General features: G+C 43.3%; 6 protein-coding genes across 8 annotated transcripts; 5 read left to right on the top strand and 1 right to left on the bottom strand.

Annotated features, from left to right (window-relative positions):
- Positions 1-1,183: 1,183 nt before the first annotated feature.
- Positions 1,184-9,523, top strand: LOC105024733 (galactocerebrosidase-like). The gene is made up of 17 exons (XM_029125452.2): positions 1,184-1,363; positions 1,487-1,555; positions 1,685-1,748; positions 2,282-2,395; positions 2,519-2,658; positions 2,759-2,797; positions 3,400-3,527; positions 4,557-4,712; positions 5,967-6,091; positions 6,458-6,585; positions 7,032-7,121; positions 7,209-7,298; positions 7,456-7,600; positions 7,727-7,907; positions 8,141-8,304; positions 8,726-8,802; positions 9,044-9,523. The coding sequence occupies exons 1-17, from the start codon at positions 1,229-1,231 to the stop codon at positions 9,185-9,187; spliced, it is 1,989 nt and encodes a 662-aa protein (XP_028981285.2). The 5' UTR covers positions 1,184-1,228; the 3' UTR covers positions 9,188-9,523.
- Positions 9,524-9,600: 77 nt separating this feature from the next.
- Positions 9,601-14,195, top strand: LOC117595612 (adenylate kinase 7-like). Its single transcript, XM_034297441.1, has 12 exons — positions 9,601-9,805; positions 10,090-10,275; positions 10,353-10,461; positions 10,618-10,712; positions 10,892-11,002; positions 11,135-11,218; positions 11,315-11,403; positions 11,505-11,595; positions 11,675-11,752; positions 13,105-13,254; positions 13,650-13,675; positions 14,183-14,195. Exons 1-12 carry the CDS (start codon positions 9,719-9,721, stop codon positions 14,193-14,195), a joined length of 1,119 nt encoding a protein of 372 aa, XP_034153332.1. The 5' UTR covers positions 9,601-9,718.
- Positions 14,196-26,152: 11,957 nt separating this feature from the next.
- Positions 26,153-34,465, top strand: LOC105024731 (galactocerebrosidase). Its single transcript, XM_013137457.4, has 17 exons — positions 26,153-26,335; positions 26,459-26,527; positions 26,657-26,720; positions 27,243-27,356; positions 27,480-27,619; positions 27,722-27,760; positions 29,239-29,369; positions 29,568-29,723; positions 30,987-31,111; positions 31,478-31,605; positions 31,957-32,046; positions 32,125-32,214; positions 32,370-32,514; positions 32,630-32,810; positions 33,044-33,207; positions 33,632-33,708; positions 33,959-34,465. Exons 1-17 carry the CDS (start codon positions 26,201-26,203, stop codon positions 34,100-34,102), a joined length of 1,992 nt encoding a protein of 663 aa, XP_012992911.3. The 5' UTR covers positions 26,153-26,200; the 3' UTR covers positions 34,103-34,465.
- Positions 34,466-34,594: 129 nt separating this feature from the next.
- On the top strand, positions 34,595-42,519 carry ak7b (adenylate kinase 7b). The gene is made up of 18 exons (XM_010894843.5): positions 34,595-34,747; positions 35,039-35,224; positions 35,327-35,435; positions 35,592-35,686; positions 35,867-35,977; positions 36,111-36,194; positions 36,291-36,379; positions 36,481-36,571; positions 36,651-36,728; positions 37,966-38,115; positions 39,546-39,674; positions 39,890-39,986; positions 40,092-40,220; positions 40,417-40,479; positions 40,671-40,868; positions 41,150-41,370; positions 41,482-41,640; positions 41,995-42,519. The coding sequence occupies exons 1-18, from the start codon at positions 34,661-34,663 to the stop codon at positions 42,031-42,033; spliced, it is 2,115 nt and encodes a 704-aa protein (XP_010893145.4). The 5' UTR covers positions 34,595-34,660; the 3' UTR covers positions 42,034-42,519.
- Positions 42,520-47,953: 5,434 nt separating this feature from the next.
- On the bottom strand, positions 47,954-92,244 carry si:dkey-288a3.2 (protein phosphatase 1 regulatory subunit 37). Its single transcript, XM_020053888.2, has 12 exons — positions 91,973-92,244; positions 91,009-91,192; positions 87,977-88,074; positions 82,099-82,144; positions 80,845-80,945; positions 80,549-80,668; positions 75,766-75,913; positions 72,073-72,228; positions 71,767-71,879; positions 69,095-69,236; positions 68,818-68,984; positions 47,954-49,819 (listed from the first exon to the last, which is right to left on the bottom strand). Exons 2-12 carry the CDS (start codon positions 91,154-91,156, stop codon positions 49,727-49,729), a joined length of 1,332 nt encoding a protein of 443 aa, XP_019909447.2. The 5' UTR covers positions 91,157-91,192; positions 91,973-92,244; the 3' UTR covers positions 47,954-49,726.
- A 144-nt stretch (positions 92,245-92,388) lies between these two features.
- On the top strand, positions 92,389-106,073 carry vrk1 (VRK serine/threonine kinase 1). Of its 3 annotated transcripts, none has more exons than XM_010894840.4 (13): positions 92,389-92,486; positions 93,354-93,513; positions 95,210-95,265; positions 95,541-95,610; positions 96,201-96,288; positions 96,642-96,750; positions 96,838-96,930; positions 97,930-98,062; positions 98,461-98,581; positions 98,698-98,756; positions 100,237-100,412; positions 105,544-105,640; positions 105,715-106,073. In XM_010894840.4, the coding sequence occupies exons 2-13, from the start codon at positions 93,354-93,356 to the stop codon at positions 105,873-105,875; spliced, it is 1,323 nt and encodes a 440-aa protein (XP_010893142.1). In that variant the 5' UTR covers positions 92,389-92,486; the 3' UTR covers positions 105,876-106,073. The 3 variants fall into 3 exon arrangements, with proteins under 3 accessions (XP_010893142.1, XP_010893140.1, XP_010893141.1); XM_010894838.4 differs by having other exon boundaries at positions 92,390-92,486; positions 105,541-105,640; XM_010894839.5 differs by lacking the exon at positions 92,389-92,486 and adding an exon at positions 92,951-93,059 and having other exon boundaries at positions 105,541-105,640.
- Positions 106,074-144,179: the final 38,106 nt, after the last annotated feature.

Raw genomic sequence — 144,179 nt, forward strand, 5'->3', positions numbered from 1 at the left:
AAGACTTGATGCATGTAAAAGATGATACCTACTGAACTCAAGCTCACTTCCTACAATGTCCCTCATGAATAGACTGTCTGCATAAATCACATGAAATGTTAATGCTAATGTATAATGAGAGACATGCATGTATTAGTATTGATGATTATGACTGTTATAGCCATTAAATGTTGATATACTGTGTTCGTAGCTGTCCTTCAGGGGTCTGGGTGGATTAGTGGCCGCCTTTATCAGGAACGTTTTGGTTTGTACTAGTAAGATTGGTTTGGTTTTCTGTGTGCTAAACATTAATAATGTAATGGCATGTGTAGAATGATTACACACAGTTTATACACTCAATTGTGACATATATTCTATTGTTTGTAACATTACTTTCAGCTCAGATCTGTTCAGTGTGTTAATGTGAAACCTAAACCTGACACAACTAAATTATGTTTTATTTGATTAGTTAATTTCCTCTCAAATAACAGGAGGGGACTTTTCATTTTAATTTCATCTTTGTTTTATTTTTAAATGTAACTTCAGTTGCATCATTCAAGTCAAAAGAGCATACTGAAGTTGATTGGTTATTGATATCCTTGACCCCCACTGGAAGTCACCATCTGAGTATTGTCAGCAACAGCAAGGCAGGGCCCTGGGAGAAAATGACTTGAGATGAGGGGCTGGTTTGGGATTCACAGAGTGAATTTCTGAAAGGAGCTTGGGAATCAGTAACACATCGACAATCTACACACAATTACATTATCTGAACTAAAATAAATCTGTGCAAAAGGAAGATCTAACAATTTTATAGCCAAGGATGATCAGTCAGCTAATCACTGACCATGATCAGAAAGCATTACATACATTTACTCATTAATCTGAAATCAGGGTAGACAAAACAGAAATGTTTCATTATAACAGCAAGTTTCATCAAGCTATACTTTCAGTCCGAAATGTTTGTTTAGTTCCTTCTCTTGCATTCATGTTATTTGTACATAATATTGGGAAATATACATGGATTTTTCAACAAGTCTAACGATAAAAATAGGCTACAAAAAATAAACAGAAACATCCATCTGCAACATTTGCAAAAGACAAGTAGGGAACGTTTTACGACTGAACTTAACCTTTCCTACGTCACGTGAATTAGAAATATGGGCGTGTTTTTATGAAACGCGTGACTACTTAACGAGGTAGATTTTCAGTCAGCTGCAGACTTTCTGTGAGCGTGGAGTGGGTTGTCGGGATGATTTCTAAAATAGGTGTAGCAGTCGCCTTCTTTATGTGTTTTGATCTTTGCATTTCTGAAATCTACGTTTTGGATGATGAAGTCGGATTAGGAAGGGTGTTTGACGGTATAGGAGGTTTGAGTGGTGGAGGGGTAAGAAGCTAATGCTATTTGCTGTGATTTACTTTTTCCTGGTTTGACTATACTTAGTTTTTTACCTGTGGATTACAAGCATCTAACTGTTTTTTCACTTTAACACCTGTCCCTTGTTTCTAGGCTACATCTCGTCTGCTTGTCGATTATGCAGAACCCTACCGCAGCCAGATATTGGACTACCTCTTCAAGGTAGCTGATACCTGTACCCCTGTTTTTATGTAATGTCTGAATAAGTTTCCTTAATTTTATAACAGCCTGCGGTCGTCTCTTCTTGTGAGGTCCATAACAATGTGTTGCTGTTTTATTTATTGCATGCAGCCACAGTTCGGGGCTTCTCTACACATCCTTAAAGTGGAGATTGGAGGTGATGCCCAGACCACAGGTAAACATGAGAAACTAAATATGCACTCCCAAACTCCACCCTTACACTACACGTTTTGACCGGGACCATGAACACATGCTTTGTGTTGATCAATTATGAAGGGAGGAAAGTATAGCTTTGATTTACCTAGGATTTTACATTGGAGGCTTTCCGTAGGTACGTTGTGGCATATATAGTTAATTACAGGAATTACTGGTATTATGTAGCCGACGCATTCAGGTTAGGCTAGTATTCAGTCAATACATTTTTAGCAACATGACCCTGCTGTACAGCTTTTATGGTTTAATTAAAGAGTGTTTGTATTGTGGCTTACTATTAAATACTACCACCTCTCGAGCAAACATTCAATATTTGTGTATCTTGCTCTGGTACCGTCTGCATTTTTTCCAATTGTTATAATGATTGGCTGGAAAGTCAGATGGGAAACCACACTGATTCCATGGTAGGTGTTCCAGGAGATGGGCGTCAATATAACTTAGTGTTATACAAATTTTCTTTGCTGCCATCGCAGTAAAATTAAATATTTTCCCTAGATGGAACGGAACCGTCTCATATGCATTATGAAAGTGATACAAACTTCTTCCGGGGTTATGAATGGTGGCTGATGAAGGAAGCCAAGAAGAGGAACCCAAACATCACTCTCATAGGCAAGGCTATACACCATGCCATTATATTGGTGCAGTTGCTTGAATTGGTTATCTCTACTTCAGGTGATATCATGTATGCCTGTCAAATTGCTTGTGGTTTCCCACAATGGGCTTGTTGTGCAGGCTTGCCGTGGGCTTTCCCGGGTTGGGTTGGACGTGGGAAGAACTGGCCGTACGAATTTCCAGATATTACTGCTTCCTATGTGGTGTCCTGGGTTGTTGGAGCCAAGCAGTACCATGACCTGGATATTGATTATGTCGGGGTGGGTATTTCAATCAGTTCTGGGATGTATATTTTTGGATATTGAAATTGGATACAAATGTTTTTAAAGTTTCGCTCCTAATGTTTTTTTAACTTCACAGATTTGGAATGAACGGAGCTTTGACAGTAACTACATCAAGGTTGGTATCTCGGCCTGGTTGCCGTTCATATTTTACTATCCGTTAGACGATCTAAAAAATCCAAAACAGCCGCCAACATTTGTTTTTTGCTATTGCAGTCATTAGGTAACCTTATTAGAGATGCATCGATAAGAAAATGATATGCTGAAACAGATCGCTGTTATTTATAACACGGTGGGATGATGGTGGAACCCTGTGCTTTGTCATTTTTGCATGTGTGCCCTGGCCAAAATTAACACATGCAAATATCATACAAAGTTGTCTGTCTATACATATATTTTTTTATGTATAATAAATATATTAAACCATTTGACACATGACTTGAGATTTAAAAAAAATATATATAAATTATGAGGATATTGGACCCCTGTTCAGGCGAAGGCACAATCAGTCAGAAATAATCGGCCAAATTTAAAGCGATCGGCCAACACCGATAAATACATTATTTCCTATCATCGCCCAAAACCGATTGCTGGCTGATAAGATGGTGCATCCTTCGTTTTTGTGCTGTTGGCATCTAGACCTATACAGTTATTCATTATGTCATCAAAATCAACCCAAATCTTTTGTTTGCGTCTGAGGGCATATCATTTGTTATTAAGGTGCTCCGAAACACTTTGGATAAAATCGGTCTCACTGGTGTGGGCATCATCGCCGCTGACGGCAACTGGGACGTTTCCAAAGACATGGATGTTGACCCATACCTCAAAGATGCTGTTGAGGTGATAGGGTAAGTAAGGGACAACGGCATTTTAAGTCCGACAAAACAGCCCTTGGTATTCCGGCTCACTCCAAATTACTCTAAATTTCCCCCCCCCGCAGTTTAGAAATGCAGTGTGTTTCTACGAAAGTAGCACTTAAAATAATGCGGTATGATATCGTTTGTGAACTATGATCGGACCTTCCAGAGGTTTACTACAAGCGTGTGTCTGGGATTTCAGTTTCCTGGGTTTGACGTGTTTGCTTCTGTCACCAGCTGGTCATGCCACTCAACCATCCTAGGACATTTGGCAATAAGGACGTCTGAGTGACGCATAGTTTTTCCCCCCCTCTGTTATGGCCAGAAAATGCTCAATGTTGGTGGTTGTTTCTTTTCTAACACCTAATCACTCAAGACCTGTGAATGTCTAACACCATTACAGCCGCTCCTGATGAATGTGCTTTGCTGAAATGCATTTCAGTGCACCAATAGCAGGTCTGCAGAATTTGACTTGGTGCCAAATATTCATGAAACTCCCTAGATGTTGCATTCACCAGGAGTTGATTCTATGCTAACAGCGAATGTGCACTATGTAGCATCTTACTAGTAAAGCGCATGGCACTGACCCGTGTCAAAGTAGGTGACTACTGTACGTTGACAACTGTCCTAGTGTTTTGTCCATACTCCATCACCTGTCCACTCATCCTCCTCACTGTCCGTCACTGGGTAGCTGCTGCGTTACACTCTGGACAAGAGTGGATTGGAGAGGGTCAGAATCATAGCCAGTGATAACCTCTGGGAGCCCATAACCTATTCAGTGCTTGTCGACCGAGAGCTGGCCAACGCAGTAGACGTGATAGGGTAGGCGAGTGTTTCTTTTGAGTCCCACGCTTACATCTTGACGAGAACACCTCTGTGTACTTCATGTTTCTTCTATTTACTCAACCCAATTTCCTTAGGCGTACCATCTGCTTGTACTACAAGGCATGATTGGCTTATTTTTCAGGTATGTCTGTATTTTCTCACCTTTATACCTTATCACTATGTGTGGCCAAACAGGGCCCACTATCCAGGCACCACCACGATAGCTGAGGCCCTGAAATCCCAGAAGACGCTGTGGTCGTCTGAAGATTACAGCACCTTCAACGACCCGGTGGGGGGAGGCTGTTGGGCCCGTATTCTCAACCAGAACTATGTCAACGGACACATGACCGCGTACGTTTACTATGTTTTTTCCATTTTTACAGGTAAGAACTTATGCCTATGCGAATGAGGCTAAATTGAGATGTTTCAAAGTATTCGAAAAGCATCTGCTTAACAATGGTAGAAATGAAAAGGGAACATGCCTGAGATTGTGCGGTGCATCTGGGGTAGGTGCAGCTTAAAACGACGAAATGACAAAGGTTTGAATGAGCGCACACCTCTCCAACCTCTGCACACGTACTGAGTAATGGCGATGCAGATTTACAAATCAAAGTTGACTTGTCAATGAAAAAAATGCTGTCCTATCTGTGCCATTGAGGAACTCTGGCAAGCAGACTAATATTTATTTTGTTTGGAACACAGCCTTTGTCTGCCATCACACTACTTTTTGTTTATAACATCCAACAACTATAAGGACTATAAACCAGAATATGGGTCGGATCGGCATCATGTGAAAGCTTGTTCTTTTGACCAGCTAGCTAATAAAATGTTATCTTGACAATGTATCACCCGGCAAATTCAGAGTTACATACTGTGGTTTTAGTTGGTAGTCATGAGAAAGGAGTCATGAGTGCATTCAGGTATATGTGACTTTTATTGACTATATACAAACAAAGGGTAATTCTGTTCAGAACAAATAAAGCTATTACACTTCTTGTGACTGCATCTGAGGCATATGAAATGTTTACACTGGCACGAGAGAAATTATGTGGAAATGTGAAGGGATGTTATGTCTGACTTGCTTCTATGACCTCCACATAGTGTAGACTGTTATCCTAGATGGTTACTCCTTAAATACCTCAAGTCCTCATTGCTTTCAGAATTTCCCCATTAAAAATAGGGAATGTTCCCCATTAAGTAGGAAGGATTGGGGCTATGTTTTTTTTAAGCATTGTGATCAAGTTGGGAAGGGCATTCTCTTAAAACCAGTGGAGCATTGTGAAGTGCCTGAGCTCTGATGTCCTTTGTAGCACCTTATTTTAAAGCCACTTTGTTCCAATTTGGGCGCAATCGTTGTCCAAACCTGCCATTTTATATTGTTTTGTGTGTCAGTAGAGCTAGAAACATTTGTTTAAATGACTGCTTGGATGTACATATTTAACTGTTACCTGACTTTGCTTGGAAAGGACATGATCGGTTTGTGATCAACCTAGGCACTGTCATTAAGTGTTAGCTTTTAATCAAGGGGAATCGAACGGAACCGTTCACTGAGGTTCTAACAGAGTGGTCCTAGTAAGAGTGGTAAAATGTTGGTTATTGTTTCAGCACCATCTCTTGGAACCTAGTAGCCAGTTACTATGAGGATCTTCCGTTTGGACGAGACGGCCTAATGACAGCAGAGGAACCCTGGTCTGGGAACTATGTGGTGGAATCACCCATCTGGATAACCGGTAAATGGTTGTTTAGCTTGTAAAGAAACTCCCAGCACCTAAAGGAACTGGCTAACTGATGATAACCTACTCATTGTACTCCAGTTGTTAATCATGTCGTTAGTAGAATTCCGTTTGATTACGCCATGAAACTGCCTGCCATTTTGAGGGTCTGCATAGGATCAAATCCATTATTTTGGAGTAGTTTTATGGATTTTTACTTTGTATAGCTTGTCACCATTACTCATTTGTTTACTTCCAAAAGTATCATCACATTTCACCTTGGTATGATGCTGTGGACAGCTGTTATATCCTGGTATCATTCTAACTGACATGTTTACGACAATTTTGCTAGCCAGGTTTACGTGTGATAATATTATTCCCTAGCACACACCACTCAGTTTAGCCAGCCTGGATGGACCTATCTGAAGACTGTTGGGCATCTAACACATGGTGGAAGTTATGTCGCCCTGACTGACAGCGAAGGAAACCTCACTGTGGTCATAGAGACAATGGTCAGTATTAACCTTCCTGTACAGGACTCTGTGTAGTATACATTGTGTATTGCCAGAAAGGATATTCCGTTAGAGTAATGGTATTTAGTGTTAGTGAAAGGATTAATTTTGGTTTTGGTTGGATACTATTCTTTGAGCACTTTCCGTACAATCATCTAAAGATAGCTAGGTGTGACAACCGCACAACCCACTTATACACATTTAGGTGTGTGTTATGCAAGCGTTAGTTTTACAAAACTTAAAACCTCTGAAGCTTAAGTCTTCTTTTGACTGTTGTGGAGAGTCATCTTGAATTTCTCATTTTAGCTAATGTGCTCTCAGGTGCCTGTGATCCATGCTATAGATAACTCACAGGACTTCATTTTCCATATCAACTCACTTCCCCGTAGTGTTCTGTTGATGCAAGGACAATGATGTTGGATGTTATTTTTTATTCTGTCCTTCAGACACATGACCATTCTGTGTGCATCAGACCTCCACTCCCAGCCTTCAGTGTTACGCCCCAGAATGTATCATTTAAACTCAATGGATCTTTTGTGAGTACTTTTGCCACTTCAGGCTGTTGTGACCGTTTGTTCATAGATCAAGGCTATGTTGTCTTAGTAAGTGTTATTCTGTCCTAGGCCTCGATCAGGGAACTACAGTTGTGGCAGTCTAAGTTTGACTTCAAGAGACAAAAGCACGTCTTCTTCAAGAAACTGAGCCCGATAAAGGTAAAAGTACTTTTCTGACAGAAAAGGCTCTTGTAGTTTTTTGTTTTGCTACTGTTTTGTGGACCACAATCACACTAGATTGTGTTCATTTCTGTGACATTTTACATTCTCTTCAAGGTGGGATTTTATTGTGGTTTTATCGTTTCATTCCCTTTAGATTTCCAATGGTTCCTTCTCTTTGAGTCTCGATGTTGACGAGGTTTACACTTTGACCACAATAAACACAGGGCAGAAAGGGAGTTATCCAGATCCACCCCCTTCTGCACCATTCCCTAAAATCTACAAAGACGATTTTAATATTGGTAAGTAGTTTAAAGGATGTCAGTGTTAGAAATCTACCAGAAAAAGCATTCTGTTATCTGAAAATTGTAAAAGTTTTAAATGATTACGTAAATGCTTTTTTTTGCTTGTTCTTCCTCCTTCTGCAGCCAACCCTCCCTTCTCTGAGGCCCCATACTTTGCTGATCAGACAGGGGTGTTTGAGTACAACATGAACTTGACAGATCCTGGTCCCCATGTCTTCACCCTGCGGCAAGTAGTCACACAGATGCCTGTTACCTGGACAATGGACGCCGACCAGACCATCAGTGTCATCGGAGATTATAATTGGTAACAGGGCAGGGGTCCAGGCCACGTATGCATCTGCTCATAGTAATAGTCTGACTTAAAATCCAAACATGGCATATAGTTCTGAAGAAAATAAAGGTACTGTCCCAATAATGTCACGAAATTACATCATAAAAGCTATCATAATCACGTTCTAACTATATTTCCCCAGAAAGGAAAATGTTTCTGAAAAATAGGTCATTTGACTGTATATATTGTGTACTTATTGTTTCCAGGCAGAACCTGACCGTGACGTGTGACGTCTTCATGGAGTCTGTGAAGACTGGAGGAGTGTTTATCGCAGCCAGAGTTGACAAAGGAGGCCAGGATGTCCGTGGTGCCAAGGGAGTCTTCTTTTGGGTTTTTGCAGATGGCTCCTACAAAGTCACCAATGACCTTGGTTAGTAATTAACTCAGACATTAGGGCTAGTTTGCGATTAAACCGAATACTGGGCTGAAAAAAGCCTCTCCCTTAAAGTAAATGAATCTGCCTCCCGTGTTGCCCAGCGGTGTTAGGGCACTGTCACTGTGAGCTGGGTGTATTCTGTGGTGGTGCCATATTGACTGTGCAAATTAGACCTGAACGGTCTTGGTAGGAGAGGGGTAAAGTCGGCAAGAGTTTACTTGTCATGTTGTGCTCTAGTGACCCCTTGTGGTCGTTCAGGCATCTGTCGGCTCACTGTGGTAGTTCTCGTCGTGCTGCATTGGCCTTTACTTCCTGGTTGAATTAGTAGTGTGACAAAAAGGAGCATGGCAGGACTTCATGCCTGCTTATCATTAATTGATGTAAATTTGTAATTACTTATGTTTTTACTCTGCAGTTGGAAGTACTGTTTTGGCCAAGGGTCTGTCTGGAACGGGTGCATACAGCTGGTACACATTGTCCCTCACAGTCCAGGTAAAGTTCAGTCACTACAACTGGTTGTCCAAGTCACTTAGTTTACATGTCTTCCCCATATAATGTTTGGTCTAACAGCAACTAAATCTCAATTTCTGCATGCTTTGTGTTGAGTTGTAGCCACTTGATTTGCTGTTTTGCTATTTGCGTTAACAAGCAGGAGTGTGTATTAAAGTGGCCGGTAAGTGTAATGTGCAGGTGTTTATTTTTTTATGGACATGTTAAATATAATTGTTTTCAGGGGCAATATGCTACAGGGATGGTGAATGGAGAGCAACTATGGAAGAATGATGTAGTGTTGGGACAAAATAATGGTTGGGCTGCCATTGGAACAAACTCCTTTGAACTGGCACAGTTTGACAACTTTGTTATAGAGGTGAAATAATGTGTGTAATGAAATCTCATTGACCAATATGCCTTGGACCAGACATTCATTTGGCACCTGCAGGTACCTCATTGGCTGTGTTTACACAGGCAGACTTATTCTGAAGAATATCACAAATGAATGGAATCAGAAATTCCTATGTCTTAACAAGACATTGCTGCTATGTGGTTGTGTCAATTTATACAATTCTGACAGTGGATTTTCACTAATGCTGTTTCAAAAGGGAATAACAGTTATTTTTTTTGTCTTTGAAAGTCGATGCACTGAAGAAAAATAATTGCAATGACTGTGATTGTAAAGTATGACAAGTTTTCAATAAAGATCGTTTTAAGCGTTTTTTCTTTGTTTTTTGCTCATGACACGAAACTAACATTCATGTCCCTATTAGCCGTAGAGTGTTATTTTAAGACACAGGCAAATAAAGCTGGTTTAGTTGAATAACGATGGCACGAATGAACAACATCCCTGGTCAAAAACGGGCGTATTCGTTGCTTGGTAACCGAGACGCACAGACAACTGCTCTTCGCAGAGATGGCTGAGAAAGTTGAGAAGGTTCATCGCACCAAACGTGTTTTTATCAACAACCTCGACTCGTATGCATCAAAATGTATCGGCAAGGTTGGTCTTTATACTGACAGCTTATAATAAGTGTAGCAACACCTCCCAGATAAACATGTATCGTGTTACTTTCATTATTAACGTGTGAAAGAAAGCAGATTGCCAGCAAGCCGTAGCCACCCTAGCTAGTTGTATATTACTGCCTAGCAGCCTGGCTATGCCATAACGCGGTAAAGTATTTAACGTTAGTTGGTCTATTATATTGTGCGTTTACGATAATGGTCGACAATTTACGGTCAGATTGGATTGTCGAGCAAATTCTAAAGCTACCCTTCTGGATGCAGTTCCTGTCTACCTGTGTAGTGGGAGCATCCGTGCTGGGGAGTGGCGTGCAGGATGTGGAGGAAGACGATGAGAGGCTGTCCCAAGATCAAAAAATCAAAGCGGGAACCTTTCATATTGTTGGAACTTGTGCTAACAAAAACAGCTGCGACGAAGGAAGACCAACTTATGTGTTGGAGGAATATTTTGTGAGTAACGTGTACTGTAGTTAAAATGGCTTTTCAGTTTCTCTGCATCTTAAGTCCTGTGTAAAAAATGCTTTTAGCAACTGAAAAGGGAAGATCTCCTGGAATGCCTGATGGAGTGTGATATAATTATATATAACATCACAGAGCATGCTGACCAGATTGAAGAGGCCTCTTGGGCAATCTCAGGTAGGCCATGGTATGTCATTTAGTATATCTCACACAAACACATCTTTTGTATCTCCCTGTGTTGATCTGGGTATCAAAACTACTTGTATAGTACATTTTATGTACTGCATGCCTGTAGAATTAATGCCTGGTTTATTGTAAACTTTTTGTGTCCAGCCATTCATGTGCAGAAGGCCAGGTTTAGTCAGCCAAAGATGTACATCCTCATATCAACCGTCATGACCTGGGCACTCAGCAAGCCTGTTGATCCGGTGAGTGGGCCAAGAGATGGGTCTAAGTTCACTTTCACTGTATTTTTGTGACCAAATATCACACTCGATCTGTTAGTGTAGGTTGATAGTGGTTGGACCTGTATTTCTGGTCCTGCTGTGGCTTGTTGCCTGGACTCTGTTTAAATCATTGACATTTCTTTCCTGTTACTTCTTTTCAGAATGACTCTGAGATTCCATTCACTGAGGAAGATTACAGGAGGAGACGAGCCCATCCCAACTTCAAAGAGCGCATCAACATTGAAAAAGTTGTGGTGAAAATGGGCAAAACGGTTTGTCCGCATATTGTCAGTTTGTGTCATGAACATTGTTGAGGCCTTACTGTTCAGTCCCAGTGCATGGGTATGGGATGATTCTTTTTTTTTCCCCAACCTGCTTCTTAATGTTTTTTTGTTGTGCTCTAGAACAGTTCATTGTTCTCCACGTATGTCGTGGCCTCGGGAGTTCAGTATGGAATGGGAGAGCAATTATTCCACTTTTTCTTCAAGGTACATCATAATATTTGAAAACTATTGTTACCTAATGTATATTTGTATAAGGGGTCATTTATTGTAAATTGTTGTGTGTGGTTCCTTTTTCATCAGACGTCTTGGTTGGGAGATGTGCCCAAAGTCCCCATCTTTGGAGAAGGCACCAATATCATTCCTACTATTCACATCAATGACCTTGCACGGTGAGTCTTATTTTAGTTTTCCAAAAAAATAAGGAATAGTCCTGTACAGTCCTTAAAGCAAAACCTATGTCATGTGTCTATTGACCACCTCTCTCTTAAAGTGTAATACAAAATGTCATTGACCACAAGCCCAAACAGCACTACTTACTTGCTGTGGATGATTCTAAGAACACCATAGAGGAGATTTTAAAGGTATGTAAAGCAGGTATTTCATGTTTTATCATTTGTAATTTAACTGATGCATTAAATATGATTTTATTTCTATCACCAGACAATAACCTATGTTTTGGGACCAGGAAAGACCCAGAGAGTGCCAAAAGAGGATGCTTTTCTCATTCGGGACTTGAGCGTATGTACAGTGGTGAAATCAAACTTAATTCATAATAAATTAGTGTTAGGTGTTAAAGCATGCTTCACATCAGTCTGACATCATATGGCGTCATCTCATCCATCTACCAAAATGTAGAACACCTTTCTAAAAATTTTGATTTCGGTCATCTCCCAAACTCTAGTCCAGAAATGCTCTAAATACGTACCTTAACTATTGAATGGAACACTGTCTGTGGGTATGTTGTTTCTAGTTATTTGTAGATTCCAGCTAGCTTGTTTCAACAGCCATCCAGTAACTTAGCTGCTTAAGCATAAAGTGTTAATGGGATAGTTCACACAAACATGTGCAGGGATTTCGCACCACTTAGGTATTGTTTTGCAAATTCGCTATCATGTCATCGTCATAGGTGATGTCTGCAGAACTCAGTGCACTAAAGTAAATTACTGCAGAACACCAGCTGAATACTAGCAAGTCAGACTTCTTTGAGCATGAGAGTTTAGTATGGAGCCAAATGGAGCTAAAATGTATTGACTGTAAGAAAAGAAAACGTAACTGAAATATTTCATAGTATGAAAAAACAAAAAAATTATGTTTCAAACGTGGTAAAATATGCTAAAATCATTAAATAGATTTTCGTGTCCGATCTTAAAATGTCTTTGTTAAAAAAAAAATCACATTTGCTTCTTGCGATTTCAATTTCTTCCCATTCGTTCGATTAATCTTTTCTCAAAACAAAGTTTTGAGCATCTCTTAAAGTGGAGGCGGACTTTATCTATTAAGGTGGAAATCATAGCCTTGGGACGAAATTGTAGCCTAATCGTGAGAAGCAAACGTGAAAAAAGCGTGTTTGAACAAAGACATTTTAAGATCGGAAGCGAAAATCCATTTTAAGATTTTAGCATACACTTTTACCACATTTGAATCTTTTTTCATACGATTGAATTTATTTTTTGTACAATTAAATACTTTTTGTTAACCTTGCTTTTATTTGTAATTTCCAAAAATATTTCAGTTACTTGTTTCTTTTCAAAAATATTTCAGTTACTTGTTTCTTTTCTTACGGACAATACATTTGAGCTCCATAGTTTAGGCATGCGAGTTTAGGCATGCGAGTTTAGGCATGCGAGTTTAGGTACCAGTCCCATTAGGAAATTGAAGCCAAAGTACTTTTTCGAGCTATTCTCCTGTGAGTTTTCAGACAGGTCAGTGCAGACATCCATAATCTGACGTTAAAACAATAGCTTTACATAGAATCCTTGAGAACAAGGTTTAGATGGTGTTGTCAATACCATGGTCCGCGGTGCAAAATGTAGCATGTTCAGTCACAGAGCAAAAACATTTATTTTATTTTTTCCGCATTTGTTTCTCAGCAAATGGACATTGACACTCTGTTTGTCAACCTTCGGATTGAGGCTGTCTACCTGAAAGAAAACTTCCACGTCCAGTGGGCGTGTGAGTCAGGTCTCGTAGACAACATTGACCGAGTTGTGGAGGAATATAAGCAAACCAGGGGCCTGCTGGTGAGTTAATTAGCAGCTGTAGGAGTCTAGCAGCCTACACTGTCATTTGAATGGGAGGTAACATTTACCTTAAAGAACAGATACAGTCAAAGTCAATCAATCAAATGTATTTATAAAGCCCTTTTTACATCAGCAGTGGTCACAAAGTGCTTTTCAATATACCTGGCCTTAAACCCTAAGGAGCAAACAACAGTAGTGTTGAATTTCAGTGGCTAGGAAAAACTCCCTAAGAATGCCAAAATTTAGGAAGAAACCTAGAGAGGACCCAGGCTCAGAGGGGTGACCAGTCCTCTTCTGGCTGTGCCGGATGAACATATTAAGATTGCAATTGTAATAATTAATGAAAGGATGTGGGCTGAGACTAGAGTCTATTTAAAATTTGTCCTGTTCGGAAGCATGACCAGATGGACAGCACAGTGGCAGCTGAAATCGTCAGGTGTCGTCTTGATCTGCAACACAACCAGGAAGACTTTGGACTGGGACAGCAACGGGTCTTTCAACCCAGGTACTCCTCAGGTGTGGGTCAGTACCTCATGTCCTCCTAAGTTCAATATGGGAGGAGACTGGGAAAATTCAGAGATGCTAAGAAGTATATATTGAATCATTCTGACTGGCTGGGCCGGACCACAGTACTATGGCTTTAATTGAGGAATGTAAACAACAAACACATGTGAAGGAGCGCATGTTATAAAACGACCTAAATGTTATACTTATATCGTATATCGTCATATGTAAACATTTTAGATTTGAATTTTAAAAGTATCTAGAAAAATAACATTCAAGTCTATTTATTTCAACAACAAAAAATAACATATTCGTAAAAAAAAAAAATGGGGGTTAATCGAATACACAGACAAGTATTTGAATATTCGACCATCCGTGCCCATCCCTAGTATTAATTGGTTTGACTTTTCCGAACTGGTCCCAGTAAGTTGGTGTAGCTATTGAGACATCACAGAACTATATGTCCTTTCTATGCTTCATAACTATGTTCTGAACGTTGTTGCTGTGTTCTGATTCTGATCCTCTGCCCATGTGCTGTCTCTGGGCATTTTATTTTGTTTCTCGTGTGTTTGAGTTAGCTGTTGTTTTGGTTCTGTGCTGCTAGCATTAGCATACAAGTATATGAGCCCAGTATCGGCCCATATACTTGGCCCGAGACTGGTATCGGTATATCTCTGATTGTCTCCTCTTTGTTATCCAATAAAAAAAAAAAAACATTATGAAATGTATCGCTAAAAAAGACGTGTGAAAAAAAGCTGAACAATTTGGCAAGATGAACATCTGAGGACACATGATTGAATCTTTGACTCTCCCATGGTACAGTTACTGTGTTAAGGGATGGTCATGATTGCAAACAGGACCTTGCCAAATTGGGCATGAATAAGAATGGGGTGCAAAAATCTAATACTATCTCTTTCTCCTTTTAAATTATTTTCTATGAAATCCATGTCAGTACACAAGGCTTACACTGTGCTAATGCACAATTCTGAAAGCATGGCTCATAACTAGCTATACCTATTAAGTAAGTGATTAAAGTGTTACATTATTGAACTAAGCATAGTCCTTAATTTTTTGAAGAAAAACTCAAAAATATCTAATTCCCAGTTTGTACCTTTCCATTTGGAATATAGATGTGTGCAGTAAAAAAATAAAAATTCGGCTATCCCCTGAAAAAAGTATCCTTTTCTATGAATATAACAAAGGGGGGGTGTTTTCATTGGTACCGTGATCTTGCATGAATGCGCCTGATAAGGATATGTAACACCTATATCATTATATTTTTCTCGGTTGTGATGAAGCAAAGGCAATATCCATGTTGTAAAATATGAGTGATACTCAGAGAAGTACATTGCCTTTACCACCGACTTATGACATACAGTTAATTTGGCCCTAAACAATTTGTGGATTGAAAAACATGCATTATGTTATAGACATACTTTTTATTTATTGTAAACTACAGGAAGTGCTCGTCTTAAATAAAATAAGTGCAGGAAGTGTTTTTTTTCCAAGTTGGTCCTTTTAGATTGGAGTGACCATAACATTTCTCAGCTAAAACAACCCCCACAACTGGCAGCATCTATTTGTAGCCCGTGTAAATAGAAGGTTACTGGTATCTGATCGCATAGTTGTACCATCTCATATCATTGTGCTCATTAATAGTAACTTACCACCAGTGGCACTTTTGTATGTAAAAAATAGGTGGGGCACAAACCATTTCAAAATATAGGATACATACCAGTAAAGCTACAAAACTCCCTCTTGCTACTTATGTGTTTATTTAACACATCAACACACAGCGTGGCCCCACAAAACACTTTTAATGACAGAGCTGCTTGCTTCTACCAGGTGTTGTAGGACACATACTGGAGAAAGAGTGAGAGACCTTCTTGTGTAATTGCTCTTCTCTCTCACACATTACCACTGTCACATTTACAAACCTAAATTAGGAATGCACTAAAGGCCACAACGAAGCAGAAAGATAACTTTTTAGGGATACAGATCCATTCTATGACAACAACCTTAACAGATAAGCATGGACACTGACACTTGTCACCATCTATATCAATCAATCCAGCACTAAAATATGATTATAATATCCAGCACAAAGGCAGGATGATAAAATATGCTTTCACTCACCAAGGCTAAGGGCTCACTTGAAGAGAAAGGTGGCACGGCGGTTCTTCCTCTGGCCAAACCTTTCGATGACTTTGGGAATTAAGTCATGTAGCTGCTGAATCAGCTGGCTTTCGATGGACAACATGGCCAATGTGTTGAGTTACGGCTGTCACATGGTATTAGCGAGTGAAGTTTTTACCCTCTTCAAGGTGGAAAAGTTCCTCTCTGACTCGGATGTCTCTGCAAAAGCCTCTTCTTGGTTGTTCTTGTGGATGGATCTTAGCAGAGACAGGGCCGTCTTACCAGTGTGAAGCTCAGTGTGGCGGTTCAGAGTGGTCAGCTTAGACTTTAACTGTTCCTCGTTTCCTAGAGGCCATAGTTTCACCACACAGTCAAGCACAGATGTAGGGAATGAAAGGACAAATTGTGGGAAGAGCGAGCAGGCAAACAGCTTGGCAGCAATCAAGTGGTCACTTTGTGAAAACCTCTGCTCCACCTGGGAGATGACCGTGTCGCATGCCTCCATCACCGGCGCTGTGTTGGTTACTCGTCAGCCTGGCTCGTCTGTTCCATCATGAACAGTGGCAGACCATCAGTTTGCTTCTGCAAAAGCAGTTAAATCTGCAAAAAACACCTTCAGGATGCTCATCCTTGCTAAACAAATTTGCTGCAAGTTCAGGATCAGCTGGTGAGCATAGCAATGAACAAACTGGGCATGTGGGTATGTCTCTTTCATTAGCGTCTGTACCCCTCGGACATTTCCACTCATTACAGCTGCACCATCATAAGTCTGAGCAATCAGCTTTTCTCCCAGCTTTAATGGTTCCAGCACACCCTTGATGCTATTAGAGAGGCTGAGTTCAGTTTTATCTTTGACTTCCACAAACTCCAAAAACCTCTCTGTCACTGTATTGTCAGGCAACACAACCACTATTTGTGATTTACAGGAGACATCAGTTGTCTCATCTGCCTGTATGGCAACAAATTATGTCTCGTCCACTTGCTTGGCTATCTCCTCCCTGTACACTTCATACATACAGTCTAACCGTTCTTTTTGTACAGTGCTGGATGTCCCTTTGAAGATGGTCTGAGCGTCATAGTGCCCCGGGAAGTCTCTATTCGCCCTCACACGTCTCAAAAATGCATCTGAATATTCCAGAATTCAGGGAGTCCACCGACTCGTCCTGCCCCCGCAGTACGGTTTCACATTTTCCACACAGTGTTATGATTTTCCAAAATGTTATGATCCAACTGAGAACGTACCTGTTTTCCTCCACCTGTTTGTTATGCTGCTCAATGGAGCGCCTGTATGCACTGTCAACTTGGGCTGTGACATTTACCTTTCCTAGTAAGCCCAATTTCACAGCATTGTCCAGATGACTCCCACTGCGCTCATGTTTTGCAATCCTCTCAGAAAGATGTTTTAAATCTTTGTAACCCGTCCTCGACCAAGTACCATCTCCACCAAAAAGCAGACATGGAAAACAGAAGTGACTTCTTTTGCATGCTAACAGTTAGCCACGTTTTCTTCAAAAACCACTCCACGTTATACATGCGGTTACTTTTACCAGCAGTTTGAGTGATGACAATATCCTGTGGCTGATGGGCCCCCAACTTTACTTCAAGTTTGTGAAGCATTTTGTGAAGCTAACAAGCTAGCTTATGACAATCTTCCCTCCTCGCTCTTCTTGCCAACTACTGTTGGCGCCGGTAGTGGGGCTACCAGCTGGCAGCCCCACTTGGCATCACATTTGTGTGATCCATATTGATCACACTAACATTCTGAGCATGCGTATTAATATTTTCACAAGTACAATGTACATTACATTGTAAGAGAGAGGCTAGCCCCACATTCATGCTTAGCCTATGGGCTACTACTGCAAACTCAAATCGGCAGAACACAGTCTGAAGTAGCAAGACCAATGAACATGAAATAAAATCCTAACATAAATTATATGTAATTTAGGAAGATGCTACAAACCCAATTCCAAAAAAGTTGGGACACTGTACAAATTGTGAGTAAAAAAGGAATGGAATAATTTACAAATCTCATTAATTTATGTTTCATTCACAATAGAATATAGATAACATATCGAATGTTGAAAGTGAGACATTTTGTAATGTCATGCCAAATATTGGCCCATTTTTATTTCATGAGAGCTACACATTCCAAAAAAGTTGGGACAGGTAGCAATAAGAGGCCGGAAAAGTTAAATGTACAGATAAGGAACAGCTGGAGGACCAATTTGCAACTTATGTCAATTGGCAACATGATTGGGTATTAAAAGAGCCTCTCAGAGTGGCAGTGTCTCTCAGAAGTCAAGATGGGCAGAGGATCACCAATTCCCCCAATGCTGCGGTGAAAAATAGTGGAGCAAAAACAGAAAAGAGTTTCTCAGAGAAACATTGTTATCATCATCTACAGCAGTGGTTCCCAACCAGGGGTACTAGGACCCCTGGGGGTACTTGGCCTCTCCACAGGGGGTACTTGAAAACACTCATGACACCATAGACTTACTAGTGAAATTAACATGAGGGGGTACTTCAGGGGTACTGAAAGCAGTGCAAAAACATTTGTATCTCTGTGCGTTAGGGTCAAGGCCGGAAAACCATACTGGATGCCCGTGATCTTCGGGCCCTCAGACGGCACTGCATCTCATACAGGAATGATACTTTAATGGAAATCACAACATGGGCTCAGGAATACTTCCAGAAAACATTGTCGGTGAACACAATCCACCGTGCCATTCGCTGTTGTCGTCTAAAATTCTATAGGTCCAAAAAAGATGCCGTATCCAGAAGCGCAGACGTTTTCTCTGGGCCAAGGATCATTTAAAATGGACTGTGGCAAAGTGGAAAAGTGTTCTGTGGTCAGACGAATAATAATTTGAAGTTAATTTTGGAAAACAGAGACGCCATGTCATCCGGACTAAATAGGACAAGGACAACTCAAGTTGTTATCAGCGCTCAGTTCAGAAGCCTGCATCTCTGATGGTATGGGGTTGCATGAGTGCATGTGGCATGGGCAGCCTACACATCTGAAAAGGCACCATCAATGCTGACAGTTATATCCAAGTTCTAGAACAACATATGCTCCCATCCAGACGTTGTCTCTTTCAGGGAAGACCTTGCATTTTCCAACATGACAATGCCAGATCACATACTGCATCAATGACAATGTCATGGTTGCATAGAAGAAGGATCCGGGTACTGAAATGGCCAGCCTGCAGTCCAGATCTTTCACCCATAGAAAACATTTGGCGCATCATAAAGAGGAAGGTGCAACAAAGAAAACCTAAGACAGTTGAGTAACTAGAAGCCTGTATTAGACAAGAATGGGACAACATTTTCTGTTCATACACTTGAGCAACTTGTCTCCTCAGTTCCCAGACGTTTGCAGTCTGTTATAAAAAGAAGAGGGGATGCCACACAGTGGTAAACATGGCCTTGTCCCAACTTTTTTGAGATGTGTTGATACCATGTTTTTCCCTTAAAGTGATACAATTTCTCAGTTTAAATATTTGATGTCATCTATGTTGTATTCGGAATAAAATATTGAAATTTGAAACTTCCACATCATTGCATTCTGTCTTTATTCACAGTTGTACAGTGTCCCAACTTTTTTGGAATCAGGTTTGTAAATTCATGGATATATTATAGAATATATCTTATTTCTGTTGACAACAGGTTGGGCTGTGCCCCACCTGCCCCTAATGACCAGTCGCCACTGCTTACCATGCTACAAGCAAAGTGTAAGGAGTTTAAGGACATGCTGCATCTCAGAACTAAACGAGAACAGGGTCAGAGAAGACGGTAGCATTACCGTTTCCGTATACATCAGAGCGGCACATCCGGGAACTTTGGCTCACAACACATTCCCGCCCCTTTTTGGGGGACAACAAATGACACTCGAACATTCTTGTAAAATAGCAGTACAAAACAATACTAATAGAGAACCACCAGAATCAAATTAGTTTATAAATTAATCTAAATATATTGTTATAATATATTATTATCCTAAAAACATGTACATTCAGTCTCCTAGCATCAAACTGGTGCAATAACCCCACTCTATGACCAGAGGTGTCGTACCCGGACATCTATTCCTACCTTAGGGTCTACAGGTAAGCAAATTACCAGTGAAATAGTTTACTTTTCATTCCTGCTCTACAAATATTTTGGAGCTAGCAATAGCAACGTGCTCTGACAACTGACCAAGCTAATTTTTTTTTTGCCGGCCGTGTTTAACACCGGTCAGTCTGCACTCAGATGCATGTGTATAGAGCATAACTTGAGATCTATGTAGAAGAAGCAATTATATGATGACCGAGTCCTGCACACTGTCCTCTCGCTCAACTCGCAAATCGCTCAATCTCTGGCGAGCTGTCGTTGAGCCTTTCATTTTAGAGTGGCCTTTTATTGTGGCCAGCCTAAAGTACACCTGTGCAATAATCATGCTGTCTAATCAGCATCTTGATATGCCTCACCTGTGAGGTGGATGGATTATCTCGGCAAAGGAGAAGTGCTCACTAACACAGATTTAGACAGATTTGTGAACAATATTTTAGAGAAACAGGTCTTTTGTGTACATAGAGAAAGTATTAGATCGTTGGGTTCAGCTCATGATAAATGGGGGCAAAAACTAAAGTGTTGCATTTATAATTTTGTTCAGTGTATTATAACATTAAAATAAGGCCACGTGTAATTGTATTTACATTTATTTGTGTATAATTATTTTATATTTGTAGGACTTAAACTGCTGTTATTGCTTTGCATATCTTTTTTATAAATCTAAATAAATCTAAAACATTATGTGAGTCTTATTTATAACTCGATATGTAGAAATAACTATTATTATTCATTATTTTGACATGACAAAAGTGGGAATGAATTAAATAAAAGGAGATTTGACAGACGGGTTATCTTTTAATTTGTGTTTTTTCGGTTTAGTAGGAAAGTTTAAGGTTTAGGTTTCACAGTTTATTTATCAAATGCACCAAAAAACATTGCGTCATCCTGCACAATGAAATTCTTACATAGCACACGACATCTACGTAGTATGAATTTAGCCAAAAATAAAACGACAATATACATAACTGTAAATTATAGCCTAATCAAGACATATTGTTACAAACTGAAATTAAATCGACTATTTGTGCTATAAAAACACATCACAGTAAAACATCTTAAGACTCGTTTTTGCCTAAAACAAAACGCTTCACCCAATTGAAGAAAACAATGCAGCCTAGCATGCTAAACATCCATTCGAAGGCTCCCCCTAGCAAGGACATCCATGTGACCATGGTGGACGTCCACGTCTCTCTGAGGGATGTAGCCCCTACTGGTATCTTTCCTAATTTATGCCAGCAATAACCAGTCAACCTGCAACTGTCTGAGGGACAGTGTTTCTGAGATTTCATGCTTAGTCTATATTTTGATAATTTCATTAGTGTTTAAATTCATACAGTAATTAAAAACATTAAAATAGTGTAATAAGAGTTTAGAAAATGGTGTTTAATCTAAAATTGTACTAAAATATTTTACCTAATAAATATTTATTTTTAAAGGTTGTCGTTCTTTATTACAAATGCCATTTTTTATGTTGCGGTAAAAGTTGAAATTACCAGAGCTTAGCGAAGGCCAAACCTGTTGCACTGCGGGTAAAAGGAATACTGAGAGAGCCAACGTGGCTGCAGAGAAACATTTACGGCCTCAAAACAAATATTTTGCACGGCCCAAGAGGCGCACACGGTAATTGTGCTTTTGTATTTCAGCCTTATCACGTTTGTTGTAATTTCTTTGCATTAAATGCACTTTCTGTACTGTTGTGACGCTAACATTGTGGGGAACGTCTAGTTAAGAAATGTGCTTAAGCAACCCACTCTCTTCCCTTTGCGTACATATAACATGGGTTTACACTTCACAATTTCGTGCTATGCTAACGCCAAAGTACTTTTTTGCGTGCAGTTCAGACGCGAACTCCTCCAATTAAGAACAATGGTGAATAAATGCGATATTAAAGTTTTACCTTCACCTCTTTAAAGAAAAAGGTTAATCTACGGCTTTTTAACGATTAGTCACTCTTCTGGAAATCCGTGCCTCGATGATGGTGACGTCAAATAGGTTTCAGTTAGTGCGTGTCAATGAAATTATTCTATTGACCACCTTTACTATTAATGGGAGGAGATCGCATCTCAACTGCACGCAAAAAAGTACTTTGGCGTTAGCATAGCACGAAATTGTGAAGTGTAAACCTGTGTTATATGTACGCAAAGGGAAGAGAGTGGGTTGCTTAAGCACATTTCTTAACTAGACGTTCCCCACAATGAACCCGTGTTATATGTAAGCAAAAGGAAGAGAGTGGTTTGGCTTAAGAGACTGCAAAATTACTGAAATAAGTATATTCGACTCATTTTATTTTGTGTGTTTTCTTTTTGTAGTTTTCACGGTGTCTTAAGAAGAATGTGGAAATAAATAATCAAAAGACATCTGTATGATGCGTGGCCTTATTTAATTGGACCAGTGTAAATACACAACCTGTATAGGGGAATCATCCGTCTCTGCAAATAATAGTAAGTATTATTATTCGCCCCCATCGCGAATAGAGTGAATGTACCGTCAACTGTCGCGGTCACTGGTAGATTTTGTCTCCGAGTATAGCTCCGCACACTGTCACCGTGATTTGCTGGCTCTCGTTGGAAATGAAAGACAGCGTGCCTATATGCAGCTCTAGCGAGCGGACAGTGTGCTCGTAGGGTCAAACGCCTCGGCTGTGGCTCACAGAAGCAGCAAATGTAAACGGTTACATTGATAGCAGGAAGCAGGTTAGAAGAAAATTCGCTTGTATCATTTCAAATGAACATTTGCCAAAACAGTTGCTCCAAATAGTGGCGGAATAAATTCAGCCACACAACTATTCACATTGTTTCAAGACCACGGCAGTATATGCTGTCAGAGAAAAGACCTGAGACCAGGGCCCAGGCAGTAAACCCCAATAATGATTTTACAGAGTATCCAGATCTCAGGGAGTTAAACCAAAGTTCTCAATTGGTACAACACATATAGAATACTGCACACAATACAACTATTCAGGTTTAAAAATAAGCTCAACCGGACACCTAAATAAAGCAGTGAATGAACTGACAGAAAAAAATTAATTCAGATTAAATTACATTAATAATCAAACCAATTGGCCTCTATGGCAGGGAGGTGTTGAGTCCACTTATGAAACAATATTTTACTAATTGGGTCAAACACCATTGAAACCTTGCATGTAGAGTTTTGTAAGATTCTCCTACTGTACATCTCAAGAAGAAAACTACAAACAATGCATGCAGGGTAGAATTAGGCCAATATCCATTAATATTAAAACCCCAAAAAAGAGCAATACATTTTGGAAACACCTAAAATACAGTGACCCCCTCTCATATCATTACCAAGCCCTGCAATACCAAGAGTGGAGCGAAAAAGATTGTCCCTTTATTCAGATGCGGTCCTGGGGCTTAGTTCACAAATCTGTTCTACTAACACACAGACACCTCAGGATCAGGACATATATATTATGCTGTATGCTTAGTTCTCTGTTGTGTGTGAGTATTATACACACTTTTTTTTTAACTTTATCTCTTGATTATCCACCCGCAAATTTTTTTTATTACTATTTTGTTCAAACATTGTGATTGTACTTTGGCAATGTGTATACCTGCGTCATGCCAATAAAGATAATTGAACAACCAATGATCTTAAGTTCAAATAATATTTTAGACATCGTATCCAAAATGATATGAACTAGATAGCAACAAGAAGTAAGATGTAGATGAAAACAGAAAGTCCACTTACCATTATGAGTCCATTATACTGTCCTTTTGAAATGGATAATGGCAGGTTCATGTAGCTTGACTTCCTATTTTAAATCCGAAATAAGTTATTTTTCGATTGAGATTAAAGTCAGGGTTGATCGCCATCCTTAATTACAGTACACTCACTGCAAACAGCTAGCCAGCTACAAGATAGCCAGAAACCAAGATAAGCCTCGCTATTGGTTCTGAATTAGTGAAGTATACTTAGGCCCACTAGAGAGCCTTGAGGCGTCATTCAATTGTCCCACCAATTTCAAGACAGTTTGTGATTGGTTGATTCTACCAATTCAAAATGCTGCTCTAATTGAAGCCAATGTCAATGAGGATGGCTGGTGCCTTCAATTCAAAACCTGAGGGCCTAGCCAATGAGCTTTGAGCACAGCTAGATCATTTCTACATACTACAAAAGACATATTCTGATTGGACATTGTTTTCTCTTGGCTATTAACCCTTCTTTTTCCAATACAAAATGAAGAAATTCAATTGGAAGATCATTACAATTAAGACAAAAAAGATTATATCAATGAAAACAAAATAAAAAATTATAATATATACAAATTATATAAAGATTTGTTTCTATCCTTAGGCCCTCTATGAGGGTGTAGAGGGCCCTGATGGTTCCCCACTGGTTTAATTAATTGTATGTTAAAATGTTAAGAGGAATATTGAAGCAGACCGGATTGTTAACTGTCATAAATAATGTGGCTATGTGAAGCGGAACATGACATTGGAAAATCACTCACTAGTGCGTGTAGAATCCATATTAAGTGTAATTTCACAGGGCAATATAGTTGGTATAGCTAGCAGCATTTCCTAATGCACCCACTCCATTGGCTTCAATGCAATAAGCTGTATGTCAACGGACATATGCAAAAAGCATTAAAACAAAGAAAACCTGACTATGTGAAATGGAACATGGGCTGCGAAATATAATCACTAGGGTGTGTAGAATCCATCATGGGGGATAAAATATATGGTATATCTAGCAGCAGTATATATAACCTACCCAGTCCACTGGCTGATAAAAAAATAAAAACTGGACTATGTGAAGTGGAACATGGTATTTGAGAATTACTCAGCTACTTGAGATATTGGCTCTTTTGATATCCTGAATCCCAGTCCCTGGCTGGATTTGTCAAGGCAGTGGTGGACATATTGACCACTCTGCTTGCAAACCCTCTGCTATTGGCCATAGTTACACTGCATATGAAGTGGTTGAAACATTTTCTTAGTATTGTAATACCTGCATTTTCTATTTTCTTTTATTTAAAGACTTGATGCATGTAAAAGATGATACCTACTGAACTCGAGCTCACTTCCTACAATGTCCCTCATGAATAGACTGTCTGCACAAATCACATGAAATGTTAATGCTAATGTATAATGAGAGACATGCATGTATTAGTATTGATGATTATGACTGTTATAGCCATTAAATGTTGATATACTGTGTTCGTAGCTGTCCTTCAGGGGTCTGGTTGGACTAGGGGCCGCCTTTATCAGGAACGTTTTGGTTTGTACTAGTAAGATTGATTTGGTTTTCTGTGTGCTAAACATTAATAATGTAATGGCATGTGTAGAATGATTACACACAGTTTATACACTCAATTGTGACATATATTCTATTGTCTGTAACATTACTTTCAGCTCAGATCTGTTCAGTGTGTTAATGTGAAACCTAAACCTGACACAACTAAATTATGTTTTATTTGATTAGTTAATTTCCTCTCAAATAACAGGAGGGGACTTTTCATTTTAATTTCATCTTTGTTTTATTTTTAAATGTAACTTCAGTTGCATCATTCAAGTCAAAAGAGGGGGTCAAGGATATTGATATCCTTGACCCCCTCTGGAAGTCACCATCTGAGTATTTTCAGCAACAGCAAGGCAGGGCCCTGGGAGAAAATGACTTGAGATGAGGGGCTGGTTTGGGATTCACAGAGTGAATTTCTGAAAGTAGCTTGGGAATCAGTAACACCGACAATATACACACAAGATCTAACAATTTTATACGCAAGGATGATCCATCAGCTAATCACTGACCATGATCAGAAAGCATTACATACATTTACTCATTAATCTGAAATCAGGGTAGACAAAACAGAAATGTTTCATTATAACAGCAAATTTCATCAAGCTATACTTTCAGTCCGAAATGTTTGTTTAGTTCCTTCTCTTGCATTCATGTTATTTGTACATAATATTGGGAAATATACATGGATTCGTCAACAAATCTAACGATAAAAATAGGCTACAAAAAATAAACAGAAACAACCATCTGCAACATTTGCAAAAGACAAGTAGGGAACGTTTTACGGCTGAACGGAACGTTTTACGACTGAACGTAATCTTTCCTAAGTCACGTGAATTAGAAATATGGGCGTGTTTTTATGAAACGCGTGACTACTTAGTGACGTAGATTTTCAGTCAGCTGCAGACTTTCAGTGAGCGTGGTGTAGGTTGTCGGGATGATTTCTCAAATAGGTGTAGCAGTCGCCTTCTTTATGTGTTTTGATCTTTGCATTTCTGAAATCTACGTTTTGGATGATGAAGTCGGATTAGGAAGGGTGTTTGACGGTATAGGAGGTTTGAGTGGTGGAGGGGTAAGAAGCTAATGCTATTTGCTGTGATTTAGTATTTCCTGGTTTGACTACACTTTGTTTTTTAACTGTGGATTACAAGCATCTAACTGGTTTTTCACTTTAACACCTGTCCCTTGTTTCTAGGCTACATCTCGTCTGCTTGTCAATTATGCAGAACCCTACCGCCGCCAGATATTGGACTACCTCTTCAAGGTAGCTGATACCTGTACCCCTGTTTTTATGTAATGTCTGAATTAATTTCCTTAATTTCATAATAGCCTGCGTTCGTCTCTTGTTGTGAGGTCCATAACAATGTGTAGCTGTTTTATTTATTGCATGCAGCCACAGTTCGGGGCTTCTCTACACATCCTTAAAGTGGAGATTGGAGGTGATGCCCAGACCACAGGTAAACATGGAAAAAAAAAAACATGCACTCCCAAACTCCACCCTTACACTACACGTTTGGACCGGGACCATGGACACATGCTTTGTGTTGATCAATTATGAAGGGAGGAAAGTACCTTTGACTCCGTAGGAGGGAAGTAGGCTCTCCGTAGGTACGTTGTGGCATATATAGTTAATTACAGGAAGTACTGGTATTATGTAGGTGCAGCATTCAGGTTAGGCTAGTATTCAGTCAATACATTTTTAGCAACATGTCCCTGCTGTACAGCTTTTATGGTTTAATTAAAGAGTGTTTGTATTGTGGCTTACTATTAAATACTACCATCACCTCTCGTGCAAACATTCAATATTTGTGTATCTTGCTCTGGTACCATCTGCATTTTGTCCAATTGTTGGCTAGACAGTCAGATGGGAAACCACACTGATTCCATGGTAGGTGTTCCAGGAAATGGGCATCAATATAACTTAGTGTTATACACATTTTCATTGCTGCCATCGCAGTAAAGTTACATCTTTTCCCTAGATGGAACGGAACCGTCTCATATGCATTATGAAAGTGATGAGAACTACTTCCGGGGTTATGAATGGTGGCTGATGAAGGAAGCCAAGAAGAGGAACCCAAACATCACTCTCATAGGCAAGGCTATACACCATGCCATTATATTGGTGCAGTTGCTTGAATTGGTTATCTCTACTTCAGGTGATATCATGTATGCCTGTCAAATTACTTGTGGTTTCCCACAATGGGCTTGTTGTGCAGGCTTGCCGTGGGCTTTCCCGGGTTGGGTTGGACGTGGGAAGAACTGGCCGTACGACTTTCCAGATATTACTGCTTCCTATGTGGTGTCCTGGGTTGTTGGAGCCAAGCAGTACCATGACCTGGATATTGATTATGTCGGGGTGTGTATTTCAATCAGTTTTGGGATGTATATTTTTGGATATTGCAATTGGAAACAAATGTGATTTTAAAGCTTCGCTCCTAATGTTTTTTTAACTTCATAGATTTGGAATGAACGGAAGTTTGACAGTAACTACATCAAGGTTGGTATCTCGGCCTGGTTGCCGTTAGACAATCTGAAAATGTAACCCAAAAAACAGCCACCAACATTTGGTTTTTGCTATTGCAGCCATTAGGTAACCTTATTAGAGATGCATCGATAAGAAAATGATATGCTGAAACAGATAGTTATTTATAACACGGTGGGATGATGGTGGAACCCTGTGCTTTGTCATTTTTGCATGTGTGCCCTGGCCAAAATTAACACATGCAAATTCTATCATACAAAGTTGTCTGTCTATACATATATTTTTGATTATATATAACAAATATATTAAACCATTTGACACATGACTTGAGATTTAAAAAAAATATATATAAATTATGAGGATATTGGACCCCTGTTCAGGCGAAGGCACAATCAGTCAGAAATAATCGGCCAAATTTAAAGCGATCGGCCAACACCGATAAATACATTATTTCCTATCATCATTAAGGTGCTCCGAAACACTTTGGATAAAATCGGTCTCACTGGTGTGGGCATCATCGCCCAAAACCGATTGCTGGCTGATAAGATGGTGCATCCTTCGTTTTTGTGCTGTTGGCATCTAGACCTATACAGTTATTCATTATGTCATCAAAATCAACCCAAATCTTTTGTTTGCGTCTGAGGGCATATCATTTGTTATTAAGGTGCTCCGAAACACTTTGGATAAAATCGGTCTCACTGGTGTGGGCATCATCGCCGCTGACGGCAACTGGGACGTTTCCAAAGACATGGATGTTGACCCATACCTCAAAGATGCTGTTGAGGTGATAGGGTAAGTAAGGGACAACGGCATTTTAAGTCCGACAAAACAGCCCTTGGTATTCCGGCTCACTCCAAATTACTCTAAATTCCCCCCCCCCCGCAGTTTAGAAATGCAGTGTGTTTCTACGAAAGTAGCACTTAAAATAATGCGGTATGATATCGTTTGTGAACTATGATCGGACCTTCCAGAGGTTTACTACAAGCGTGTGTCTGGGATTTCAGTTTCCTGGGTTTGACGTGTTTGCTTCTGTCACGAGCTGGTCATGCCACTCAACCATCCTAGGACATTTGGCAATAAGGACGTCTGAGTGACGCATAGTTTCCCCCCCCCTCTGTTATGGCCAGAAAATGCTCAATGTTGGTGGTTGTTTTTTTTCTAACACCTAATCACTCAAGACCTGTGAATGTCTAACACCATTACAGCCGCTCCTGATGAATGTGCTTTGCTGAAATGCATTTCAGTGCACCAATAGCAGGTCTGCAGAATTTGACTTGGTGCCAAATATTCATGAAACTCCCTAGATGTTGCATTCACCAGGAGTTGATTCTATGCTAACAGCGAATGTGCACTATGTAGCATCTTACTAGTAAAGCGCATGGCACTGACCCGTGTCAAAGTAGGTGACTACTGTACGTTGACAACTGTCCTAGTGTTTTGTCCATACTCCATCACCTGTCCACTCATCCTCCTCACTGTCCGTCACTGGGTAGCTGCTGCGTTACACTCTGGACAAGAGTGGATTGGAGAGGGTCAGAATCATAGCCAGTGATAACCTCTGGGAGCCCATAACCTATTCAGTGCTTGTCGACCGAGAGCTGGCCAACGCAGTAGACGTGATAGGGTAGGCGAGTGTTTCTTTTGAGTCCCACGCTTACATCTTGACGAGAACACCTCTGTGTACTTCATGTTTCTTCTATTTACTCAACCCAATTTCCTTAGGCGTACCATCTGCTTGTACTACTCGGCATGTTTGGCTTATTTTTCAGGTATGTCTGTATTTTCTCACCTTTATACCTTATCACTATGTGTGGCCAAACAGGGCCCACTATCCAGGCACCACCACGATAGCTGAGGCCCTGAAATCCCAGAAGACGCTGTGGTCGTCTGAAGATTACAGCACCTTCAACGACCCGGTGGGGGGAGGCTGTTGGGCCCGTATTCTCAACCAGAACTATGTCAACGGACACATGACCGCGTACGTTTACTATGTTTCTTCCATTTTTACAGGTAAGAGAACTTGTTGCAGAAATGCAACCTGGCCTATGCGAATGAGGCTAACTTGAGATGTTTCAAAGTATTCGAAAAGCATCTGCTTAACCATGGTAGAAATGAAAAGGGAACATGCCTGAGATTGTGCGGTGAATCTGGGGTAGGTGCAGCTTAAAACAACGAAATGACAAAGGTTTGAGTGAGCGCACACCTCTCCAACCTCTACACACGTACTGAATAATGGCGATGCAGATTTACAAATCAAAGTTGACTTGTCAATGACATTTAAAAAAAAAAAATCTGTGCCATTGAGGAACTCTGGCAAGCAGACTAATATTTATTTAGTTTGGAACACAGCCTTGGATGCCTGCCATCACACTGCTTTTGTTTAAAACATCCAACAACTATAAGGACTATAAACCAGAATATGGGTCGGATCGGCATCATGTGAAAGCTTGTTCTTTTGACCAGCTAGCTAATAAAATGTTATCTTGGCAATGTATCACCCGGCAAATTCAGAGTTACATATTGTGGTTTTAGTTGGTAGTCATGAGAAAGGAGTCATGAGTGCATTCAGGTATATGTGACTTTTATTGACTATATACAAACAAAAAGGGTAATTCTGTTCAGAACAAATAAAGCTATTACACTTCTTGTGACTGCATCTGAGGCATATGAAATGTTTACACTGGCACGAGAGAAATTATGTGGAAATGTGAAGGGATGTTATGTCTGACTTGCTTCTATGACCTCCACATAGTGTATACTGTTATCCTAGATGGTTACTCCTTGAAAATACCTCAAGTCCTCATTACTTTCAGAATTTCCCTATAAAAATAGGGAATGTTCCCCATTAAGTAGGAAGGATTGGGGCTATGTTTTTTTAAGCATTGTGATCAAGTTGGGAAGGGCAGTCTCTTAAAACCAATGGAGCATTGTGAAGTGCCTGAGCTCTGATGTCCTTTGTAGCACCTTATTTTAAAGCCACTTTAAATCGGTGTCCAAACCTGCCATTTTATATTGTTTTGTGTGTCAGTAGAGCTAGAAACATTTGTTTAAATGACTGCTTGGATGTACATATTTAACTGTTACCTGACTTTGCTTGGAAAGGACATGATCGGTTTGTGATCAACCTAGGCACTGTCATTAAGTGTTAGCTTTTAATCAAGGGGAATCGAACGGAACCGTTCACTGAGGTTCTAACAGAGTGGTCCTAGTAAGAGTGGTAAAATGTTGGTTATTGTTTCAGCACCATCTCTTGGAACCTAGTAGCCAGTTACTATGAGGATCTTCCGTTTGGACGAGACGGCCTAATGACAGCAGAGGAACCCTGGTCTGGGAACTATGTGGTGGAATCACCCATCTGGATAACCGGTAAATGGTTGTTTAGCTTGTAAAGAAACTCCCAGCACCTAAAGGAACTGGCTAACTGATGATAACCTACTCATTGTACTCCAGTTGTTAATCATGTCGTTAGTAGAATTCCGGTTGATTACGCCATGAAACTGCCTGCCATTTTGAGGGTCTGCATAGGATCAAATCCATTATTTTGGAGTGGTTTTATGGATTTTTACTTCGTATAGCTTGTCACCATTACTCATTTGTTTACTTCCAAAGGTATCATCACATTTCACCTTGGTATGATGCTGTGGACAGCTGTTATATCCTGGTATCATTCTAACTGACATGTTTACGACAATTGTGCTAGCTAGGTTTACGTGTGATAATATTATTCCCTAGCACACACCACTCAGTTTAGCCAGCCTGGATGGACCTATCTGAAGACTGTTGGGCATCTAACACATGGTGGAAGTTATGTCGCCCTGACTGACAGCAAAGGAAACCTCACTGTGGTCATAGAGACAATGGTCAGTATTAACCTTCCTGTACAGGACTCTGTGTAGTATACATTGTGTATTGCCAGAAAGGATATTCCGTTAGAGTAATGGTATTTAGTGTTAGTGAAAGGATTAATTTTGTTTGTTGTGGAGAGTCATCTTGAATTTCTCATTTTAGCTAATATGTGCTCTCAGGTGCCTGTGATCCATGCTATAGATAACTCACAGGACTTCATTTTCCATATCAACTCACTTCCCTGTAGTGTTCTGTTGATGCAAGGACAATGATGTCCCCACAATTTTTTACCAGACTAAATTCTGTGATATACAAAACAACATTATTGTGCTGTTAGAAGTTTTTTTTTTTATTCTGTCCTTCAGACACATGACCATTCTGTGTGCATCAGACCTCCACTCCCAGCCTTCAGTGTTACGCCCCAGAATGTATCATTTAAACTCAATGGATCTTTTGTGAGTACTTTTGCCACTTGAGGCTGTTTGTTCATAGATCAAGGCTATGTTGTCTTAGTAAGTGTTATTCTGTCCTAGGCCTCGATCAGGGAACTACAGTTGTGGCAGTCTAAGTTTGACTTCAAGACACAAAAGCACGTCTTCTTCAAGAAACTGAGCCCGATAAAGGTAAAAGTATTTTTCTGACAGAAAAGGCTCTTGTAGTTTTTTGTTTTGCTACTGTTTTGTGGACCACAATCACACTAGATTGTTTATTTCTGTGACATTTTACATTCTCTTCAAGGTGGGATTTTATTGTGGTTTTATCGTTTCATTCCCGTTAGATTTCCTATGGTTCCTTCTCTTTGAGTCTCGATGTTGACGAGGTTTACACTTTGACCACGATAAACACAGGGCAGAAAGGGACTTATCCAGATCCACCCCCTTCTGCACCATTCCCTAAAGTCTACAAAGACGATTTTAATATTGGTAAGTAGTTTTATTTAAAGAATGTCAGTGTTAGAAATCTACCAGAAAAAGCATTCTGTTATCTGAAAATTGTAAATGAAGTTTTAAATGATTACGTAAATGCTTTTTTCTGCAGCCAACCCTCCCTTCTCTGAGGCCCCAGACTTTGCTGATCAGACAGGGGTGTTTGAGTACTACATCAACTTGACAGATCCTGGTCCCCATGTCTTCACCCTGCGCCAAGTAGTCACACAGATGCCTATTACCTGGGCAACGGACGCCGACCAGACCATCAGTGTCATCGGAGATTATAATTGGTAACAGGGCAGGGGTCCAGGCCACATATGCATCTGCTCATAGTAATAGTCTGACTTAAAATCCAAACATGGCATATAGTTCTGAAGAAAATAAAGGTACTGTCCCGATAATGTCACGAAATTACATCATAAAAGCTATCGTAATTACATTCTAACTATATTTCCTCGGAAAGGAAAATGTTTCTGAAAAAGAGGTAATTTGACTGTATATATTGTATACTGATTGTTTCCAGGGAGAACCTGACCGTGACGTGTGACGTCTTCATGGAGTCTGTGAAGACTGGAGGAGTGTTTATCGCAGCCAGAGTTGACCGAGGAGGGCAGGCTGTCCGTGGTGCCAAGGGAGTCTTCTTCTGGGTTTTTGCAGATGGCTCCTACAAAGTCACCAATGACCTTGGTTAGTAATTAACTCAGACATTAGGGCTAGTTTGCGATTAAACCGAATACTGGGCTGAAAAAAGCCTCTCCCTTGAAGTAAATGAATCTGCCTCCCGTGTTGCCCAGCGGTGTTAGGGCACTGTCACTGTGAGCTGGGTGTATTCTGTGGTGGTGCCATATTGACTGTGCAAATAAGACCAGAACGGTCTTGGTAGGAGAGGGGTAAAGTCGGCAAGAGTTTACTTGTCATGTTGTGCTCTAGTGACCCCTTGTGGTCGTTCAGGCATCTGTCGGCTCACTGTGGAAGTTGTTCTCGTCGTGCTGCATTGGCCTTGACTTCCTGGTTGAATAAGTAGTGTGACAAAAAGCAGCATGGCAGGACTTCATGCCTGCTTATCATTAATTGATGTAAATTTGTAATTACTTATGTTTTTACTCTGCAGTTGGAAGGACTGTTTTGGCCAAGGGTCTGTCTGGAACGAGTGCATACAGCTGGTACACATTGTCCCTCACAGTCCAGGTAAAGTTCAGTCACTACAACAACTGGTTGTCCAAGTCACTTAGTTTACATGTCTTCCCCATATAATGTTTGGTCTAACAGCAACTAAATCTCGTAATCATTTCTACATGCTTTATGTTGAGTTGTAGCCACTTGATTTGCTGCTTGTTAACGCAAATAGCCAAACAGGAGTGTGTATTAAAGTGGCCGGTAAATGTAATGTGCACGTGTTTATTTTTTTTATGGACATGTTAAATATAATTGTTTTCAGGGGCAATATGCTACAGGGATGGTGAATGGAGAGCAACTATGGAAGAATGATGTAGTGTTGGGACAACATAATGGTTGGGCTGCCATTGGAACAAACTCCTTTGAACTGGCACAGTTTGACAACTTTGTTATGGAGGTGAAATAATGTGTGTAATGAAATCTCATTGACCAATATGCCTTGGACCATACATTAATTTGGCACCTGCAGGTACCTCATTGGCTGTGTTTACACAGGCAGACTTATTCTGAAGAATATCACAAATGAATGGAATCAGAAATTCCCATGTCTTAACAAGCCATTGCTGAAATGTGATTTTGTGTCAATTTATACAATTCCGACTGAGTGGATTTTCACTAATGCTCTTTCAAAAGGGAATAACAATTATTTTTTTATATTTTTGTCTTTAAAAGTCGATATTAGTTTTTTAATGCACTGAAGAGAAATAATTGCAATGACTGTGATTGTAAAGTATGACAATTTTTCAATAAAGATTATGTTTTAAGCGTTTTTTGTCTGTTTTTTGCTCATGACACGAAACTAACATCCATGTCCCTATTAGCCGTAGAGTGTAAGTTTAAGACACTGGCAAATAAAGCTGGTTCAGTTGAATAACGATAGCACGAATGAACAACATCCCTGGTCAAAAACGGGCGTATTTGTTGCTTGGTAACCGAGACGCACAGACAACTGCTCTTCGCAGAGATGGCTGAGAAAGTTGAGAAGGTTCATCGCACCAAACGTGTTTTTATCAACAACCTCGACTCGTATGCATCAAAATGTATCGGCAAGGTTGGTCTTTATACTGACAGCTTATAATATTAAGTGTAGCAACACTTCCCAGATAAACATGTATCGTGTTATTTTCATTATTAACGTGTCAAAGGAAGCAGATTGCCAGCAAGCCGTAGCCACCCTAGCTAGTTGTATATTACTGCCTAGCAGCCTGGCTATGCCATAACGCGGTAAAGTATTTAACGTTAGTTAGTCTAGCTATTATATTGTGCGTTTACGATAATGGTCGACAATTTACGGTCAGATTGGATTGTCGAGCAAATTCTAAAGCTACCCTTCTGGATGCAGTTCCTGTCTACCTGTGTAGTGGGAGCATCCGTGCTGGGGAGTGGCGAGCAAGATGTGGAGGAAGACGATGAGAGGCTGTCCCAAGATCAAAAAATCAAAGAGGGAACCTTTCATATTGTTGGAACTTGTGCTAACAAAAACAGCTGCGACGATGGAAGACCAACTTATGTGTTGGAGGAATATTTTGTGAGTAGCATGTGTACTGTAGTAAAATGGCCTTTCAGTTTCTCTGCATCTTATCATCAAAGCTGAAGTGTCATCTTAAGTCCTGTGTAAAAATGCTTTTAGCAACTGAAAAGGGAAGATCTCCTGGAATGCCTGATGGAGTGTGATATAATTATATATAACATCACAGAGCATGCTGACCAGATTGAAGAGGCCTCTTGGGCAATCTCAGGTAGGCCATGGTATGTCATTTAGTATATCTCACACAAACACATCTTTTGTATCTCCCTGTGTTGATCTGGGTATCAAAACTACTTGTATAGTACATTTTATGTACTGCATGCCTGTAGAATTAATGCCTGGTTTATTGTAAACTTTTTGTGTGCAGCCATTCATGCGCAGAAGGCCAGGTTTAGTCAGCCAAAGATGTACATCCTCATATCAACCGTCATGACCTGGGCACTCAGCAAGCCTGTTGATCCGGTGAGTGGGCCAAGAGATGGGTCTAAGTTCACTTTCACTGTATTTTTGTTACCAAATATCACACCCGATCTGTTAGTGTAGGTTGATAGTGGTTGGACCTGTATTTCTGGTCCTGCTGTGGCTTGTTGCCTGGACTCTGTTTAAATCATTGACATTTCTTTCCTGTTACTTTCTTTTCAGAATGACTCTGAGATTCCATTCACTGAGGAAGATTACAGGAGGAGACGAGCCCATCCCAACTTCAAAGAGCACATCAACATTGAAAAAGTTGTGGTGAAAATGGGCAAAACGGTTTGTCCGCATATTGTCAGTTTGTGTCATGAACATTGTTGAGGCCTTACTGTTCAGTCCCAGTGCATGGGTATGGCATGATTCTTTTTTTTTTTTTCAACCTGCTTCTTAATGTTTTTTTGTTGTGCTCTAGAACAGTTCATTGTTCTCCACGTATGTCGTGGCCTCGGGAGTTCAGTATGGAATGGGAGAGCAATTATTCCACTTTTTCTTCAAGGTACATCATAATATTTGAAAACTATTGTTACCTAATGTATATTTGTATAAGGGGTCATTTATTGTAAATTGTCCTGTGTGGTTCCTTTTTCATCAGACGTCTTGGTTGGGAGATGTGCCCAAAGTCCCCATCTTTGGAGAAGGCACCAATATCATTCCTACTATTCACATCAATGACCTTGCACAGTGAGTCTTATTTTAGTTTTCCAAAAAAACAAGGAATAGTCCTGTACAGTCCTTAAAGCAAAAGCTATGTCATGTGTCTATTGACCACCTCTCTCTTAAAGTGTAATACAAAATGTCATTGACCACAAGCCCAAACAGCACTACTTACTTGCTGTGGATGATTCTAAGAACACCATAGAGGAGATTTTAAAGGTATGTAAAGCAGGTATTTCATGTTTTATCATTTGTAATTTAACTGATGCATTAAATATGATTTTATTTCTATCACCAGACAATAACCTATGTTTTGGGACCAGGAAAGACCCAGAGAGTGCCAAAAGAGGATGCTTTTCTCATTCGGGACTTGAGCGTATGTACAGTGGTGAAATCAAACTTAATTCATAATAAATTAGTGTTAGGTGTTAAAGCATGCTTCACATCAGTCTGACATCATATGGCGTCATCTCATCCATCTACCAAAATGTAGAACACCTTTCTAAAAATTTTGATTTCGGTCTTCTCCCAAACACTAGTCCAGAAATGCTCTAAATACGTACCTTAACTATGGAATGGAACACTGTCGGTGGATATGTTGTTTCTAGTTAATTGTAGATTCCAGCTAGCTTGTTTCAACAGCCATCCAGTAACTTTAGCTGCTTAAGCATTAAGTGTTAATGGGATAGTTCACACAAACATTTGCAGGGATTTCGCACCACTTAGGTATTGTTTTGCTAATTCGCTATCATGTCATCGTCATAGGTGATGTCTGCAGAACTCAGTGCACAAAGTAAATAACGGCAGAACACCAGCTGAATACTAGCAAGTCAGACTTTAGTTTAGTATGGAGCTAAAATGTATTGACTGTAAGAAAAGAAAATGTAACTGAAATATTTCATAGTATGAAAAAACAAAAAAAAAATTCAAACGTGGTAAAATATGCTAAAATCATTAAATAGATTTTCGTGTCCGATCTTAAAATTTCCTTGTTCAAATTAGTTTTTTTTTCACATGTGCTTCTTGCGATTTCAATTTCTTCCCACCTTTGTTCGATTAATCTTTTCTCAAAACAAAGTTTTGATCATCTCTTAAAGTGGAGGCGGGCTTTATCTATTAAGGTGTAAATCATAGCCTTGGGAAGAAATTGTAGCCTAATCGTAAGAAGCAAACGTGAAAAAACGTGTTTGAACAAAGACATTTCGGAAGCGAAAATCCATTTTAAGATTTTAGTATACACTTTTACCACATTTGAATCTTTTTTCATACGATTGAATTAATTTTTTGTACAATTAAATACTTTTTGTTAACCTTGCTTTTATTTTTAATTTCCAAAAACATTTCAGTTACTTGTTTCTTTTCTTACGGACAATACATTTGAGCTCAATAGTTTAGGCATGGAAGTTTTTATTCTCATGTGAGTGTTTGGAAGTTTTCAGACAGGTCAGTACAGACATCCATCATCTGACGTTAAAACAATAGCTTTACATAGAATCCTTGAGAACAAGGTTTAGATGGTGTTGTCATTACCATGGTCCGCGGTGCAAAATGTAGCATGTTCAGTCACAGAGCAAAAACATTTTTTTTTGTTTTTACCCGCATTTGTTTCTCAGCAAATGGACATTGACACTCTGTTTGTCAACCTTCGGATTGAGGCTGTCTACCTGAAAGAAAACTTCAACATCCAGTGGGCGTGTGAGTCAGGTCTCGTAGACAACATTGACCGAGTTGTGGAGGAATATAAGCAAACCAGGGGCCTGCTGGTGAGTTAATTAGCAGCTGTAGGAGTCTAGTAGCCTACACTGTCATTTGAATGGGAGGTAACATTTACCTTAAAGAACAGATACAGTCAATCAAAGTCAATCAATCAATCAAATTTATTTATAAAGCCCTTTTTACATCAGCAGTGGTCACAAAGTGCTTTTCAAAACACCTGGCCTTAAACCCTAAGGAGCAAACAACAGTAGTGTTGAATTTCAGTGGCTAGGAAAAACTCCCTAAGAATGCCAAAATTTAGGAAGAAACCTAGAGAGGACCCAGGCTCAGAGGGGTGACCAGTCCTCTTCTGGCTGTGCCGGGTGAACATATTAAGATTGCAATTGTAATAATTAATAAATGCATGTGGGCTGAGTCTAGAGTCTATTTAAACTTAGTCCTGTTCGGAAGCATGACCAGATGGACAAGGAAAGGGACAACACTGGGGAGGGGGAGGTGTCAGCACAGTGGCAGCTGAAATCGTCAGGTATCGTCTTCATCTGCAACACAACCAGGAAGACTTTGAACAGGGACAGCAACGGGTCTTTCAAGCCAAGTACTCCTCAGGTGTGGGTCAGTACCTCATGTCCTCCTAAGTTCAAAATGGGAGGAGACTGGGAAAATTCAGAAAATACATTCCTCATATCAACAAGGATTTATAATGGAGAAGGAGAACTGACCCTACTCCCCCAGCACAATAATATAGCGGCATAAGACCTTGGGGCTGAGACAGGGGGGTCTGGCGACATAGTCACCACCACATTCCTCCTCTCCACCATGGGGGTCAGTGCCTTTAACTTCTCGACATCCAAGCTCTGAAATCAAAATTCATTAAAAAAACATGTTTTCTAGAAAGCTTTTAGATAAAATAATCAATGCTCAGTCCTCCTCCTGAGATTTTCTTCGCTCTTCATTGCACTGAACCGGACATAATTTTCTAGCAAATATTGGTAACGAACTTTAGCGACAATTTCCACTAAAGGAAAATTTACTTTCTGTCCCAGTTTGTGTGATTACGGCTGCCGACTGCGCTCAGTTATGCAAAGGCTTGGAGGCCAACAGGACCCTCTGATACCCTATCCACCTTCCAGCACCCGGTTCCGCAGCTCAACAATCCCCATTTCTGTCCCGCGTGCTGTCTTTTGTGCCACGGCTGAACTCTTAATACACAGAGTAGAACAAAATAAAACAAAATAAATCAAGAATGCTGTGTAGTATCTGTTGGTTAGCCGGTTAGATTTTCATCAGGTGTTGCTGTAGGCAGAATTCTCCTAATAAAAGGTCACCCTCCCCTCACCCCCACCTGATTCCCGTATGGATCCGGGTGCTGGGGAGGTGGCCCACCCCAGTATAACTCCTGCCTTGGGCATGACCCTGTTCCTAACGTTCTGATGTTCGGCCCCGGTGTGTACAGTAAATATGCTGTCCTTTCCCGCAGCCCGTCCGGGTGTGTATTCTGGGCCCTCCAGCGGTGGGGAAGAGCACCGTAGCTGAGAGGATATGCAAACACTACAAGCTGCACCACATCAGACTCAAGGAAACCATCAGCGAGACCCTGACACGCCTGGTCAGTTTCCATCCAGCTGACACAGCCTAACAAACCCGGGATGTGTCCCAACCTACACCCTCTTCCCTTATAGTATACACTACTTCAACTGAGGCTCATAGGCCTCAGGGATCTATGATTAGAAAGCAGGGCCCTGTAAAAGCCATTTGCGGTACAGCCCTAACGATCCAGAGACGCACCGCTGCAGCGACTAACTCCCCTTCCCTCCAACCCAGGAGTCTGCCGTTAAAATGGAGGACCCGGAGGCCGGGGACTCTGCCACGTCATCAGAACTCCTGGAGACTCTCAGGGAGAACATGAATCAAAATGGAGGTGCGGAATGATGTCGTTCCCTTGTTCCCGTTCGTGGCCTAAAAGCAGATTCTGCAGTTGCAGTGCGATATGTGTTTTTCTCTGTGTTTTGTTTTATTCTTCAAGGTCGACTGGATGACCAGTATGTGATCCGGATCATGAGAGACAAGCTGAAGTCAAAGCTGTGCAGAAACCAGGGGTTTGTCTTGGATGGTTTCCCTAAGACCTATGAACAGGCCAAGGACCTGTTCTATGGTGAGACAGACATGCATCCTGACTGCTACTGAAAGTAGCAACCTACTCCCTTTGTAATAGCAACCTACTCCCTTTGTAATGCACTACTTTGGACCAAAGCCCTATGGGGTCTAGTTGTATGTAGTGCACTATATTAGAGAATGGGGAGCTATTTGGGACAGAGACATCGTAACTAAAACCTTATTTGTTTGTTTAGCTGATGAAGATGAGCCCGAAGAAATGAAGTCAAAGATCCCTCCATTCAACAAGATCATTCCAGGTTTGTAAAAATGTATAAAGCTCATAATAATACATGATGAATGTCAATTCCAAGCCAGTTAGACAAAGACACTGTCATTTCATTATTTTCTGTCTTTTGAGAAGATCTTCCCATATCTTAGAAACCTAGAACCCAGAAATTACATTTGTCCACTAGAGATTAAAAAGGCGAAGATGTTCCCTTGGTTGTAGAGTTTGTATTCTCCCTGGATTCCACTGATGAGGTTCTTAAGAACCGCGTCCTGAACCTGCCGGAGTGCCTGGTTGAGGGAACCTCCTATTCCCAGGAGCAGTTCCTGCGTCGCCTCTCAAGCTTCCGGGACAGCAACATGGAGGACGAAACTGTTCTCAGCTACTTTGAAGAGCTGGACATTCACACTGAGCACATTGGTAAATGAGGAGGAAACAAACTTAGTGAGCACTTTAGTGTTCTACTTGTAGCAACAAATCGCTTGCATACTAAATACTACTTGTTATTACAAAAACAACTAGTTCTAACACTATGTCTGGATAGATCTACATATTGTCCATCTGTGTGGGCTATGAAGTACTTCTTCTACTGAATTCCATTTTATGATTCATTTCCTGTCTTCAGTCAGGTACGGTAGAACCAGACTTGACTGATTTCTACATAAACTGCACTTTAAGTTGTAATATTTGTATATTGTCAGAAATCACAAGCAGTGATGACCTGGAGTACCCGTTGGTGATAGAGAGGATTATCATGTCAGTGGGTAAGCCTAAGAACTACGGGGCCACCAGCCAGGAGGAGGAGGAGGAGGAGCGGAGGAGTGCAGACCGACGTCTTAGAAAGGAGTCCCAGGAGAGGGCTGACACTGAGAGGATGGAGACGGCGGAGGCCCAACAGAGAGCGGCCCGCTGGGAAGAGTGGGTCCGTTTGTGCTTACTATTCACCCACCTTCACATGGATTGTTTTCAATACATTCCCTGTGATGGTGTTAGAAGCAGTCCTTTTGTATCATGTTACTGTCTCCGTTTCCAGAGCAAGTGCCTGGAGGAGTCAAAGAAACGGGAGCAGGATCTCCTGGAGGCCCAGTCTGTCCCCCTGAGAAACTATCTCATGAAGAACGTCATGCCCACTCTCACCCAGGGCCTCATTGAGTGCTGCAAGACCAGGCCTCAAGACCCTGTTGACTTCCTGGTAAGATCACAACTGAATTGTTCTGAGAAAATAGGATTTTTATTTATTGGGGAACATTTTGTTATCCAGAGTTAATTGCAATCAGTCCATTTAACTATGTTTACTTGGAAAGAACCTATAGCAGTATTATATTTGGATATCTAAATGAAGAAATCCTCATGCAAAATCTTTCCAGTAATACATCCTGAAATTGCTGGTGATGCTCATATAGTCACTCATTTCAGTACGTGTTTTTGAAAAATTGCAAAAACAATTGCATTAAAAGCTATATTTGACAGCAATGATGTATTGTTATTAGGGAATGGGACTTTGTAGAACATATTTAAATGTTTTATTTTGTGTTTTGTATTTCAGGCAGAATATCTGTTCAAGAACAACCCCCAAGTGGAGTGAAATGGGACTTTAGAATTCATGAGATTATTACATTCTGCAACTCAAAATTGTACTTATAAAAATGATCTAGTGAAGGCATTTCTCAAGAAAACCTTGATTTATACATTTTTATTCGCATTTAGGATAGATACAGTTTTTACATGTAATTTTTTTTGGTTGATAATTTTGTCTATAACGTGGTATCTTGAGTAAGTTCATTATTTCTAATAATTAACTGAATAGGGAGGACTCATCTGAGTTTTGGTGCAGACAATACCTTAGTCATAATATGTTGAGCAGTAATAGGTTGATTAGTAAATGTGTCATTCCCTGCCCTGCTTTATTAACACAGTTTTGTTTGTGTTGTTTTCTGCAGACCATTACTTAAAAGCCTTGAGAATGGGATGAAAGCCTGACTGAAGCCAACAGCTAATTAACATGTTAATTTGCGTAATGAACTTGGGTGTGCTTGGTAACTAAAAAGTAGACCCAGTCGGGTCATAATGACTTTGATTTGGCTTGTGATTTCAAAGGATAAATGTTACAGCTAATTTCGTCACTCTCTCATGTTTCCACTTGCAGCTCTAAGTGTTTTTAATTGGTTGCACTGGAACTCCAAATTATTTCATTGTACATGCATAATCACCATACTGGGAAATTACTTTGTTTGAGAATATTGTAGCGCAAGCCACAACACAATTTCAAGCTGTGTTGTTTTTATTTTCCTGAGGTAAAATGTCTGAGGTAAAATCTACACCCTGAGACAAAAACAAAACAAGATATACTTCAATGTTCCGATTATTTCATTTCAAAAGTAATGTCTTTTGGTTTCTTCTTTTTTCACGTCTCCTTTCCTTAACCAACAATGATGACCATTACAGTTTCATACTCTGGTTGATATCCACCTTCATATTGCACATATCTTTCCATGTTGTAGAAGGAGAGCAGACATGTAAATGCATCCGTAGGGCCTAGCATCTCACTCTCCATTGAATACATGCGGTTGACGTCTACACCCCTCATCAAATATTAAAAGAAAAGCATTCAAGACAAGCTGTATCCACCAATCCAGACTAATAGATGGGAGTGTGACTTTCTCGTGGAAACCCTGTTCTCCTCTGGACAACAAATCCCATCGTGAAGGCGGAGAAATTAGGTTTTTCAACATTATGTTCAATGTGTCTGGAATCTCATAATAGAGACGGTTGACTACTGTCCATTAACATCCACCAGGGGTCAGGCTGTAATGCTTCTGAATGGCAGCGTTTTGACACTAGATGGCAGCCTTGTCTCAGCTATGGGCTGATTATTAGTGTCTCACTTTTACTGGTAATAATAAACATACAGAGACTTATAGAAGGAATTGCATTTTTTTTATATGCATGTGTTTTAAAGAGGTACATTCATATTTACGATAAAGTACTGCAGTACATTACATCATTACCCAGTATAAGCAGGTATGGTACAGGAACAGGTCAATATGCTGGGATGGCGGTGGAAGGAATCCACTGTGAGTGATGCTGGTCACTGTTCCTCAAAGCCCCTTAAGCCATGGATGGTTGTTGTCACACATACACACACACCGTGAGCTGAGACCTTAATTCTGTGAGGAAATTTCCCCCCAGAAAACCCAGACTCATTGACGTTTAGAAAGAAAATGTATTTTGTTGCTTAGGAACAGTTTGCCTTCCATCTCTGCGGGGGGTCTCCTTGTGAATATCATTATGTGCCCCTCGATTGGAGAGGACGACACATTTTTCTTTTCTGCCAATATTTGTCCGCTCCACTCACTCTCTGGAGGCCTGGAAAATGCTTTCATTGATTAAAGGAGGTGCTAGGCAGGCAGTCTTTGAGAGACATGTCACCTACCTGTATATTAATGTATAATTTATCAACATTATTTTTCTGAGGGACGGTCTGAAGCTCACACAATATTGTTTTGTTTTAACGGTACACCTGCAAAGACTGTCATTTGCAGTTGCGTTAACCCTAAAACCACCGACTGCAGTCATTTTGATTTCATTGAGGCATATTTCTCATTATAGACCCAAAGTGTCTTATTGAATGATATTTTTGTATTGTTTTTTATAATCAGCACAAATAATAATAAGATTTTTGGAGTAGTGCTGATCCCAGCATAATTTAGACCATAGTACAGATCATAGTGATTTCACAGATTTCATAGACTTTTATTTGAATATAGGTTTATGTGGAGAAATATTAAGTAATGTAACCTTTGTTATCCCTGCCCTCAGTGGATGGTGGGGAACCGGTATCATTGATTTTGCCTCGATAGGCAGATTACCTCCAGAGATAGATCTCAGATAGTACTCATATACTTGCCTAAAATTCTACTTTTAGTTTCCCTAATATTGTCCTTTCTTATTCAAGCTGTTGTATAACTGTTTACATAACCAAAATAAACTTTTGTACTCATGAAAATGTGATATTATACAGAAAACAGACACTTTCTATCTACATATAAAGCTGCATGGGTATTCCATGAATAGTTTTTTAGGGCAAATCTGGAATTGTATTCATTTGAATACATGTGTCTCTGAAGACAAGGAACCTGATGGGAAGATCTGGACCTGAGACAAATCAGTTGCACAGATGAAACCACTTATGTTAATGCATATAGTTATGATTGTGTGCAAAATGAAACTGACCTCCCTTTTTAATTTTTTTTTTTTTTACAGCAAATGTAACTTAGGAACAACATTTAACCAACATTTGGAGAGAAAGATTGGACAGACTGGATCACCATGGAGAAAGACACACATTAGATATGGTTAGATAGAAACATTTATACTGTGGACAATATCATATTATTACCATCATTTCTATTGTACATAATATTTTTTATTGTAAGTTGCATAAGATTTTATGCAACTTACAGTATTACTAATTATTATCATTTTATAAATTGTCTTGTGTTAAACAAGGATAATGTTGAAGTAAATGAAGAGCAGAAATCCAAAGTCACGAGGCAGGGGAGGAAAGGTCACAGGACCGACTGCTCAGAGCCGGGTCATTGGTTCATAAAGCAGTTCGGTGTGGCTGGACCGTAGGGGGTGTGGAGGTTCCTAGGGGGAGAGTGTTTACGGCTTTAAACCAGGAGGAGAACTTTTATCATTTACATTTTGTTTAAGGTTGAACAGCAAAGAGGTGAGGGAGGAGAGCGTTAACTGAAACCACAATAGGTTGGACCTGAGCCCATGCAGTCGTGTTACACGCTAACAGAGGACTGGACTGCTGGACCCCTTCAAGCAACCAGAGTGATATCTTTGACAGGGTGAGGTGCGGATCATTGTTTTCGGTATTCTTGCAGCACAGTTTTCAATGAGCTGACATTAATGTGTTTCATATATGTTTTATTATTTTCATATATGGTTTTATACCATTGCAAATGTAGGCAGGCTGGACTCTTACATGTTTACATACAAGAAAACTTAAAAGCACACAAAATAAAATAAAAATTAAATTACAAAATACAATATTTAAGGATAACCCCACACCATCACCCCAAAATAAAATGTGCTGTGGGCCTAACTTATGACTTATGATTTTTATAGGGAAGATCCCCAAGTACTGCATTCCCATAATCAATTCTTTAGAAACCTAATGCGCTGTATGCTTGAGATTTTCTGTGTCAGTGGCGGTGAGAGTGTCTTAGGCGAGAGATATTTTATTTGGTTTAAAGTCACTTTGAAGATTTGGGCGTGCTTTTTGAAGCATCCTGCCGTAGACAGTCCTTGCCACCTCTGTTATTTCATTAGGAGCGATTCTAATGCGGGGTGTGGGTTAAGTAAATAGAATAGAGAAGTCATATTTTGGTAATTGTTTCTTAGGATCAATGGATATTTTAAATGTTCTTGTGCTATCTTTCAAATGGCAGTCATTTTTTGGGGATATGTGAAAGTCATACACTATGCTACAAAATAAATCTACATGTTATTGTTAATTTGGATTGGGCTTTAATTTTCATTTTACAGAGTATGCAAATTATTTGTTGTGTTTATATGAATTTTCTAAATATGTTGGTAGTATGTATAAAAAACAATATATGTTCCTAATCTCATCTTTATATTATCAGTCTCAAGCTGCTTTGAGCGCTTTGGCCTTTAGATGAGTTTATAAATGAGTCAATCTCTCTAAAGAATTAGCACATGAATAACCCCCCCACACACACACACGCACGCACACAGTCACAGACAGTACACGCACAGATACCCTACACTGTGAAAACATGCTTGACTTTTAATTATCCTCAGTAGCTTACATTTATATTTATATCCCAAGTGAGAAAACTCCCACCTTACATGATCAACACACATGCACGCAGCAGAGACACTGCACTGTTCCTCCATACATCCTCCTCTGACAAAGCCAAGAAGCTGCTCGCTCTCATTAGCGTGTGTGTGTGAGGAGAGCAGAGCAGCCCAGAGTGAGAGCTTCCTCTTTCCTTCTCTCTCTGAAGTTAGTTTCTGCCTCTTGGAATGGCAAGGAAGATTCATTAATATGCCACTGATAAGTACCAAGGAAATTATTTGGAGGAGGAGGAAGAGAAGGGAAAGTGGTAGGGCGACGGGACAATCACTGTCTCTCTCTCTCTCTCTCGGCTGGGCCACGCCAGCTTTCGGAAGCAGACGACAGGCGCTGAGGGAGGGAGGGGGCGCGGACAGGCGGAGCAGGGAGCGTGGGGGCCCAGAGAGCGCCCAGAGGACGCTGTGAGGGGCGGAACGGCCCCCACTGCGCCCCGGCCTCAGGACGGATCGACGAAGGGATTGTGTTGACAGGGAGAAGGAGGAGAGGCAGCCACACTTACAGCAGGGAGGCTGGGAGAAGGAGCCGGAAATTCATCAAACCAGGGGAACACCTCCAACAGACACCAGCAACAACAGCAAGCTCTTTCGAATGAACTGTGTGTGTGCGCGCGCGCGCGTGTGCGTGTGCGTGAATGTGTGTGCACTCTATCGGAAAGCAAGGACTATTTCCCTGATGGATGGCAGAGTTGAGTCAGCCTTCGTTACAGCACGGTTAATTAGTATTGAATGCTACTGTCCTATCAAATTGCTTATCAATAATGTCCACGCAGGATAAATGATCAGATCCCTGCTGACCTATCCTTCACGTCAGTGCACCCCCCACCCCCGACGCTGCAACTCGAGCACTTCGCCAACACCTCAGAGCGTAGACAGCAAGCGGGGGCGTTAACGCGTCCGGCATGTTACAGTAACGCGGCTTAATCACAAGGTGAAAGTGGCCTCAGTCAAAATGCCTTGCCCTTTGCAAGCTCACCTGCGCAAGCGGCTAGTTACTCCGTCGTCATTTGCGCGCGAGTAAACAAAACTCTACTGTACTCCGCTGACTGAAGCGCTAACGGTGGCTGACCTTCTCGCGCTACGCCTCGCTGCCTCTCCCAAAATGTGATGAAGTGCGAGGCGGTCTCAGCCATGTGCAGCAGCAGCCGTGGAGGACCCGGCCCGGCCCTGCTCCCACTGGCACTGCATCTGTTTCCCTGTCTCGCCTCGCTGCCGTCAGCTTTCATACCGAGTCGGTTCCAGGGTTGGGGAGGAAGCGGCTAGGTGCGGAGCCTGCCGGATGGGGGGCTGGTGTTGGACCGGGCCACAGCTGACCTGGCTGAGGTTAGGGCCTGGCTCAGGCTGGGTGTTGGGCGGTGGCCACGGTCGCGGAGGTGCTGCCGAGTTGGAGATGGAGGTCTTCGTCAGGTGGAGTGTTGGGGGGGGGAGGGGGTTTGGGCACAGCGAGAGGGCCGGCCCACGCTGCTCTGTCAATCTGCCTCTGACTCCACCACCACGTCACCCCTCCAACACACAAGATCTCACACACACACACAGGCACCCTCGCCCCACGCCGTAAGGAAAGGTTGGGATGACGGATGGGGGGGGGGGGGGGTGTGAGAGGCCACCAGGGAAGGGACAGGGGGTGTTTGGGTGGGAATCCAGGCAGCGTGAAACCCAATTCACACCCAAGGACGAAAAGGGAGAGATCATCCCCTGTTAAATACGCCCGTCTGCCCTCATCTGTCAATCAGGACATCTTTAATAAACAGGGATTTAGAAGAGAGGACAAAAACAAGCTCTCTCAAATGGCACATTCCCTATTTAGTGCACTACTTTTGACCAGCAATTTGGGCACTAATCAAAACAAGTGCAACCGAAAAAAGGACTAGGGTGACGTTGAGGACGCAGGCAGAAACATGGACACAGCTGGGAGAGAAAAGCAGCGTGTTTGGGTTGGCCAGCAGCAATGCAATACTTGCTTTCTTGAAATTGTTCTCCTTCACTAACTTCTATTGGTTTTATAACGACAAAAAGTACAAATACACTATGGAATCACTGCAATGGTACAGTAAGTCCTGGACGTAGCGTGCATTAGAAGAGTCTTTACATTAACTGAGTGGTTATGCAGAGGAGCGCTCTGCCCACGCTCTCATTATCATGATACTTATGTCAAAGCCAAGTAATGCCTTCCATAGCCGCCAGTCTGTAATTTCTTTTTACTGCAGAGACACATTTTTGTCTGTGTGACAAATACACACTTTTTATAAGCGCGACGGACAAATCGAAGAATTTGAGTCGACTATGAAGCAATATAGGAAATCACAAGGAAATAAAACAACATCTCCATCAGTCGATAAAATATTAAAATTGTTACTGTTCTCAGGTGATCCCCTGTTGTCTTAGTCAGGCTTCAATAGTTTTAACATAAGTTTCACCGCTCCAAATCCATTGACTGAAATGGTAATATGCAGGTGGGAAGTTGTTGTTAGGAGCTAAATCAAGTTCTCTACTATGAATCCTAACGATGCAAATTCCACAGTGCAAATTGATTATGTGAATCCTCCTAAAAACAACACAAAACAGTACAATAAATAGTGATGACAGACTGTTGTCTTTAAAGCTGTGTGACATCCTGGAGACTGTACATATGTATTAATAGTTTGACTGGCCAAGTCTGTCCCTCAACTGATGTGTTTGAACGGAAGAAGGCAAAGTTCAAATTTGTTGCGGCTGATGTTGCCACTGATGGGTCAAATTCACAATGAGAAACCAGAGTTTCTCCCGGTCTGGGACTGGGTGAACATTAATGATGTTGAAACAACACAAGCAAACGGCGATTTACAAGTCACACACACACACATGCACACACAAAAGGAGAGAGCATACACCTCAGCTTCAGTCTGCGTCACTCTCCGGGGACATTAAATGAGTGAGACCGAGGAGGGGGGTGGCAGGAGGAGAACGAGGCACAGAACAGAGGGAACAGTTCGTTTCATTTCTGGGTGATTCACATTTGGAGTGGGCTTACAAAATTGCTTTATGGAAAGTGTGCGAGCCTCGGCGGGAACATTAACCTGGAAACAGCAGGGAGGCTGGACTCGTGTCAAAAGATAGCATGCTACCCCCTACACAGTGCACTTCCTCTGACTGGAGCCCTGTTGGCCCGGGTCAGAAGGGCATCAGATGGGGAATAGGGTGCCATTTGGGAGCAGGTCCAGATTTATTGCCCATATTTGGAGTTTAATAGTCATCATTATTTGCCACAGAATTCGTACTCCAACAGATCTGCAGTCAGCTGGGAAGTGTGTGCGTGCGTGTGACGTACTCGCGTGGTTGTACGTTTCTGTCTTTCTGTCTTGGCGTACATATATCCGTTTCAGTCACGGCGCTGGGCTGTCAGTGGGTCCTCAGAGGAGCGTGGCGGCGGCGGCCCGGTTCCCCTCACAGAGCTCGCCGATCTCTCTGAGCAGACTCTTCTGGGTCTCCATCAGGAAGTCCTCCTGAGAAGGAGAAGTCAAAGACTCAGTGCAGCACGTTTCAGCGGGGAGGACCGTGGGATTCATATGTATTCTCCCACAGCAGGGTCTCCATCTTCTCCTGCTTATTAGTTCATTTGTCTGCGTCTGATCCTCTTTGTTATTTTGAGTTCTGTATGATAGAGAGAGGGTAAGTGAGTAGGGGAACATAAGTACAAACACTCAGACGCTTCTTGCTGCCGTGTTGTGTTTGGGGGTTAGAGAGAGAGAGGAAGTGAGAGGGATCCATGGGGTGGGATCTGGTGCGTAGCGCGTTGGCCGCCTGACAACATTGGCGATGTGGTTTCCTCCCCATAAATTATCGCCCCTCCAGCGCACCGGCGTGATTCTGTCAGCCGTACCGCCGCGACTCCACGCCCACCCACACCTAAACCCAGCCCGAGCCCGACCCATGCCAGCCCCAGCCCGTGCCAGGCCCGTGGGTTGCCGGGAAGCCGAGGCAGCGGAGTGGGCCCGCTCCCTCCCCCCTGTCTCTCTCTCCCTCCTCCCACTCTCCCCCTTCACGCCGCCAGGCCGGTCTGCAGCAGAGCAGTTAATAAAGAGATTGATTATCGGGCTGTCAGGAAGTGACAGTTGGACAGGGCGTCTCTGCGTGAGTGACAGAGGGCACGCTCGCCGCACAGCAGCCAGGAGAAGAGGCACGGGCACCGAGCCGCCACCCGCCCCGCCCCACGCCACCCACACCCCGCACAGAGCCGTGCCAACACTGCTGCCTGTCGGGGGGAGGGGTTGGGGGGGGGGATAGGGGCCAAACACAGCACGCCGCTACAGCCTTCTGGATTAAAGAGAGAGAGCAGCGGAGAGGAGGAGATTTGTGTACGGTGAATCACTGGCTGAGTCCAAGGGTCAGAGTTCACAGCCGCTGCCTTCTGGTCGGAGAGAAAACGATGCGTGAGAGTGTATGCGTGTGTGTGTGCGCATGTGTGTGTATGAGGGGGAGGGGCGTCGGTAACTAGATTTCCATCAACTTCACCAGTGATTGTTTGTCGACATTTGTAGAGTTGGCGTAGAAAGAAGTCTCAACAGCTGCCCTCTGCGGAGCGATTCCATTGAACCGTCTTGCGATGATAAAAAGAGCTTGACATAATGATGACACACCTTACTTAATTTTTTTTTTAAATGGGATGTCATTACATAAAGTGGCTAAGGCGTTTCCATTTACTGTCAATGATTCAATTCTATATGAGTGACGTGATGACAGCCAGCACAACTTGCCCAGCTGTCTGTTTCATGTCTTAGCCATTGAAACTGACTAGTATTTGTAATTTGAATCATGTTAATGCGTCCGTGTCGTGAGCTCATGTATGCCCCAAGATCTAAACCTACTTGTTGATGACATTTCAAACTGCAGTAGGAAGTCAAGAAGTCAATCTTTCTTTTGCAAACTTTCATGTTTTGGTATTGTTTGTTCCAGAAATGTATTTTGCTTATCTATTGGAGTGGAGGTTATACTTTCATGTTAAGATCACATGTCCTGTATACATTACAGATGGTGCTGCAATCAAAAGGGATTTGAAAAACACTTTCTCAATCATTATTTCATGAAGAAAAACCATTGTAAATAGACATTATTTGTTGAATATACCTGTGTCAATGTAAAACTGCCTAGTGATGACATCCTGTACCGACATGGAGATCAATAGGAGGTTTCACACCAGTCAGTCACAGAGACACAGCACTGGTCTGCATGCAGTGACACAAACTTTACGTGTTAGTATATCAATTACCAGACAGCCCCGATTGGTTGTCTAATTAACAAAGCCACCACCTACTCTACCCCAGAAGACACTCCTTGTTCCATGACGGAAAGGGAGGGCCAAGCACACAGCCCACACCCTTATTGATGACTATACAGCGAATAGGTACGTCCAGACAGACAGACAGGCAGACAGGCAAAGCCCGAGAGACAGGCAGACAGGCAGGCACAGACAGACAGACGCTTGTTTGCTCCTTACAGTATCAGCTGCACTAAAGGCTGTTTGGATGCCACACCTTTCCTCTCCTCCTTCTGACACTGTTTGAAGTTTGGGACCAGCCAGTCTGCCTGCCTGTCTGCCTGCCTGTCTGCCTGTCTGTCTGCCTGACACCAAGAGATCCTCCAACTCCCAACACCTTTTTAATAAATCCAAGCACTAATAACATCAGGTTATAACAGTGAATTCATCCTTTCCAGCTTTTTTGGAGAGGAGGAGGGGGTTGAGTTGCAACTCGTCGCCTTGCTCTTTTCAAACAGTGCATTGTTCAAAGACAATGCATGCAAAAGTGAGAGAGAGAGCGAGAGAGCGAGGGAGAGAGGGGAGCGGTAGACAGATGCTCAGAGAGAGAAAGCTGCTCCCTGTCTTGAAGAAGATCAAAACAACCCCAGAGAAAAATATACGATGAAGGCTCCTGATCTGGTCTGCCTAGCGCTGTGATGAAAAAGAGGAGAAGAGAGGAGGAGAAGAGCGGAACAGGAGCTGTCGCCCTGCCATGCTGCCGACGCCGTAGCAGGCGATAGAGGAGGGGAGCAGGGCCTCTCTGTGGATGGAGGTTTCAGGTAGCACGCTGCACGTAGCACAAGTTCATCTGGCTTCACAGAGCAAACTGATTAAGAACACACACGCAGTGTGCTACAGTGCTGTCCGTTGATCAGCCGCTGTCCACACACTGACACACACCCGCTCACTCACAAACACAAAACGACAGGCCTTTTATTTTTCCCGACATCTGCGAGCAACTTCCCGAGGGGAGACGACCCGTTTCGTAACAGTAGTTTTTATTTACGGTGGAGTTTGTTATACCGAAGACCATTTTAGAACTGTATCTCGTATATGTGCATGATATGGCATGAACGGTGTCGTACGAAGGAGCAGCATGACCACAGCTGTCCCCCACCCCACAGGGAGGGGCATCCGCCACAGGTGAGCACAGAGGGAGCCTCCCCCACCACCAGACGTCAGCCCCTATCGCTGACACATAGAGATTAACATACTGTGCTTATTTACTCTGTGTGGGTGTGGGAGACAGAAGATTCTGTTAAGACCACAACCCAGTGTTTTGTATAACACAGAGGTTACAGCCGAACTGCTTAGGTAGGTTCACAGTGCAAACATATATCTGAATCAGAAAGGAGAAGTACACCCACGGTTATTGACATGTACGTGACATGCATCAGTCCAATTGATCCCCATTTCTCTGTCGGCACATGAGGACTCTTCATGCGTTTCAAATAATCCCAGTGTTTAATATATGGAACGGCAGGCCTATCCGGAATAAAAAGCTATCTTTAATTTTGTGTCTCTGGCTTTTATGTTCGGGTGTCAGTCTTGGGGCCCCTGCAGTATCGTGTGTTGCAGGAACACGCTGTGAGTGTGAAGGAAGGTTCACGATGCATAATGAACAAGCCAGGGGAACGTATAGGAACGTTAGAGCCTGGGTGATTCAGTCAGAATGGCGTGCCACTCGCAGCACCAGGGTTGTGGGGTCAACTCCCATTGGACAACGTACAAACATAGATGCACTCTCTACTGCTGTGAGTAGCTCTGAATAAGAACATGCCTCAAATGTGTAAAACGTAAGTGACACTATCATGTCCATATGAGTAACCCAGTGGGTCCCAGGGAGCCCAGCGAAACAAATAAAAAAAAGTTTGTAATGACTATCAAACTGTACATTTAGGAGATAACAACTGCAATTATTATGTGAGCTTAATACAATACTACAGACCCCACATTCTGAGATTTCCCTATGATCTATGTGGAGTAATAATTCCAGTATAAAAACTCTGTTGTATAGCTTGTGAGCGTCATAGAGCTAAACAGAGATGTTTGTGAGAGTATCAGCTTTTTGTAGATGGGCCCTAACAGTTGGAAGCTCAAACCATTCTGACTGACATCTCTGGATCATCCCTGGTCTCTAGCTCAGCCTCAGTTAATCACAAAGACTAATGGAAAAACAGACAAATCTGTAGCACAAACCCACAATGTCTCAGAAAGTCCAGGATGGGACTCAATACTTTTTTTAACCTGACAGTGAAGGTGTCCTGAGAGTGATGGCAGCGCATAACAAACCACCACAGGCTTCTACATTGGCACTCGGATTCAGGCATATCTACACAGAAACAGTGCGTGTCTACACTCAACAATACCATCCATCCCCTCACCTGCTTGACTGGGCTTATTCCGTCTCTCTCTCATCCCAGTAAATACTCTTTTTGCACTCCGTTGGCCGTCTGAGAGATCAATAGCCTCAGTCAGAGAGTGAGCAGAATACCGGGGCAGGGATGGAGATGTCTCCTTGTTTTTAGGTTTTTTGTGTTTGTTTTTTTTCCACTAACGTGGAGCACGGGAGGGTATTTCACACAAACCCGCAAAAAGAGGAGACGGGGAGACGGGGCAGGAGGGGAGTGGAGGGGGGGGAGTGGAGGGGGCGGGGGGTGAGAACATTCCCGTTTTACACCCACAAACAAGGAGACTAAAAGGGGAGATGAGGATGAGGACGGGAAGCGAAAAAGGGAGAGAGAGAGAGAGAGAAGAGAAAGAAAGAGAGAAAGAAACACAGAGCGAGCGTGAGAAGGATGGCAACACAGATGGACAAGTGCTTTTACGGCTGAAGCTCCTGCTGGCACCGTGCCACAGGCACAGACTCTCTTTGTTTCTCAGGCTACTAAACTAATAGACATAAAGGCAGGTTCCTGCTGGCCTGGAATTATAAAGTCATTAAGGAATACAAATACACACACACACAGACCAAGGGAAGGGGTGAGCTGATGAGGCCGTACCCCTGGAGCTGCTGAGACTAAGGTGGCGTGTGTGTGTGTGTGTGTGTCCCTGTTTGTGTGTCTCTGCAAAAGGTTGCGGGCCTTGAGGGACTTCGCTGTGAGCATCAAACACATACACAAAACAGACGTGCGTGCACACTTCTCCTGGCGTGTGTGTGTGGGGGGGGGTGTGTGTGTGTGGAGCCGAAACACACATCTCCTCTGTCACAATTTAAAAACAAACTTTTACCATAAATACACCACCTCCACAAATCTTTCCTTTTATTTGCCAAAAAGCATTTACTATTGTCCCTCTAATCATGGTACTACATTGTCAAAGAACGACTGTGTGTCATTCTTCTCTACGGGCATTGTCCCCTTCCTTACATATCTACCTTACCACAAAAGGATCCTCCGCAAGCTTTTGTCCCCGTCGTAATCTCAATATAATTTAAGATGGCCAGCTCACAATGGCAGCGAGGAGAGGAGCCGCTTAAGCCCCTCTCCCTGAACACTGGTCTTGGCAACTAAACTAGCTAATTTGTTAGCAGTGCATTCCCTCAGACAGCGTCATAAATTGAGGCACTTTCCAATTATTTCAGAGGATACACGTAGACCTCCTGCAAACACCAGGCTGGCCACGTCCCTCTTTCTCCCCTACAGAAACTCTAACCTAACACCCTGCCTCTCCCAACCCCTGACCTAGTGCGCCGGAGGAAGATGTAGAGCGGGTCCATTCCGGGGCATTCTGGAATGTTCTGTGTTGCGGAATGTACCTTTGAAATGTGGTAGCGGAATGGAATATAACCCTGTATTATCGTGATTTTATGAAATGCAAATATGAAGTCGGGGTGCTGTCTTGACAGTGAGACTCAGGTGGACCCAGAAAGTTATTATTGAGTGTGGTGTGTTTATATGCCGGTTAACAAGCAAAGGTTATGAGCTAGACAACAGCTACATTATTATGGGCAATCCAAATCGGCCTAACAGCATAATAGTACCTGTCTTCTGATCACGGTGTGTTAAAAGCAGAGGATTCGAAAGAGCAGAACACGGCGCATCTCAAAAGCCTTACTGTAAACTATCCATCCCATCTCTAGACATTCATAGTGTCTCCTCACTACAATAAACGTTTGGGGATTGTGTGTTTGTTCTTCTTTAAGATGTACGTGTGTTTTCAAACACGGATGCCGAGCAGCGAGATTTCAAAGGCGAAACTTGTGAGAGCAGGCTGAGAATTGACAATATTTAAACATTTCCGTATGGCGTGGTGATACTAAAGCATGCATATTATGGGTTTGCGTGTGTATGTTTGTGTGTGTGGCATGTGTTTGTGGGTGTGTGGGTGAAAATGAGACTATGAAGAGAATCAGTGATGAAAAAAGGCTACTGCTGGAAATTCTATGATAATTGGCTTCTTAAAAGGAGCTCATTTTTAACTATGTCACCGCGACTGCTGCATGACAATTAATCTGTTTGCCACTGCTTCCTTGGCATCTGTGCCAATTACTTTATATGCTAATATATGTAAATTACTAAACATTTCAGATGCCAGTTACAAGTATATGCAAGTAGTGTATTGTATTTTATTTAAAGTCATATTCTTTAAGCAGATCAACAAAGCAAGTGCTCTAAATTCCGAGGCGCGTATATTATATTTCTTCTCTGTTTTATTTTTTTCCAGGATGTGGTGGTATTGCAGGCACTAAAATAATGCAATATAAGCAGTTAAACATTTACTCTCTAACAGAAACACATCTCCATGATAATAATACAAATTCACCCAATAAATATATTATGAACAATAAAAAACAAAAACTGCAAAAAGGGAAAGTTTTACATCAAAGTCAATTGTTTGTGTCACTAAAAGTCGGAGGCATTAAATTAGAATATTGTAATATTTTGTACAATTCCTCATTAAGTTACAACACTTGTTTCTCCATCAACCTGATCCCTTACTTAAATAAATCAACTCCTCCTGATCAAACCGTGTGTCTTCTATCTTCTCCTGTCCTATGTCAGTGTTAGGCGTAATAGAAGACAAAGCCGCGGAATTGTTCGTTTACTCTCTCTAAAGGGGACTAACGTTGGCGTTAAGTAAATGTTAATTTAAGCATCTTACAAGGCCCTTTTTCTCTTAATGTGAATTGCTATAATTATCAGTGCATTCAGTTTTTTTCCTCTGCTGCTGTCTCTGGGGAAGCTGCCTCAATAGAGCGAGGTGCTTTAAGCGTGTTGTTCTATTGTCCTACATTACTCTGTCTTCTGTACTGTACACGAAGCACACGGCTGCCGTCGCCTCCTCCTCTTCTGCCGACTCAACTGAAGATGTCACTGTTGTATACAGAATGGACGGTCAGGAGGAGCGCGGGGAGCCAGGGGAGATAGGGGAGATAGGGGGGACACTACGTGTGGAAAGAGTGTTTGCAGGTTCTGTGAGAGCTAAATGCAAAGCTAGACGTTTTATCTTAAAACAGATTTGAAATGATAAACCGCGTGCCGTGACCTTTCTACTGTCTAGGAATGACATTCTTTGTAAATGAGGCTTGAATTTTCCTTGGAACGTTTACGTCCGGCACATATCCCAGGAAACATTTACACACTGTCGTGATGTGAACACGGGAAAAAAAACGGCCGTTTCACAACTTATTTCATTTTTACACAACTTATTTCAATTAAATACAAGGGATCAATTGTTAAATACTCTGTGCTCAGACACCTGAGTCAAATACCAAATGTGGAAACAGCAGATCCCATTGTTGTACCCCGAAGCTAACCGTACAGTATTTACAACACATCCCCCAGTGGAAATACGGATGTAAAAACACAGCGTCAGTGCCAGACTATTTATTATAGCAATTAGAAAAAGGACCAGTTGTGTTTACACTTAACTTCAGCAGCTATCAAAGCAGTGTTTTCTGCCTGTCCATTTTAGAATTAGAGCAGTATTAGGGACAGGTATAATGTGACGACACATTGGGGGGATTTCTCTGTGAGGAAAGAAGTGGAGAAATGGAGATGAATAGAGTTTGATCGCTGATCACACTCGCACACACTCGGGCCATTTTCCATAATACTGACGATGAGAACTTAAACAGTAAAACTCAACACCTCTCCCCCTCTCTTTCCCTCTATTTCTCTTTATATCTGTCCCTCTTTACCTATCTCAGATGATCTGTCTCTGTTTTCAGAAGCTCCTACATCCCTCTCTACACGTCTCCAGAGTGGGTTTTATCTGCTCTTTAACAGCACTGTGAAAGCTGTCGTTATGAAGGGGAGGACCCAGGGTTTAAGAGGGTCTTGATTAACACGTATTATCAAGCAGAGTCTGCATGCGCGCGCGCGTGTGTGTGTGTGTGTCTGTGTGTGTGTGTGTCTGTGTGTCTGTCACTGTGTGTGTGTGTCTGTGTGTGTGTCTGTGTGTCTGTCGCTGTGTGTGTGTGTGTGCCCATGTGTCTGTAGGGTCTTGATTCACACAGACGATCATATAGCCCACCGCGGTGACCACAGGCCGTTCTCACACTCCAGGCTACGGCTACAGCTCATTTCATTGATCTGCCCTAGTCGTATTGTTTTATTTTACAAAGAACAGCTGTTAAAGAAAGCTCAGGAAGTCTGCTTGGAGGCTTTGTTACGCAGCCAATGGGATGTGTGGAGGGGATTCTTGTCGATAACCAATGACAAGGCTTCCTTCAACTCTACCCAAACTCTTTTCTATTCTTGGTCTATCTCCTCTGACTGTTTCCTGCACTCTCTATTCAAAACCTGCCTTCACAGGTGTTTCATGATTTAGAACAGAAACCATGCTACCTGAGATTGTCTTTACAGGTGAATATGCATCCAGGCTCTTTAAATCGCACCACGTCTGTCCGTGACATTTTCAAAATGGACTCCCGAGGGTAAACTTTGCCAATTGCCTAGCCATTAGTTTTGTCTGGGGGTTTTAGTAGAGGGGTTGGATTACAGACTCTTCCGAAAGTCATACTGCTTAAATAAAATAGAGCACCCTACCTTGGCTAGTCTCTGCACTGTGACATTTCATTGAAGGCTTAAAAGACAGAGCAAGAGAGGGAGAGAGAGAAAGAAAGAAAGGGGAATGAAGTGTTGGTTGTTGAAACGCTTTCAGGTGGTATGACAGTTGCTATTGTGTAGGGCATACTGAGATGTGAGGGAGGCAGAGAGAGGGAGTGAGAGAGAGAGAGGGAACGAGAGAGGCAGAAAAAGAGACGTGTAAACAAATAGATGAGGAAAAAGACTTAAACAAGCAAAACGAGATGCAGAGGGAACGGAAGAGACGGAGAGCGAGAACCGCGTTGCGTCGGTCGGGTGTTGATTCGGCCCCTTGGTGTGTCCCACCCGTTCTCCCCGTCGCGGTGTATGAACATTATGCACCGACCAGCGCCGTTGTCGGTAAAGCGCCATCTGCACGGAAACAAGGCAGCCGCCGTAATCTGCCAGGCGCAGGTTGTCGTGGAGACGGATTGCAGGGCTGGGTCGCGGCAGGTGTGAGAGCTGTGGCGCTGTGGCGGTGGGAGCGGAACCATTCAAGGGCGTGGAGAGAGGAGAGGGTGTGAGGACGGGGGAAGCAGGGAAACAGGGAAAACGGTGCATGGCCACTAACTCACTGACACCCAGGACTTCCCGTCACGGAGGGAGAGAAACCTCCACCATGCACCATGCCTCTCTTCCTCTGCGTCATCACTTCCACGAGTGGGCACTGGCCTCACTTTTTCAACCTCATTCCAGGGTATTCGTACAGAACAAGGACATTAAACCACATAAAATAGATCTGGTGCTTAGCTGAGAGCTCGTTTCCGGGCTGTGGCCCTGAGAGAACCGTCCAGGAAGTACAAATGAATCAGCACATTTTCCAATCCAACCAGCTGCCAAGACTTCCAGTGTTTACAATCTTTTTAACGCAGCTTTAAAAATAGATGGCATACCACAACTTGGCCAGTTATGTCCCATAATCATAATCATTCCTGTAGGCCTCTTCCTGAAAATGCAGAAACACGTTGGTTCTGAGCAGCATTCTGGCACAGTTCCACTCATTACTGATCAACCTATTCGATATTCAGATGCAAGGCAACTTGCAAAGGACAATTCCTTATAGAGAACCAACCAACAAGGATAGGTAAAGAAAACCTCCTGTTGAAAAACGCATACAATTATTCGAGCGAGGGTAAAAAGCACAGCCATAACCAATCAAACACTTCAGAAACTAACTCAGGGGCAGCTATTATGTGAATTCCATTGTGTGTAAGCCTTTCTCAGTCACGAACTCACAAGATTTCTATCAAGTAACTTGCAATCACAATCACTTGAAATCACCCAACGCCTCCATTCAAAATGGCCGCCACAGGCCTCATTCTGCACATCACAGTCCAGACCACTGTCCTTCATAGACAAGGGGACGTAATTCATAATCTCGCATGGGCCAAAATCCGTGCACTGTTAAGGGAGTATGGTGCTTTTCGGAAGGCTTGGGGGGATTGCTCGTCCTCTCCTCCTCAGAGCTGAATTTAATAACAGGGGTGTTGACAGCAGGGCGCGGTGGTCCCTGCCAGGTTCAGTCGCGGGGCAGCCTTGATAGAGTACCAGTATGTTAATTACTGAGTACCTCTGGGGCTCCTCACTGGGTCCTCTGCACGTTCCGCACGCCCGTCATTACCCACCGCGGCCCCCCCCCCCCCCCGCCTGCCCGACCCCACCTCCCGCACCACGCCTGAGCCAAACAGGTGCCACAGAGCACGGTGCCACCTAATTCCGCCATGCTTCTATGCTCAGCGCGCACAAGCACGTCTCTAGCATACGCACGCACACATGTGGCAGGCATGCGCAAACACACAACCTGTCAGAGAGCAAAGATCTACAGCCAACGTTCCACTGTGCACAAACACGCACACACACAAGTATACCACCCTTTTAGCTGATGTGTAAAGGAAAACTTTATGAATGAAATTGTATCCCTACATTTCCTCAAAAGACAAGTGGTTAACAAGGTAATGGTGAAGTCTCCGGTATGGCTGAGCCCTGCAATATGGAGAAATGGACAGGTCAAAGGTGAACACCAGACACAGGCAGTGGATGTTCCCTTGACAACGGTGGTCCGGAACGACGGCGCGGCAGACTGTTAGGTTCCATGACCTCTCAAGCAATGTTGCCGGTTCAGGGTAGAGATGTGGGCACCGTTGTGGCTTCATGACATCTGTTCTGATTACGGCTCGCCCACCGCCCCCACTATCACCTCCCCTCTCTCCCCCTTCCTCTCCCCCTCCAAGGCCTGGCAGAGTGGACATTTAGGGGGGAACGGATCTGACCCCTCCTCCAGGCCTGGCGTATGGGCAGTGTGGTGGGGTGGGGGCTGTAGGTGTAACAGCTGCCCCTGCCAGTCTGTCCGTGGCTGGCTGGCCAGCACTTTATTAGTGTCTGTCCGGGTCTCCAGCTGATCCTCTCCCATGCAGGGCCCCTGTCACACTGATGTCTTCATTGCTAAGCGGAGCAGACGCATGGCGCCCGGACCTGGCAACTACTGGAGGTGACAACAAATCCAATTATCTACCCTCCATGGCGCCAGCCCGGTCGTGGACCACAGGGGTTAGGACTGACAGAGGACAGGGGACTGGGGACGGAGAGGGGACAGAGGGCTCAAACACAGACATTTCTGGAGAAGCGGAGAAGTGTTTCATGAAGATAATTACACAGGGAGGGATAGCTGGAGAAACTTGAAGAACAGAGCTAGTAAGCGACAAGAGTGTGCGTGTCAAACAATTGCATCATTCACAGAGAGAGAGAGAGAAAAGCGACTGAGAAAGAAGGAGAGAGAGATGTTGAGGGAAAAAGAGTGTATGAGAGAGAAATATGGGAACCCTGTTCTCATTAGGCTTTACCATATACTGTATGACAGGTTTGTAAAACACTGAACACAGAAGACAGACAGAGAAGTGTTTAAGTGCCCTAGATGTGGCCTATGGTGCTTATTTAATGAATTTAAAACATTATGTTGATTGGGGGGCTCAAACACAATTGCACATTCTTTTCTATGGCCCTTAAAAAACGGTCCCCTACATCGGGTGCCATTTGAATACAATCAGTTGATGCAGTGCTGCAAGGACCTCAGGCTGCGTCCGGTTTTGAACATGAATTCAATTAGTTTTCAATAAACAGATTGGTTGACAGGGGTTCGACTGGGACACTACATGTTAAGTGCTGATCGCAAAGGCTGAGTATTGATCTGTTAGCAGACAGACCATCCCAGCCGAGCTAAAGGTGAAGGAGACTTGGAAGAAGTGTCTCCATCTGAGATGTGGGGAATTATCACCAGTCCAGGGGGTCTGAGGAGAGAGAGAGAGAGGTGGACACCTGCCAACCCATTTCCTCTCACTCCCCCTCATACCTCTACACACTACCACTCCCTATGTTACCTCCCTCTCCTGCAACCCCCTCTCCTATCCCCCCCCCATCCTCTCCCCCCCTTCTTGCACACCCTTTCTCCCCTCCACCATTCTTCCACCTAGTGAAGGTGTCTCAACTCATTTCATTTCTCTCACCACGCCACTGGGCCACTGGGCCGGCCCGTCCGAGCTCTCAGCCGTTTGAGTGCCTCTCCTCCCAGGCTCCATCAGCCAAACGCCAAGGTCGCCGCTTCTCCACTCTCCCTGACAGACGCTCAGACGAGGGGGGGGGGTGGCGGCGACGGCTATGTAAAGGCAGGGACGGAGTCGGGGGGGTGGAGCTCTCCGTGTGCCACCATCACTGGGCCAACTGACTGAACTGGAGACCTAATAAAACACCCATACAAATACCGAAACGGTCCCCGGCTAGCATGGGCAGGGCGGTCTCTTACTTCTCCACAGACGAGGAAAGAAGCCATTTGGAAAGCTCAAAAGTGACATGGATGGATTGGTTTTAAGTGGATGGAGAGATCCCGATGAAAGTCAAGGGAGAAAGAGAGAGAGAAAAAGAGTGAGAGAAATAGGAAGGCTCAGGGTGTCATGGTATTCAGATGAGTCGGGGCGTCAGGCGTTCGAGGCTTTACGATGGGTGACTGGTGACTCGGGGGCGTTTGAGCGTAGAGCACCAGGACAGATCCACAGAAGCACGCCGTTTCAACACCCATTCTTATGCATATTACATATATATATATATATATATATATATATATATATATATATATATATATATATATATATATACACAGTATCTCACAAAGAAATGACACTTTGCTACAATGTAAAGTAGTGAGTGTACTGCTTGTATAACAGTGTAAATGTTGCTTGTATAACAGTGTAACACAACACACAACCATTAATGTCTAAACCCCTGGCAACAAAAGTGAGTACACCCCTAAGTGAAAATTTCCAAATGGGGCCCAATTAGCCATTTTCTCACTTTTGTTGCCAGCGGTTTAGACATTAATGGCTGTGTGTTGAGTTATTTTGAGGGGACAGCAAATGTACACTGTTATACAAGTTGTACACTCACTACTTTACATTGTAGCAAAGTGTCATTTCTTCAGTGTTGTCACATGAAAAGATATAATAAAATATTTACAAACATGTGAGGGGTTTACTCACTTTTGTGAGATACTGTATATATATATATACAAACACACATAATGTAAATATACTATAACCTTTACTCCTCTCTTATGCAGAGGGAATTGATAAGCAATTGCAGAACTTTCTCTATTTTTGTACTGTCTGAAAACATTGTACTTGACTGAATAAACCACTTGTGTACTGCACGTAAAGCTTAGATGACCAATAGGGGGCACTGTATTGGAACTACTGGAAGCCATCTTGCCACTACCGTCTCAGTGAAATGCTATAGAAATTTGTTTATTAATGTTTATATACATTCTGGTCATGTTTATTCTACTAGCCACATCTTAATGCATACTTTGAAATGATTTAAAATTAGCGTAAAAGTGTAAATTGTATTACATCTAAATGTGTCAAGTATCATCATTACAGATTACTAATGTTACTATAACCAGCACATAGAGGAAGAGGGTGACTGAAAACTAGGGCACTGGAAAGGACTTGTCAGACTATGGCCTGAAAGTGTGAAAGCCATATGACATGACGGTCCGGTCAGAACTCAGGAACTTATGAAATGCATAGTCTGAAGTATGAAGTTCAAGTCCTCCCCATTATCACACGTAACGGCACATCTGGGAAGGGGAGTTGAATTCAACTAGGAGAACCTATGTGGAGTAATCAGTTAAGATACACCACCACATTCAAATGAACAGCCTCATCCCAGCCTTCAAAAGGTTTTCTCATACCTATTCCCACCATCTCTCTCAAGACCTCCGTCCTCTTCCTGTCTCACCCGCCCTCCATCGCTCTTTCCCTCTTTCCCTCTCTCACTCGCTTCATCTCCCTTTCTTCATCTGTCTGTCTTCATCTCATTCCACATTTACGAAAGCAGTCCTGCGTACTTCATGTGAAAGCATGTTACACACTTCTCTGTTCTGAGTGGGGTTGGGATAAGAGGAGAAGAAAAGGTAAAGAGAGAGGAAGTGGAAAGAGAGATGGAGAGGACAGGGAGGGGAGCAAGGAAGAGGACAGGGAGGGGAGGGAGGAAGAGGACAGGGAGGGGAGGGAGGAAGAGGACAGGGAGGGGAGGGAGGAAGAGGACAGGGAGGGGAGGGAGGAAGAGGACAGGGAGGGGAGGGAGGAAGAGGACAGGGAGGGGAGCGAGGAAGAGGACAGGGAGGGGAGCGAGGAAGAGGACAGGGAGGGGAGCGAGGAAGAGGACAGGGAGGGAAGGGAGGAAGAGGACAGGGAGGGGAGGGAGGAAGAGGACAGGGAGGGGAGCGAGGAAGAGGACAGGGAGGGGAGCGAGGAAGAGGACAGGGAGGGGAGCGAGGAAGAGGACAGGGAGGGAGGAAGAGAGGGAGGGGAGGGAGGAAGAGGACAGGGAGGGAGGAAGAGGGGGGAGGGAGGGAGGAAGGGAGGGAGGGGAGGATAGGACAGGGAGGGAGGGAGGAAGAGAGGGAGGGGAGGAGAGGGGAGGAAGGGAGGAAGAGAGGGAGGGAGGAAGAGGACAGGGAGGGAGGAAGAGAGGGGAGGGAGGGAGGAAGGGAGGGAGGGGAGGAGAGGACAGGGAGGGGAGCGAGGAAGAGGACAGGGAGGGGAGCGAGGAAGAGGACAGGGAGGGGAGGGAGGAAGAGGAGAGGGAGGGAGGAAGAGAGGGAGGGGAGGGAGGAAGAGAGGGAGGGGAGGGAGGAAGAGGACAGGGAGGGAGGAAGAGAGGGGAGGGAGGGAGGAAGGGAGGGAGGGGAGGATAGGACAGGGAGGGAGGGAGGAAGAGAGGGAGGGGAGGAGAGGGGAGGAAGGGAGGAAGAGAGGGAGGGAGGAAGAGGACAGGGAGGGAGGAAGAGAGGGGAGGGAGGGAGGGAGGAAGGGAGGGAGGGGAGGAGAGGACAGGGAGGGAGGGAGGAAGAGAGGGAGGGGAGGAAGAGAGGGAGCGGAGATACTAAAGTGACAGCAAGACAGATCAAGTGTGACACATCAAAGGGCCCGGAAAGAGCTCTGAAATGAAGCAACGCAAGTCATCCATCCAGCCCCCTCACCCCCAGAGCATCGGAGGAACAAAGGCGCGTGGCACGCAGCACATGGTCAACAAAGACCCCCGGTAAACTACTAACAGTGTAGTCAGCCTCTGTTCTGTTCTGGCCCACTCCCGGCTCCAACCCACTCAACCACCCGGCCCCACTGCCCCCCTGCCTCCACCACCTCCCCCCGGACACAAACACACAGTCCTCCCCCGTGACTACACGTCCGATGATTACACTGTCTCCCCACCTCCCACCTTCCCATCCAACACACACACGCACACGCGCACACACACACACACAGACACACACACACGCTCAGAGGGGCTAATTAAGGCTTTAATATGCAAATGAGAGCAGCAGTAAATTACACAGCTGGCAAATGTGCCTGTTTTTCTCTGAAAAGGCATCAGGAGTGCCGCGAGCTACCAGTGTGTTGGTGTGTTTGTGTATCAGACACACTGGTTTGTTTTCTGTATCAGAAACTCCCACTATCGTCCACTCTGAGGTATTGGGCCCCTGCTAAATATAGCAGCTCTAACGGCCATGGTTACAGTTGGAGTGGATTACTAGATATCTTTATGGTTAAAGCCGTATCAGGGGATGTCACCAGAGAGGTCTTCTGATAGGTCCGTCTGCCAGTAATGTGATTAGTAGAAGAGTTGGTTAACTTCTCAGTCAGCCAGTTAAAACCTCTATGTCTCTCTGCGTGAGTTCAAATCCCACTTCAGATCTCTCTCTCTTCCTCTCTCTCTCTCTGAAAGTCATCTTTGTGGTTCTGCGTGGGTTAAGATGTGTCTACTAATGGCCCTCTATTCCCTGCAACACTTTAGACCGGGGCCTGTAGGGAATGGGGCTCCGTTTGGGCTGCAGCCTGTGTTGTGGGTGTGTCTGGAGAACTGGGCTGCAGCCTGTTTTGTGGGTGTGTCTGGAGAACTGGGCTGCAGCTTGTTTTCTGGGTGTGTCTGGAGCACTGGGCTGCAGGGTGTGTTGTGGTTGTGTCCAGAGCACTGGGCTGCAGGGTGTGTTGTGGTTGTGTCCAGAGCACTGGGCTGCAGGGTGTGTTGTGGTTGTGTCCAGAGCACTGGGCTGCAGCCTTTGTTGTGGGTGTATCCGGAGCACTGGGCTACAGCCTGTGTTGTGGGTGTGTCTGGAGCACTGGGCTGCAGGGTGTGTTGTGGTTGTGTCCAGAGCACTGGGCTGCAGCCTGTGTTGTGGGTGTATCTGGAGCACTGGGCTACAGCCTGTGTTGTGGGTGTATCTGGAGCACTGGGCTACAGCCTGTGTTGTGCTTGTGTCCGGAGCACTGGGCTGCAGGGTGTGTTGTGGGTGTATCTGGAGCACTGGGCTGGCTGTGGCTACGATGATGCAGCCCATCACCCCTCTGAGTCTGGACCTGAGTGTCGACTACACGCATGGTCGGCTTGTCCCGTCCCACCCTTCACACAGCCAGCCACTGAGACTGACCCAGCCCCCCTCCTCCAGCCCACTGACCCACTGACTGCCTCCTTCTCCTCTCCCTGACTGTGCCCACGAGTGACAAAGAGTGCCCCCCCCATAAACATCTCCCCAGACACCCCGATGCCCAAGAGCTCCGCACTCACCGATTCCTGCGTCATCTCACAAAACAGCAAAATAACTTCCAAACGCATGGAGTTCTAAAATAGCTGTTTTCTAGTCGGTGTAGCTGTAAAGAAACCAGATTCATCTCTTTACTCGTACCCCCACTGCGTCCCTAAATAAGTAACCCTAGACCACCTCCTGTTCTTCGCACCTTTACCTTCCTCCTAATGATCCCTCTGTGTTCCAACAACACCGTCATAATGATAAGTCACTGACAAAACTGACACCTCACAGGAAGCCTATATTCAACCATATCACAATCCCTTCACTGTTGGACACCGTTGGGCAACTTTCAAACCAACGTCTGACGAACAAACAATCTAGACAAGCTTTTCTAAATAAAGTCTGATGAGGAGATGTCGTTTATGTGTAGATTGATAACCAGGATGAACAGCCTTCTCCACCTTGCGAATAACTACTCGCCCCTTCGCTCTGGATGTTGCTTTCATAAGACTGCTGGCTCGATTAATATTTTAGATGGGTAAATAATTAATAATTAACGGCAAACAGGCCAATGATCAAATGGAACGGCGCGGCAACAGACATGAAAAATCTGACGCTTGTAAACAAAGACGCGAGGACCCAGATTTTCACCCATCCCTTCGAGTCCCAAGCCAGCCACCTTTTTGCCTTTTAAATATGCGCATCCGCAATTTCACCACACACACACACACACACAGCCACACACAGGCTCGAACACACACGGGCAGACCGACTCCATCAAACACACACGCGCACACGAGCACTCTATCCCAGACACACACATAGTCCCCACACACGCATACCCATAGTCGTTTCCCTTTAGAAAAATGAGATTTCCACATTTCTTTTGCGACCCAGGGAATACAGCGGGACTGACTGAGGAACACTTGATCTGGGCCCCCTGCTGCTTTCTGATGGAAAGATTTGCTTTTTAATACAATTGTCACTCGTCCCACCTGGATCTGCCGCGCCCGCCAAGACAAATCCCAGCTGTGTGACTCCAAACCTGACAACGGCACAGTGCTAAAATATTCCTTATTATCATGCCTTAAACAACCGGGACAGAAGCCACAGTAAGTCTCCACAATAGAAATGTTAATCATAAGGCTGAGTGTCTGATACGACGCATTCAAATGCTTCACTCTAACAAGGAATTTATTTTCTGTCCCCATTAAAACGGATCCAGTACCTGGCTTGGCATTGATACACATTCACAGTATTCACAGAACGTTAACCTATGATGGTTTCAAATAATAGCTTTCCATTTTTCCCAACATAAACCGCCGTCTATCCATTTGACCTCTGTCGCCAGAGGAAGAGATTGAATAGAATTTGAATTAAACGAGTAAACACAGTAATAGAACGACAGCCTACACCGAAATACACAGCACACGTTTACAGTTAGAGGTAATTTTTGTATGTAAGTATTCTATTCCTTGGAGATTTTAATTAATGCTTTAATATGCAAATAAGTTAGCAGATAAAATCATGACAAACAGATGGCAAGTGTGGGTAATTATTTAGTGAATCCAACAGGGGCCTGTGTTAAGGTGGCGGCACAAACGTTCTCCTCAGGCCTTTGCAGAGAGACTGAGGTACCTCGGACCTTTAAGACGGTTTTCACAGGCTGCCTAATCCTGAACTTGAATGTGACCATCAGACTGTGGATTAAAGTGTTCACACTGTGGCGTTGTTGTGGCGTTGTTGTGGCGTTGTTGTGGCGTTGTTCTCCAGGGGCCTATACACGGAGGACCAAGAGACAACCACGAGGAAGACGCGACACTTCATAGCCATGGGTGATATTTCATTTGTGTTTCTTTATCTGACCTGTAATCCCGGGCCTGGTCAACAGGAACACAGTTCTTTGGTGAAAAGTACTAGTGTATATAGGAACGCTTTTGTCTTTTGTTTCTACCTGGTAGTTCATTTCACTCACGTAGTGGAGATGATATTACGGCTCTCCAGGACAGGAATGTAATGGCCCTTACTAATAAAATAGGGAAGCATTTCAGGGCAAGACTATGTGTCACCTCTCTGACCTCTGGACAGACATACCTGTTCCTGCTTGGGGGTGCGGTCCAGGCCCAGTGAGGTGATACTGCGGTTGATTCGTAGGGCCAGACAGAAAGCCATGAGGCCGCCGGCTCTGACCTCATTCTCACACACGTCCAAGTGCTGGATCTGACGGCTCTCAGCTAGGAACTCAGCCAAGGCCACAGCACCTGCCACACACACACACGCACGCGCACACGCACATTAACTACAGTAACTCAGCGTTGTGATTGCACGTGTACAATAAGTTGAGTGACGGCTGACTGGAAGGGAGGCGTGCCTTCACATGTGATGTCTGTGTGCCGAAGACCTAGGTGCAGGAGTGAGCGGTTCTTTATCAGAGCCTCCCTCAGTGCGTGGATCCCTCTGTTCTGCAGGTTATTATCCCCAAGGTTCAACGTCTCCAAACTGTTTAGGACGGGCTGAAACAAAGCACATCGCAAGAGTACATATCAAATGCTCCAAAGTTCTAATCATTATGTAGTGTATTATTTTGAATCGGTCCTGATGGTGGTACTGTGGGTTATCAGTTGGGATACAGCCTAAATCCTTAGCCTGAAGTGGACACTGTACGGAACAACACTACGCTGCTGTCTCAATAGGAAACAGGGACAATAAATCTATTGTGAATGCAGATTTAACTAACCGAATGTTCAGATATTTTGCAGCATGTTTTAGTTTGTGGTGATTATGAGGCCGTTACAGGCTGTTTCATCTCTTTCTCTAAGCTCATCTACGGAAGTTCTCTGTTCCATCTCTCCAGAGAAGCATTAGCGTTGGGGCTTGATTAGCAGCCGTACCAACCTGGGAGTGTCCGGGGGTAGCAGAAGCGCGGGTGGGGGGGGATGTTGTTTGTAAGCGACAGAGCGAGGAGCTAAACACCAGCACACCTCCTTGCCACCCCCGTTCCAATCCTCTGGTCACCTGACTGAGGAGGAAACGAACGAGCGCGGGGGTGGATAGATGCTCCGCAACAGTGGACGTGAGGAGGAGCGACTTCCGTGTTAATTTGAACCGCGGTGAATACCAACACATTGAAGAGCCCCTCGCCATGTGTCTGCTTGTGTGTGTGTGTGTGTGTTTGAGTCACACTCGAGAGCCCATCACGGTGGCTGTGCTAATGCCAGCTCAGACACACGTGGGGACGGGGAAACACATAAGCACGCCACGTCCAACGGACGACTGAAACCTTTCCCATGGAGAGAAGAGGGGCTTGAAGGGGAACCGTGGGATAACAGCGACCAATTAGAGACTTGACTGGGTGTTTGAGGGTTTGAGTCAAGCTTGGCTGAGGCCTGTCCCATGTAAACCACTGTAGGTTTGGAGAACAAAGCTTAAGGGAAAACACAACTCAGTTAAAACCTCACATGGAAAAAGAATTGGCATTCTATTCGACACTCTTAGCCAGAGTGGCTGACATGCATTATTTATTGCATACATTTAGTACCTATAGTGCTTCACATATATATATTTTTGTTGTTGTTATGGCCGAGTGGTTGCAGCATATGCTCAGGAACCAAAAGTCTGCTAGATCTAGTGCACTATACCTCCCCCCTAACCACAACAAGGGTATTAGGTATTGGCTGTTTTTCACTGTCAGTCACTCATTTAGGCCATGCTCAAAACATTTTTGCTAAATCGGCTTTAGCCACAAGCTGTATAAAGTTGTCGTAATGAGGGTTATTGTGTTAGTCCCCACGGTTCAGACATCATATTAAATATGAGAAACATTCTTCTCACCCTATGGCTACATTTCTTGAATTGCAGGGAATTCTACCAACTGCAAATCCGTCACTCTGCCCCATAACAAAATCAGTAGAATTGCATAAAATGAGTTTTTAGACTGCAGGTATGGATGTGGGTATGCAGACCTGTGACTTACAGCACCCCCTGAAGATGAATTCAGACATTTCTTGGGACCCCAATTTGGCATCCTTTCTGTACACAAACTACTAATGTGTGATCTAATAACATTCGGTGACACCCAAGTCTGACCCATAGAAACCCCTCACTCTGTTCTCTAACTCTTTCTAAAGAAACAGTCAGGAAGATAAAGGCCAAGGGGAAGAATAACAACCTGGAAAGGTTAATAACAGCCCATCCTGTGACATATTTTGCTGTCATAAGCTGAATTATCATCATTATAGTTCACCAGGACACTTCTACTTCATAATGGTGTGCTGTGTGATAGTCCCAACTAAACACATAGAATATTTAATCAAACAGTTAGTGGCGGCACTACAGAGAGAGAGAGAGAGAGGCACTTTATTTTTGGCCTGGATGAGTTCTCTTTGAATATGCCAGTGGGCTAAGGATTTCTTTTATACCCCTTTGGTTGCTAAATCACCACTCAAATGACATAAAGTTGCCATATATGTTGCCGAATGGGAAGCCTTATTCCGAGTCAGTAGCTGAGACTGAAGTAAATGTTGATCAGGGTCAACAGAGTTAAATGAAGATCAATGATCAACAAACCAAATAGGAAAACTATCATATGTATATGTTCTTTGAAATGCTTATTTTCTATGTTATTTTTATGTATAAAATAAAATAATACTGACAATGTTTTTAAACAATGTCCTGCTTGGGCAGCTAAATGACAATCCAGGATCATTGTGAAGATCCAGGATCAACACTGTTAAATGAAAGATGCTGGCTCGATGCATTTAAATAAAAATTTAGGATCAACTCTGTTAAACGAAAGTTGCTGGCTCGATGCATTTAAATAAAAATTTAGGATCAACTCTGTTAAACGAAAGATGCTGGCTCGATGCATTTAAATAAAAATCCAGGATCAACTCTGTTAAACGAAAGATGCTGGCTCAATGCATTTAAATAAATATTCAGGATCAACTCTGTTAAACGAAAGATCCTGGCTCAACCCATTTAAATAATGAACCAGGATTAATATTGTTCAATGAAGATCAACACCCAACAGCCTGTGTTCCCCACCAGAACGTTAGCTAGATGCACCAGTCCATTTGGGGAAATTTGGTTGTTCCACAGAATCAGAACTTTCAGTCCTTCGGTTTGGACTCTAAGACCACCACAGATCTCCTCCAGTCCTGCACAAGATCAGACAAGATAAAGAAAGCACTTTGTGAAACAGTGCCATTAAGAGCTTAAACGAATGACCACAGTGAAACAATGTGTGACTAAAAGGGAAAATGGTCCTGTTCTTGACGTACTATGTTCCAGGGTACATGCACTTCTGTGGTATCAGTTTGACAGTGAATATAATGTATTCCGTGTCCGTACCTGAGTCTGAAATAGTGTTATTACTGAGGTCCAAGTAATGGATGATGCTGTTATATCTAAGCAAGTCTCTGATCTGCATAGAGTCCTGTTCACTGTTCAGACCATTGTTGGACAGGTACAGCTCCCGGAGCATTCTGTTGTTCTTCAGAGCACCCACTACAGCCAGAGAAAAGAAATGTTACTTTTCTAAGAAAATAAGGGTTGATTCGATGGCAGCATAATCATACTAGACTAAATTAGAAATGTTTGAAAGTCAGCGGTTGCCTTTCTGGTAGTCCTCACAGTCAACTCAAGTTATAAAAATCACCCAATATTCCGCAAAATATATTTTGAAGAATAATTTGACTGCACTCCATCTGTCAGTGAGTTGTAGTAAATAGTGTGTGTGTCTTGTGTGTGGTTTGTCATGCAGCCTGGCCTGGGCAGATCGATGAAGTAGATTGCCGTAGATTTGGGCTGCATGTGGAATGCCAACATTGTCATCAGGCACAGTGGGAACCAAATGGAGGGATCGCTGGATTGATCTGGACGACTCCACGGTGCGCGGCCCGCCGAGCAACGCAATCAGGGTCCCTACGATCGAAGGCAATGATCCACAGCTGGGCCCCCCCGCCGTGAAAGGCGGAGGGGGACGGGGGACCAGGTTGGGGCTGTGGGGTACTGCGGGGTACATGGCCCGAACATGAATTCAGAAGGTTCTGATGAGATGCAGGCCTTTTCCCTGTCTCAGTGGCGAGAAGGCCCAGCTCACCGTGTGCAGCTGTTTCTTTGCCTTGAAATGGAGTCAGTATGGGTCACTACGTGTGGGGGATTTGTACATCAACAGCACTCTACACAGACAACACAAAAAACATGTCAGCCCCTTCTGTCTTTACCAGAGCCAGTCTTTGGGAACAAAACGAGGCAATGTGTGTGCGTGTATTCCCTGCTCTCCGGTGTACCTAATGCGTGTGTATGCGTGTGTATCAGTTATGCATGTGTGTATGGACGTTCGAGGGGGGGGGGGGGGTTTGTGCCTGCCTCTTCCTCTGGCTCATTTATGGGTTTATACAGGTCATTGTCTCCACCGGCCCGGACACCCGTTGCTCTGGCGAGGAGGAACGTCTCCTTCCGTCGTCACAGTTCCTTCCATAGATGAAACACCAGCCGATCGATGAAGGTCGCTGAGGATACGAAGATCAAAGCCATCACCGCAGCGCCGGAGGGTGTGACACTGGCAAAACCTCTCATCTTAACCTTAAACTGTACTTGGCTGAATTCATGGTCAAATTATAAATGAGTTTATAATTTAACTGAAGCTGTATGATCCAATTCTTGATACCACATAGACACGGTGTCATAGTAAACCATGGCTCAGGGCACTTTCTTAAGTTCTTTGTTGCGGTTTTGTTCTTTATGGGAAGTAGAAGTACCCCTTGTCTGGTCGGTCATTTGTTATTGCGGACTTAACCAGTGCTTTTATCTTCTTCTTCATAAAGTACCAAACAGTTGATACCGACAAGCATAATGTTTTGGCTTTAACTCTTATGGATGTTCTGATTTATTAGAAATTGACAGCATTCTTGTGCTAATCATGCAAACAAAGACACCTCCCAATCAGAGACACTTGTGAAGACAAGTGTCCAAATACGTTTGGTCCCCTCAGTTGTGGGGACAGTGTACAAAACACCCTAGTGTTTACTGAATGGTTAGTCCAATATGGATGACAATACCCTCAAATTGAAGCTGAAATCTGTATTTGAACCCCATCAATATATCCTTTCAAATCCAAAGGATATATTGATGTGTCATTGTCACAAAGAACGTGTGTCATTGTTGATTTTCGTAAGGGTTGCACTACATAAATATTATTTTAAATTATAACAGTAGAACAAACTCCAAGGCTTTTGAAGAATTCTCATAATTGTGAAGTCCATAGCCCTACTTGGTGTAGCCGGAACCGGTCTAAAATCTGAATTGCTGGTCCACAACGCTTGGTTATTGAGCTAGTCTGATGCCTGGCTACAGTGTGTCTGTAGCCAGGCATCAGTATAGAGGACAGTGTCTCTGGCCGTGGCACTGGTCTGGATCTGTGCAACGGTGTGTAAAGTGACAGGTTGAAGATTAGGACATCTAATCCTGGGCCAGTCCCACTGTTAGGGTCACAGGGCCAAAATCTGCTCCTCCGCTCCTTGTCCTCCGTCATCTGTTCCTGCTGGCCATGGCCGAGCACAGACCAACACTGAGCACCCGCTCACACGCACACACACACACACTCACAAAAGGTATTCCTGAGTCCATTCAGGCTATAACAGAAAGAATACATTGTTGCAGTGTGTGGGTGTGTGTGTGTGTGTGTGTGTGTGTCCATTTCTATGTGTATGTGAGTGAAGTCCTGAAAAGTATAATAAACCAAGGAAAATATTGACAAGTGAGGACGATTTGTCTGATCTTCACTTTACAATTTTTTTTTGTATGTCTGTAGCATAATTCACTGCTTTTTAAACAGACAATTGTATATTTATGGCCAAAGTTGAACAATTCCAAAATTGCTATCAATTGCGATTAACTGCATAAGATAATGCAATTAATTGCCACGCTCAATTATTTTAATCGTTTAACAGCCCTGTCCAGTACTGTGCAAACGTCTTAGACACCTGAAAGTCAAACTAAGGCCATTTATAGTGTATATATATATATATATCCCAAATGAAAATCCCAAATTCATCTGGTGCTAATTATAGTGTATATACACTATAATTAGCTGATTAGAGTGTGGCACCAGGTGTCTTTAATATTGAACCTATTCACAATATTCACATTTTCTGAGATACTGAATTTGGGGTTTTCATTAGTTGTCAGTTATAATCATCACAATTAAAATAAATAAACACTTGAAATATATCAGTCTGTGTGGAATGAATGTATACATTATACATGTTTCACTTCACTTCACTTTTTCAATGGAATTACTGAAATAAATAAACTTTTTGATGATATTCTAATTTTATGACCAGCACCTGTATGTCTCTCTGTGTGTGTGTATGTCTCTGTGTGTGTTGATGATATGTGTATGTGTATGTCTCTGTGTGTGTATGTCTGTGTGTGTTAATGATAGGTGTATGTCTTTGTGTATGTGTATGTCTCTGTGTGTATGTCTCTCTGTAGGTGTATGTGTATGTCTTTGTGTGTATGTGTATGTCTCTGTGTGTGTGTATGTCTCTGTGTGTGTGTATGTCTCTGTGTGTGTGTATGTCTCTGTGTGTATGTGTATGTATCTCTGTATGTGTATGTCTCTGTGTGTGTTGATGATATGTGTGTGTGAATGTCTGTGTGTTTGTATGTATCTGTGTGTGTATGTGTTGATGATATGTGTGTGTGTGTGTGTGTGTGTGTGTATGTATCTGTGTGTGTGTATGTGCTGATGATAAGTGTGTGTGTATGTCTCTCTGTATGTGTATATCTCTGTTTATGTGTATGTCTGTGTTTGTGTGTATATATCTGTGTGTGTCTATGTGTTGATGATATGTGTGTATGTCTGTGTGTGTGTATGTATCTGTGTGTGTGTATGTGCTGATGATAAGTGTGTGGGTGTGTGTGTGTGTGTATGTATACGTGTATGTGCTGATGATATGTGTGTGTGTGTGTGTGTGTGTGTGTATGTATATGTGTGTGTGTGTATGTGCTGATGATATGTGCAAGAGTAGGTCGTACCCAGTGTGAAGAGGGGTCTGCCACTGAGCTGGGCGCTTTGGAGGCGCAACACGGTGAGTCTGCTGTTGAGGAGGGCTGTTGACAGGACTTGGACTGGATACTGTTGTAGAGCCACATTACACACATCCAGCCTGCACAGACACACACTCTACACACACACACACACACACACACACACACAAAAAGAAATCAACTTCCATCAACACACTCTGCATTGAGGATAGACACAAACTGTCATATAAAAAATATGTACACCCACCGGAAAATTTTATTTCTTTGATACATTTTTGGACATAGATATGTAATATTCACTTCAACACTAACAACAGATGAAGATAATGCAATTTAATACATGACATGGAAAGATTATACTTTAAAGTAATTTATTCTTGTTCAAGAGCTTTCTTGTCCACTTCAATCCCCCTAAAGAGTTTTGATAGGATTGAAATCCGGGCTATATCTCTGCCATTACATAACCATTACATTTCTTATTTTTGAGCTTTAAGTTGTAACTTTACTTGTGTGTTTTAGTCCTGTTGCAAAATCCATGTTTGGATACATTTCAACATTTTGACAGGCCTCACATTCTCCTCAATATGGAATACATGGTTGGACAGGTCCTGAGGGAGAAAAGCAGCCCCAAGTCATAATGCAACCGCCTTTTATTACTCATATAATTGGTAAGAGTTTCTTCATTTTAAATAGTGTTTTGTTTTTGCCAAAAAATTCCATTGTTTGGCATTGCAGCCGAACAACTCCACATTTAACTCTTTAATGTATACTGTACAGTGAGGGAAAAAAATATATTTGATCCCCTGCTGATTTTTTACGTTTGCCCACTGACTGAAATAATCAGTCTATAATTTTAATGCTAAGTTTATTTGAACAGTGAGAGTCAAAAAAAATTGAAATTGATTTGCATTTTTATGAATGAAATAAGTATTCGACCCCTCTGCAAAACCCTTGTTGGCAATCACAGAGGTCAGATGTTTCTTGTAGTTGGCCACCAGGTTTGCACACATCACAGGAGGGATTTTGTCCCCCTCCTCTTTGCACATCTTCTCCAAGTCAATAAGGTTTCGAGGCTGACGTTTGGCAACTCAAACCTTCATCTCCCTCAACAGATTTTCTATGGGATTATGGTCTGGAGACTGGCTAAACCACTCCAGGACCTTCATGTGCTTCTTCTTGAGCCACTCCTTTGTTGTCTTGGCCGTGTGTTTTGGGTCATTGTCATGCTGGAATACCCATCCATGACCCATTTTCAATGCCCTGGCTGAGGGAAGGAGGTTCTCACCCAAGGTTTGACGGCCCCGTCCATCGTCCCTTTAATGCAGTGAAGTTGTCTTGTCCCCTTAGCAGAAAAACACCCCCAAAGTATGTTTCCACCTCCATGTTTGATGGTGGGGATGGTGTTCTTGGGGTCATAGGCAGCATTCCTCCTCCTCCAAACACGGTGAGTTGAGTTGATGTGTATGTATGTATGTACGTTGATGTGTATGTCAAAGAGCTCAATTTTGGTCTCATCTGACCACAACACTTTCTCCCATTTCTCCTCTGAATCATTCAGATGTTCATTGGCAAACTTCATACGGGCCTGTACATGTGCTTTCTTGAGCAGGGGGACATTGCGGGTGCTGCAGGGTTTCAGTCCTTCACGGCGTAGTGTGTTACCAATTGTATTCTTGGTGACTATGAACCCAGCAGCCTTGAGATAATGGAAAAGATCCTCCCGTATAGTTCTGGGCTGATTCCTCACCATTCTCATGATCAATGCAACTCCACAAGGTGAGATCTTGCATGGAGCCCCAGACCGAGGGAGATTGACAGTTCTTTTGTGTTTCTTCCATTTGCGAATAATTATGCCAACTGTTGTCACCTTCTCACCAAGCTGCTTTGCGATGGTCTTGTAACCCATTCCAGCCTTGTAGGTCTACAATCTTGTCCCTGCTTGGACAGCTCTTTGGTCTTGGCCATGGTGGAGAGTTTGGAATCTGATTGATCGATTGCTTTTGTGGACAGGTGTCTTTTATACAGGTAACAATCTGAGATTAGGAGCACCCCCTTTAAGAGTGTGCTCCTAATCTCAGCTCGTTACCTGTATAAAAGACACCTGGGAGCCAGAAATCTTTCTGATTGATAATACTTATTTCACTCATTAAAATGCAAATCAATTTATTTACATTTTTGACATGCGTTTTTCTGGATTGTTGTTGTTATTCTGTCTCTCACTGTTCAAACAAACCTACCATTAAAATTATAGACTGACAATTTCTTTGTCAGTGGGCAAACGTACAAAATTAGCAGGGGATCAAAAGAAATAATCCTCACTGTACATACTGATGTTTTGGTCTTTACCCAAGAAATCGTCTGACAGCCATGTCTTGGTACTCTTTATTAAGAGCGGCGGCTTCATCCTTCCTGACCTCCCATATAGACAAAGTTTGTGCAGTCTCTTTCAGACAGTTGACTCATGCACCTAGAAATGTATTGTGGCAAGGGAGGCCTTCAGATCTTTTGATGTTTCCCTGGGGTTCTTAAGATGTTTTTAAGTCAGCTCTTGGCCTGGATTTGGTGGTAGGACCTGTCCTATGTAGACTGCCAATGAACTGGAATGTCCTCCATTTGTAAATTATCTGGCGGTGTTGTGGAATAATGTATTTAACATTTCTTGGAAATGGTTTTCCAAGAAACTGCTTCTAGACTTCAGTAATCTTTCTTCTGAGGGCTTTGGATAGATCTTTTGACATTGCTATGATGTGTGACCATACACACATATCGTTAAAACCAAACTAGGCCAAGCATCTAATCTTGATGGAACACTGGACTTGTCCAAGTTACATTCTAATGCACTTGTTTTGGTGCCCCCTGATTCTCAGTTTAGCCATTTTACGTGAAAACAATGATAGTGGTGTACTAACATTTTCCACATATCAATGAAGGTGGTTGGAATTTAGCTCTAACATCCATGTGTCCCAAAACAAGACAACTTTCCAGGAAATGTAGTTGCCTTTTTCACATGAAGGTATCTCATCAGACAAGGAGAGAGAAGAGGTATTTGGGACAGAAAGAGAAAACGAAAGAGTGAAGCAAGGGATAGTGGACAGCGGACAGAGATAAAGGAAGACAAAGTCAGAGAGACTTGGAGGGGAACAGAGATAGAAGGCCAGGGGATGACAGGGGCAGAGAGTGACAGAGCCAGGAGAGAGACAACGTGAGGGTCTAAGATGCCAGGCTACGGACTGGCCTCTGTAGCTCACTTCTGATCAAACACTTCAAGAACCTGTCAGAAAAGGAGAGATGAGAAGGGTTAGGGAGGGAGGAATGGAGGTGGGAGGGTGGGAGGCAGGAGGGAGGCAGGGGGGAGGCAGGAGGGAGGGGCGGAGCCTCAAGGGTAAGGAAGGAAGAGAGTGAAAAGGTGAGACTGAAGCGCTAGCCTTCTTTACCCCAAGTGTGGACAGAACTATAAACAAAACATATTTTTACACCATTAAACACTGTAAGAATTGCCAGTCAGCCAAAATAACACTCACTATAAGTAAGAGGTAGAAGGATTTGAGGCAGGTGTGGTTGAAGGAGTGCAGGTAGCCTGGAGGTTATAGCATCTGACTGGTACCAGAAAGAATGTTAGATTGAACTACTGATCTCGCAAGGCTTTCGCCCCTTCATAACAGCGGCTGCTTAATGGCTGAAAGGTAACGAATGCTGTGAAGTAACTGCAAGTTGCTCAGGTTAAAAAGAAAAAAACGTGAAGGTGCGGACTGGCCTCCAGGTTTCAACTCTTCTCGTCGAACACTGGCCTGTCTTAAGGAGAGAAGAGAGTGATGGAGACAGCGTGGAAGATCTAGGGGCCATTGTTAGTCTCCACTCCTCCCTCCATGTCTTTGCCGGTCCAGTCGGCACATCAAACATGTCCAGATTTTTAGTTCCTGCTGTCTCCCCCCCCCCCTCTCTCTCTCTCTCGCTCTCTCTCTATATAGAAGCGATTTTGATTGATCTTGTGTAATTTTGCCTAAGAGTTGGCTTTAGGTCCTACCCTTGAAGTCCATTTCACCAAAAGGCAAAAACTCACTTTCTCTTTCATCTAAGAACAAGAGCACTAATTGAAGAAAAGTTGGAGTGAATTTACACCATAACTAACCCACCCCATCCAGGTATCTGAAAGACTAACAGAACAGGGAACAGTGGAGGGGGTTGTCATCAGGGCTTATTATGTCATTGGCAAATGACTGCTAGATCCCTCATCTATCTGTCGGTATCTAAGAGGCAGCCAGTAATCTAACCTCTCTATTCAGTCTCAGGCTAGTTAGGTGAGATGCTTGGGAAGGTTTCCCCTGCTTTCCGTGCATCCTGCCCTGGGCCCGTGGAGACACACACTCCAAGGACCGACCAGGCAGGCAGATAGGCCTTCAGAAATGACATTTTGAATCCGCTGGATCATCTCTACAGGCTCTGCTGGTTCAATCAGATGCCCATTCTAATGAAGTTTGAGGCCCTGACTGAGGTAATGGTGTGTGTTTGTATATTTGTGTTTGTCTGTGTGAGTGTGTGTGGGTGGGTTTGTCTGTGTGTATCTGGGTTTGTGTGTGTGCGTGTGTGTGTGTGTGTCTATGTATGTATCTGTGTGTGTGTGTGTGTGTGTGAGCAGTTCACTCTTCTTCCTCCTTACTTTTACAGTACACTCTGTTTCTTCCTGAGACCAGGCAATTGTGTGAGTAGCAGTTCACTCTCACAGCCCTGGCCTAAATCCACACACAGAAACAGATTACAGCGAACTACATACCTGCTTTATCAAATGAGAGAGAGCCTTCCAACCAGATATCCCCATGCCTGTGTTGTCAGAGATGTCAAGATGGGTGGTAGATTCATAATACAAAATCATATCCAGCAAGGACGATACTCCCTGGAAGAAAAAATATATAACAGTGAGGGAGCCAGGTTTAAATTCAACAGCTTCATAGTAATGGAGTTCCCAGTTCTTTTGATGGAGAGTAAAATCCGATACAGAGGGAAAGCTGAATACGAAACCGAATTGGAGAGGAAAAATGGATTAAAAAAAATGTTGCTCATAAAACTCACATTTTCCTCCAGCTCTGCCGCTTGTAGATTGATGAAATCAAAGCTCAGTGATTTCAGTATGACTTCCAGAGCCTCGCAGGAGTGGCTGTCTAATCGCTCACCTGAGTAGAGAAAGCAATCAAACAGAAGATAATTGGGACTGTTTGCTAACAGTCAGATTGCAACGTCCCCAGTCAGGAGTTAATGTTATTTTGTGATTGGAATTTTTTTTGGTAGGAAACTCAGGGAGACTAGAGAACCCAAAGCAACCTCCCCCAACCCCTTAGTAAAAGTAAATAATAAATCTTTAACCAGGCTCATCTTTTTTGTTGTACTTTGCCATAAAGATGTACAGGAATCTCTGAAAGAAGACATGTGTCTTCACAGAGGATGTGACTTGTAGTTAGTTAATAGTGTGATGCATAAAAAGGCCAAAGACGTTCTCTTTCAAATAAGATCCTGTCCACTGCCCTCCCTCCCTCCCTCATGAATCAAAGGGTGTCTGATTATTCAACACCAGATGACTTTTAAACAAAGCCTAGAGAAAGACTTTGATGGCCGCCGCATCAGTCCGCCTCTATTAGAAGCCCTAGCTTCTTCCCTCATTTCCTTCATAAACTCTTATCTCCGTGACCGCGGAGGCGGGGGGGGGGGGGGGTGCGGGGGGGGGGGGGCGGGGGGCGGCGGCAAACAGCACATGGCTCACAGCCCACAGTCACACACATCCTCATTTATACATCATTAGCATAATCATTTGTAAAATTATTATTTATATATATATATATATTAAATGTACCATAGGAACAGGGGGAACTGATGGAAGGGGGAACGAAAATCCCCTCTTATCTAATCCCCTCTGTGTTGGGGAAGATAATAACCAACGCAGGATGTCATCACCCCCACGGGGGGTGAGGTGGGGGGTGCGGGAGGAACACGCTGACCCCATGTTGGAATCATGTTGGGCGGGGTGGCTGTGGAGCTCTGCAGCAACAGAGGCATGACACGCTCATTTATCATTTCAATTGTACTGGTGCTGTAAATGTATAACAGTGAACCAGTGACCACTTGGAAATAATACGTCTCACGTAATGGAATGTGATGACTGAAGGGCTAGTAACTTTAAAGAGTGGTAATACTGTGATGCGTTCTTGTAATGGTTGCAATAATCATTTGCATGAATCAAACCGTAAAAAATTATTGTACTGCATGACATTCTTTATATTGTTTGCAGTAAATAAAAGTGTTCAGGGGAATATAACAAACCTTTTAGCTTACCTTTCAAATCCAGACATGGGGACCTGCCATTTAAACAGATAGCCTGCTGCGAGTGGTAGAGTGAGAAATAGAGAGAGAGAAAGAGAGAGAGAGAGAGAAAGAGAGAGAGAGAAAGAGAGAGAGAGAAAGAGAGTGTGAGAGAGAGCGAGCGAATTATTTAATATTCATCATCAACAATACATTTAGCGTACCCCTCAAACATGAGCCTTCAGCCATCTCCTCAATATCTCTTTGGCTCTTTGGCTCTCTTGCTCTCCGACTTGTTTGTTCAGAGTTATAAGCTCTTGCTTCCCCGGCCACCACCACAACTGCAACATGAGAGCATGAATTATGGATTTCACACAGTTTACTGTTGATGGCAACACCACGTCCTAATTAACCAGTGTATATTAATTAGTAACAGCTGGTCATCTGTTGAGGCGTTCATTTGCCAAGCCACTGTTCCACATACATCTAATTTGACTACATCAATCTCCAAAGGTGACATAATTGCATGGATAGTAGAAACAGTAATCTTTTCTTCTCCTGACAACCAGAACGGAACAGCCAAGTAGTGGAGGAGCGAGAATCCCTCTATAAATGCAGATTTTAAAAAAAGAAACTCCCAATGCCATGTTTCCTTGTCTCCCTCTCCATCTCTTTCACATCAGCTATGCCTGTGTATGTCGGGGAAGGAATGCGATCATTTCAACTCTTTCTCTCTTCACATCAAGTGGAGGAACTGAACGCACGTCATCACCGTTTTGATAAATTCCACTGTGTGAGGACGCCACCGGCTTATTCTCATATTCGGCATGTTTTCTTTCATCCTTAAATATGATACATTGTTCAAAGGACATGAAAGTAAAAAATAACTTGAAGGAATGATTTCCTATATTTCCCCATCTAGTAGCAAGGTTCAGATGATCCCAGTAAAATATAACATTATTGTATTACAAAACTACAATAATCAACCAACACAACATATACAGTAATACACTTTGTAAATATAAATATAAATTATCACCATTGGAAATGATCAGTTTGCATAAAGGCACCAAAATAACACTAAATCTAGAAAGGACACACGTGTTCCTGTCCTCCCATAGTGTATGAGAAGCATTGTGTCGAAGACAAGTTTTGGGACAGAAAACACCTCTTACGCCTTGCACTGTCTACCTCTGAAGTATCCAGATTTTATTCATAAAGAAACCTGACCGTGTGTTTTAGTTTATTAAAAGCCCTAACTTAACACTGTATCGGCATGAGTTACGACATTGTTCTACTTTGCGATATCGTTACATCTAAGTATTTGGCAGAGCAACCTCGATGGGAGGATTTTATTAAAGAACATGAGACAAATATTATTCCACGGTCGGTCAATGTACAGTGTACATTCTGTTGAAGACAGAGAACAGGGATGTGAGGAATGTCTGTACAAACCTTTTGAGATGGTACAACCCCCCCGCCCACCCAGACGATCACACACACACACCCAGTAGACACACACACACACATACACACCCAGGCGATCACACACACACACACACCCAGTAGACACACACACACACACACCCAGGCGATCACACACACACACACCCAGTAGACACACACACACACACAAATTCAGTAGTTGGTGTTTTTCATCTTATTGAATTTCTGAACTTGAGTCCCCTTCCTTTTCCCTCTTGCTCTGCAGAGATGCGCTGCCTAGCATGGAGGAGAAAAATGAAGGGACCCAGTGCCAAATCTATTGATGTGTCAGGAGGGAGAGGAACAAAATGGAGTGATAAAAAGAAAAGCTTTCCCTCTCCCAGGCAGAGAGGGATGTGGTTTATAAACTTGACTTCTAGAGAAGTCATCTCTGGTGCATTTGCCATTCTTCACTCCATATTCGGTCCAGGACTCCCAGTCCTGCACTCTGCCTCTACGGGTGGATTTGTATTAACAAATGTTTCACTGCGGCTTGTTTTTCTTACTCATTTAATTAGTTGAAAAAAAAAATACATTTCAGAGCACTTTTCTACAGTTAAAGCTCTTAGGGGTTAAAATCACCCGCACATTTTCCTTTCAGCATCTTTTCTGCAATAAAGGATAAATTATTTAAAACAACACGACCTTTTATCTCACACCCTTTGAAGGCAGCAAATTAAAAATGTAAATTGGGAGCTAATTAATATGCAAATGTATTCATTCCAAGTTAACAATTAGCAATTAAACCTGCAGTGTCTAGAAAGAGCATAGACAAATTTAGTAACTTAATTTATCATTAAAAAAAACGAAAACGTACACAAAATTCTAATTGACTTTAAAATATTTCCCATTTTCTTTCACTATTCATCTGCAATGATCTTGAAATGTATGATAGTGCATTTTGTAACATTATTAATGAGTCTTCACGTAAATAAAAATGTCATGTAAATCTTTTGAAGATGCAGCATTCAGAGACTTGGCCTCTACTGGTTGAGCATGTCATAATATATTGCTCGCATGTTTTTTGTTCCTGAAAATGTTTTATCAAACCATTATAGAGGTTGAATAAATTATTATTAGTACTTTATTGTGAAGTTATACACATAACGTTTATATTCACTCCTGCCTTCATTGTCTGTGTGTCTGCATGCAAGTGTGTGTTTACGGGGAAGTGTGTATCGGAGGATGTTTCACCTGAACCTTTATAAGGCTGCCCATGCAGTTAATAGGTCTGGGTGGTGTTTGGATACAAGTGAATCTGTCATATCACTGGGCGGACAAACCGTTATTGCATATCAGAAATGCTGTGCTTTTTTGATGGATTTTGAGTGATCCTGAGTTAGAGGGCTGAAAGGAAGGGAGAGACAGAGGACATAGGAGGGAGAAGGAGAACGGAGAAGGAGGGAGAAGGAGAACGGAGAAGGAGGGAGAAGGACACAGATGACAGAACTGCCTCTGACGGGTGAAATGTTTGGTTTGAAATTATACTATTCAAAAAAACCTGTGCATGATCTCTGGATGTTACAAGATCTCTGATCTTATTAAGATAGTGTCACGGCAAAAGGAACATTACCACTGCAATAAAATAGAATAATCACTAATATCAAAACTACTATGGCTGTCAATAGACAACAATTATTTATTATTCCACTCACACAGTCAAAAACATTTTCACAGCCATGTGTCCACTGTTGGATTTATTTCACCTAAACCAAACACATCTTATTAGAAGGTTCACAAATGAAATGGCAATTTAAATTAAAATGTATATGAAGAGGGGGAGACAATTGTTTCTCTTTAAAATAAAGGATGATCTAGTGACACTTAGGCTAAGCGTTTACCGTCTTCAGTGAGCATGTATGGGTTCTTCCTAATGGCCTCCAGCCAAGCTAAGGAAAGGAAACCCTCTCCCCCAAAGGCTCCCACACGCCCAGATAGCAGTGGGTATGGCATTTCAAATGCTCTGGTAAGCATCCCCTCTTATCGCGGTCTGCTCTGTAATGAGCGCGGAGACGTGTGTCCAGTTCCCCTGCTGTTTTTTGATAAGACCGCATTCAGTCGCAAACGTTCAAATCTCTCTCTCGGCCTCACTCGGCTTTTATTTGCGTCTGAAGCACTAACAACAAGCCTTGGAAATAGTGTAGCACTTAGTGACATTTACCTCTCGTCCGCCTGTTCTCTACACCAGGGGAGACACAATAACAATCAGCATGCATTTCATTTAAAGGGGGAAAAAAAAAGTGTTCCCTTTAGAATTACATGGGGCAAGAAAGAGAGATCTGTGTGCGCTGTGAAAGGCACACTGGCTGGCAGCAACCAGGGATCATGTAACACCACCACACGCATAGGAAGCATAGGCTGCCGCTTCAGCAGTGCAATATCAATGCTAATCAAGAGGCTGAGAAACCAGCAGGGTTCGCATATAAAACACAAAGATTTTCTGTTGTCTTTCAATTCCTGAAGGGGGGGGGGGGATTAGCTGCTCACAAAACTATATTTCTGTGAATTGAACGTGACCTCACAAATTTAAGAGCAGTAAAATGTCATGTCGGTAGCTTTTGCGCCGGGAGGGATAATTCATCCTTCAATAAATAGCGAAGTTATGTTGAGGTAATTGATTTCTCCTCAGTCCACTCAACTGAATAATCTGCAAGTGAAATAACCAATATCTATTCATTAAATGATTCAACAAGAAGCAACTAATTCCTAGCTTAGGCTCCTCCACCTGGTGCCTACAACCCAGAGAGAATACTAGCTCCTTTTTAGTACAATGAGATTACAGTCTATAGTATTTTGGAGTTATGTATTTCAAACAAATGTGCATTTCACAGTTTTCAATAGGGGAGCAACAAATAGACAGAACAGTTAAATAAAATGAAATGAATTAAATGAAACTTCTTAAAACAGAACACATACTTAGCAGTGCGTCTTTTAAATGACAACAGCAATTGAAAGAACTCCCAAACATGCCAGCAGTGTCTTGTCAAAGTCAAGTGTCTCAATTTGAATCTGAATGATTGCAGCATCCCCCACCATGCCTAAATAGGGCTTAACTATGTTGATAGGACTTATCAGAATTATGTACATAATCACATGATCTAACCCAGAAAATAAAGCTTCATGAAATTCCGGACTTCAGAGGGAAAATGAAATTAGCAGTAAGAGAATCTGTGTTTTACTAAGGAAGCCCTGGGCCCTGAACTGAAACCCATTATTGTTTACCACTCTTATGAAGATGTAACCAAAAGCAATACTGTTTTATCCACTTAAAACATTTCAAAGAAACAGTGAAAGCCCACGGGTACAATAAAAGCTTTAAATAGTCTTCAACGGACAACCTTAGGGGGATTCGCCTGCCTGAAAATACCTAATTTAATAAATATGCTCTTTAAGCTCACTCTTATTATGAATTCACTCACACCCCTCTCTCTCGGTTAAATATTTCTCCTCGTAGCTACTCCTTAACCACACAGAATGTGCTCCTTTAGGAGGACCACCTACATTTGTTTCAAATGCAATTGAGTTCATTACTACCTCCAAGATATTACTCTCTCTCTCTCTCGGTGTGTGTGTGTACATGTTTAATACAAGCACTGCTAAGTCTCTAATTTCCAACAAATAATTCTCCTTGATCTAATCTTTCATTTATGCAAAAGAAAACTGATGTTCTTAACATGGCCAGTCCAAGTAAGTATGTACATAAAATAAATTATAAATGTTGGCATGTGTGTTACACATTCACCAGAGTAATGTTTGTGTGTCCGTCTGTTTGCGTGTGTGTGTGTGTGTGTGTGTGTATTTTTTCTGCTGTGCTACTATTTACAAAGTCACCAACTTAAATCCAATGTAGTAGTTAACCTGCTCTTAGCCTCTTGTTTGCATTAGAGATGCTGTTCAAATTTTTTGTGCAATAAGCCTGATTGAGGCTGATTGGACAAACTGATTTAAATTACCCTTGGAATCGTAATATGTGCAGTCTCACCGTGTGTCTACCACTGTGGGTGTCTGCTGTAAAGCCAAGGTACAGCAATATCTCTGCCTATCTGTAGTGAAATTTGGTTGCATTAAGGTGAAACTTTCTCCTGTCACCACAAATCAATGTAGTTAGAGATTATTCATATCACTGGGTAGTGTAATGATTGATAGCTGTCTGATCATACCTCATATCATGCACCACAATCTCAACATTTCTCCACTGTAGAATTTTTTTTTTAAATTAGGGGATTATTTTCAGCGGGTTAAAACATACTCTATAGCAAGTTTCAAAAACGAAATATAAAATGGTGTTGAAATAAACAACACTTATGGAATATGACTTTGAAGCAATCTTAGTTCTAGAATCTAGTTCTAAATCTTTTCTAGACATGTACACGTACCATTGGATTACATACAACTTGAACGTTAATAGGATCTCTGTAGAATGTACCTCAAGTTGTTCCAGAATCTTGGCGTTGGGTTCCACCTGGTGCTTGTCACAGCTCCTCTTGTAGGCTTCAATTACCTCTGCCAAGGTGAGGCTGTCAACTAAAATAGAAGAATACACTCATTATCCACCCTAATGTCTCCCTAATGTCTTTCTGTCCCAATGAACCGGGAGCTCCCATTCCAAAGTGCTTAGATAGACTGGAGAGTGCCATACGGATGGTAAACTGTGGCTGCATCCCAAATTGCCCAGGCCCTGGTCAAAAGCAGTGCACTAAATAGGAAATAAGAGTGCGGTTTGAGACGCAAAGTGCACGCGTCTGATTGACTGACTATGGGGAAGGGAGAAGATGGCAGTCATTTCAGAATGGGAAGGGCAAAGAGGATGACTGTCTGCCTTATAAATCAACCAATCAAGCGATCAAATTCATCATGGTTGCCTTTCTTATGAAGTGAGCCAAACAGATGTGGCTATAGACTTTTAGGACTCAAAGATAGAACTACTGTACTCACACTCAAACTTCATTCATTTCTGCACACAACAGTTACATCGCCCACAGATGATGTACAGTATTTCTTGTTATTACTGACACCATAATGGCCTCTTCATAATTGTTCCTATGGATTTGTAACATAATGTAGGTCTATTCAGAGAAGACCTGCTCCTTAAATACAAATAAATCCAAACATCTTAAATATGAAAAGGGTTTGTGTGTGTGTGTGTGTGTGTGTGTGACTGTGTACATGCTATGATGTGTACAGTATGTCTGAGAGAATGTGTGTTCTTCCACTGGCACTGCAATAACTGATTCCCTGGCTATCTGAAATTAAAGGAAGCATTTAGCAGTAGTTAAGATGTTGCCAGCCTGTCCCCAACCTTTGTGTGCTTAGGACCACTCCCTGATGAAAAAAGGCAATATTTTCCTCCTTTGTTTATGCCATTTATTGTGTGTGTATGTGTGTATGTTTGTGTGTGTGAGAGTGTGTGCGTGCGTATATTTGTTTGTGTGAGTGTGTGTGAGTGTGTCAGTGTGTGTATGCCTCAAGTTGCTTCAATCCTGGCCATTATTGAGAAATGATCTACAGTAATGATTAATTTACATTAAAAAATGCAGAAACTAGGAGGTACTGCTGTGATTCTGTGTTGGTTACAATGTTACAATGATGCAAATCTCTAGTAAACATAGGAGGGAGAGGTGAAAGAGGGAGGGCAGGAATACAGTACAGGAGGGAGACTAATGTAAGTGGGATCTAGAGAACATCATGTTATTTCATCATTTCCAACTTTACAGTGTTGATTAGTGATGGCAGGCACCCAGTACCCGACAACAGTCCTCAACTCATCGCAGATTTCAGCACCCAAATGCAGACATCTTTAAGTGCTTAAATCTGTAGATACTGTTAAAAATGAACCTTTTTTGAGAAGTCTATGCTCCAGTCCAGACACACCAGATGCTAATTTCACGGTAAATAGTGTGTATGCAGTTGGTAAGCCTACTGTACACTATATTAACTACATAGGCATGCCCTCATAGGCTAATAAATATAGGATTGTTACTGCATTTTAGTGGATTCAGAAAGAAAAAAGTCTCTCTTTCTCTCTGCATAATGAAGAGAGTAAGCTAACATGAGTGATGCTATAGCAGGTACAGTGGGGAGAACAAGTATTTGATACACTGTCGTTTTTGCAGGTTTTTTTTACTTACAAAGCATGTAGAGGTCTGTAATTGTTATCATAGGTACACTTCAACTGTGAGAGACAGAAAATCCAGAAAATCACTTTGTATGATTTTTTTATAATTAATTTGCATCTTATTGCATGACATAAGTATTTGATCACCTACCAACCAGTAAGAATTCTGGCTCTCACAGACCAGTTGGTTTTTCTTTAAGAAGCCCTCCTGTTCTCCACTCATTACCTGTATTAACTGCACCTGTTTGAACTCATTACCTGTATTAACTGCAGCTGTATGAACGCGTTACCTGTACAAAAGACACCTGTTCACACACTCAATCAAACAGACTCCAACCTCTTCACAATGGCCAAGCCCAGAGAGCTGTGTAAGGACATCAGGGATAAAATTGTAGACCTGCACAAGGCTGGAATGGGCTACAGGACAATAGGCAAGCAGCTTGGTAAGAAGGCAACAACTGTTGGCGCAATTATTAGAAAATGGAAGAAGTTCAAGATGATGGCCAATCTCACTCGGTCTGGAGCTCCATGCAAGATCTCACCTCGTGGGGCATCAATGATCATGTGGGAAGGTGAGGGATCAGCCCAGAACTACACGGCAGGACCTTGTCAATGACCTGAAAGGAACTGGGACCACAGTAGCAAAGAAAACCATTAGTAACAAACTACGGCGTCATGGATTAAAATCCTGCAGCGCACGCAAGGTCCCCCTGCTCAAGCCAGCGCATGTCCAGGCCCGTCTGAAGTTTGCCAATGACCATCTGGATGATCCAGAGGAGGAATGGAAGGTCATGTGGTCTGATGAGACAAAAATAGAGCTTTTTGGTCTAAACTCCACTCGCCGTGTTTGGAGGAAGAAGAAGGATAAGTACAACCCCAAGAGCAACAAAGTGGGCCAAAATCCCCGCTGCAGTGTGTGCAAACCTGATCAAGAACTACAGGAAACGTATGCTCTCTGTAATTGCAAACAAAGGTTTCTGTACCAAATATTAAGTTCTGCTTTTCTGATGTATCAAATACTTATGTCATGCAATAAAATGCAAATTAATTCCTTAAAAATCATACAATGTGATTTTCTGGATTTTTGTTTTAGATTCCGTCACTCACAGTTTGAAGAGTACCTATGATAAAAAGTACAGATTTCTACATGCTTTGTAATTGGGAAAACCTGCAGAATCGGCAGTGTATCAAATACTTGTTCTCCCCACTGTATAAAAGAAATGCCTGAGAGGAGCCACACATTACTTCTTATACTGCTTTATGAAAACTGGATGCTTATGGTTTCTGCAAGTTCTGCTAAGCCTATGTAGGGAGAGAGGGACGGGTAGAGGACATCAACTCACCATTGCTCATGTCCTTGCACTCTGCAAAGCCTGACACTATTTCTTCATCCGGAGGGAAAGACACATGCTTTTTGCATTGTTTTGGGAGACGGGTCAGCGACGGGAATGAAGTCACTCCATAATTGTCGCTGTCACTGCATCTAGTCATCTTTTCTTCCTGTCTTCAATGCCCAGTTGGAATCTCCTGTTTGGGGAGAATTGTTTTCAGTATTGGGTTGCAATTTCAGTCACCTGAGCACTTCATGTTTTTACACAGGAATTAACAAATCAAACTTGTTATAAAAGCAATGGCACTAATCTAGCAACAGCTAAATTCTAACTCTTCCAAAGTTAAGGTCCCAGTTTAGTTTCGGTCCAACAGCAACACAAGCTCAGTCTAGGAACAAGATAGGACTAAAAGTGGTCCCATATATTATGGATGAGCCATGTGCCCTGTATACAAGTGAAACCCAATATTTTCCAAGGCTATACATTACAACAACACTTAAGAAGAACTTATAAAATAGGCAGCTATTGGATATTGGAAAATATAGCAATTATAGATTTATTTTTACATTTGCATATTTTCCATTTAGCAGTCACTGTTATCCAGAGTGACTGTAGAAAGATATCTTGTCAAAAACTAAGTCCAGTGCTTAACTGTTGGTGCTACTCAGTGTTGAATATGCTAGGTAAACTCTTTATAGTCTCTGGAACATAAGGTTCCTTGTGGTTTGCTATTTGATGCACACAAGCTTTATTTTTGATCAAACAATAAGCTATAAAAACAGCTATGGATGAACACTAAAGACAGAAAGTGGTGAATTTTTTGAATGAAAGAAAGAATAGAAAGGTTTTCTTCCTTTGGTTGTGTCCCAGAGTTTTCTTACTTTTGTTACAGTAATATAGTAGTAAAGCAGTTTTCTATGAGCTATAGTAGTAAGAGGAAATATGTAATTTATATTATAATTTTTTTAATACCTACATTGGAAATGGTGTAAGGTGAACCTCACCACCTAGGTGGCAGCCCATCAGGAAGTCCAGAATCCAGTTACAGATTTAGCAGTTCAGCTTGGATCCTGGGGATGGTGTTGACACTGGAGGGGACAATGGTGTTTAACACTGAGCAGATTTACGCATTAAAATAAATCACTATAAAACATAAATGGTTATGCACCAGTTGTCTACCAGTAAACCGTCCATTATTGACAATGCACAAACCGTACATTGATACATTTGCATGTAAAAAGAGGTATACATGCTGCTTTCCTTCACCCGCCTCTTCTAATTATGTTCTTCCTTCTCAGCATCAGCACCAGCAGCACATTGGACTTCGAATTTCATCTCCCAGCGCCCCATAAGATATGCAAAGGAAGAGAACGTGTTTTTGACCAATAGCAGTGTTTCAGCAAGCCGGAATCGATTTCCGGTTGGACAGTAGTGCGGGAATTTTTGAGGTGCGCGGAGGATAACCAGGAAATAACCACAAAGAAAGCGAGGTTTGCGTTAATCGTTTACGTTATAACCTGTCACATATAATGTATATGTTTAGATCACTTTCTTTACCATATTTAGGAACACGAGTTTCACGGATGTGATGTTTTGCGATCTAATGGGCCAAGGCTTCATCTGAATGAAGGCCACACACTGGCAATGCGTGTAACTAGCCTCAGTTAGCTTGTTACGTCGTAAGAAAGCTACTGTAGACCATTATAAACTGTCCGTAGTTAGCTAGAAGTGTGAAATTGTTTAACTAACGCTAGTTATCGTTTCGCTGGGTTTTTGTAACTGTCTTCCATTCTTTCACATGTATGTATTATAGCTGCAGTACGCGTATTTACTTTTTGATTCTACCAAACTTCACTAGCAACTAGTAGCAGCTAACGTTAGCTAGCGAAAAATAGATGCCCTCGTCTCTTGGTTCTGCCATTGTGGAAACTTAGTTAGCTGGATAACGTAAGCAAGCTATTCAGTTTTAACATTCGTATAATTGTCTCGTTTGGGAAGAGAAGAGCTAGCTAAATTAGCTACATATACTATTTCGTCGAGCCAGCGTAAACAATGACATTACTGTAAGTGTAATGGTTTGTTAGAGTTTATTCAATCGCTTTACACAGTTGTAACGATTAAGAAACTCACGTGATGTGTCAGGTGGGAACAGCAATCCAGTAAATGCTGGTTATTTTTTCTGTTAACGTTACATTGTTGTTGGTCAAATACATTGCCAACATCGAAATATATTTATATAAGGAGACAGAATACTTCATAGGCTGGCTGTGGCAAGATCGTTTTGTTTTATGGAACCCCATTGCATCTAACCTTACCAGTTGTATAAAACGCATAGATTCTAAATACTGTCCTTTCAGATGCCCCCTAAAGCCAAGGCAGCAGGTAAGGGCAGAGGACCACCCAAGAGAAAGCTTGCTGAAGCATTCCCCCCAGGGGAAGTGCTGACAGACACAGGCAAGAAGTCCTGGAAACTGGGATCCCCCATCGGACAGGGTGGCTTTGGACTCCTCTATCTGGGTAAGAATGTGTCTGATAATTTATCGTATACATGCCATTTAGCAAACACTTTCATCTAAAGACAGTCACGTGTTGCTGGCCCCCCAGTGAGAATCAGACAACATTTTGCATAACCCACAATCACACATCGTTCTCCACAGACTGAGGCATACAGGACCGTCGGTAGACTACCACATAGACTTTACGATGGATTGCATGATGAAGATAAAACCTAGGCAATTCACCATTGGTGGCTATTGTGCTCCCTGTGCAAAAATAGGTTAGCAGGTGCTCACACGCATACACACAACATAATTGCTGTGTCCTACTATGGAGACTACATGTTTTTCTACCTAGGACGACACGAGCAAAATGCTGCCCATTTGTTGTAAACCTATTAAAAGCATATTGGGATTTAATCCAGGTGAAACTACAACATTGCTGTGCTATTTATGTTTGTGTGCAAGCTTGACAAATCCATAATTATCCCCCTCCCTCATTTGCCGCGTTCTAGCCTAACTAGACAATAGGATATAGAGTCCTAGGGAATGTTGTGTAATTCAAATAAAACAAGGTTGAATTTCAGATAAAATTTGCACGGCGCTGTGAGTCGATCGACATTTTTTACATGCACAGTATATACTAGTTATGGACTGTTCAACTATGTGCTTCCGCTGCGAGATTCACATTACAAGGAATATGTACCAATGGATATTTCTGCTGGCCCGCTGCCCTCTCCCTCATGTTTGCACGCCTACCCTCCCTAATTGCTAATTTGTGTGGGTTCGGTGTTCTCTGTCGTTGAATATCCTAGCCCATTCATTTGCATAGGCCATGGCACGTCCAGAAATACAGCATTCTGTTTCAAAGTTCCTAATAGATTTAGAGCACACACAGTTCTGACTGGTTCTTCCTGACTGGTGACGACCTGCCTATGCTGTTCTCGTCCCGCATCTCTACCTTTCTAGTATGCAAGTGTAGCAGGTTCAGAAGTATCCAACACTGTATTTTGCTCCTTGGGGTTTAAGGCTGGGTGTTTTGTAAAAGCACTTTGGGACAACTGTTGATGTTAAAAGGGCTTCATAAATACATTTGATTGATTGATTTAATCCAATCAGTTTTTTTCTGTGTAAAGAAAGACTGCGACTCCTGTCACTTCACTGGCACTATTTCAATCCAAACAGCTTGGCCAATGAACTCCACCTGTAACTCTACATGTTGCCACCAGATATTTTAACAGAACCCTGTTATAAAATATAAATATATATATTTTTAAATAATCTTAAAATCATGAGAATATGTTTAGAGTCGGGTCTCTGCCTGTGATTACTCTGGGCACCGTGGCAACCAAGGACTGTTGCAGTGGTTCTAGTGGAGGTAGCTGATGCCACTTAAAATGGACTCATTAAAAATAACCTCCCTGATCTTTTTCTTACTAGGTAGCTTTTTTGTGTTATTCAAGCAGATATGGTGGTTTCATAGGCAGTGGTGTATGTCTTTCCTATTCCAGAATAGCCTGCTATTGGAACTAGACTCATGTCAAAGTAGCATGGGCTTGGGTTATCAAGACTAACTACTGAAAAAGAGGAATTGCAACATAGCGACACTTGAAAAACACTTGAGAAGATCTGGAAACTGGCTATGCCTTGAATAAGTGTCTCCAACCTGTTCCTGTATAAACTACCTTCTAATCCATGTTCTGTTTTCGTTTTTCCAGCTGATGAGAATTCTTCTAAAACAGTTGGAGCCGATGCCCCTTATGTCATCAAAGTGGTGAGAGGAAACGCATTAAAACGCATGCCGTTATGATTGCTTGATCAGTTCTATTCCGTGCCTATGCAGTTAAGTGACACATGACCCATCCCGTGTACCTGTACAGTGTTGCCTGACTGCCCTGCCTGACCACAGGCCTATATGCTGCATGTACATTGTTTCAGTAATGAGTATGTGATTTAAGCTTGTGCTTTTGTCATCTCACCCTGGTCCTAACAAGACGAATGAGACTGCTTGGTCAACTGTCGGCCTTCCCCTGTCTTTGTTTCCGCCAGGAGCCCAGTGACAACGGACCACTGTTCTCGGAGCTCAAGTTCTACATGCGAGCTGCCAAGCCGGATCTAAGTATGTGCACCAGACACCGCTGTCTCCCTCATGGTCGCCGACGCAAACAGCCGTGCACCGAACACTCGTCTCTCAGCAGCGAAACAAACAAACACGCGCAGGAGTGTACAACTTTCTTAATTAAAGAAGTGAAGTTGCAGTCGCGGGGCCGTGCAGTGAGGGCCTCTGCCTCCAACATGGTGCCTTCTGTGGCTCCTGCGTTTGCCCCCAAGGCCACAACTTTGCATTTTATATCATAACAATCCAAATGTCAATCTCCCCTGACAATTAACTGTTATATTACTAAGGAACGAAGGCTCATGGTTTATTCATGGGAATGTGGAGGTGTCTGTTGGTAAATATTTGTCCCAGTAGCAGATTAGCTCCGGGCCGCCACTGGCTTGGCCCCAATGGAATTATCCTGCACTTATTACTTTAAGCACCAACGCCATTACCACCACCGAGTTTTATGAAGTGTGTTTAGATTAATTTGTATGAAGGCTATACAGTACTGCCTTGATTTGCCATGTTATTTCTTTTGAATGGCAGTCATCATTGGCTGTTGATTGTGGGGGCTTTGGTGACAGCTATTCCACTTTTTTGTGTTTCAGTTCAGAGTTGGACAAAGTCCCACAAGCTGAAGTATTTAGGAGTTCCAAAGTACTGGGGGTCTGGGCTCCATGAGAAAGGAGATAAAAGGTTGGACCTAGTTCCTCTTAAATCTGGTTCATTTGATAAGTAGATAGCAATGTCATCTGATATGTAACTCAAATACCTCTCACCTGTCTTAGCAGAGGGCACACTTTATATATTAGTAACATTAGGGGTTAATGCCTTACTCCTCCAGCTACACTTTGCATTTGATTGGTTAACACAGGCAGTAAACAATTCCGATCATCACAAAGGGCAGCCTTTTGCCTTTATAGTACAATATTGTTGACCAGGACTCATGGAGTCCCACATGGTTTTGGTCAAAAGTAGTGCACTACTTTAGGACCAAGTTGCCTTTTGAGACCCTCCCTGAATCCGGTTCTCTCTTGGCTCCCTCCCAGGTACAGGTTCATGGTGATGGACCGGTTTGGGTTGGATTTGCAGAAGAAGTTTGAGGAGAGCGGAAGGCAGTTCCCCAGAAAACTGGTCCTGCAACTCGGGTTGAGACTTGTGAGTTCAGTCATTCACCATGGTTTTTTAGGGCCAAGAAGTCTTAGTACGCCTGTAAGATTGTTTTTACCTGTCTCTCCTCTGTAGCTGGACATTCTAGAGTACATCCATGAGCATGAGTATGTCCACGCTGACGTCAAAGCCTCCAACCTTCTGCTCAGCCACAAAAACCCCAATCAGGTCAGTGGCTGTCTTATGCATAAATGTAGGCCTTATGCTATTATGTTCTTTATGGTCCTGCCTGCCTGTAAGTCCTTCACCCTTTAGGTACCAGAGACAAAGTTGTTCCTGGGGGTCCCCATTGGTTTTAACCCAGCACTGACACACCTGTTTCAACTAAGTGTTGTAGGTGGATTCGACTAGTTAATTCTGGTCTGTTGGTGGTACCCCAGGAATGGATTCAAGTAGTGGAGCTTTTAGTCCTGATCTGAATTGCGTCAAAGCTGTGTAGCAATAGGTCTAGTTAGCCTAGCTAGCTGTGAGCTTAGTGTGTGGTTGATTAACCTGAAGAAGAAGGGAGGCATTTCTCTCAGTCTGGGTATGATTTCAAATAATTGTCTCTACCTCTTGAAGTTAAGTAATTCCATTGACCTGATAGGTAAGTAAAAACACATTGGGATACATTTATTTATTTGATTATGCTCTTGCCACTGGTTCATTAGATTCAATTAAGCACATGAGAGAGAGAGGGGGGTGAGAGCTGATGGGGGGGTCTTTATTCTTCTCTAAACAGGGTAGAGATTAGATGGCGGCTAAGAGCTCTTTCAAGCAAACAAGGTGGGGGCAGGGGCAAATATTTAATTTGGAGATTAATAATGTATCCGTGGTGTGTTATTGAAGTGCTATTTTTAAATTACAATTTAGAAAGCGGCCCCTTGGGAGTCCCAGGGTTAGCTCTCTCTCTGTCTGTGCACTCCCTCTGTGCAGTTATTGGAAACATTTGTTTGACTTTCTGGGAGCAGGGAAAGAGCCAGCTACGCTGCTGTACCCATGCACAGAATACCTGTGGTCCAGGTGTCAGGTGAAACATACATAAAACTTGGTACACAAACAGTTTATTCATAGGTACATGGTTATTATAGGCGTGTGTGTGTGTGTGTGTGTGTGTACACTCCACAGGTTGGCTCTGTGTCTGGGTGCATGTACCAATTTGTCTGTTTTTTTTCTTCAAATCTCTAGGTTTATCTAGTAGATTACGGGCTGGCCTATCGGTACTCTCCTGAAGGCATACTGAAAGAGTACAAGGAGGACCCTAAGAGGTGCCACGACGGGACCATCGAGTTCACCAGCATCGACGCCCACAAAGGAGTCTGTAAGTGCAGCTCGTCTTCCTGTTGCCAATGAGCCGCGGTGGGCCCAAACTGAACATTAAGCGGACCGGTCAGTACTGGACCGGTCGAGGGTCTAAAACGAGTCGAATGGTTCTTATCAGCACCACTGCAACAGCCGTTACCTAAGTACGTGACCTGTCGCTCCCTTCCGCTGAGAATTTCAGGCATCGGCACCCGCTCACCTCCAATAGGAGGTTACTACAGTGTGCAAATGTCAGCGATGTAACTTTCTGGCTCAGCCGTTATTCAGTAACAGCCTTAACGCACCTGATGTGAAGGGTGCACCTACACAGGTAGACTGTCCACTTGGTTGATGACTGTAACCCAGAGCTGGGTGTCTCTTGGTGAAATTGACGGTGGTGCTTCTGTTTTTGTCCAGCTCCCTGTAGGAGGAGTGACCTGGAGATCATGGGCTACTGCATGATCCAGTGGCTCTGTGGTAAACTGCCCTGGGAAGACAAGCTACAGGATCCCCTCTACGTCAGAGACTCCAAAATACAGTGAGATGCCACGCGCCTGCATGCACGCGACACCCACGCGCGCACACGCCCGCGTGCACGTAACACACGCTCGCATCTTCCCAGCAAAATGTGTATATTTTTTGCCCCCTTTCCAGATGCCGAGATGACATCTCAGCGTTCATGTCCAAGTGTTTCCCCTCACAAGACAAGCCAGGTGAGGTCTAGCCAGCTTTGATGACTTTCCCTTTTGGTGTGGATAGGGAGGTCTGCGTCGCCGTGGCGTCATCAAAACCAGCTGAACTGGCTGACATCCTGCGGTCCTTCAGAACACCTGTGCAGTTTTGGGCTCTGCTCTGCTCCATTCACACACCCACCCAGCCAGTCCTAATTGAATGGCAGCGCATTCTCATCTCACACACATGCACACACACACACACACTCAGGCTGGAGCGGAGAGTGGCTGTTCTCTCCATTATAAGGGGGCATGTTGATTTGCTCATAATGAGTGCTAATTCATTAGTACCACCGCTCATTCTCAGACCGCGGCAAAACTTTTCCATTTAACTTTGTTGTGAATCCGTCAACTTGCGTGCGTGATGAGTGCATTAGTGTGACCACATGGGGGAGGGCTGGAGTGTTTGCTATCATTTGCTTCTGAAGTGACAACACTTTAAAATGTTGCCGAAGTCCGTTTGGTAAAGATTTGTTGTTTTATTTTTCAAAGCGTCGCGGACCGTCGTTATGGCAGCGCGAGGCCTCCCACGTTACCGCTCCCCCTCGAACGTACCGGCGGGCCTGCCAGGCCTAGCCGACAAGACCACTTCAGTGGAGGGTACTGGGAACGTGCACAACAGACTTTGACTGGAGGAGTTTAACTAGCCCTTTAATCCGGAGCCCGAAGCCTCCTCTCCGCCTCCTCCTCCTGTGATCCCTGGGTGGCAGCGCCCGCTCGGTGCTCTCCCTGGCAGCCGTGTGACAGAAGGGGAGATGTCTCTGCGGGCTGTTGTCGTGTGCGTACGTCGGCGCGGCACGACAGCACCGTGCGGGAGTGACGGGAGAGGAGCCGTTCTGTTGTGTCCGCCGTCATCACTAATTCTGTTTGGTGTGACTTATTTTCGCTAGCGCCCAGACGGTAAACAACTGCTAGGGGAGCTACGGAGCAGAAGGAAGAGGGGCTGACGCGCCCGTGCAACTTCCTCTCTCCCTCCCTCCCCCTTCACTGAGCCCCGAGGTCAAAGTCCTGGCGTCGCCTGTGTGTGGGTTGAGGGCATATCTGGGTGAAAGGGGTGTTAGGCGGAGGAAGTGTTTGGACTCACTGTTGCCAGTTTGTTGTGAATCTTCAGAAGTGGATTTGATTGGGTTTCTATGCTTGATTGTCTTTTGGTTCAATATGGTGCGTTCTGTCTTGAATTTCTCTTGTTTCACATTGTTGATGGCGCAGCATGGGAAACAGGTTGAAATGCGTCTGGATGTTCCCTGCTCAGACCTATACTACACTCGGCAGTAGACATGGAGTCACTGCTGTTAGCTGGCTTTAATGTCAGTGTGTCCCTCCAAGTACAATTGACCATATTCTTTTATATTTAGTAGCTTTTATTTATGTTTCTAATTTGTCTAAATGCTTTTGTGGATGCTTGACCAAAATATCTTATGCTGAAAAAAGCCTTTTTTCTGTGTTTTTCCTGGTATTTCAGAAGAACTTCAGAAGTTTATGGAGGAGGTGAAGACTCTAAGCTACACAGACAAGCCAGCCTATCAGAAGCTCCGGTCCATTCTGGAGGCGGGGCTTAAGTCAGTTGGAGCCAAGGACGACGACAAGTTGGAGTTCTCCTCAGCGCTCAACGGGGCCGGGCCTTCGTCCTCTGCCAAGGTTGGTGCATGAACACAGCCCATCACAATAAAGGGATCGTTTAGGTCTTTGGCAATGAAGCCCTTTATCTACATCCCCAGAGTCGTCTCGAATCGTGGATAAAAGTTTATGCATCTGTGTCCAGTATGAAGAGTGTTAGAGGCTGTTGGGAAGGAGCGTTAGCACAATGACTGTTCTCACAAAACGACCTTATCATACTTTACACAAAGATGTAAAACTGGTATCTATAGGTTCATCTGACTTTCAGGAAGTCGCTATATAGGCAAAATCCCTAACTGTCCCTAATGCTTGAGACTTTGAACTAATGATCGCATTTAATTCATTTTTCTTTGGCTTTTCGAGTTACATCTTTAATTGGCCAAGAAAATGTAGAAAACTATTGATAGTTTTTTTCTCCAAATATCCTTATTTGGTCTAAAGTTAAAGTAAATCATTCTTATTTAGATATCTTAGTTTCTGCATCAAGGGCATCTGGTTGGTGTGTTTGTCAGCAGGAGAGCAAATTGAGACAGCAAGAAAGCTGAGCTCATAGCATAATGCAATATGTCTTATAATATTGCTGAAGTCGAGATGCCATTCATGAAATCTAAATCAGAATAATAATTTTAGAAGAGGGAAAAAGAGACATTTTGAATCACCAACGTTGATCATTTCTGTGTGGTGTCCTGTGCCTGGCTTCACTAACTACAAACAAGCGCAGATAGAAAATGTCTCTCTCTCGTCTTGTTTACCTGGTGTCAGCACCCAATGCATCAATAAGTAACTACAACTACGGATCTTACAGGTAAACAGCACATTGACTTGTATCCTGCTTAAACCGTTCTAACAAACAATAACACTACACTAACCAACAGTCAACTGTAATGTAATCACTATATTTTTTATGCTATACAGGCTATAACTTTGTGTTTGTTCTGTTTCAGTGGCAAAAACATCAACGATAACACTTGTTCACCAGTAAAAATAGCCTTTTCCATTTATACTTTTTAACGACTTCTTGCTTTTCACTGAATCTGGTTGTAAGTTCAGTGGACAATACCATAATTTATGACAATACAGAATAACTAAATTTCCTCTTGGCAGACAGATCCCTATAAAGCATGGTTAGGCTCCAATGTTGTAGTGAATTTTCAGTTTTAATAATAGCCATATCTATTACTAAAGTAGTTATGTGTTTAACGTAATACTTGTCAGCCACAGATATCAATAGTTCATGTACAATGGGGAGAACAAGTATTTGATACACTGCTGATTTTGCTGGTTTTCCCACTTACAAAGCATGTAGAAGTCTGTAATTTCTATCATAGGTACTCTTCAACTGTGAGTGACGGAATCTAAAACAGAAATCCAGAAAATCACATTGTATGATTAAGTAATTAATTTGCATTTTATTGCATGACTTTATTTGATACATCAGAAAAGCACATCAGGTTTGCACACACTGCAGCAGGGATTTTGGCCCACTCCTCCGTACAGACCTTCTCCAGATCCTTCAGGTTTCGGGGCTGTCGCTGGGCAATATGGGCTTTCAGCTCCCTCCAAAGATTTTCTATTGGGTTCAGGTCTGGAGACTGGCTAGGCCACTCCAGGACCTTGAGATGCTTCTTACGGAGCCACTCCTTAGTTGCCCTGGCTGTGTGAAGCATGATGTTTCCACCTCCATGCTTCACGGTTGGGATGGTGTTCTTGGGGTTGTACTCATCCTTTTTCTTCCTCCAAACTCGGCGAGTGGAGTTCAGACCAAAAAGCTCTATTTTTGTCTCATCAGACCACATGACCTTCTCCCATTCCTCCCCTGGATCATCCAGATGGTCATTGGCAAACTTCAGACGGTCATTGGCAAACTGGACATGCGCTGGCTTGAGCAGGGTGACCTTGCGTGCACTGCAGGATTTTTATCCATGACGGCGTAGTGTGTTACTAATGGTTTTCTTTGAGACTGTGGTCCCAGCTCTCTTCAGGTCATTGACCAGGTCCTGCCGTGTAGTTCTGGGCTGATCCCTCACCTTCCTCATGATCATTGATGCCCCACGTGGTGAGATCTCGCATGGAGCCCCAGACCGAGGGAGATTGACCGTCATCTTGAACTTCTTCCATTTTCGAATAATTGCGCCAACAGTTGTTGCCTTCTCACCAAGCTGCTTGCCTATTGTCCTGTAGTCCATCCCAGCATTGTGCAGGTCTACAATTTTATCACTGATGTCCTTACACAGCTCTCTGATCTTGGCCATTGTGGAGAGGTTGGAGTCTGTTTGATTGAGTGTGTGCACAGGTGTCTTTTATACAGGTAACGAGTTCAAACAGGTGCAGTTAATACAGGTAATGAGTGGAGAACAGGAGGGCTTCTTAAAGAAAAACTTACAGGTCTGTGAGAGCCAAAATTCTTACTGGTTGGTAGGTGATCAAATACTTATGTCATACAATAAGATGAAAATGAATTATTTAAAAATCACACAATGTGATTTTCTGGATTTTTGTTTTAGATTCCGTCTCTCACAGTTGAAGAGTACCTATGATAAAAATGACAGACTTCTACATGCTTTGTAAGTAGGAAAACCTGCAAAATCGGCATTGTATCAAATACTTGTTCTCCCCACTGTAGCTTCTAAACCATCGGTACTCAAAATAATCAGTATCTTAATTTTCACAGCCACTCTGTTTTTCAGGAAGTAAGGCAAATCAATAAAAGGAAAATACCTTTTTGCTGTTTTGGTCCTGAGAAAACTGTCTAAATGCCTCTTTAAATCCGTATTAAAATGTATTTCATAAATGTATTAATTAGACGTTTCTGGTTCTATGATTTAATATCACCATGTAAGATCCCTGCCAAAAATGTATCCTTCCTTATGACAAGCTGTAGTGTTGTGTAATGAAAAGTTAGTTAGCAGTACCCAGTCAGTCTACCGGCTGATGTTTAGAAAACCTGCCGAGGGTCAAGGGATGGCCGAAGCAGGAAGTACCGTCTCCACAAAGTTGTAATCTTTTAGCAAGAGGAAAAATGTTGACTTCTTGTAAATATGTCTTACAATAAGAACATCACTGAAGTACCTCCAATGGCTTTTCATTGCATCCAGTCAATCAAGGAATACCACGACTAGACACTGAATAATAGTCTAAATAACACAACACATTACTTCATTTATTTTTCAGGTGCCGCCTGCTCTTCTGTCCACAATGTGATGTACATGTGCGGGTTGTTTGGTGTGCATAAATCTTGCTCTTCTCCTTTTGTACAATTGAGACAAACCTCTGTGCCTTAGACATTTTTTACACTTTGCACACATCACCTAAGCCCCCCCCCCCCCCCCGGGCTGAAGAGTCCCTTTAAACTTTCAAGTCCTTGTCATCATTAGCCTGGTTGAGATCTGGCATGCCGAGACTCTAGGCATGTACCATCATTTAAGATTACAATAGCTTAACCAACCCAACTTTTATGTTTTTATGTAAAATGTATTTATTGTAGTTTTATAATTGCTCTATTTGCTGTAGCCATTATTGCACACTTAACAAAAAGTAAGTCCTTTATTTGGGTGTCACCAAATCATGTGCTGGTGCCACCAACTGAAAGACTGTATGGTACCAGTGCACCAAAATGTTAGTCTGGTGCTGATCCGTTTAAGAGACACGTGTTGCTGTGCAGTAATGGTAGCCTCTGCGTTTAAAACCTGGCACGCTCCGGACCTTTTTGAAACCCAGCCATTAAAACCTGCCCATTTTAACCACCCCTAATTTGTTTACCTGTTGAAAGCCATTTGACATTAAAAAATGCCCAGGCACGATCCAAGACTAATTGTGGAGGTTAGTGCAAATGGCTGCCAAGTGCATTGATTTTCAAATACAATTAAGGTGTGATGCTTTTAACAGATGTGCATTGACCACTGCTTATTGGCGCTCTTACCCTCAACACGCACACAGACACAGTCGATCTGTCTTCGCGGCCGCTGGTCAATGCCGTTTCTATGTTAACGCAACCGCAAAGGGTTTCTTCCTACCATCAAAAAAAAAAAAAGTATAAAATGTTCCTCTTCTTTGAATTCTGACAATTCCCTCCCCTCCCCCGTCATCTGTCCTCCATCATACACCCCCATCGCCCCCGTCCTGTCCGTCCCGAGTACCTGTGTTTTTCCCCTCGCTAATGTATCACAAATTCGCTGACACTGTAACCTTGAAGTCGGCGCTGCCCGGCAATCAGCGGGCCTCACGGCAGAGGGGGGAATCTCCCCCCCCCCCCCACCCCACCCTTGCTCTACCCACAATGCCGTTTGCATATGGAAGGTGCCACCGGGGAGCTGGCCCGTGCCAGCGGAGGGTTACCTGCCCACTGCCGTTATTGTATGTAATTATCCAGCCAATCTGTTCAGCTCAGCGGGGTCTGCTGGTAATCATGAGGTAGCAATTGGCAAAATGGAAGGCAGGAGAGAGGAAATAGGTGGAGGGGGGTTGAGTAATAGTTCAAATCCAAGAGAGGGGCGAGTGTTCGTTATATAGTCTGAGAGAAGGGAGAGGGAGACGGAAAGGGAGGTGGAGGATTTGATTGCTGTCGTTAAGTGCATCTTCCTCGCTTTCTTCGTTCTCGGCAGGTATGATTTCATGGCCGGAATTATTGTCCTATTTTAGTGTTGAATACGCAAAACGGGAAGCAAGAGAGCTTTCCAAGTCGGATCGTGGTACTCAAGGGGTCACCTCACTAAGTACAGGTACAGCTCTGCTTTGTCAGTCGCTGAAGCGTCACCTCTTAACTTTGACCTTGAAGACAGTTCCCGATGTCTTAAACGGTGACCCCAGAAAGGGAATTAGCCCTTACGATTGTTGTTATTTAGATAGTCAAGGTCGAGGAAGCAGGATCTAAATGTGTACTTCGAATGGATTATTCCTGTAGAAGGTTATCTTCCTCCGTGAGATGGCATAGTGATAATTGCATTTGCTCAGATGTCACACAGGCGTTGGTGAGGCTTCGGGCAGACGTAAGCGCCGGGCCGTCGTGTGCCAAAGCAGAGTTCCTCGTTTCATATTTGATTTCTGCCTCTCTAAAGGTTGCTGCAGGCAGACAGGGAGATTTGACAACTGCTCACTCCCCCTCTTTGTCTTCACTCATCCCTCTTTTCTTTTCTCATCCCTCTCCTCACAGAAGATTCCCAAAAGGAAACGAGTGGTAGATTATAAAGAGGACTCAAATGACGAATCGTACGTCACTCCCACCAAAAAAAGAAAATCTCCAAAGAAGAAAGGTAAGGATCTCTTTTCGCGCCTCCTCTTCCCTCCGTCCCTTCCTTTTCTTGAACCTTGTTTTGTCTCCCTACAGACATTAACGGAGTGAAGAAGGTGGCCAGTGCTAATAAGGCTAGTCCGGTAAATGTGGCTGCCACTCCTAAAAACAAGCTGGTAGAGACGGGAACCCAAACCACACCTGGCCTGAAGAGAGCCCGAGGCAGACCCAAGAAGAAGGTGGACCCGGTAGAATAGAGTCCTTATTTCAACCTTCCATAGTTTCTATTTGCTCAGCTTCCTTTTCGCACTGTCTGCTTTTAAGAGAGACTCCTTTTTTAAAGTTTGTACAGTATCATTTGTATCTGTTCTGAACTGTGCATGTTTTTTGATATTACATTTTATTAACATGCAGGGCCTGTAAGTCTAATAATAAAGGAATGATAGTAATATTGATGAGTGTCTGTGGTGTACTTAATTGAAAATGTGTATATCATGTTTGTGTCATGTATGATACTTTATAGTGGATAATATATTCCTGTGACATCCCTCCCGTTCCCTTCCCTGGCCTCCCCCTCACCTGCTTTCTCCCCCTCCATCGGTTCAGAACCAGGCCAGGTGACTAAAGGAGCTGTATCTTAATCCAGGCTGATGTTCAGGTTGCAAATTAAGTGTCAACGTTTTCGAAAACTGTCCCATTCAAGTCTTTTACCATAGGCTTTAATCCAGAGTGACTGTAATGCGTGCAAATATATATGCTGCGGGAATCGAACCCATAACCCTGCCACTGCATTTGCCGTCCTCTTACAGCATGCTCTACCTTTTAATGACCCCAAACACTTCACGTCTCAAATCCTGCAGTTGATAAACATCAGGATGGGTCTGAGTGTAGTACTGATAAACATCAGGATGGGTCTGAGTGTTGTACTGATAAACATCAGGATGGGTCTGAGTATAGTACTGATAAACATCTGAATGGGTCTGAGTGTAGTACTGATAAACATCAGGATTGTTTTGAGTGTAGTACTGATAAACATCTGAATGGGTCTGAGTGTAGTACTGATAAACATCTGAATGGGTCTGAGTGTAGTACTGATAAACATCTGAATGGGTCTGAGTGTAGTACTGATAAACATCTGAATGGGTCTGAGTGTAGTACTGATAAACATCTGAATGGGTCTGAGTGTAGTACTGATAAACATCAGGATGGGTCTCAGTGTAGTACTGATAAACATCAGGATGGGTCTCAGTGTAGTACTGATAAACATCAGGATGGGTCTCAGTGTAGTACTGATAAACATCAGGATGGGTCTCAGTGTAGTACTGATAAACATCAGGATGGGTCTCAGTGTAGTACTGATAAACATCAGGATGGGTCTCAGTGTAGTACTGAGGGTCAGGGGACTCATTTGGATTCATGTGAGGAGATGAAAGTTTGTTTTATGGTCTTTCGGTGAAAAGACATGTTCAGACATGGGTGTTTTGCATTACTGATTCTGTTCATTGTTTTACCATAAGCTTTTCTGGGTTCAAAGGGCCACTTCTCTGGGTAATGTTGTGACTGGCGATTACAGTATTGTGCTTTTGTTACTGATTAACAATAACACATCCTTTCATATTTCCCTCCCCGGACAGTTGCAGTGTTCTTCTCTATTTAGTTTTCCATGTAGATCATTAATCCTTTTTTCACATAGGTCCTTAGCTCATAGTCATGTTCCTTTAGTAGTCTTGATTTAGGTTCTATTAAGGTATTCATAATAGAACCTGTTCTATAATATCTAAAAGGTGAAAATGATCCTAAATTAGCACCCCAATGCTTTTCTGTCTGAGGGGAAACAGCGGGCCTGTATCCATCCCGTTAAGTTTAGGTAGACCCCTGCTTTCCTCCCTCCCTCAGGCCCTCATGCGCACCGTGCACAGAGGAAGGCCGATCCTTGTAATGTTTGTGTTTTGTCAGCCTGCAGGGGCTCAAGGCTGCATGGTACTGCATCGATCCTGTCAGCCCATCCCAGGCGCTGTGAGGGTGTAAATGCGCCCCTGCCTGCCGGCCCCCTTCCCGGAACCTGGGTTGCGCCCCAACAATCGCTCCATCCTCAAGTGTTCACTGCTTCCCGCAAATTTAGACGTCGTAGCGGTGGAAGCATCGGGTACCGCACACGACTCATACACCTGCAGTGTCCTTTCAAATCCACAGAGGGAAGTGAACGAGTGCACACTTTGGAGGGGAGGAGAAGGGTTAGACGATTAGGGACACGACAGTGACCTTGGGGGCGCACAGCCATCGCTCCTCAGTAGGGGGCAGTAGCACATAATGATAGCACCGAGAGGGGGGCTCGAGAGCAGGGGGGAGGGGGGGAGGGGACGGCACTTAAACACAACACTACCACCTGTTCCCTCACTGACGCTCACGGCCGGGCACCGGCCACGTCCCAACCGGCACGCTGTCACCTCAGTAGTGCGCTACTTGACCTGCCGGCTCCGCTGAAAAAGTGCAGCACTTCGCAGGGAACACACTAGCATTTGGGACGGTCAGAGTAATGGTGGTGGGGGGTGTGGGGGGGGGGGGCACAGTGGTTTGCTGTGCCTGACTGCGGACATTGATTGACCTGTGTTTTTATCCAGTACCTGACTGCATGTGGGTGTCTGAGGGACACAACACACACGCACACACAAACACACCGCAATACAAACAGACACCGGCTGGGTACATGCTGAAGCGTGACTTGTTCCCAGCAGTAGGATAACCACCTATTGTCCCCCCTGAAGCACAGGGCCATGATATGGATGTCAGACAGATAGAAACAGACAACACACAGCCTCACAAAACTCAATAACACTTTAACTCTCTAGGATCCCAAGTTTCGCATAATCGTCTCTATTTTTTTTATAGAAACCCAAAAGTGTGGCAACTTTTTTCATACGGTGTGAAGCTGGATCGTATAAGTTGTGCTCAGGAGTTCCCAGTTTAGAGAATGACAGGTCCTAATCCTACTAAGGGAAGACCGGTCTTAGCATTTTCTTTTCCATGACGGTCTTAGCATTTCCATGTCTGTGCGCACGGACGTAGCGGGTAACATCTGCCAGAGTCAACGGAAACACTGACTGCGATGCTCCAAGACTCTCACAGGTGTTTCCTTTTTCTCACTCTGTCTTTCTAGCCCTGTCTGTCTCCCTCTGTAAACGTCAGCGGATGTATAGGTTTGAGGAAAAGGTTAAGCGCGTTTGTCTTGTGGAAGAGACGACTGATACGACCCCGGGTATTATGAGTGAATGTCCGCTATTTTGCCTCTTGGCCTATGTAGCGTCTCATACTGCCCAAGGCCTTACGCAGTCGCCATCTGCATTTAATCTCACGAAAAAGAAATACCTAGATAAAAGCTTCACTGTCGCAATTGTCCACACCTATCTTTTTCCAACAGCATTTCTGATAACAAAAAAATATATACAAACCACAGAAATTTCTCTCTCATTGTGTTCTGATTTGCCACAGTATCTTTTGCTCCCCCTTGGCCCCCCTCTTTCTCTGCCCCCTCCCTCCTTCTGCACACCTCCCTGCTACATAAACACCCCTATCTCCCAAAAGACAAAAAAATATATATACCCTGATTTCAGTTGGGTGGGGCGGAGTGAAAAGAGTCTCTTTCAATGCAGTTATGGTACATTTGCGGCTGTAGTTGTGTGTAAATATTAGAAAACAGTGGGTTCTCAGTACATTGGGAGACTCCGGGCTTGGCAGTTGGGGGCTAAGACATGTGTCCTTATCGGTATTGTATTCACACTACACCGTCCTCCTGCTGTTTCTAATCTGCCGCCGCCGCTGTGAGCAAAACTGGACAGGCATTTATTGTCTCAGCGGGGGGACGCTTGACAAGAGAATGTTAAACACTCCACTACCTGCAATTTTCAAAGGCGATACCAGACGTGATAAAATGTAGATACACGTTTAATTTCTGTTTCGGGTGAAACTGGAGCGGAGAGAAAGAAAAACGCAACCGGAAAATACACTTTTTCCTCATTCTTTTTTTTGGGTTGGGTTTGTACTTTTTCTTTTGTCGTGTCTTTTAGAGCTGTGTTCGTGTTTTGTGGGCTTGCGTGTGTGTGCGTGCGTGCTTGAGTGGTGGGGGGTTCTCTGTTCGGGTTGTGGCTGTAGAAGTTCAGTTCCAAGGGACAGAGAATGAAAAAAAAAACCTGATCCTCTCGCCTGCAGCCTTCCATCCCCCAGGCAGAAGGGCGGAGGACTCCTCCAAGAAGTGCCAAACCGGAGTCGTCCGCGGGCCAAATTGAAAGGCTTTAATTCGATTTAGCCCTGGCAGTGGAGTTGAGTGGGCTTTGCGGTCATCAAAAAGACATGCTCATCAGCGTGCAGCAGGCTGCCTGACTCGGGAGCTGTCCATGCTGAACGGCCCCTCCCTCCCCTCCCTCCCTCACCACACCCTTTCCTCCTCGATACTCCCGCGGATCTCACACACCTCCCCCGCCTATAACCTTCCTTAGCCTTGAAACCCTCCCTCCCCCCGGCTCCCGCCTCCCTCCCAACCCCTCGGACAAGCAACGAGAGCCAGCCATGGCAGGCGAGTGGATAAATGTTGGTGACACCGCAGCGCAGAGCGTCAACCGCGGCAGCAACCGTGGCAGTTGTTAATTACTCTGACACAAACGTATCTCTCTCTCACACCCACACACACACACACACACACACACGCACGCACGAAGAGAGAGAGGGAGAGAGGCCTCTCATTATTGAAGTGCTGGCTGGAGCTCCAAATGAAGCGGTCCTAAAGAGGACGTTCAAACTTACGTGAAGACCCGCTGCACGCCAACGTCCCACACCCTCCCATCAACATTGCTCCCCCACATCCCTCCCATCATTGTTGTTCAGTAGGGATGCAGGCAGCGGGGGCTGGCGATATGTGGAGGCGAGAGAAGGAATGGCCGCAGGAATATTCGTGGGCTCAAAGAGGATGTGGGCCCTGGTCAGAAGTAGTACACTATCGAGGAAACGGGGTGGCATTTGTGACGCCACCACACGCCCTGGCGATGCTAAAGTCATTTGTGAGCCACAATTCTAAAATTAGGTCACAGTGTTTAATGGACAACACGCTGGGAGCATCATTAAGAGGAAATAAACCTATGTGGACATATTTATTAGGTTTATTTGTTTCTTTTTTATTGCGGGCTGAAGAGCGTTGTCTGTTTTGTGGATCATCAGGAAGGAAGGGTTTTGTTGACTGGCTGCCTCTTGCGGAGGTTCACAGGGCCTGGCTCTTGTTTTCTCCCTTTGGCCTTGCTCTGTAGCGGTCACAGATGAATTCTCAGAGATCTTTGTTACAGACCCAGAACCGTACATAACACATCCGCTGTAACTGCACTGGGACATTTGAAGCATCTGCTGTGTGTACACGATTCAGACCACCCGCGCCAGTGATTGGGTCTTCATGCCTTCTCAACATAATCACATATTTTGTACCAAGATGTCACCCTTCTTAACCTTCCACTCATTCCCTCTCAGGACATGCTCACCCCCCCCCCCCTCCCCCGACCGGGAGGTGAGTGCTTTCGGCGGGTTTGGCGGTGGAAAAGAGTGGGCGGAAAGTGCTGAAGATATGGTCTGTCGGGGCACTTGTGCTCGTTCACTGAACACAGAGGCCTGGTAGGGTGCCCGGGGCGATGTCCCCACACATGGGCCACAGAACACTGTTGTAGTAGCCTGTAGGCTGTTAAGGCCCGGTCTGGGCAGTGCTGTGATAGCCTGTAGGCTGTTCAAGTTCTGATATCAAAGTGCATACATTCAGCAGTATTTGCCGAAATTGCTTTATTTTGGTTTTAGCCTCTCGGATAGCCATTTACATGTTCTTACTGTATGACCTCACTGATGAACAACGTTAACAGCTAATAAAATTCCAACCTTAATAAAAACCCTTATCTTTGATGTGTTCACCGTCTGCCCTTAGTGTAAGTGTTTGATTTGTCCCACTCTCCATTTGAACTGGGAGATTCAACATTTTGATGCGCCTGATAGACTGTAATTAAAATGTGTTTTCTCTGGTTCCTGCCCTGTAAAGCTGCTCTCCTGGGCTTGATAGTACATGGAAACAGTGTCGCTCAGAATCTACACCCAGCCGTCTGTCTGGGTGTAAAATATATGCATTCTCATGGCTGTTGGTGTGCGGAGAGACTCTGGGGCTGTGCGATATGCACAAGGAGCACTAGGTTTGGGAATTGGCTTGGTAAATATTAACCTCTTCTAACAGTTTTTCCTCAATATACTGTAGATGGTTCGTTTCTGTTCCTTATCATCTTGCTTTGACAATTTGGCTGTTCTTCTTGCTGTAGTATTTAAAGGTAATATCTTTCCACAAGGTAAACTATTCTGCATGTCTTTGCATACAATAAATAAAAGGAAAACAGTATCAAGTATTTGAATGGGCAAGTTACCAATGACAATACAAAGTCGTTCAGAGCTTCCTCTTTATCAATTTGATATATTTCAAATAGCTTTATTTGCATGACATCCCAGTTTACATAATGCAAGAGTGCCTCTCTCTCGTTCTCTCTCTCTTTCCCTCTCCTCCTGTTCCCAGGGACTAGATGTCTTCATCTGTCACCTCACCTCCCAACAGCTGAGCTCTTCAAACGGACCTGCTTTCCATTGTAAGCCGGGGGGGTGGGGGGGCAGAGGTGAAGGGGAGGGGAAAGGGCAACCATCGCCATCTCAGGTTTCACGGGTACACCCTCCTCTCACCAGCCGCCACCTAACACAACCCCTGTGCCCTCTCCCACCATTGTCTTCCACCAGCCTCCCTCCCCGCCCGAACCACCTCCCGCCCCTGGACTCCAGATTGGCCTCCTCAGGAATGGGAGGAGAGGATGTGGCCCAGCCTCTCCATCTGTCAGACTTACCATCAAATAATAGGATTTTCTGTCTCGGAATTGAAGATAATTGCAGTCTCTATTCCGCTGCCTAACCGTTTGATATTAACCCCCGTGGCCTCCATCCCAACTCCTCATCCCCCGATGTTGCGGCCCACGCACGCGTGTGTTTGCGTGTGTGTCTTGGCGTGTGTGTCTTGGCGTGTCAGGGCCGGGCTCTGGGGCCAGATGGCACTGAGTTTGGATTTCTGAGCTGATGGGGGGATCAGGGGTCATGTTGAAGTTCAAGTCCGATGGACTGCAGGTTCTCACCCGTTCTCTCCTTCACACGACCTGCTCTAGACCTTCTCATCTCCTCATTGTCATCGTCACATATACAGTGTATATATATATATGGGTGTCATTCAAAGCGAGGACTTCAGCCCCATACTGTTGAGTTAAACATACTCTGGTAACCCACTTACATAGACGGAGAGAGCAGTAGCATCCAAAGGTCTGGGGTGAGAGGGGGAGGTTGGATGGCGGCGGCACCAGTAGCGGTTGGATTTAGGTAATATAATTCAATATGTGGTGTGCATCGAGGGCATAGCGTAGCATAGGTCAGGTGCCGAGAAGGAAGGTCACAGAATGGGTCATTCAAACACATACGTCCATCTGTTGAGTTATTCTGTATTTCACTGTCCACGATGTGTCACTAAAGGACACCGGGTATTGAAATAGTGAATTATATGGATGTTGCAATATTGCTGAAACAGAGATCTTCAGTGTGGCCGTGTTTTAGTATAGTCTTTGTTTGTGAAACACAATGGACTCCTAGATAAGTTTAACCTCCATTTTTGGGGGGATAAACTAGTGTTTGTGTACCTTCAAATTCAGGTTACTATTCAGGGCAAATTAAGCCTCAGCATTTCCCTAAAGTCTTGATGTTTACCTAATATATAGGATGTCTGCCTAAAAATAGCACAGAACATGCTGAGTTTTCTTTCTATGTGAGGAGAAGACAGGACAATATGTCATTCACACAACTCTGCTGAGTTTGTTTGAATAAATATAAATTCTGATATCATTACTGGGCTGTTGTACAAATAGATTGACATCAGTGTGAAAGGAACAGCAGCCGTGTGTGTGTGTGTGTGAAGTGTTTCACCATGATGTTTGTGAAGCGTGTAAAATGCCCTGCTCTATTATAAAGACGTGTTGCCTTCACATTTAAACGTTTCAGCCCATTATGACCCACTGTTCCTATAACTCCCACATCTCCCCCACCCCCTTTAATCATGACAAGAAGAACAGGCCCCTGCTCACCTGTGGACAAGAATACCAACCATCCCAAAAAAACCAAAAACACCTCCCCATTCCAACGATCCTCTCCTGTATTCTCTCCCTTTGCCCCTCCAGCCTGGAGTTATTGTAATGTAGTTACTATTTGTCACTGTCACCTCCCCCTTCCCAAGTCCCTTTCCTGTCTGGGGAGTGTTGGCCCGGCTCATTGGTGGTGTGTGTGTGCGTGTGCGTGCGTGTGTGGGTGTGTACATGCCCTTCCACCTGTACAGAGGGTGATTAAAGCCGTCCGTCTCTGTGTGTGTGTTAAAGAAGGGGCTGTCCCCACCTATGGAGAAGCGGACCTCTCAACACAGACTTCATTAATAGGGTTAAAGCTGGCTAATTGTAATTCAATTAATAACGGGCACAGTGATACATGCCCTACCTGTTACGGGAGTACCCCGCCTCTGCCGAACAGAGTCTGAGGAATGACCCCTCACCCGTCACCTTTCACCCCTTCACTGCCACACACCCCTCACGTTCTGAGTCTTCTCCAAACACACATGCACTTTAAACCCCTCAACGCCCCTCTAACCCCCTCCAAGTCAATGTTAGTATTCAGTTCTATCAAGAAGGTAAACAGTTATTAAACAGAAGAATGGCATTGATGAAGGGATTCATGTTTTTTTACTGTTTGCGGATTTTTTTATACATCATTATGATTAAACCCTTTTCTGTAAAAATGGTTTGTTCTACCAACAGCCAGTCAATGATACCCTAACACCTACAGCCAATCAGACTGATACCTCAACACCAACAACCAAACAGGGTGATACCCTAAACACCAGCGCCAACATAACTTTGTTAAAGCTGGTCTAAATATGATTTATTCAGTAATTTATTCAAAAAAAAGTTAAGTGGCAATTTATTAAGGATACGGGTTTGGGTGCACAAATTTAAAGTGGGGAGGCCTTGACCAGCCTCACACTCCGGTACAGTAGGTGGCAGTGTATGCACCTTTCAGGTGGTTGCGATCCGCCAATAAATAAAAAGAAGAAACAATAAACCAGGCAAGCCTAGTTCAGTCGGCTGCAATAGAAAATGTTGCCACCTCAAGATTCAAACCCTGGTCGCCCATGTGAAAGGCTGTGTCATTAACCACTACACCACAGAGCTGAATATTTGTTGGGTGTCAGTATAGCCTCTATCCTGAACAAATCCTCTTTTGCCACTGGCTGTTTTAACAGTTAATTGGCCATTCGTGAATGACAATGATAAATGTAAACTGACGTTTCTTACTATGTTTACTTCCACCACAAATAGTGGCTATGTATTGCGTTTGCCACTGGCCATTTTAACAGCGTATTAGCCAGTAATAAGCTTTACTGGTATCTACTGACTTACTGGAATTGTCATAAGAATTTAGCAATTGCTAGCCAAAGCTATTTCATTTCATGGCATAAGAACGTATTTTCTTCTTTCATGGCAAAACAACATACTTTTTTCTTTCATTCATGAATGGCATTTATACAATAACTATCAATAAAGGCGACAATAACTAACTTTTTGAAAAGACGAGAGAATGAAAAGACGAGAGAATTGTGGAATCCACCAGAAATAATAAATGTTGTTGCTCTCAATAGATTTGAACTTAGGTCTTCCACATGAGAGACACTGTCTTTAACCACTACGCCATGGCATTATGTTTCAACAGTCGCTAAACTCCATTGAGGATTGTGTTAAACTGACTAACGTTTCTTATTAAGTTTACCTCCACCACAAAAAGCATTTATGAACTATATTGCTGGCCATTTTAACAGCTTATTAGCTTCCTAGGAATAATCATAAGAATTGAGCAATTGCTACCAAGACTAAAGATGAACTATTCCATGCCAGAAACAGTCGCAATATAACCGTATACAATTTCAGCCAGCAAAGTTTTCACCAAGTCTACAAGTATACAAGTCTGCTTCTTTAACCACTATGCTAGTCAGTCAGTCAGTCAGTCAGTCACTCAGTCAGTCAGTAAGAGACATTCGCTCTACTTAGTCGGTTCCGCTTACGTGGTCTGGCAAAAAAAGAAAAAGAAAAGAAAAAAGTTAAGTGCCCTTGGAATGTCATTTTATCATTTTTGGAGCATGCTGCTACTTCCCAGCCAATCACGTTCAAGCCAATCGCCTTCTGCGAGGCAGGCTTTCCTCCTTGGCTTATTTGGTGAACTTGCAATTTATCTGGATGATCTTATATATAGCATAAGTATGCCATGGGATCGAAGTTTGCTTACTGTAAAAAAACTATAATGGCAGCTAGAGACCAGGATGACAAACCCTTAGTTCCTCCCGTGTCTACTACAGCATACACTACGAAAACGGGAAAGCGAAAGAAGATTCTCCATCGGACATTGGTGTGGAACCGCTTTCTGACCGGTGAGTAATTGCAAAATGCTGTAATTGGTTATTTTTACTGAAAAATTCCTACATAGTGCAGCTTACAAAATGTTCAAATTTAACCAATACAATTGTCTAACTACAGTACTGTAGCTATCTGGCTAAAACCTTGCGACCATGCAACCAAAACTAGGAGCAAAGAAATGGAAGGACATATCTAAAAGAGAACTTCAAAATATGTGTAGCAGTTAAGTAATGGCTGACTGGGACTCAGTAGGTTAAGAATTGAAAAGATGTGACAAATTGAATTACCTGTGTTGAAAACATAGGGATTTGAATGTGGCCTAGTTATGAATTAAAACATTAAATAAAACGTTTATGACCAGTTTATGACCTCCCCCCAAACAATCCTACAGCCCCACACTAACCCACCCTCAACCCTCTCATCCCTCCAACCCCACCCAAACACCCCCATACCCCACCATCTCCCAACCCCCCCAACAAACCTCCAATCCAGCCCAAAACCCCCCTTACCCCAACACCCCCCACAACGACCCCCCAACAACCCTCAAGCCCCACGCTAACCCTCTCTCAACCCCGTCATCCCTCCAGCCCCACCCTAACCCCCACATACCCCAACACCCCCAACCCCCCTCCAGCCCCACACTAACCCACCCTCGACCCCCTCGTCCCTCCAACCCCACCCTAACCCCACTTTCACCCCCCTCAACACCTCCAACTCCTCCCTCTCTTCTTTCTTTCATCCTCTACTGCACCAAATCATCTGATGATAGGATGTAGTTATATTACTTTCATGAAAACAAAGGAAGGAAATGTTGCCGGCCAATTAAAATGATGTTATTGATTTCATGTCGTCTGGGTCAACCTAACGTTTATAGAAACGCCTGAAACCAGATCCTCCACATACTTGTCTTGACAATAAAGTAAATATAACAACTGGAGAGGGTGTCATCGGCACTGTTCAAACAATCCAATAAATGTGGATAAGAAATTTAGATGTTCTGTTTTCCCTTTTCACGTACAAAACAGGAAGTAGTGTAACAGGGTCTCTACTGCTTTTTGGGAAGTGTTCTACTGTACGTTCCCTCACTTTCTTTCTCTCTGTCCCTCTCCATCTTTCTCTTGAAAAGAAAATACCAATATTTACCAGGCTCCACAATCCAAGCTACATTCCCTTCAGTCATACCTGTATCTAATCTAACTTCCCTTACTTTCACATTCAATACAGCGTATCATCAGCAGCCGCCTTTTATCTGCAGTGATATACGCTGTAGCTGAGAGAGGGGGGAGACAAAGATGAAATAAATCAGGAGGCGCTCAACCTATTTGTGTATGTGGCTTCGGAGGGAAGGAGATAAATGACCTCACTTTTTTTTATTTGGTTTTAATGAAGTAGGGATTCAGGGACTCTTCCGTCCCCCTGGCATTGGACTGGGATTCCCTCCCATCTCTCCCCTCCTCACCTGTCCTCCCTGTCCTACCCACACACCAGCCCTCACAAACTATGCCAGCGGACACCACGCTCTGTTTGCTCACGGGTTCCGCTTTGATAAACAACCCTGTGCGGTTCTCTCAGGTGAGTATGAATGGTCCGGGGGGGCGGACGGGCGGACGGGGGGGGACGGGGGGGCGGACGGTGGACGGCGAGCAGAGCATCGATGTGTCCCGCAGTAATGAGCGTACCCTGGCCTCTCTGGCTAAACGTCGGACCCTCCCGGCGCCTCTCCGGGGAGTCGGAGGTGCGTTCCAAATGGTGTTGTGCATCCTACACGCTGCACCGCACTGGACCCCAACCTGTAGGGCTCCGGTGGAGAACGGTGACTTACGCGTAGGGACGGTACGCCACTCGGGACTCAGCCCAAGACCCGGATCCCAGACAAACCAGCCAATCCCCTGGACAGCGGACAGTTAGTTCAGCCACCATATGCTAGCCACATGAGCCTCGGTGGGCATTAATAGGATACTCAGGCCCCCAATTAAGGCCGTGCCATAAAACAGGACGAGGAGAAAAACAAGCGGGCCTCCCCTCCTCTTCTCCCCTCTATCCCTGGGACTTCATTAAGACAATGGTGAAGGGATATCCCTGGGGAAGAAGGGATGCAGGCGTACATACACACACACACACACACACACACACACGCGCGCAAAGTGACCCAGTGGCACAGCCGGAGCAAATCTGCGGAGAGAGGAAGGAAAGAAGTTAATTACACACAGAGGGTACGTCTTTCTCTTCCTAAGTTCACGCCCCCCACCCCGAAAAAACAAAAATTATAAATTAATTAACAGAATCAATATGAATTTTAAATGCTGTGATATTCCTGCCGTTCCTTCTTGTGTGTGCATGCTCTGGCGGTAAACGCGTGTTGTATTTGCCCTCTGCGGATGGAAATACGGCCCCGTGTCGGTCTCTCCCTTTGGAGGAGTGTGTGTGTGCACGCATGCGTTTGTGAATGTGTGCGTGCGTGTTTTTGTGTGGTATTTTACACGTAAATACATCATCCACAAGGCTTTGCTGTTGATTACTTGTGACTCGCGTGTCTTTCTGTTTTAGAGACAGTCTGACACGGACACCACCGTTAAACAGGCGCCAAGCCTTGTAATGAAGTTGATTTTTTAATGTTGCTGCCACACGGAATAAAAGGCTGTCTAATCAGCCCACCCCAACAGTCACATACTATCTCCTAGGATGGGGAGCCACAGTGGGACTGAAGGCAGTGTGTGTATGCCAGGCATTAGTTGTTGTGGAGCTACTTTCGTTAGTGTTTATAAAAGGCACATGCCTTGACAGCTCTAGCTCCATACACTACTTTGAGTTCCCTCTGTGTTTGCAGTGGTGCTTCGTCCTCTTTAACCACTCTGGCTGCTTAGTCTCTTCTCCGTTCTTTCCACATGGGATAATGTTTAAGAGATGCTTATTGAAAACGATTGGAGAGGAAAGAAATTGGGAGATATTCACCTTTTGTCCTCTCTCTCTTGATATTGTTTCACCGAATGTTTCTTCTCCTTGACTACCTTTCCATTGCATGTGGATATAACAGTCTAGCTGACAGAAAAAGACAATGGGGAGGTATGAAAGGCCAGTCAAAGTATATAGTGAAGTGTACTTCCTGTCATTGTGTCTGCCTATAAACCGCTTATCGTAGAGAGGTTTAACTTTTAATAGAGGCTATAAATTTAGCATCAGCTATGCTCTTAGTGTATGATGGCTACCTTGGTCTCGACGGGGCGGTGATAGCTTGTTTCTGTTGTCCTGAAGCTTGCCCGCAGACTGCCCTGGAGGCAGAACTCTCCATGGACGCCATGGAGCCCCTTGACCCCCACCCACTCCCCCGCCCACCGAAACACACACACACCATACAAACGTACGCATTACACAAATAGCAAGGAACACGCAAACCCGATCACCCGTTAATCCCGATACCCAAGCGTGGTTTCTGACAGTATACTTTTCAACATCATCATGTCTCACAATCTCTCTCCCTTCATTCACTGAGGGACACGGGAGGATGTCCCATCGCCTTAGACAGTGTTACTGACCGATCCATCGCTGGCCACATACTAAATAAGTAACGACAGTGACCGCATCTGTGCAGCTGCCTTTAACTCATCCGCTTTAAATATCCGGGTGGCATATTTCAGCGAGGCGCAGGACCATAAGTCCTGTTCAGTGGTCGCTGAGTGGTTCACACGTAACCATGAACATGCGGCGGCGGACCCTGCCCACTGCTGGGGCCTGCCACCCAATTAAAACCATATTAATGGAGTGTAGTCACTGCCAGGCTAGACACTAGCGCCTGTCCAACGTCCCTAGGCCTTGGTCAAGCATTTGTGTGCGTCCCGAATCGCACCCCTGCTCCCTACGAAGCCCCACGGTGTTCGGGTCAGAGGGAGTGAACTGCGTAGGGAATTGGGTGGCGGTTGGGATACGAGCATAAACTGCCAACAGCAGCAGCACGCTTCAGTCCCAGCCTAGTGCCAGCTATTCTAACCCCAGGCATGTCTTCGGGCCTTCTTCATTAAGCTGTGTTTAGTTCCTGCCCAGGGGGAAACAGAGACACAAGTGCCAGTCACCCCTCTTTCTGTCTCTGCCTCTCTGCCTCCCCTTCTCTCTGTTTTGTCAAGCTGCATGGGCCTCCAATAAACCTTGTTCTTTGATTGTGGTGTCGGGACCTTGGCTCGGGACACGACACAGTCGTTAAGCAGAAGTGTCTGCGAGTTTTGAAGGGACGCTTGGCTCTGTAAGTGGTTTTTCCCCCTATTCATCCAACATGTAAATCTAGGCCGCTTAAGACAGAGAGGCTGTAGTTTAGGGTTCTGTTGTTTTATAGTAGCCTATAGATTTTTTTATTTTTGGGTTTTACGACCTTCATCTCAGAATGGGTCTGCCCCCTTGCACTGTGTCAGAATGTTGTTTAATATCTTTATAGAGAATATACATTGAGACCCTTGAAATATGAAATGTAATGCAATCTATTGGTGCCACATTACTCTGTCTGGTGTTCGTATGGTTCGTTCGTTCATGTGGGTGCTTGAAGGTGAGGTGATCAGAATAGCCCTTTCACACCGGATCACTGCTGTGACGCAGGCTTTTCTTTCGCCACTCACAGCTGTTGCTGCTGATGCAACATTACGGCTGTACTGAGCACACCCAATCGCGTGGCTGTACCGAACGCACACACAGATGGACAGACGCTCGCACTGCCTCCTTGTTAATTCTCATTTCCTCTTGGCGTGCGTGTGCGTATGTTGTCGTCGCATTTGAAGATGTGAGCATGTTTGTCTGTTGATGTTTATGACACAAGGGTTGTTCTTCTGAGTGTCCAAGGTGTCCCAGTAGATCAGGCTCTTGCATCTTCCCTATAATGAAGCCCCAACAAGGCACTGGGGAGGGAGGGTGGAGAGAGAGATATGACTGGCCCCTCTGGGTCACCAGGCTTTTAATTGGGTCTTAGTAGCCTATTAATGCTAGAGGCTGGGTGACCTCCCTCTTGTGGCCACTTTACAATCACTAACTTGGCATTTCTAAAACAATGGGCCTTACCGTACAACAAGACCCAACAGGGACCTGTCTTCGGTCCCAACCAGCTCTGGCATTAGGGGCCTTTGTTGACACGATGGTCATTATTGTTTCGTAGCAACAGGGTTTTAATAATGGTGTCTTTGGACTGCCTAGGTCCCAGTGCGCACACAAATGCACACTCAGAAACACGCGGGCGCGCACATCATTTATGGACACACACACAGTTGACAGTTTATTATGTACACCACCTTTTCACAAAAACACGGATCACTCCTGAAGACGATGAATCATGCAGTTGGTTCTTTAAAGCGGGGAGACAGGCATCAAGGCATTCAGTTGCTGTTCTATTGAACATTAGAATTGGACAAAATTAGTGAACTAAGTACGATTATTGTGCCAGAAAAGCTGATTCCCGCATCTCCGATCCAGCTACCTTTTGGGTTTTTCACACACAATGGTGTCTAAGGTTTACAGAAAATGGTGCTAGAAAAACTCTCCAGTCAGCGGGAGTCCTGCGGCTGACTGTTTTTCCTGGCACACGTTAGGTCCCTTGCAAGCAAGTCTCACTGTTTCAATCAAGAGAATGGTAACTTAAATGTAGGATTTGTTGCTAGAGTTGGGCGGACATTAAAATATTTTTTTTTAAAAGCCACGCATTGCAGAACCAATTCAATGTCTTTGGAACAAGCCTTCAGAGTAGGGCGGAAAAATAAGTTATTGTGTGCTTTAAAATTTCCATAATGATTTTTGTCAGCGACTTACTGTTTGTTCTCATTGTAGGTGCTTCCAGATGAAGCCCAAAGCACAACTAAACACAAAACACGGGCTAGCTATCATTAATTATAATTTCAAACTCACCATTGCACAACAGTGTCATCTTTGTTAACAGGGAATTCACCCAGTCTCTCCCCAAACTATGGTGTTTGGAGAAGCTGTTGTCAATTGGCCGACGGACATTTCTGGTGTGCCAAAGGAAGCAAAGTCCCTGGTGAAAATCTACTGGTTGATAGCTTCACTTTGTCCTGTGTTTGTGGATGGAATGCCCTTTTCTTTAAAATAATTGACATAATTGTGTGAGTGAACGGCATCCTGGGGACTAGCAGGCCCAGGGGAAAACTGGCCTGTTGAGTGAGTAGGGCAGGGAACAATTGAATGCACCTGTTGCTTATTAACTTTTATCTTATCTCTGCCCTATATATGCATCACAGCTTTTTGGCTCACACCTGATAGCAGGGGAAAACAACTCAACGGCAGTTTCTTGTCTGGTTTATTTCCTCCATAACATGAACAGGCCTAAGCTGTGGTACAGTAGGTACAAGGATTACCACTGCTTGTTTGTTGCCAGCCACATCTTACTTTTTCATTTATTTTATTTTGAGACTTTCTTTGTACCACCACCTGTGAATGCATATTTTTTTGGAAAAGAAAACAAACTACCACCGTTAACAGTACATTCAAAACATTTGACTCAGAACCTTGGGTCTCTTTTCAAATCGCTCCGTTTATTTTTGTGCGCTGCAACATTCAACCCATCACAACTGGTGAAGGATGCGTGCACAGTAAGGTGAAACAATTTTCCCCCAAAGCTTTTTTCCAAGGACAATATTGTTTATTTTGATTTTTCATATTTTTTTATTCTCCTTGTGAGGAGTATCGACACTGATTAGAGATAGACACAGGGCTGATACGCCACTTGGAAGCACAAAGGGAAGTACAAGATTGAGATCGCTAGGGGCTTGTTGTGCAGCCCTCTGTAACCAGCAAAAGCCTGGTAACAACAAGCCCCCTCATGATAAACACCCAGGTGCTTGTCATGCAGCCCTCATCCCCAGGTTTTCTTATGGCAACTGCATCAAGACCAATTCAGAGGTTAAGTGCAGGAGGCACATTTTGACCAGGGGGAACTGGAGGCCACAGACTATACCCGCCTCAAGGCACATATCCTTGCTCTGTTCCACTCAAGCCCAGCTGAGAAAGCCCAGCGCTTCCATGGGTAGACTTGTGGGTGGGCTTCATCCAAGGGCGACTCCATGCATGAGCAGCTCTTCAAACTAATCAGTCTGGTGAAGGGGTGGTTGGAGCCAGAGAAAGGAATGCAGTACTTAATGGAAAGACTAGCCCATGATAAGTGTTTCTGAGTGACCCCCTCAGAGATGCAGCGAGGTGTGGAGCAAACGGGGACCCAGACAGTTGACCGCCTTTGCCAGCTGATTGAGATGTACAGGTCCAATGCTCAAATGTCTACCAGAGAGGTGGGAACCAAACATCCCAGAGAAGGCTCCATACCAGTCACCCCTCATCCCTGCCAGGGGCTAAGAGCATTGTGGAGGGGATAGATTATTTTCCTGATTCTGGGCCTGGGGTTCTTCCCCGTCTTTTCTTCTGTTCCTCCGCTGAAGGGTTCCTCCTCTGGTCTACCAGATCGTGGGAGCAGCCGGTAGAATCCTGGGGAAGCCACCGTGCGCACGTTGACGTCAAGTGCAGTTTTAGGTTCCTCTGCATCCACAAAAACTTACCAGGGACATCAATGACAGGACCTATCATGGACCATCAATGCCATGACAGACTCTAATCTGTAAGGAGACTAAATACATTCGGCTTATCACCTGTGATCCTCCAAATACTATTGCTCCATTATTGATACATTCCTGACTGGCTGCATCACAGGCTGGAATGGGGAAAGTAACGCAAGGCCCTTTAGAAGGTGGTGAAGGTCCCAGCACATCACTGGGACCTATCCATGACATTGAGCAAATATGTGAGACGAAAGCTTGCGGCATTATTGGTGACCCTTCCCACCCGGGAAACAGTGTCATCTACCTCATTCTGAGGGCCTATGAGACGCATTCCGTCAAACTTCTGAACACTTGAATTGCCTGACAACTTTACATTTCTCCTTATTCTAAACACCTAAGCCTAAAGAAGCATGTTCCTTATAGAGACTGGTTACATGTCCTAACTAGGTGTAGTTTTACTAACCTTGTGGGTATTTCCGGTCCTCACAAGAATAGTAAATTACAGACCAAGCTTCCATCGCTCCCATCTACTTGTATGGAACTGACACTTTTCATTAAATTTCCATACCACTGTGGGGAAAAAAAAACATTGACATTTGTGGAGAGGTTGTGTTATGGTATTTTCAATCACAATTTCTGGCGTGGATGGCTTCGCTATTTTAAAGATCTTTCTTTTTCATGTTGATCCGGGCACTTGTTCTCCCGACATCAGCAGATGCAGAGAGAAAGACAAAGACGGCGAGAAAAGGATGCAAAAGGAAGTATGTGCGTTTCGAGCGCGGGGGGGGGGGGGTGGCGTGGTATTAGTGGAAATCTGTTCAGAAGAATTGCTCTCTTAAAGATATGATGGTTTCATCAAAGGAACTTGTCAGCTTTAAGGTAGTCTTCATCATCAGGAGGAAGCAGAGATATTTTGACAGGTGGACAGACTTGTAACCATTCTAATTAATGACAGTGTTCACTGTATTGACCTAAAAAAAGTGAGCTGCTCATTCCCATCAACCAATCATTTTAATAATAGGGCAGGGGAATTGGCAAGCAGACAGGTAGTTTAAAAACCAACACTTTCATATGAAAACAAAATAACAGGCTGTTGACCTTATGCCAACAACATTTATACAGTGTCTCGTAACTCTGAACTCCCCTTGCATGTAGTTCTTGCAGCATATTAACTATTATAAATCAGGTATTTTGAATCCTGATTTGCTGAAAACCAAGGTAAATGAGACCTTACAAACCCTGTGATTTGAATCCTGAATACTGATGGCGGATAGCCGTGGTATGTTAAACTGTATACCAAGGGTATGACAGGACATCACTTCTTACCGCTCTAATGTCATTTGTAACTGGTTTGTAAGTGCAATAAGGCATCTTGGGGGTTGGGATTAGGGATGTGCATTGGACCATATTTTACTATCCGAATAGTATGTGTTGTAATTCGAATAGTATTCGGTTAACTGAAATACATGTTTTTAAAAACTACCGATACCACATGAGCGCTACTACATAACGTGCAAAGGACTGGGTGTTGTTCTCATGTAACATCGGCTCAATGACCGTTCGTCTGACACATAAGCAACTGCGTGCATTGATGAAGTAGTGTGGTTGACACGCAAAACTACAGAACTAGAAGACAATTTTAATCAACACACAACATTGAGATTATTGGATGGAATAGTCTAGAGAAACTAGTTAGCTAAGCTAGCCAGCAACAGCTCCGGAAAAGATTAAGAGAAAAGAAAGAAAAAGGTGCACCGGTGTCTTAATTTTTTCCAGTGCTGTACATGCCATTTGCTTAACTCACCGTTTTCTGCACTCTCAACCGCCTTTAGATCCCACAGCTGAACTTTAGATAGCATTTTGTAGCCAAATATTTTTTCCGGAGGTAACATTAATTCAGTAAATATATTCCATCTTCCCTTGAATTAGTTGACTTTCGTCCACTTACTAACAGTAGGCTAAGAAGTACATATTACGCCATTCTGACTGCCTGGGCCCGACCACACTACTACCACTTTGATAGAGGAATGTAAACAACCAACACGTGTGAAGGAGCGCATGTTATAAAAACGACTTTAAACGGTATACTTTTAAAAAATATCATGGTATATCGTCATATGTAAAAAAAAAATGGATTGGAAATGTAAAAGTATTTATTTCAAGTCTATTTATTTCAAACAAAAAAATACATATAGATAGCAAAATGGGGGTCAATTGGGATAAAATAGCATTTGCATTGCATCATGGCTGAAACTGTGTTCATTGTGTCTTTTGAATGAATGTCACATTGACACCATACTAGCTTTGTATGACACCATACTGGTAGCTTTGTAGTGTATCTGTACCTTAAGGACCATGATGACTACAGCATAAGCTAGCTTGTCTACCTTGATTGCTCATGCTCTGACATGAAACTAGAAACCAACTGGAAAAAGTTGATACCAACACTGAGAAAACATGGGTTGGTTTTGTCACTGAGATGCTTACAGGACAAAACTTTGAGAAAACAAGTTTTAGCATGGACTTTGAAGGCCTCCACCATTTTGTAGTAAATAGGGTGTGACTGACTAAATCCTTCCTGATAACCTTTATTTGCTGATTCATACTGGTCACCCTGTTCATCATGCCTGTGTTTTGTACATAATCCCTCGAGTTAAGGGTACCAAAAGTATTTAGGCAAGAAACACAGGTGTTTCTGATTAGGCAGGTATGTTTGTTTGCATCATTGGTACATTCACAAGAGAACTGTCAATGGATAGCCTTGATTCTAGGCTTTGCATTTGGAGTCAGACACCAAACATACTAATAAACCAAGTCTTTTTGGGGGTCAAGTTCGGTGACTTCTGTCACTTTTTGATGATTAATAGCGCTGGGGTGCACCTGAAAAAACTTCTAGTGTTTTAGGGTGGGACTTATGACGTATGGTAGGGCAAGTCTTCCATCATGACCCGACGGACCTTCCTGTATGATGTATGGTAGGTGGGACTTCTGTTTTGTTAGGGCAAAACCTAAAGCATGACATTTCATAGGGTGACAGCATCAGTTACTTTTAGGTATACAAAACCAATTTCTTAACTCAAAGTAATCTTGACTGGTTGTAAAACATGTCTGTGTATAATTATCATTCATTATCAAAACATTCTTTGAACACTTTGCTTTAACATGTTTACTGTAATAGAAAGCATGTGATAGCTGGAGATGTGTTTGTCAGTCATTAATTGTTATTACTTTTTCTAACAGCCCTACCTAGAATGTTCAGTGTGATGCATGGATGACATAGGGTGACAATATGCTGGGAATTGTGTTGCGATTACAGATGGTTCCAAACAACATATATAAACATATAACATTGTTACAAAAAACATTAATGCAACATTCTAAACATTAAGCTTTTAATGTTTAGAATGTAAAAAATAAAAATAACATATAATAATAACATGCAAATAAAATTCACATTCAGATATCAACCATGCAGCAGAATATGTCTACAGTCTATTTGAACTATCAGATTATGGACCCTGAGATGTTGGCAACCAGCAAACCACCCCCAGGCAACAGTTTTGTTACGCCTGGTTTTCGATTGGATGTTGATCCGTTTTGCAATGTTTGAAAGAGGAAGGTAATTCATCTTTTACAGACACATCCTCAAAATATATGTTTAAGATTAAAGAATATTATTTTTACTTGTGAGTGAATTGTTATTTACGAATATGCATAAAGCAAGTCAAACAAAACGCAAAATCAAAAACACGATATATTGTGATATCCAGGCATCAATCTGCAGATGCGAGGTTTGATATGAGGTTAACACCCCCTATATTTTCATATAGGAGGTGCTTACCCACAAACGCTCTTATATTTGTCCTCTGATCTTATCATGACAGCCCAGAGGATTACAAAAGATAACATACAGATCTTTAACATAATGTTGTAGTAGTCACAACACAGGGAAACACAGCACAATCCATTCAGTAACATTTCAAGTTATTGATTTTGATGCAGAACTTAATGATTTTTATATATTTTATACAATTATTACGGGAAGTTTGGACGCTTTGTTCCTTAAAGCTTTGTACACGGTCCTGGTGATCGTCTTCAAATAGAGTTGTTTGGTGAATCACTGATAACCTCAGTAGGTGTCCATGAAAGTGGGTGCATATCATGAACAAACATTTGGACAATTACTTCAAAGTTGGATGCAAAAACCTGCTTTAACAAGTTTCAAAACAGCAAGGACGCACACCCTAGAATGTTCTTTATGTACTTACACAATAACTATTTCTATGGCACCTGAGTGGTTTTCTGGGTGTATCATATGTCTGTGAGCGATGTTGAACAAGCATTTTAAATTCACAGACAAACACCTGCTCACACAAAAACAATTGTTTATAAAATTCCATAAAAATATTCCAGTGCCTAAAGATGTTCCACTTACAAACTGCATTAACATCTTTTACTTATTTTGTTCAATTTCAAAATAGATGTATATATTTGATGAAGATACAGGTGCTGGTCATAAAATTTTAATATCATAAAAAAGTTGATTTATTTCAGTAATTCCATTCAAAAAGTGAAACTTGTATATTATATTCATTCATTACACACATACTGATATATTTCAAATGTTTATTTCTTTTAATTGTGATGATTATAACTGACAACTAATGAAAATCCCAAATTCAGTATCTCAGAAAATTAGAATATTACTGGGGAAAAAAGGGATTAAAAAGGATATTACTATACAAAATTTTTTTTTTTAGAAATGTTGGCCAACTGAAAAGTATGAACATGAAAAGTATGAGCATGTACAGCACTCAATACTTAGTTGGGGCTCCTTTTGCCTGAATTACTGCAGCAATGCGGTGTGGCATGGAGTCGATCAGTCTGGGGCACTGCTCAGGTGTTATGAGAGTCCAGGTTGCTCTGATAGTGGCCTTCAGCTCTTCTGCATTGTTGGGTCTGGCATATCGCATCTACCTCTTTACAATACCCCATAGATTTTCTATAGGGTTAAGGTCAGGCGAGTTTGCTGGCCAATTAAGAACAGGGATACCATGGTCCTTAAACCAGGTACTGGTAGCTTTGGCACTGTGTGCAGGTGCCAAGTCCTGTTGGAAAATGAAATCTGCATCTCCATAAAGTTTGTCAGCAGCAGGGAGCATGAAGTGCTCTAAAACTTCCTGGTAGACGGCTGCGTTGACCTTGGACCTCAGAAAACACAGTGGACCAACACCAGCAGATGACATGGCACCCCAAACTATCACTGACTGTGGAAACTTTACACTGGACTTCAAGCAACGTGGATTCTGTGCCTATCCTCTCTTCCTCCAGACCCAGGGACCTTGATTTCCAAAGGAAATGCTAAATTTAATTTAATCAGAGAACATAACTCAGCAGCAGTCCAGTCCTTTTTGTCTTTATCCCAGGCGAGACGCTTCTGATGCTGTGTCTTGTTCAAGAGTGGCTTGACACAAGGAATGCGACACCTGAAACCCATGTCTTGCATACGTCTGTGCGTGGTGGTTCTTGAAGCACTGACTCCAGCTGCAGTCCACTCTTTGTGAATCTCCCCCACATTTTTGAATGGGTTTTGTTTCACAATCCTCTCCAGGGTGCGGTTATCCCTATTACTTGAACACTTTTTTCTACCACATCTTTTCCTTCCCTTCGCTTCTCTATTAATGTGCTTTGACACAGAGCTCTGTGAACAGCCAGCCTCTTTAGCAATGACCTTTTGTGTCTTGCCCTCCTTACAAGGTGTCAATGGTCGTCTTTTGGACAGCTGTCAAGTCAGCAGTCTTCCCCATGAGAGACCATTTAAAGGCCTTTGCAGGTGTTTTGGGTTAATTAGCTGATTAGAGTTTAGCACCAGGTGTCTTCAATATTGAACCATTTCACAATATTCAAATTTTCTGAGATACTGAATTTGGGTTTTTCATTAGTTGTCAGTTATAATCATCAAAATGTAAAGAAATAAACACTTGAAATATATCATTCTGTGTGGAATGAATGTATACATTATACAAGTATCACTTTTTGAATGGAATTACTGAAGTAAATCAACTTTTTGATGATATTAAAATTTTATGACCTGCACCTGTGTGTATATATATATATATATATATATATATATATATATATATATATATATATATATATACACTCACCTAATGGATTATTACGAACACCTGTTCAATTTCTCATTAATGCAATTATCTAATCAACCTTCAGCTTCAATGCATTTAAGGGTATGGTCCTGGTCAAGACAATCTCCTGAACTCCAAACTGAATGTCAGAATGGGAAAGAAAGGTGATTTAAGCAATTTTGAGCGTGGCATGGTTGTTGGTGCCAGACGGGCCGGTCTGAGTATTTCACAATCTGCTCAGTTACTGGGATTTTCACGCACAACCATTTCTAAGGTTTACAAAGAATGGTGTGAAAAGGAAAAAACATCCAGTATGCGGCAATCCTGTGGGCGAAAATGCCTTGTTGATGCTAGAGGTCAGAGGAGAATGGGCCAGCTGATTCAAGCTGATAGAAGAGCAACTTTGACTGAAATAACCACTTGTTACAACCGAGGTATGCAGCAAAGCATTTGTGAAGCCACAACACGCACAACCTTGAGGCGGATAGGCTATAACAGCAGAAGACCTCACCAGGTACCACTCATCTCCACTACAAATAGGAAAAAGAGGCTACAATTTGCACGAGCTCACCAAAATTGGACAGTTGAAGACTGGAAGAATGTTGCCTGGTCTGATGAGTCTCGATTTCTGTTGAGACATTCAGATGGTAGAGTCAGAATTTGGCGTAAACAGAATGAGAACATGGATCCATCATGCCTTGTTACCACTGTGCAGGCTGCTGGTGGTGGTGTAATGGTGTGGGGGATGTTTTCTTGGCACACTTTAGGCCCCTTAGTTCCAATTTTTAGGCCCCTTAGTGCCAATTGGGCATTGTTTAAATGCCACGGCCTACCTGAGCATTGTTTCTGATCATGTCCATCCTTTTATGACCACCATGAACCCATCCTCTGATGGCTACTTCCAGCAGGATAATGCACCATGTCACAAAGCTAGAATAATTTCAAATTGGTTTCTTGAACATGACAATGAGTTCACTGTACTGAAATGGCCCCCACAGTCACCAGATCTCAACCCAATAGAGCATCTTTGGGATGTGGTGGAACGGGAGCTTCGTGCCCTGGATGTGCATCCCACAAATCTCCATCAACTGCAAGATGCTATCCTATCAATATGGGCCAACATTTCTAAAGAATGCTTTCAGCACCTTGTTGAATCATTGCCACGTAGAAATAAGGCAGTTCTGAAGGCGAAAGGGGGTAAAACACAGTATTAGTATGTTGTTCCTAATAATCCTTTAGGTGAGTGTATATACTGTAGTTTGCTAAGAGATTTAGCACAGAGCTGCAACTTCAAGGGAGTGTTAACACAGACAATACAAAGCATCAATTTCTGCACACAACCATTAAGGATGAAACCCTTCACTGTAATTTTGATTTAAAAAAAAATCTACTGTATGTCTGTTTTCTTTTTAATCACATTTTCCCTACAGGGTCCATGGTTTATGAATGTTAATATGCTTAAATTAAAGGTGGCAGTCTGAACTTTAACCTCTTAGTCATTCTTTTATTTCAAATCAAATGTGCTGGAATATAGAGCCCCCAAAAAACATGTGTCAATGTCCAAATACATAAGGACTATAACATATATAGTGATGTGTACTTCATCCTTCCCCTGTTAGCAATAAGCAATCTTTGGTGTTTAGCAATAAGCAAAACTATGGCTCTCCAGAGTGAAACTGTGAGGTTTAACAGCTGCTTTACCCATTTGAGCACTTGATGGGTGCCCATGATTTGCTGCTTTGGAACAGGGAAGTACCCATGCGCTGTCTGCTAGAGAATGCTTTGTCGCCCTTCTTCTGGTTACTACAGCTGCCAGTCATAGACAAGTCGCCTTCAGTGTCAAACCAGTGGCCTGCCTGCTCCCTATCGCCCCTTATATACTATAAACACATATCACATTTAAAATACAGCAATAATGTTCTTACATTAAATGAATGTGAATATGAAAACATATCAGATGTCTCCAGTCCTGGGGAGCAATTGAGCTAGCCAGCTAATTTTGATCAACAATGAGAAATGGCTGTTTTTGTAGTTTGAAAGGTTTGACTTATATACTGTGTTAAAGTAAAATGTTATTCAATATATTTATCTTGTATGATGCAGGGTCCATTAGACTAACTGGTGTTATGTGACGTACTGTAGGGTCCACTAAACAAACTGGTGTTATGTGATGTAGGGTCCATTAGACTAACTGGTGTTGTGTGATGTACTGTAGGGCCCATTAGAGTAACTGGTGTTGTGATGTACTGTAGGGTCAGATAGACTAACTGGTGTTATGTGATGTAGGGTCCATTACACAAACTGGTGTTATGTGATATAGGGTCCCCTAGAAAAACTGGTGTTATGTGATGTACTGTAGAGTACACTAGACTAACTGGTGTTGTGTGATGTAGGGTCCACTGGACTAACTGGTGTTGTGTGATGTACTGTATGGTCAAATAGACTAACTGGTGTTATGTGATGTATTGTAGGGTCCAATAGACTAACTGGTGTTGTATGATGTAGGGTCCACTAGACTAACTGGTGTTATGTGATGTAGGGTCCACTAGACTAACTGGTGTTATGTGATGTAGGGTCCACAAGACTAACTGGTGTTGTGTGATGTACTGTATGGTCAAATTTACTAACTGGTCTTATGTGATGTACTGTAGAGTCCACTAGACTAACTGGTGTTGTGTGGTGTAAGGTCCACTAGACTAATTTGTGTTATGTGATGTACTGTATGGTCATATAGACTTAACTGGTGTTGTGTGATGTACTGTATGGTCAAATTGACTAACTGGTGTTATGTGATGTACTGTAGAGTCCACTAGACTAACTGGTGTTGTGTGGTGTAAGGTCCACTAGACTAATTTGTGTTATGTGATGTACTGTATGGTCATATAGACTTAACTGGTGTTGTGTGATGTATTGTAGGGTCCAATAGATGAACTGGTGCTGTGTGATGTAGGGGTCCACTAGACTAACTGATATTGTGTGATGTAGGGTCCACAAGACTAACTGGTGCTGTGTGATGTAGGGTCCACTAGACTAACTGGTGCTGTGTGATGTACGGTCCACTAGACTAACTGGTGCTGTGTGATGTAGGGTCCACAAGACTAACTGGTATTGTGTGATGTAGGGTCCACTAGACTATCTGGTGCTGTGTGATGTAGGGTCCACTAGAGTAACTGGTGCTGTGTGATGTAGGGTCCACTAGACTAACTGGTGCTGTGTGATGTACGGTCCACTAGACTAACTGGTGCTGTGTGATGTAGGGTCCACAAGACTAACTGGTATTGTGTGATGTAGGGTCCACTAGACTATCTGGTGCTGTGTGATGTAGGGTCCACTAGAGTAACTGGTGTTGTGTGATGTAGGGTCCACTAGACTAACTGGTGTTGTGTGATGTAGCGTCCACTAGACATACTGGTATTGTGTGATGTAGGCCTTTTGTGTACATAGAGAAAGTCTTAGATCTTTGAGTTCAGCTCATGATAAATGGGGGTAAAAACAAACGTGTTGCGTTCATAATTTTGTTCAGTGTACATACCTTCAAGGCTGACAAGCAAATGATGGTTGGTTGAATGGGATGATGGGAAGTCTATTGATTACATGACTGAAGACCAGACTCCCAAGTGTAAGATAGGATGACTAAGAAGGGGAGCATTTACAGAGTTTCAACACACAGAGGAACAGCTTAAACCAGGCAAGGCTGTTATATTCATTAAAATCAATGTTTCACTAAAAAGAATATCAAGAGGAAAAAGTTGAAATCCAAAACGAGTACCACACACAAGGGATGCACTTAAATTGTCTTGTATCTCTCCACTCTGGCCTTCAGCCAGGGCTCTCGCTTTTTGCCAAACTAAAGGTGTACCTTCAATCTCCCAGGTGCTTTTAACATAATGAGATTAAATTGCTTCAAGTATAGATGTGGCACTGTGGCCTAGCTGGGTGAAACCCAATCTAGTTAAATATCGTTTTGAAAAGGAATCAAAATTGTGATGCTCCATAGCGTATGCGGTTCTTTAATTAGTAAAGACCAAGCCACCTAATGTTAGCAGATAAGCTAACTGTTAAATTGTAACTAACCGGCAAATCAACACACAAGCCGCTAGAAAGTTGAACAGCAGTGGCGTCGTTAGACCTGGGCGTTCGGGGCTATAACCCCGGTTCTTTTATGAAAAGCCCCGGATCTCAAATTGACCAAAACAATTATAATAAAGAAATAGCCCCTGATCTATTCATCCAAAATTCAGTTTGCGCATATTGACATTGTAGACGTGTAGGCCGCTAGCATGTACATTGAAAAACAGGGATAACAGATTATCATACAGATCGCCCCACAGAAGCTATAATTACATCCTTCAATAGGTGACAAGAACTGTCAAACAATTAATCCCAAACTGCATTTGCGCAGCCTACTTGCTGACTGGGTGAAGACAACTCTCTTATAAAGTAACAACATGATTTACCACCACACATCAATGTGTGACGATTATTGTAGTCAGGGAAAAAACCTAAACATTCTATCCTAGAGCAAATGCTTCTGCGCCACTTCTTTTTATCTGAAAGGTTATTGTTTGTTGCTATCGACATGTTGCTGTATCAATGTTCTGTTGCAAAGAAAAAAATAAAATGTATGCAACATAACATGTTTACTCCAAACGGAAAATGTATTGCATCAAAAGCAAACGTCTACATCGGGGAAAAAAAGCAAGTGGATTCCTTCCTGTTTCATTCCAGTTAGTCACCGTATGGTTTTTACACAGTAAGATTTCCATTGCGAGACATAATACACCCTGATTAAGATCAATCTGATTTATTTCTAACAGCTGGATGAATGAGATGCTTGCTTATTATAGGATTTATTGCTGTCTTTTGCGTACGGAATTTCTACAATACCTTAAATGAAAAATAGAGAACATATCGTTACTCAATTGAAACCAAGATTTGATTTTGCATTGATTTACCACATGGTAATCATTGCTTACTATCCTACAGCTTCTGTTAGGACACTTACGGTCTGTTTAGCAGACACAGATTAAGCCTATATCTTTTCTCATAAATGAAGCTCCTTTGAGCTAGATTTTTTATCAATCCAGGATTTCAAACCAAAACTTAGAAGTCCTGTTCAAACTTTTGGCTAGTCCCTATCACTAAATAGGCCTACATGTATAGCTGTCTGTTTGTTGACTCATTTTAAGTGTGAACAAGTGTCCGCAGCGCTCGCAAAGTAGAGTTTTATTCCACCACATTGAATTATAGGTCTGCAATATTTACTAATGCCACACTTAGGGGATATGAGGACATGAAGTTCAGCTCGTCAATATTTCATGTTGAGAGCAATTTAATAAGTCCTCCTCTCCTCTGCACACATACAGTATCTCACAGAAGTGAGTACACTCCTCACATTTTTGTAAATATTTGATTATGTCTTTTCATGTGACAACACTGAAGAAATGACACTTTGCTACAATGTAAAGTAGTGAGTGTACAGCTTGTATAACAGTGTAAATTTACTCTCCCCTCAAAATAACACAACATGCAGCCATTAATGTCCAAACCGCTGGGAACAAAAGTGAGTACACCCCTAAGTGAAAATGTCCAAATTGGGCCCAAAGGTTCAATATTTTGTGTGGCCACCATTATTTTCCAGCACTGCCTTAACCCTCTTGGGCATAGAGTTCACCAGAGCTTCACAGGTTGCCACTGGAGTCCTCTTCCACTCCTCACGGAGCTGGTGGATGTTAGAGACCTTTGGATATGACGCTGAGCATGTGCAACTTCTCTGGTCGAACATGGCGAGGCCTGTGCTGAGTGGAACTTGTTAACCGTTGTATGGTCTTGGCCACCGTGCTTCAGCTCAGTTTCAGGGTCTTGGCAATCTTCTTATTGCCTATGCCATCTTTATGTAGAGCAACAATTATTTTTTTCAGATCCTCAGAGAGTTATTTGCCATGAGGTGCCATGTTGAACTTCCAGTGACCAGTATGAGGGGGTGTGAGAGCGATAACACCAAATTTAACTCACCTGCTCCCCATTCACACCTGAGACCTTGTAATATTAATGAGTCACATGACACCGGGGAGGGAAAATGGCTAATTGGGCCAATTTGGACATTTTCACTTAGGGGTGTACTCCATTTTGTTTGCCAGCGGTTTAGACATTAATGGCTGTGTGTTGAGTTATTTTGAGAAGACAGCAAATTTACACTGTTATTCAAGCTGTACACTCACTACTTTACATTGTAGCAAAGTGTAATTTCTTCACTGTTGTCACATGAAAAGATATAATCAAATATTTGCAAAAATGTGAGGGGTGTACTCACTTTTGTGAGATACTTTATATACATACACACACTTGGCAACATTAGTTCTCCATTGGAGCACACTAAGCCTTAAAAGTTTCCCCTCTCCAGTCTTTTTGAAAATATTTGTGCAGAATTAATTTGCTCTCTGCTTGACACATCTCCTTTAACTCACACCACCCTGCCCTTAATCTCTAGAGCTGGTCTCCCCAACACTGGCATCATTCATAGTGTACGGAAAGTTTGAAATAAAATGTAAGTCATCCTACAGATAGAAGGAAGTGTTGGTTGGCCAGCAGGCCGAGCTTCATTCAGAGATCACGTTACACATTTGGGACAGGCAGGGCTGATCAAGTGACAACCCCAAAGCCAAAAGGGACCATGCCCGCCCATGCCACCTTTCTTCTGTCTTTATTTCTCTCTCTCTCTCTCTTTATTTCTTTCAGTCTCTAGCCCTCCATCCCTCTCATTTGTATCTTTCTATTCCTCTCTTCTCTTTTCGTCTCCTTTGCTCTCTGTGAATTGCTACTCCCCCTCTCTCTCTCTGTCTCTCTCACCCTCTCTCTGCGGCAGTAACGACAGTACTGTCTTCCCTCCTCTCGTCTCTCTCTGTTGCTCGAGGAGGCAGATTTCCGGTCCACACTGCTGTCCTCTTTGTGACTGAGGACAGCAGCTAAAGGTTGGATGGAGGATGACTGATTTCCCAGTAGAACAAACAGCACCTCCAGGCCCCATTAAAGCCATCTGCACCTCGCCTTCCTGTTTATCTCATCCTCTTTCCCCTCTCCCCCCGGACCAAACACCCCCCCCCCCCCCGCTCTTCCCATCCATTCCCGTCTTGCTACTCTCCCTGTTAATACCGGACTCCCACTCCTTCCAGTACCTCTGGCACAGGTCCTGAAAGTGCCCCCCCCATGCCCCTCCTGCCCTCTCACCAGCGTTACTCGCCCCATGCAGGGTTCTACCCCCCCAGGCCGTGGGCTTCACGCGACGTGCCAACAACCAGCCCTCTCTCCCTGCCAATGCACCATGGGCTCCATTAGCCTGCGCTATCAGTGGGGACCAAGCAGGGGGAGACGACTAAAGTGGCATTTCCAGAGCGCATCAACAGATAACCCACACATCCTTCCCCCTCACCCTGCTTTTCCCCTCGACACCCTCCTCTACCAGCTAACCCCCACCACTCCCCAGCCGCCTCGGGCCTCGTAAAATTGGACTTATGGCAGGGTTGCCAGCATAAATAAGTCCCTTTGATAGTTAGCGGAAGAAGTTATGACACTCTTGGGCGCGCGTGAGGGACAGTGGCAGCGAGTGTCGTCTCTGGGAGGGCTTGCTAGCCTGGCACCCCAGTGGCTGTGATCTTTCTGCCGATTCAGGGCACGCTCTCTTCATTACCGCCGGCCACCGGGGACCTGTTTTTTCTGCAAGATTAATGAGTGCCGCGGAAATTCTCCAGCGCATCTCGATAATTAAGTCTTTGTTTATCAAAAAACAAGTTATATTAGGAGCAGGAAATTCGCAGTAATTATTCATAATCCTAACAATTCAAGTGTAGCTACCTCATTTGCCTGTGTAATTCTGCTTTTTAATTTCTTGCATACATTTGCATATTAATTTTGCCCGTTGGCTGCGGCATGGCTCTGACAATTTCTTCCTCTATTTTTTTTCTTTTTTTTACCCCCTCTCCCTCTCGCGCCGCGTGATGTTTTTCGCAGGGGTGAGGCTCAGTTGGGTGGCATTTCAGCTGGGTGTAATGATAAATTATGAATTCTTCTAATTTGCTGCATAATGAAGTAACCCCTTCCCGTCCACTTCCTCCTCCGTCGAGCAACGGAGGCCCTGCGACTCGTCTCCACTCCGGCCCGCATCAGATGGCTGTCAGTGCACATTTACCCGGGCGACTGTGTCACGTGGGTGTCAAAGGCTGTTTGGTGAGTGAAAGGTGAGAGATCGTCAGCTCCCTCCCTGGCATGCTCTCCGGCCCCTCTGTGCCCCGCCATTCCTGGCTTAACCTCCCCTCCCCTCCTCTCCCCGTCTCCGCTCTGCCCCGCTCTGCTCTCTGCGTATAGTGTCAACTCTCATTTACATGATGTCTCCCCGATGCCCTGTACTACAGTGTCACTGCCAGGCACTGCCGAACTCCACTAACTGTGTCCACTTCAGAGACTGTGTGTGTGTGTGTGTGTGTGGGCGTGTGTGTGTGTGAGAGGGTGTGTTTTTGGTCTAACTGTACTCATGGGGACCAAATGTCTCTAAAATGAAATGTAAGTTTGACCCTAAACCTTGAGCCGGAAATTGACTTTTACCTTTTCAGGTCCCCATGAGGCAAAAGTCAATTTCCGGCTCAGGGTTTAGGTTTAGGGTCAAACTTACATTTCATTTTAGAGTTAGAATTAGGGTTTCTTTCAGGTCCAGGCATTGTTGGTTAAGTTTAGGGTTAAGGTTAGGCATTACATCTCAGTAAAGTTTAGGCATAAATGTTACTTTATTGAGGTTAGGGTTAGGGTTAGATTAGGGTTAGGTTAAGGTTAGGGTAAGAGTTAGGGTTAGGTTTAGGTTTAGGGTTAAGATTAGGGAAAGGGAGCATGCAATTTCTATTTTCTGGTCCCCATGAGGATAGCCATACAAACTTGTGTGTGTGTGTGTGTGTGTGTGTGTGTGTGTGTGTGTGAGGGCGTGTGTGTGTATGTGTTTCGGTGTGTTTGTAGCGTGTCCCTGTTTGCATGGTGTATGTGTTTGGGTTTGTTTGTATGTTTGACAATCATGACGATATGGAGGAACACCCAGACGTGTGTGTAAGTGGCGCAAACGTGCAGGGCATCGTTTGTTAAGTGCTAACGGTTACAGAACCAGACTGTGGCTTGTCATAGGGGAATTAATATTGATGACCAGGGGACTCGTGATGGAGGCAGGGTCATGTGCTTAAAATACACTGGGAGCCATTTAGTGCACTACAAGCACTCTACTGTCAGCTGTCACACACAAACACACATGTACACACACACACACATACTCAGATGCACACCCAGACAATGTTAGTGGTTAATCTGACTATTAACCACTAACATTAAATATGAAGTAACCTTTGACCTGAGATGTAAATACTAATAAACAGTAATATAAAGGCCAACATATTACATCATATTTAACATGAATTCAATGCTGATTAACTGTGTTCAATACAAATGAACAGTCATATATTCCATTCATTCCCTTGGTAAATCGGTTACCGAGAGAGTTTAGCAAAGTATGGCTGTAACTCTCTCTCACTCTGTCCCTCTCTCTCACCCTCTCACTCCCTTTCTCCCCCTACCTCTCCCTTCCCTCTCCCCTTTATGAGGTAGAACTCTCTGGACTCATTTCTTTCTGTCAAAGCGACTGTCAGGCTTTTAGATTTATCTCCTATTACCACGGTTACACAACTGGAAGTCAACAAATGGGGCATGATCTCGCCGGGATACTCTGCCCATACTCTGTTCCAACTTCAAAACATATTCCTTATTATTTGGCTTTAGTTCTTCTCACAGGGTTTTAATTCACTGTTATCCAGGCAATATTTTCTCTGTCATGCTTTTAGGATGTCACACTATAAGGTTCATGTTTCATGAATACCTACCACACTATTTTTTTGACATGATTGCAATCACCAGGGTTTGCGGACGCTCCGATTCAGTGCGACTTAATAAAGCAATTATGGGAATGTGCCTTGCTCAGGGGCAATTTGTATAACTTGTCAGCTCTGGGATGGGAACCAGCGACATATCAATAATCGGGCAACTGCTGGCCTACCTACCACCCCAATTAAGAGCTGTTCAGTGAAACCAAACATAAAACGGCATTTAACCTTATTGCATGTCCATGTAAAAATCTGTCCTTTGGCCATTTGTTCATGGCCATAGATAATATCCAAGGACAATGTGTCTCTGTTCTCGGTCCAAGGCTGCAATGAGGTGCTGCCAGTATGTAAATATCCCCTAACATGTTCAGATTCAGATGTCACTTGCGAAGGGACCTCCGAGCGCCATGTGATCCTCTGTTGTCGCCACGCCAAGCCCGGCGCAGGCTGCTGGATGCTCGAAAACCTCGCAATTAGATGGCCGTGTCGCCTCCACACGATTAAACAATATCGGCCGCCGTCCGCCCATTCCACCCATTCTGCCTCCGTCTGTCTGCCCCTCTGTCAGATTGTTTCCTGTTCTATTTTCGTGTAATGGCCTGGCAGAAGTTTAACCTTGCAATAAGGATATGTTGTCGATGCATAACATGTTTGAGATTGGTGAACTCACCCACCTCTGGAACCGAGGCGAGGTTTGACCTGCTTACAATGCTGGCGTTAGCAAAGGTTAACGGGTGAAAATGGTTGCTCGCAGTGACACCCTATCGTCTTACGAGCGTGACAGTATTTCAGGTGGATCGGTCTCAACGTTCATATGTCCTGTTGCGTATTCAGTCCACATTCGATATGACGTGACCTTGCATTGAAAGGCACCTAAAAATGTTATGACATCATATATTGATAGCATAAACCATGTCATGGTATCGTATTAGTGCTAATATTTGTTTAAGCAATTTTTCTTGCATAATGCATTATTGAAGAGGAAAGTTGGAAAATAAAGAGGAGAGAGGTTCTACTGGAAGAGCGGTGAGCTGGATTCAAACCCATGCTTCAGCAGAACATGTGCAGTGTAGGCAGCAATATAGTAAGCTTTGTGTAAGCAGAGCTGTACCCAAATGATAGGATACAGTTACCCATCATGATCTCATAAATGTTTTGTGAAAAATACACATCTGAAAATGTTTGGGTAATTCGGTATTTATTCATACTAAATACCTTCTGAAAAATACAGAATATCGTTTGGATTTCATCTCGGTGGTCTATGACGGATTATGTTATTAATGTGTAAGGTGTCTTTGAAATGAACCTAATAACACTGCACTTGCTAAAGGACACACTGAGACAGTGAAAACCTTCTCGTCGACTGTGTAATGGAGATGAACGAGTCAACCCAGTAGAATATTTGTCTTGAACTATCATCAACACCTGGTTGCTTCTGGAAACATCTGTTTGTGTAGCTCGTGTCATTCTGGAGTCACGTCTTCACATGACACATGCAATATGATACACATCCAGCACGTCTACACGCACGCAAACACACACACACACACACAAACCCGTGGACATGCAAGTGAATACACACACACGTACTTAAGTAAGGGTGTCCATCCTGTTGACGGATTGGTGTATCTGTTTGACTGGCTGCTAGTCGCGGATCCAACCTCATGCAGCCCATAGATTATACGTGTGGCTGCATCCAAAATATCCTTAGGGCCGTGTTCAGAAGTAGTGAACTACGCACGGAAAAGGGCTCCATTAGGGACACGGACGGTATGTAGTGTGAATGCGTTCGGCCCCAGATGAACCCGCTTGTCCGTCTGTCACTTGTAGCAACGCAACGGGGTTATGACAGCCAGGGTGAAAGAGTTCAGAATGGAGAGAGAGACCGGGGGGGGGGGGTGTGTGTGTGAGAGGAGGAGTGTGGTTGCGTGGTGTGTGGGTGGCTGGTCGGGTGGGGGGGGGGGGGGTTTGAAGTTGAAGCCTGTTCTTTTGTGCAGCCGCTTCTGATCATTTACATCAAGTTGACATTCGGAGAGTTTACTCTGGGGTCTGTAATTGTATTCTTTCGCCAGTTCTGCATTGCCAACCGTGAAAATGGAATCTTATCAACCCTGACCAATTTTTAATGTACAAAATGAATTGGCAGGGGTTCAAAAAAGAGAGCTACAATTCAAATCAGGTGAATGATACATGGGAGTTTTTTTTTTTCTGAATGCACAGAACCGAGAGCCCCCCCCCCCCCCCCCCCTCTTTTCAACCAGCCCCCACCAAAACCCTCCTCTGCTCTCAGCTATCATATTACAATGGATTTATTTTGCTTTCAGGGGAAGTATAGACAGGCTTTGAGGGGAGAGAGGTGTTCTTGCGAAAGAGAAAGAGGTTAAATCACCACAGATTTATAGTCATCTTAAAGGTGAATGAAGTAATTGAATTGATGACCTAAGCAAGGACAGACAACTTCTATTTTACAGAGTTCACTACAGCTGCTCGGAAGAGATAGATGTTGGTGTTTGATTGGCTCTGCTGGACGGCTGGTGTTTGGAGTGTGGGAATGCTGGGGTTTAAAACTGAGCTGACACTGGCTGGTCTTGGGTAGGTCTGAATGAGATGGGGGTTAATGGTTCCCTGCTATGGACTAACCATATAAATCATATTGAGCTTGTATGCATGCCACTGAAATAGTCAAGATAAATTAGCTGTCCTGGAATGTTTACACTCTGTTGTAAGGGTGTACAAGATGAGAACCCCCTCTGGATAGCCAATGGATTTGAAGTAGGTGTTCGTGTAAGAGAAAACTCTTCAGCATGCCTTTATTAATTCCGCTTGTAATCAATCAGGTAACTCTTAGAGAATACATTGGTTTACCCGACCACATACACAAAATATTTTACCAACGTGCCAGAATGGGGATTTTCACTGTCAGCTCATTTTTAATGGTCCTCAACTTTTTATTGGATGTAGAATGATCCAGAAGTCTGAAGATGATCTCAAAGATTGCACATTTTCAAAAGTCCCAGCTCGTTCTCTGACGTCGACGTGTTCCCGGTACCCCCTCTGTGCCAATGAATCCCTCCCCAGCTAACGGACATTTCCCTTCTCCTCTATGTTCCTATGTTCCAGTCAACATCCCTCAGAGAGAAAAAGCAATACGGAGCCAAAGAGAGAGAAAAGAGAGCAGGGAGGAGTATGAAAAACAATGGGAGCGAAACCAAAGCCATACATATGTTAAAATCACATCAGTAATAAAGATTAAGTAGAAGTTAATAGCATCCTCAGTCATGCTTGTGGAGGTAATCTCTCTTTTTTAAATCAAAATTAGATTTGGAGGAAAGGAACAAACAGGGGGCGAGACTTTGGCGTAATATTTTAATCAAATTGTCATGAGTGAGTGCATACAATTAGAGATGCTGTCAGTCACGGAGCCAGGGACCCTGTTGTCGCTCAGCTGTCGCATCGCGTTGGGGTAGGGCTGGGGTGGGGGGGGGGCTGGGGTGGGGGTCGAGCATGTTGGGGGGCATGGCAATGCCAGGATTATCGGTGGTGACCTTTCACTGGGTCCCATAGACAACAAGTGACCAAATTTGATACTCTGGACATTACAATATGGACACTATAGTTGCTCACACAAGAATAGGTTGAGGTGGATGTGTGTCTCTGTGTGTGTCTGTGTGTCTGTGTCTGTGTCCATGTGTGTTTGCATCTGTCTGTGTGTGTCTGTGTCTGTGTGTGTCCTTGTGTCTGTGTGTGTCTGTGTGTGTCTGTGTCCGTGCGTGTCTGTGTGTGTCTGTGTCCGTGCGTGTGTCTGTCTCTGTATGTGTGTCTGTGTCCGTGTGTCTGTGTGTGTCTGTGTCCGTGTGTCTGTGTCCGTGCTTGTGTCTGTGTGTGTCTGTGTGTCTGTGTCCGTGCTTGTGTCTGTGTGTCTGTGTGTGTCTGTGTCCGTGTGTCTGTGTCCGTGTGTCTGTGTCCGTGCTTGTGTCTGTGTCTGTGTGTGTCCGTGTCCGTGTGTCTATGTCCATGTGTATGTCTGTGTATGGTGTCTGTCTTCTATGTGTGTGTGTGTGTGTGTGTTTCTTACAGATGGACTCATTTAAGGAGCTGAGTTGGCTGCTCTGGAAGTCAGACAGTGATGCCAAATCTGAACTCAAATTATATTAGAGTTCAGAGAGACAGACAGGGACTGGGTGGAGAAACAGAGAGACAGGCAGGGACTGGGTGGAGAGAGAGAGACATACAGGGACTGGGTGGAGAGAGAGAGACAGGCAGGGACTGGGGGGAGAGAGAGAGAGACAGGCAGGGACTGGGTGGAGAGAGAGAGACAGACAGGGACTGGGTGGAGAGACGGAGAGACAGACAGGGATTGGATGGAGACAGAGAGACAGGCAGGGACTGGGTGGAGAGAGAAAGAGACAGGGACTGGGTGGAGAGAGAGAG

The sequence above is a fragment of the Esox lucius genome, chromosome 15, assembly GCF_011004845.1.
Source record: "Esox lucius isolate fEsoLuc1 chromosome 15, fEsoLuc1.pri, whole genome shotgun sequence".
Taxonomy (NCBI): domain Eukaryota; kingdom Metazoa; phylum Chordata; class Actinopteri; order Esociformes; family Esocidae; genus Esox; species Esox lucius.

Coding starts and splice junctions, on each gene's coding strand:
- LOC117595612 (XM_034297441.1), top strand. CDS start 9,719: ATGGCTGAGAAAGTTGAGAAGGTTCATCGCACCAAACGTGTTTTTATC. Junction 9,806..10,089: donor CATCAAAATGTATCGGCAAG/GTTGGTCTTTAT, acceptor TTCTGGATGCAG/TTCCTGTCTACCTGTGTAGT. Junction 11,219..11,314: donor TATTCCACTTTTTCTTCAAG/GTACATCATAAT, acceptor CTTTTTCATCAG/ACGTCTTGGTTGGGAGATGT.
- ak7b (XM_010894843.5), top strand. CDS start 34,661: ATGGCTGAGAAAGTTGAGAAGGTTCATCGCACCAAACGTGTTTTTATC. Junction 35,978..36,110: donor TGGTGAAAATGGGCAAAACG/GTTTGTCCGCAT, acceptor GTTGTGCTCTAG/AACAGTTCATTGTTCTCCAC. Junction 41,371..41,481: donor CGGCCCGCTGGGAAGAGTGG/GTCCGTTTGTGC, acceptor CTCCGTTTCCAG/AGCAAGTGCCTGGAGGAGTC.
- LOC105024731 (XM_013137457.4), top strand. CDS start 26,201: ATGATTTCTCAAATAGGTGTAGCAGTCGCCTTCTTTATGTGTTTTGAT. Junction 27,357..27,479: donor CCCAAACATCACTCTCATAG/GCAAGGCTATAC, acceptor CTTGTTGTGCAG/GCTTGCCGTGGGCTTTCCCG. Junction 31,606..31,956: donor CTGTGGTCATAGAGACAATG/GTCAGTATTAAC, acceptor TCTGTCCTTCAG/ACACATGACCATTCTGTGTG.
- LOC105024733 (XM_029125452.2), top strand. CDS start 1,229: ATGATTTCTAAAATAGGTGTAGCAGTCGCCTTCTTTATGTGTTTTGAT. Junction 1,556..1,684: donor TATTGGACTACCTCTTCAAG/GTAGCTGATACC, acceptor TATTGCATGCAG/CCACAGTTCGGGGCTTCTCT. Junction 3,528..4,556: donor GATGCTGTTGAGGTGATAGG/GTAAGTAAGGGA, acceptor GTGGCCAAACAG/GGCCCACTATCCAGGCACCA.
- vrk1 (XM_010894838.4), top strand. CDS start 93,354: ATGCCCCCTAAAGCCAAGGCAGCAGGTAAGGGCAGAGGACCACCCAAG. Junction 98,063..98,460: donor CGACGCCCACAAAGGAGTCT/GTAAGTGCAGCT, acceptor GTTTTTGTCCAG/CTCCCTGTAGGAGGAGTGAC. Junction 105,641..105,714: donor AAAATCTCCAAAGAAGAAAG/GTAAGGATCTCT, acceptor GTCTCCCTACAG/ACATTAACGGAGTGAAGAAG.
- si:dkey-288a3.2 (XM_020053888.2), bottom strand. CDS start 91,156: ATGACTAGATGCAGTGACAGCGACAATTATGGAGTGACTTCATTCCCG. Junction 75,914..80,548: donor TCTCTCATTTGATAAAGCAG/GTATGTAGTTCG, acceptor GTGTGTGTGTAG/AGTGTGTGTCTGTGCAGGCT. Junction 49,820..68,817: donor GCACCCCCAAGCAGGAACAG/GTATGTCTGTCC, acceptor TCTCCTTCTCAG/GAGGACTTCCTGATGGAGAC.